Consider the following 144,179-nt stretch of genomic DNA (forward strand, 5'->3'; position numbering starts at 1 on the left):
TCTTCTTCTTCTTCTTCTTCTTCTTCTTCTTCTTCTTCTTCTTCTTCTTCTTCTTCTTCTTCTTCTTCTTCTTCTTCAGATTCAGAAATGTAGCTACACTTCAAAAATATAGCTACACAAAATGTTAACAAGGACACGAAATAACAAATAATGTCACAACAGAATGAAGATGTGGTATCTCTCCAAACACCAAAAGACGTAGAAAAGACAGTATATATTATTGACTGTCTCTCTGGTATCTTTCGTCCCTCTTTTATTAACATAAATGCATAATTCATATTTATTTGCTGGATCAGTACCATCCTATAATATTGTTTTTTTTTATATTTTTTATATTTTGTCAAGTGTGTGTAGGAACCTAACTAAATTAAATTCACAATATAAACCCTTGTTTTTCAATTTTATTTTATATTATATGTTAACTTGAATAATGACCCCTGTTATTCTTGGTAAATTATTTATATTATTAACCAACTTCTCATAATGTGAGGAATTCTCGCAATATTTACTAAATCCATAAAGACCCAAATCATTAAACACAAATTTGCTTTATTCAATTTCATATAAATCAAATTCAGTTGATTTATAGGCGAGTGTAATATTTGAAAAAGACGTCTAGTTAAGGACTTTAATGCACCCACCTAACACACGGCTAATTTCTTTTTTAAATGAAAGAATAATGCTTTAACTTTGATTTTTACCCGGTCGTCACAAAATCGTACGGTGCAGTTTTTGTAAAATTGACGTTTATTTCAGAAATTAGTTGAAAATTATAAAATTACGACATATTTTTCAAGCAAAATAAATTTTAGTATCTCTTCTTTTAGACAGAATAATTAAGTGAATTAGATTCTTAAAATAATGAAAAACAATATTTACAACTGTAAGTCCGCATGCTTTTGCATTCCTTCTAAATATTTGACATTTTTTACGAAAATTTTCATAATTTTGACCTTTTCGGATCTACAATTATTTTTTTATTAAATGCTTTTGCACTCTTTCCGTTTTAGAACACACCAAATTACTTATCAATTATCGTTTTTTCATTCAAGATCAAGACTGTATCTCACCATTTCTTAAAATCACGAATTTCTGTAATTTTATGATGTTGGGAAAATCACTATAGTTCCCGGAATCCCTTATCTATTTCGTTATCGTTTTTTACTGAATATATTAGTCGATTTCCGTGTACTTATTAGTGCTATTAGAGTACGACAAATCATACTTAAACGGTTCTTTTTCTATCTTTAACTTCAGTGTAGCTTAAATAGATATAAAATCGTCCGAAATTAAGATCAAATCAAAGTAAAACAATGTTTTTGATTTCTGTATAATTACCCTTTTCTAAATAAGGAATCGTATCGGAAAGTTGTAGAAAATCTTCCGAGTCGCGTCAAATTTTCACAGCAAACCCTTCCTGTGCTAAACAGCAAAAACTATCCATTGATTGACACAGAAGCAAAGTCTGTCGTGTATTTACTACATATAAACTATGTAGTTAAACACTTAAATGAAGATACAGTTGTATTGCCGCAGTGGGAAAACGAAAAGATGAAGTTTACAGAAGACTGATTGATAAATATGAAAAAAATTAAAACATTCCATTTGAAAATACAAAATATCATAAGAGTTGCTATAAATATTTCAAACTTAAGTTTTGTCTGTACAAAGACTTTGTACTACATGTACTAATTCTACCGACCAGTCTCTTCTCATATCTCAAAGAGGGCAGTAGATCTACAACTCATTCTGATTTTTCTGTTTGTGAATATATTTTGCAAATGTATAAAGCCTATAAGCAAGTAACACAACTTCATAATGTATCCTCTGAGGAGCAAGCTCAAGCTGTATTGAGTGCTACTACATATATCTTCTTCAATGATCTGATTTACAAAATAACTCATGATAATTGTACTATTAAATCTTTATACCATCGAGCTTGCATCTCTAAATATTTGCTACACAATTTGAAATCAGAAAGTAAAGAGCTATCTAATTCTAAGCATAACACAGCTTTTACTAACATTTCGACGATTAAAGATGACGTGCCTGTACACAAGGAAGTATTGGTTAACAACTATACTGATTACTTGATCAGTTAACCGGGCTTAATTCCTGCTCGAGGATCGCCGCCGAGAAAACTACACAACATTTTATCAGCTTAACAAAAACTAAAAATATATGGTTTATTTATAGTTATATGTATACAGCCGCAACAAGACCAAGGTAAATCCAATATATTGTATACAGTATCTCTATAATGTTGTCTTATGCCGTAATGACGGAAAATTACCCGTTTAAAATTACTGTGATATATAGTCTGTCAATTTTAAAGATCTGAGCAGTGACTGCGAAACTGGTTGCAAGCACTTTATGCAGCTACTAGTATTTTACATAAGCAGACATAGGGTAAATTTGTAATTCAATCAGATGAATATCCATTATCTAAAAACATTTCACTGGACTATTCAATTGCAATTATGCCACCTGCTTTAAAAATATTGCTGTATTGTCTTTTGGATGATGGCGCATCCTCGACAGTCAATAAAGCGTACAATATTCCTTTTGACAAAGTTCTTAGATGTATGGCTTTAGTGTTTACAAAACTTTGAATTTTTCGAAAAACTAAGGATTTTCTTACCCCAGGAGTAGATTACCTTATCCGTATTTGACACAACTTTTTGGAATTTTGGATCCTCAATGCTCTTCAACTTTGTATTTATTTGGCTTTTTAACTATTTTGATCTGAGCGTCAATGATGAGTCTTATGTAGACGAAACGCGCGTCTGGCGTATAAAATTATAATCCTGGTACTTTTGATAACTATTTAGTAGAATGAATATTATCTATACATACTTTTTTTTACTCTTTTTCATTTATATTTAAAATTAGAAATGCACCGTATTTATGGACACACCTTTGATATCTATTAACAAGTTCGACTGATCAGGAGATTAGAAAAATTAAAAATGGGGCATACATTCTACATGGCATTTTTTTTCTTCTGGGGGTCAAATTTTATCCAAGACAATGTCGACCTAACAACAGAAACAATAAGTTCTCCGTATGACTTTGGTTGGCTAAAAGACAACATCGGTCCGCTATGATGTCATCCAACTTTCTACAAGATTTGATCTGTTCACGCATTGGTATACATGTAGGTATAGGGGGAGATTTGAGATTTCCAAAAACATGATTAACCCCGCCGCAATTTTGCGCCTGTCCCAAGTCAGGAGCTTCTGGTCTTTCTTAGTTTTGTATGATTTTTTATTTTAACTTCTTGAGTATATTTCGAAGCTTAGTATGATGTCCATTATCATTTCAAACTAGTATACTTTTGTTAAGGGGCCAGCTGAAGAGAGCCTCCGGGTTTTTGAGTTTCTTGCTGCAATGGTGACCAATTTGGTGGTCTTCAGTCGTTGCCTGCTTTTTGAACGGGTTGGTGTCTCTTTGACAAATCCCTCATGTTCATTCCCAATTTTTAATTCAATCTGTATATAGTAGATCTTGTGTCCGCTTTGAGCAAAACCTCTGCTGTACTGATATATACCCATGCCAAGGAAGTTGTCTTTGTATGGATATGTTGACCGATAAGAATGATGAGATTACAAGTTTTTTAAAAATGAAGCTATAATATTCCCATATCGCAATATTCCGACACCTAAATGGTCGAACATCCCATTGGTCCAACGTTTCGATCATTAAGGTTATACGCTAACGGGATTTTAATATAAGAAAGCCAAATTAAAGGTTCAATATTAGGATAACATTGTCCTCCCTTTTGAAGCGGTGAAATAAGATATACAAAAGTAATACTAAGTGCCAAAGTAGCCGAACGTCATCACAAGCGTACTTTAAAAAAAAGTACAAACTACTTTGTCAAGATACACGGCGGCCGACTAAAGTAAAATCATACACAGTTTGACATATACCATGTACAATGAGTGATCATATTTTCCTTGTGATGTTTTATATTAAATTTGTCAATTTGTTGATATAAATATACTAGTAGCACCTTACTCATTTTAGTAATGTTAGTAAGTACTCTTATCATATCTGATTTAGTGAAGTAAATGAAATTGCGGTATGATCCAGACTCAACATATTGCACTACAATAACAACAAAAATCTCCCCTATGGTTGTCTCATCTTGAAGCAGTTGGCAGGCTTTCAAACTAACAGAAGACCATACGCTTCCTGAATTTTATTGTACAGCTCATCATGGGACTTTTCTAAACAATTAAAAATACGTCATATGTTATATTTTCCCCTTGATTCAAATATCTTATTTCGGAATATTTATATCAAATTTAAAGATATATGTTTGTAAAAACGTGTAATCAAATGATAAAGAGATATTATAAGATCTTGATAATGCAAGGGCGACTATAGATACATTTGTGTGATTTAATGATTGATTTTCAAAGACTCCGAGAGAAAACGTTAGGTAACATGCGTTACCGTTAAAATCAACCAAAATTAATTAATACTATGATAGAAATATATTTTCCCAACATTAATACAGCATTTCTATTAAATTTTTTCGTTTTTGCATTTGGTTTGACTCGGTTTTTCCACTGAAAGTATCCGAGAATTGAAATTACACCCATGACCTTTGACCTCGATTTAAAAAAAATGCACCATAATTTCTTTTGACGACCGGGATATTTAGAAAGTACACGTTCTTAGCTTTCCAGTGATATATAATTTAGCTGTGTGTTAGGTAGGTGCATTAAAAATGTAAATTTGGCTCTCATATCACTCGCCTATTATGAACTGAATGTTGTGTTTAATGATTTTCTGTAATTTAATTTTCATATATAAGGACATTAGATAATTAGCGTAGTTCCCATGGATGGCGCTAGCAATATGTATATGACAATCCACGTTAATATATCGTGTAAACACTATGTCATAACCTACACATAATATGTAGGTAAATATATGTATTCTTGTGGGAATTCGGGATCGCGCCTTCATTTTTGCGGGAATTGATTTAATCTTATCGCATATCGAAAATTTAAGATAAGTTTTTCGGGGTACGTTAAAGAAAGCTTTATATGCATTTTTGTGCTTCTTTGTTACATATTTTTTTTTTTTTTTTTTTTTGCTGTTTTGGTGATTAAGATTATAACACAACGTTGACTGCTTTATCCCTATAATTGACATTTTAACATAATATGTCTGTTTCTTTCGTTCACGAACCGTTGTCAATATAATCGAATTTGATGCGACAGTAATACAAGTGAGAGATTTAGCTAGCTATAAAACCAGGTTCAATCCACTATTGTCTACATAAGAAAATGTCTGTACCAAGTCAGGAATACGACTGTTGTCATCCATACGTTTGATGTCTTTCGTTTCTTTTCGATTTATAAGTACGTATGGGCATTTCATAACCAACTTAATCATTTTAAAGTCATACGAGACATCGCATTTCTTAACCAGCTTAATTAAAGTCATATCAAATTCAATACAAAAGTTGAATATGGTGAATATACCTGACGGCTTATCTTAACTATCAATCACGTGTACATAGACGTTCTTGTAAAAGAAAATATTTTCTTTTGTTGTAATCTTCAAATATGTTTTGCTATTGAATTATTGTTTTCTTGTTTTCAATTCGCTTAATTTTTTTCCGTATACAGTAAACTTTTTAATGTGATGTATGGCATCACCCTATAAACCTCGACAAGCACACACAACATGTGCAAAGCAAAACTGTAAAGAAATAAAAGGGCAACAATCGTGTTATCAATCGATTCTTAAATAAGAAAAAAATAGACTAAACCATTTAACAACTTTCCTACAAAATGAAACGTATGAGCAATAAAAAAAAAACATCGCTCTATCATCTATTTCATTTTCACTAAACTGGACCCCTGTTGTGTTCACTTATCGCTACACTAACGTTCGGATTTAGATTAAATGGTGGTCCAGTTTATTATTTTCATGTGCCCGATGACTCAGTTTTGATTGAAGCAGCGGAAGTTTACACTCAACAAATGACGACTGAAGCTTTATATATATTTAAAAAAAATAACATACACAGAGGACTTAGTGTAGTATATATGTTTGCATTGTTCCAATAATTTCCATATCACTTTGGTTACCAGAAACTCGTTTCTTAAACAGATGTCAGTCTTTTTCGCTCGGTTTTAGTTTGTTACCCCGATTATTTTTTTCCCTGGATTTATGAGTTTTGAACAGCGGTATACTACTGTTGCCTTTATTTATTCATACGAATTAAAACTTATAAAGTAACATCTTTTTTTTCATGGTTTTTTTTTCTTTAATGTTTATTATTCGCTTTATGTATTGTTTTCTACATTAAATGATAAAATTTCTTCTGCCTTTTATAGAAATCAATCAGTTATAGCTATAATAGAACACTCCCTGCAAAAACTTTCTAAAGAAGTTGTGGTTTCAGGGAAAAAATAACACTACTTAAAATATTATATTTCAAAGAACTTCAGGGAAAACATCATTATTAAATCAATAAGATTATCCATTCAAGAATTTCTGAAGAAAAACTCGTTACAGATACACGATGTCGTTATAAATTTGATGTAAGAAGAGCCGATGAATGGCTGTTTATTTACTCATCCATACTTTACATTCATTCCTTTGTTTGGATGGTAGAGATATAAACGCAATAAACCCAAGTGGATTTTAGATTAAAGCCAAGTAGATTTTAGATTGAGAAGGTAATCACGGATTGTCAATATGAATGCAGGAATTTCAGTTAACGTTCGTTCAACTGATGAAAAAAATATTGAGTTGCTATTATAATGGGTTTAATTGTGTTTCTATGTATGTTAACGTTTGTTTTTGTTGCAGTTCAGTGTTTCTGTTGTTTTGTTGTTTTTTTATGTGTTTCCTCGGTTTTGGTTTGTGACCCGGATTTGTTTTCTATTAATCAATTGAAGACTATTGGCCAGCGGTATACTACGGTTGCCCTTTGTTTATTATATCTACATACACTTATGTTATCATTATGTCACTTATATTTCGGTGAAATATCGATTTTGTTATTCATACCAACCACGTAGTCGATGTTATTATATAGTCATATATTGCTCTCGGAAATTGAAATTGCGCATTAAGGATTCGAGTGCTTATTTTACTAGCTTCTTTTAATTTTAGAAATAAGAAGATGTGGTGTGATAGCCAATGAGACAAAATACACAAGACCAAACAAACAAGGAAGAAAGTAACAAACTTAAACCATGAGCAAAATAACATGCCCTTACTAGTAATAAAACAATAAACAGAAAACAATTATGGTACGCAGAAACAAACGACAACAACAGATGCATGACTTGGGACATGCACAAAACAAATATGGTAAAGTTTAACAAATTTTTCGACGTAAAAAGTAAAATTACAAAAATACTGAACTCCGTTGAAAACTTAAAACGGAAAATCCCTAATCAAATTGTAAAATAAAAAGCTCAGAAACATCAAACGAATGGATAACAGCTGTCATACCCCTTACTTGGTACAGGCGTTTACTTATGTAGAAAATGGTTGATCGAACCTGGTTTTATAGCTAGCTAAACCTCTCACTTATATGACAGTCAAATTCCATTATATTAACAACGATGCTAATTTAGGGCAGTGGGTGTTATAACACAACATAAGAAAATATATAAACTGGTAATCTTTTATCCATAAAGACATATTTTGCTAGAGTGCTGACGTAGTACACATAAATCTCTGCTCTATCGAGTAAACAATAAACAAAGGTAACACAATCAATATCTGATCAACTTGAATGACTTTTTAATTTCCTCCTTCATTCTTTATGTCCGCTGGTAGGATTTATAGCACGATGTAATGTACAATAACATTGAGGAAAATATGAAAAACAGACAGGGTTTATGAACTGCTAGTAATATAACTGTTAAGATTGATTTTCATACTGACAAAGGGTTAATTATTCAACATTTGCTTTTATCTTTGGTTTGATAGTAGTCTGGTATTGTGAAGGTCTCTTTCTTTGTTGCTGTATTTCATCAAAATGATTCTTTGAATTGTATTTATGAAAGATTGTTTTACATAAAACGTGTTAGCAGACAATGTAATTAGCGAATATGATCCTTGGAATATTATTGTAAAAAGATTAAACATGAAAAAGTCATAGAAAAAATTATAACAACCCTAAGTAGCGATTAAACAACACACACGGCTTTGCGGTCATACACCTTTCTGGTTTATTATCTTACTCAGATTCAAAAATCAACTAAACAAATACTGGATTTGGTGTTTTGAGCACAAATGTTTTTCTCCGATCAGGTAAAAGTAATAGAGTAAGATCAATACCTGACAAAAACAACTGAATAAAAGAAGAAAGACAGTTCTTAATTAAGACAAATTCCGTTTGAATGGTTTAAAACTAGTCATTTTGGGGGCCCTTTATGACTTGCTGCTCGGTGTGAGCCAAAGCTCCGTGTTGAAGACCGTACTCTGACCTATTTTTGTTTTACTTTTACATAGTGTGGCTTGGATAGAGATTATGTGGATTTTTTTTAATTGGTACTCTTATCACATCATCTTCTTTTAGCTACCTACTGTCGCAGCAGTCTCCGACAAATGTACATATTTAAGAGTTATGAATAGAAACGGGGAATGTGTCAAAGAGACAAAACCCAAACCAATGAGCAGATATCAGCCAAAGACCACCAATTGGTCTCCAACGCAGCAAACAAATATTGCAGCCGGAGAAAGACTGTAGTAGGCCCCCAAGCTATTATGTAAACCTAAATTAAAACAAAAACACACACGCCAGACTACCAAAGACTCGAAGTTTTTGACTTGGGAGTTGAGACATGCGAAAAAACTGCAGCAGGATTAAACACGTTTTGTGAGATCTCAACCAATCTCATATACCGCTAATCAACGAGGGATAAACACACACACATCAAGACGCAAAGCAAAACATCCGTTTTAAAGTAGTCCGAGTCCGATACTTTAATTGTTATACGATGATGGCTGCTGTACCCGTGTTTTGGCCATTTTGTTTATTGTGTTTATTTAGTTAAAGCATCAATGTAAATATAACGAAATTTGATGAGACTGTCATCAAAATGAGAGGGTTACCAGGTTTTATCCACCATTTTCTACATTTCAAAATGTCTGTACCAAGTCAGGAATATGACAGTTCTTGTCCATTCGTTTTTGATGCGTTTTGTTATTTGATTTTGCCATGTGATTATGGACTTTCCGAATTGATTTTCCTCTAAATTAAGTATTTTTGTGATTTTACTTTTTAATAGGTAACATATGAAACTAAGCAAAATGACAAGAATCAACATAAATCATCAAAAGACTACAATTGTACTATATGGTCATATATTGCTTTCCATCCTTCACATTTTGGAATATCTTGGTAACATTTTATGCGCAGTTTTTTTATTATATAATGTGCACATGTAATTGAATTGAATGCAAAACGTTAAACTTTGAAAATGACTTTTGTTTATTTTCTATTTTTAGTTCCTCCATATGAAGCTGCTGCTATAGCCACGGGACTTATAAGTGTTGGATTAATAATGGCAGCAATAGTTATATTTATATGTTGGAAATTCCCTATATGTAGATCTAGGACTTTCTGGGACAGACAAACAAAGAGAATACTTAGAAAATTATACAGTAAGTAAAAAGATACTTATTTCGTCTTGAATATAAATAAAAGATTGACAGATGAATAATAAAAAGCATCTTGATGCTTACGCTATTGATCTGAACAACACATTTTGCTTTGCAGAGAAATGATACAGCTTCGTGTAACAACTTTTTAGGATCCTCGAGATTTGATGTATATTACATAATTTCATTTTTTGTAAGCCGAAATTCCATTGGTTGTCGACATGATAGACAGCAGAACAGATCATATCAATGGCAGATCTGTGTACGAGCAACTGTATTTCAAACAATGGTTCTTACAAAACATAGAAAATCAAAATTTGTAAAACTTACTTTTGAATTCATTTTGTTTGGTCAATTGGAAAATTGTGTCATAGTTCTACATATATATGTAACGACAGTAAAACAATTCGGAATTGAAATTTACAATATATTAATATATAGCCATAATATATAACTATTTGTGTCATTTTGGTCTTTTGTGGATAGTTGTCTCATTGGCAATCATACCACATCTTCTTTTTTATATAGGGACTGTATAGAAAGTCCCTGATATAGCTAACAGTACATGACAAACATGTACTTTGACAATATATCTCTGAATTGATACGATAGTCCCGTGTTTGCATTTCCTATCATGATTTTCTTGATAGAGGGTCACTGCTCACAAGGAAGCTATTAAACCAAGAGTTCCAAATGGTGAAGTTGAAATCATCCCTTCGTAAATCTTACGGACGCCATCATGAGTTGATTGACCGTTATGGAATAACCGTTTCACAAATGAAATTGGATATGTTCCTTTCGTCGTAACTACAATCCCCTTTCCTTTCATGAATCTGACCTACCGAATTAGACTTTTTACCGAATTTGTTATCACATAAGCAACACAACGGGTGCTACATGTGGAGCAGGATCTGTTTACCCTTCCGGAGCACCTGTTATCACCCCTTGTTTTTGGTGGGGTTCGTGTTGTTTATTCTTTAGTTTTCTATGTTGTGTCATATGTACTATTGTTTATCTGTTTGACTTTTTTCATTTTTAGCCATGGCGTTGTCAGTTTATTTTAGATTTATGAGTTTGACTGTCCCTTTGGTATCTTTCGCTCCTCTTTTTTAACAAAGATTAAGCAAATAATAAATCTAAAAAATCAACAACAAAAATATTTGCTTTAATGAATTTAAAGTCACAACATCCATAAAATACACACAAAAACAAAAACAAAAACAAAAAACATTTAGAGGTCAGTATGTGGTCTTTAAAGCTGTAAATCGCTCTGAGTCTTCAAATACAAGACTAGACAATGACTTATGTCTTTGTACTAAAGCACTTTCCACTGCGCCAACAATATCATCACGAACTAACAATATTATTTATGAAATGACGTAATTGAGAAATAAAAAAGTTGAATGGCCTTCGAATCTTACAATAACGATTACTAATGATTTATCAGTTTGGTATTAATATTTTCTTTTCCGATTAGCACTTGATGATATTTTATTTCTTAGAATATTATCAACTGTATGAAAACAAAAATCAACTGTTTACTTTGTTGCACATTTGGTCCTCCATACTTTGCAAGCATGAGGATTACAGAAAAGAGCAGATTTATGGGCAAATTTTAAAAAAAACATGTCGATACAATTGAGGGAGGCCGGAGTGGATAATTGAGAATAATGGTGCTGAAACATAAGGAACAAATCAAAATGTGGAAAAATAAATAGAATAAAGAAAAATTACCATTAAAAGAAATGAAGGTCCCCATTTAGACCCTCTTGCATGACATAATGCGGTAGTTATCGGGATATAGCTTATTTCATCAGCTACCTGTCTGTAACATCTGACGTTCTATTCCGATGTCTGCCGGGAAAATCCATTAATCGTCTGAAATGTGTACGCCATTTGTAATTATAGTATATAGAACAGACATTTTCCCGAATAAATACATTATATATACAATTTAGAGCTAAAATTTGATGAAGCTTTGTAGTAGTGTAATCTGCTTATAATATACTTCATTAAATATTTAGATATACAGTTGTACTAAGCAATAAAGCAATAAATTAATAATCTCTTGCGGTCAAAAACATTTCGAGAACGATTGTACTTAGTCTCCGAATTCAACCAATCAAAAAACAAGATTTTGTGTTTCAAACACAAACTTTGAACTCCGAGTACTTAGTGAAGTTTATGACCAAGAGCCAAGAATTATTACTGTGTTTTAATGTTATACGAAAAAGATGGCAATTAAACGTCTTGTCGATTGCCTAATTCGGCACATTTGCTTGCCCCTCCATAATGTGAAAAAAACACTGCAATGTATTTGTTCCTTTTAATGCAAATATTTTTTACGCTTTCATTTTCTTTATTTTTGTATTTTCATATTTTGCCGTAAGGCGAAATATCTCTACTGCAAGGATTGACTCCTTTGGATATACTTTCTTTCAGCCTTGTATAATGGTCTGGATGGGGGTCCTTTAGTTCTGTATTCTTTAGATTTGATGACAATGTTCTCTACTCTTTATAAATTGTGCCAATTTTATGCTCTTTTCTCTTTTTATTTTAGCACACCGTTATTCTCTGGTCTTTAATTATATTTTTTTGCTTATTTTTCTCTATTTATTTCGGGGAAGTACGTGTTTCTGTAATATTGTCCCAATCACTATTCTAATACCCCGATCCAGACACTCTTGAATTTATTTGTAATTTTAAGAGCGTGTCCAAATAAATATCAGGCAAATCCTATGATATTGGTGGCACAACATATATTTTTTTTCCCACTGGATTTTTAGTTCCTATGCAATGTTTATATCATACAAAGGATATATATGTCAAAGATATTTTTGAATCAACCGTGGATGGCTCAGAAAATAATTTAAAGTTCACTAACAATGCAACAAAATTTTGTACAAAATGAAGAGTTATCTCCCCTTTTCAATGAATTTTCAGTGCTTTCTATGTATTTTATTTCTCTTTATTTGTTGCATTAAATAAAAAAAAAAAATCAACTTTAAGAAAGAACGAATTTGTGATATGAAATAGATGAAAAAGTTTTGAAAACAAATATTGCATGTGCCACCCACTGCCTAGTTTTCCATGGACACCCTCTTCTCTTAACTTTCTAAAATAAAACCCAACCGTAATTTGTATCTCATATTTTTAATCAAATTGTCCTAGAAACGCTAACCTACTATACAATATTTTCAGATATTGTGTTATAGTTTTAAAGTACAAGTAAATCAAGTATTTCAGGGTCTGTGTGAGAATAATTGTACAGCGTAATGTAGTAATAGTTCCCCTGAGAATAAGCTAACTACAACCCGACTGTCAAGTCCGATCGACAATAGATATTACTCAAATCACGTGATACGACAAGTGTCACATGAGAAATTTAATGCAAAACATCAGACGATCATCAAGTTAATATTTGGTTAGATCTGCACACACAAAATCTAATTTCAGGCGACCGAGTCTACTGCATTTAAATGTTATATCGGTTAGACATATAAGGTATCATATATTCTTTGTCGTTATGTAGCTTAGACTAATAATGTACAATAAAGACGTGTTCAAGCACTCTTTTGTATTCGATCAACATTCTAATTTAAATGTAATATCGGTTAGTCTAATAAGATATCATATATTCTTTGTCGTTATGAAACTAAGACTAATAATGTACAATAAAGACGTGTTCAAGCACTCTCTTGTACTCGATCAACATTCTAAATCAACAGTAGTTTAGTCAAGTTAGGAATCGAAGATTAATTTCCAAGATAGCAATGACTATTGTCAATTTATTTCCGTGTTAAATATTTTCAATTTGGTTTTGAAGCACGGCTCAATGAAGTTTAAATCAGTTGATCATTCAGTTAATAGTAAATGGTATTACACGACATTTCTAGACAAAGCGTAAGAGCTAATTTGAAAAGATTGAATTATTATATTTCTGCAGACGACAGAATAACACGAAATGATTGGTTAATTAAATTGTTGTTAACCTTGATTTTACAATAACGTAATTCATTTCTCTGAGTGTGGTTATCTTACATAAACACCTGTTGATCAGGGCTGATATGCTTGAAACTACTTAAATTAAGATTTGTTAAGAACTTCCGGATTTTTCGACATGTTTTTTTTAATGATTTTTTGTGAATTAATTTGGCAGAAGGTGTACACTCGTGTCAATTTCGTGTATTTATTTGGCGGAGGTTGTACTCGTGCCGGTTTTGATAGTTTGGTTTTAACGTGGTACATAACATTACAGAGAGATAACTCTGTAAAATCAGCAAAACGTTTTAATCACCTTGTATTGTTAAGGAATATTTAGCTTCTCAATGATCAAAATGAGTGTTTGCCAAACTGCTATAATTGTATCCAACGAGATTTTTCCGAGAAAGATTTTTAAAATATTAATGTGTTTGTTAAAGGGTCCAAGTAAATATTTTATAAAAAATTGATGAACATTAAACGAGCCAAATTAATTTTAGTCAAGGTATTTCAGGGTACCACCTTAAAATCAAAGTATGTCCTTTTGATAGCATCTCAGTAATTTATGTCGTTTTGATCGCTGTCTCATTGACGTGTTTATCTTCCATTATTAATATTTTGGTTATAAAATAAAATTGAACCGGAAAAAAATCAACATATAAAATTGCGAATGGAAATGGGGAATGTGCCAAAAAGACAACAACCCGACCGTAGAGCAGACAACAGCAGCAGGTCACCAACAGGTCTTCAATGCAACGAGAAATTCACGCACCCGGAGGCGTCCTTCAGCTGGCCCCTAAACAAATATATATAGAAGTGCATATATAGTAACCCAAGCAACTAATATATTTATTTTCATTGTCATTTATCAAAGCTTATATAATCATCACCTATTATTCATCAAGGGACATTTTTTGGAAGGGGTCTAGCCAACCGATTGCTTCTTTGCGTGATAAGACAGAGCAGATTAGACTTTTAATTTATCGTGCATGCTTTCATGTATTAGTAGAAATAAGAAAAGGGTATATCAATAAAAATCTACTTTATGTCCCATGTAATTCTTTTTCATAGCTTTTATCCTTCTTAAATGACATTGCCATAAAATTACAGTGCAACGCAGAAGTCTTTCAATATATATTTTGATATTCATTATAACTTTAAAATAATGTAAAATGTAATGCAATTTTTTTGAAAAACTAAGGCTTTTAAACCTCAGGAATAGATTACTTTAGCTGTATTTGGCAAAAAAAATAAGAATTTTTAGTCCTCAATGCTCTTCAACTTTGTACTTGATTTGGCCTTTTATAACATTTTTGATTCAAGCGTCACTGAAGAGTCTTTTGAAGACGAAACGCACATCTGCGGATATTAAATGTTATTCCTGGTATCTATGATGAGTTTATTTGATCATATAAAAAGAAGATGTGGTATGATTGCCAATGAGACAACTATCAACAAAAGACCAAAATGACACAAACATTAACAATTATAGGTCACCGTACGGCCTCCAACAATGAGCAAAGCCCATACCACATAAAGTCAGCTATAAAAGACCCCGATAAGACAATGTAAAACAATTCAAACGAGAAAACTAACGGCCTCATCTATGTAAAAAACAAAAATGAACGAAAAACAAAAATGTAACACATAAACAAACGACAACCACTGAATTACAGGCTCCTGACTTGGGACAGGCACATATATAAATAATGTGGTTGCCTCGTTACTTTAAACAAAAATATCTCTATGTCTAGTTTAATATATGATTTTTCACGGTCAAATTTCTTTGAAACTCAAGTCGACGTCAATGTGCTCACGACATTTCTTTGGCACTTGTGTAAACCAAAACCAACTGTGCTGTATCTTCCTACTGCAAGGGATATATGCACAAGAAAGTAGCAATAACGATGAGCAATTTCCTTAATTTGCTATCATTCTAACCAAAGGTAACTAGAGATTTCTCGAATTAACAGACAAGCAGAAAAAAGACTATATTATTTCGAACTCAGAATGAATGTAACCTCAAAATACTGAGGATGGCACTTTAGTCTTTTCTTTGTGCTCATGTTTTGATTCTTACAAAATATGGCACTTAAAAAGCAAAATGAATATTAAAAACGCAACACTAATTGTTTAAGACGAACACGTTATACAAGTGTCCATTGTCTGAATAAGCACACTGTTGATGGTTATAAGATATCTAAAATCACATTGACAATATTATAGGGTTATTGCATGAATATTGTCCCGAGTAGAATTTTATATTGCACGAGCTTGCGAGTGCAATATTTGTTCTACGAGGGACAATATTTCACAATATTCATGCAATAACCCTTTTATTGTATAGCAATATGATATTTGAAAGTAAAAATTGGTTTAAACTTATATTTTGTCGTTGATGACGTCATGAATTTTGAAGATTTATTGCACTAGTGCGATATTGGATTTATTGCACGCTAACTTTTGGTTACTTTTTGTGGGAAATATTATATTGCTATACAATAAACTTAGATATAGCGTTAAGTAGGAGAAAAAGACACTCTCACATTTGACGATAACTGTTTCAATATCTTCAATATTCCTATCACTGTCTTCTTATATCAACTCGTATTAGATGTGATTTGTTAGTTTACAATAACTGCGAGTACTCTTATATGGGTAAAGTGTGTCTATTGATTTTATTTTTTTGTATTGTTTGTTTATTGAGTTGAGTCATTTTTATAGTCTGTTCTAACGTTGTACTGCACTGTGCCAGTTTAGAGTAAGGGTTTAACTCTCATATAAAGGTGAAACCCGCCACAATTTGTGTGTGTGTCTGTCTGATGTCAGTAGCTTTTTATTCAATGGTAGGTAGATAATTCGTGTTTCTCATGTTTGTTTTTCGTCAATTGTATTTTAATGAAGAGACAGTTAATTTTCGTATTTGTTTAGAACTGACTGTACGGTATGGATTTTTGAACTACACTATCACAGATTTTCACACTGAATCATCACTATCACAGTCTTTCATACTGAAATTACCACTATCACATATTTTCATAATGAATTAACATATCACATTTTCTCACACTCAACTGTCAGTTTCAAAGTCTTTCACACTTTTCTGTCCCTTTTACAAATTTTACACTGAATTATCACTATCACAGTCTTTCACACAAAACTGTCACTATCACATATTTTCACACTGAATTAACATATCACAGTTTCTCACACTCAACTGTCAGTTTCAAAGTCTTTCACACTTTTCTGTCCCTTTTACAAATTTTACACTGAATTATCACTATCACAGTCTTTCACACAAAACTGTCACTATCACATATTTTCACACTGAATTAACATATCACAGTTTCTCACACTCAACTGTCAGTTTCAAAGTCTTTCACACTATTCTGTCCCTTTTACAAATTTTCACACTGAATTATCACTTTCACAGTCTTTCACACAAAACTGTCACTATCACATATTTTCTAACTGAATTAACATATCACAGTTTCTCACACTCAACTGTCAGTTTCAAAGTCTTTCACACTTTTCTGTCCCTTTTACAAATTTTCACACTGAATTATCACTATCACAGTCTTTCACATAAAACTGTCACTATCACATATTTTCACACTGAATTAACATATCACAGTTTCTCACACTCAACTGTCAGTTTCAAAGTCTTTCACACTTTTCTGTTCCTTTTACAAATTTTCACACTGAATTATCACTATCACAGTCTTTCACACAAAACTGTCACTATCACATATTTTCTAACTGAAATTAACATATCACAGTTTCTCACACTCAACTGTCAGTTTCAAAGTCTTTCACACTTTTCTGTCCCTTTTACAAATTTTCACACTGAATTATCACTATCACAGTCTTTTACACAAAACTGTCACTATCACATATTTTCACACCGAATGATCAATATCACAGTTTCTCCCACTTAACTGTCACTATCACATATTTTTATACTGAATTAACATGTCACAGTCTTTCACACTGAATTAACATGTCACAGTCTTTTAAACTTAGCTGTAACTATCACAGTTTCTCACACTTAACTATCACTACCACAGTCTTTCACACTTCACTATCACTACCACAGTCTTTCATACTTGACTATCACAGAATTTTCACACTGAATTATCACTATATGCAACTTACACAATAACGTTCTTTCATTCATTCATTGCTGTAACGGTCCAAGAAATGGGATATGTTCTTCTCACTCAGAGAAATAAAACTTTGAATTAGAGTGTAAAGCGCTTTTTTATTACTGTCTAAATAAAAATGTTATGAATTCATAATCATTGGTGTTATTGTGTTATGGTGTTATAGCTATAGAAATCGTTTAGCCTATATACATTGACATGTCGCTTCTGTAACTGAAATGGTGCATTTGTGTTTGGTTATATATTGTATAAATCAATGTGGTATATTTTTTTCAGTAATATTTTACCGTACATGAAAGTACAAACAAATAAGTAAGACATAGATTTCTAGAATAGTTTTTGTTTTCAAAAGCAATACAGCTTATTGAGTTTACATACACAAATACAATAGCAGCTGTAAAGTGTTTCTTATATTGTATTGAGTGATTGATTATTGACTGTTTAACGTCCAGTGTCAAATATTTCATACATTTTAAGGACAATCTTATGTTGTAAATACAGCTTATTAAATTTAATATCCAAATATAATGCATGTAGTATCATTGTATAATTACATAATGTGTTTTACAATTACACTCAGTTTAAATCATGTAAGCATACTTGATAAGCGAAATACTCTTGAATTGAATTTTAAATGTACGTATTGTTATACGTTTACTTTTCTACATTGGCTAGAGGTATAGGGGGAGGGTTGAGATCTCATAAACATGTTTAACCCCGTCGCATTTTTGCGCCTGTCCCAAGTCAGCAGCCTCTGGTCTTTGTTAGTCTTGTATTATTTTAATTTTAATTTCTTGTGTACAATTTGGAAATTAGTATGGCGTTCATTATCACTGAACTAAAATATATATGTGTAGGTGCCAGCTGAAGGACGCCTCCGGTTGCGGGAATTTCTCGTTACATTGAAGACCTGTTGGTGACCTTCTGCTGTTGTTTTTTCTATGGTCGGGTTGTTGTCTCGTTGATTCATTCCCCATTTCTATTCTCAATTTTATTGTTTTCCAATCAGATCAGCTAAAATATCTACTCAAGCAATTGATGAACTGATGGTTTAGAAATTTGTCTTTTACACCTTGTACATGTCTCATAAAAAACTTATCAAAGTCGGAAAAGATTTCACCGCAGATTGTAAGGCCATGCCTCATTAAAGTCGGAAAAGATTTCACCGCAGATTGTAAGGCCATGCCTCATTAAAGTCGGAAAAGATTTCACCGCAGATTGTAAGGCCATGCCTTATTAATGTCGGAAAAGATTTCACCGCAGATTGTAAGGCCATGCCTCATTAAAGTCGGAAAAGATTTCACCAAAGATTGTAAGGCCATGCCTTTTTAAAGTCGGAAAAGATTTCACCGCAGATTGTAAGGCCATGCCTCATTAATGTCGGAAAAGATTTCACCGCAGATTGTAAGGCCGCGCCTCATTAAAGTCGGAAAAGATTTCACGGCAGATTGTAAGGCCATGCTTCATTAAAGTCGGAAAAGATTTTACCGCAGATTGTAAGGCCGCGCCTCATTAAAGTCGGAAAAGATTTCACGGCAGATTGTAAGGCCATGCCTCATTAAAGTCGGAAAAGATTTCACCGCAGATTGTAAGGCCATGCCTTATTAAAGTCGGAAAAGATTTCACCGCAGATTGTAAGGCCATGCCTCATTAAAGTCGGAAAAGATTTCACCGCAGATTGTAAGGCCATGCCTCATTAAAGTCGGAAAAGATTTCACGGCAGATTGTAAGGCCATGCCTCATTAAAGTCGGAAAAGATTTCACGGCAGATTGTAAGGCCATGCCTCATTAAAGTCGGAAAAGATTTCACCGCAGATTGTAAAGCCATGCCTCATTAAAGTCGGAAAAGATTTCACGGCAGATTGTAAGGCCATGCCTCATTAAAGTCGGAAAAGATTTCACCGCAGATTGTAAGGCCATGCCTTATTAAAGTCGGAAAAGATTTCACCGCAGATTGTAAGGCCATGCCTCATTAAAGTCGGCAAAGATTTCACCGCAGATTGTAAGGCCATGCCTTATTAAAGTCGGAAAAGATTTCACCGCAGATGGTAAGGCCATGCCTCATTAAAGTCGGAAAAGATTTCACCGCAGATTGTAAGGCCATGCCTTATTAAAGTCGGAAAAGATATCACCGCAGATTGTAAGGCCATGCCTCATTAAAGTCGGAAAAGATTTCACCGCAGATTGTAAGGCCATGCCTTATTAAAGTCGGAAAAGATTTCACCGCAGATTGTAAGGCCATGCCTCATTAAGTTATCATAATTGTTTGTGTTCAAACTTTTCAGGATGGAAAATTCTGGAAAAATATGTTTTCTTCTTTAAACTTGCTTTTTTCAGCTAGTTAAACAAAATACTAAAGAATTACACTGCATGTGTGATACCCACTCAAACATTTTTGGTCAAATTTGATATTGGAATTGTAACTGCATATTCACAACTATTTGTGTAGGAACGTTAATATTACGTAAATCCAACGTTAATTGCATCTATAAAATTAAAAATACAACTCGTTCGTATTTCATCCTTTTCTTTTTTCTTTACATTTTCTTTTTACTCTTATATCGTTATTTTTTAATCATACAAAAAAAAGAATTGTCCTAGTCTAAGATAATGACAGATCAATAATGTTTACCAGAACTTTCTGAAGACCTGTCACGATATGACTATTATGCTGATCTGCAATGGGAATAAATTTAATATATCTATTAATGGTTGGCAGGAGATTATCACACAATATATCACTAAGGAAAGATTTCTTATGTTGTAAAACAGTGACGATTTTTTAATGATTTAAAACAGTGAAAATTTTCTCAAGTGAAGTTTTTTTTAATGTTTTATTGATTGATTGATGGTTGCTTAACGTCCAGTGGCAAATATTTCATAAATGTTTGAGACGATCTTATAAAGTTTTTCTTATATTGTACAACTGTGAAGTCTTTCTTGTGTTGTAAAACAGTCAAGTTTTTTATATGCTGTAAACCAGTCAAATTTTTCTCGTGTTGTAAAACATCTTAAGAGTCAAATATATTGTACAACAGTGAAGGCTGGTCTTATGTTGTTAAGCACTGTAGTTTTTCATCTGTTATAAAACAGCGCAGGTTTTCTTATAATGTAAAACATTCAAGTTCATCTTATGTTGTTAAACAGTCAGGTTTTCTTATGTTGTTAAACAGTCAGGTTTTCTTATGTTGTAAACCAGTCAGGTTTTCTTATGCTGTAAAACAGTAAAGTTTGTTTTATGTTGTAAAACAGTGAAGTGTTTCTTATGTTGTAAAACAGTGAAGTGTTTCTTATGTTGTAAAGCAGTGAAGTGTTTCTTATGTTGTAAAACAGTGAAGTGTTTCTTATGTTGTAAAACAGTGAAGTGTTTCTTATGTTGCAAAACAGTGAAGTGTTTCTTATGTTGCAAAACAATAAAGGTTTTTAGGTTTTTCTCATGTTGTAATACAGTCATGTTGTTCTTATGTTTTAAAACAGTAAAGCTTTTCTTATGTTGTAAAACATTCATTTTTTTCTCGTTTTGTAAAACAGTCAAAGAGTCGGTTTTTATTGTACAACAGTGAAGGTTTTTCTTATGTTGTAAAACAGTAAGGTTTCGCTGATGTTGTCAAACAGTAAAGTTGTTTTTATGTTGTATAAATTGATTGATTGATTGTTGGTTGCTTAACGTCTAGTGTCAAATATTTCATGTATTTTCAGAACAATCTTTACAACATAATATTGTCCTGATGTTGTAAAACAATAGTGCAAGTTTCTCAAAATGTTTTGGTTAATCGGTTTAATGACTGTATCATGTTTTAACAGGTAAAAGATTGGGATATTTTCCCCCAGGATTTACATTTATAGATAATAATTCCATATCAAAATTGAAAGGCTAATACAAAAATTTCCTACCGTTTTTGTTTTCAGTTGGCAAATAGTTATAGTGGAATTTAACTTTTGATACAGAAGACATGCCAAATATTCCTTTCCGAATGAAATTGGCATGAAGACGACATGGGTTCTGAATAGTATTGACACAATGAATCCGAATGAAATTCCGAAAATACCTTATTAAATAGATATTTTAGGTTGTATAGACGGTTGTATAGTCTGTTCAATGTTTTTGTTTTCTTTTGAGACATGAAAGCCAAGAATCTGTTGAAGGTCATACCAGAGACATGTGTCATGCGCACTAGAATAACATAAATGTGCGCTACCTGAATAAATTGTCTGCCGTGACTCATGTCTGCAGAAAGTCAAAACATATATTTAACGTGTGAGAGCATATATGAAAAGAGTAACAGACTAAAACAAAAAAGCCAAACTTAATATTTTAAACAAAACAACAGCTACTTTTTTCATGTTGAACATTAAGATGGTCAAGATCAGAAGCACAGAAGGAGCTAGAAAAACGAAAATGATATTTTATACATTTTGTGCGTCCTAAGAGTTTCTTGTCTTTACCTTCACCAGGAACGCTCAAACACAAAATGGAGAACTAAAAAACGGCAATTTATAAATCATTTCAGTACCGAAACACTGATTACTTAGCTGATGATTAGGTCCGAGACCACAATTATTTCGTAGTGCATTTCTTTTAGAACATAAATGAAAATTAAAAAAATCCCACCTGCGCTTTCTCAATGAAATTTTTCAGTGTGTTGTACTACTTTTGGGACAAAATTATAGAAAATTTCATCGGCTCTAACTCAAAATATGGACAATTTTATGTTTAGGGCGTCTTGAAATCTTTTGACAGCTTCCGAAGTGCTAGTTTTTAACCTTTTTCAGCTGGACCAAATCACTACTTTCCTTTAAAATTCTGGACCCAAATTTTTTTACAGTCTAATTTCACCAACCCCCCCCCCCCCCCCCATCCCCCATACTTGCAATTTGAGGCATTCAACATGGAGAAATAAATTTGGAAGGGGTATAAAAATTAATGGCAAGTAACCCACTGTCAACACTAGGGACTATATTCGTGAACAACGAAATAACGAAATCAAGGAACGAAACAACGAAATAACGAAATCAAGGGACGACAATTGTGGTCTCGGACCATATAAGTCCTTCAACAATATATGAGCTGCGTAGGATAGAAATCAACCTCATGCAAGTGCACTTATACATGTACATATATATGACTTTGACTGATTTTTTAACATTCTAATACGAAATGAAAAATAATTGTGGTCATTTTGTAGGGTTCTTATAACAACTCATTTTGCAAAGATTTACAGACTTTACATAGAGATTTTCAACCCAATATAAGTTAATGAATGTTTTAATATTCATTGGCAAGAGGTCGATGTCTATCCAACGTAACCCATATGTTGGTTCTATATTCTAAAATAAGCATGCATATAAATATTGATATTTAATTGATTGAATGGCTAAATGTTTACGTAGATTTTTAATTTTGCTTAATGACAGTTCCTAAATCTAATGGCCGTGTTTGACTATATACAGGCAATTGACAAGATCTTTAATTGAATTAATTTGTAACGAGTTCTGAGCTTCTTAACTTCAATATTCCATAAAGTCAATAATATGTTTCTTTTTTAATAACCTTTCATCAGGGATCAAATAACGTCTACACTATGGTTATTTTTTTATTAGGAAAATATTGTGATGGTTTACAACAACAGTGAATAATTTGTTTATAAATGTATAGTGACACTAAAGCTGTTTAGATTAATGTTAGCCATCGGATTAAGCAGTGACAATTAAGGTCCTAGGAAAAGATAACAGAAATTATCCCGCCAAATCCTTAGAATTGTTCTTATCGATTTCGCTTCATTCTTTTTTTGCATATAAAGATGGTATCGAAGAAAGTGTATGAAAAAGTAAATCCTTTGATGATCAAGGTGAAAATGGGCTGGAAATCTTTTCCTCGGTAGGTTTTCTAAGATATAAATGTGAATGTCAGAGTCGTGATTATGATGTCAGTTAAAGATGTCGTATTGTCTATAGTAAATAGTTGGTCATCTAATCAATGTTCTAGTGACAATTTGTGACATGCAATTCCAGGAATTAATGTATAGTTGAATATGGGTGATGCAGTGTCGAGATTTACGGAATTATTTCCTTTTTCAGAGTCACTAAATTTATCTGCAAGCCGATTACAACGGGAAAGAGATAAACCGGAAGACACTAGAAGCCTCGTTATGGGACCATTACTTCGACGTAGACAATCAGAACAAACTAAATTTGTTGTGCCTCAAATATTTGTGGATTATGGTAGTAGAAGAACTTCATACGCCTCAGATTACATGAGGCGATGTTCAGCAGAAAGCGGAAGTAGTAGACGTACATCGTTAGCTTCCGGTGATACGGATAGACGTGGGTCAGGAAGTAGCTTAAGTAGCAGACGAACATCTCTCGCGTCTGATGCTGATCGTCGGGGATCTGCTGGTAGTAGTATCTCAAGCAGACGAACATCTTTATTGTCTTCTGATTGTGCATCACGACGAGGTTCCGGAAGTAGCAAAAGTTGTGCTAGCAGTAGAAAGAGTTCTGATGCCAGTCGGTTCGGCGACACTGACGAGTTACTAGCCGGTAAGTGTAAATTGTATTATCTTTTTTCATACATTCTGATCGCCCACGGTAAATAACAATTTTTACACGGATATTTAATCAATAATGTCTAGTTGTATAAGCCCCATTACTGAAAACAAAAGAGTTGACTGCTAAAACTATATGATGTTATCAATTATAGAATATGATACACCTGCCAGTTATTCTGTTTCAGCAATGCAGGTATACAAATATTTTAATTTGTTTGTCTAAAAATTAATGTATAAAGAACAGTAGCAGAATATACCTATTACAATGAAATCAAAAGGATGTGACTTTTGTTTTCTAAGCTTAAATCCTTTGGTCATTGGCGGTAAAATGTATATTCGTTGAAATTGGAAATGTTCAGAGGACTAGGTAACTCAAAGACACAATTTAGAGTCAGAGTTCAGTAAAATGAATTGCTGTGCTATGGTATCCTATTTGTTTCCAGTGGAACATAAGCCAATGAAAAAAAAAGCTAGTTTTAAATTGTTTCACATCAGGAATATTCTGACAAAAGTTTGAGAACTTTGACCTTTTGACTCGAATGATGATGATTGCTTGATTTTATTACCTGATTTAGGAACCTTTCGTGTATCAATTCTAGTTTCGGGACCGAACGAGGACAAGACTCATTTAACACTAGACTATAGCGAATATATATTGAAGTATAAAAACAACACGTATTATAAATCGCAACGTTTTAATCATAATCTCAATAAACATTCCGACGCGAGTTTACGTCTGTGATTTGTTTGTTGTTATGTTGTCTGTTATTGGTTGGTTGCCATGTTGTTTGTGATTGGTTGGTTTTGATGTTGCGATGTTGTTTGTGATTGGTTGGTTGTGATGTTGCGATGTTGTTTGTTATTGGTTGGTTGGCATATCATCTGTGATTTGTTGGTTGTCATGTTGCCTGTGATTGGTTGGTTACCACGTATTCTATTAAACTGGAATCTGCTTGTATTACGCTTCACTCAAACAATGAACAAATCGTAGTACATGTTGTAGTCGTATGAGAACCGGCCTAGTATTCTATTGAGTCAGAGGACACAATGCTTTGAAGCAACAACATATTTAAGTCAAAATCATTAGCATGGTATATATATTTTGTCTTGTTGTGTCACTGGAGTTAACTACGAAAAAAAAATACAATGCTTCTATCAGTGATAAAATGGCGTGACTTGTGAAGATGATGTTTGGAGGTTGTTTTTGTTGGACGTTTGTAATATTAGCATTGAAAACATACCATCAAACATAGTCATATTTTGCATTTGGTTAGTCTAATGCCGGCATCACACATTGGCTTATAGACCGGCGTGCACCAGACGTACAGAGAAAATAAACAAAGTCTGTATACGTTAGTTGCACGCCAGAGGAACGTTAAGCAATCGTTAAACGCGCGTTGCATACGTTTGAAGTACGTCGAAATGCAATGGTATACGCTTGGTGAACGCTATAACTCCAGGATTTTTTTATGCAGCATAATACGCGTTTGTCTAGCGTATACCTATACGCTACACGCACGTAATACATACGCTACTAGCGCGTTTAAAACGCTATAGATAGGTTTGAGACACGTTTAGGGCACGTTGTATACGCTTCAAGATAGTTTGACTTTAACTCAAACGTATGCAGGTGTGTTTGTAACAAACACCCCATAATAGAACGTCCCAGACACGCTGAAAGCACGGATTATCGTCTCAAATACGTTCAAGATTATTTGTTTTCCTTTGCAGCGTGCATTCCATCTACGTTAGAAAAACGCCAGGCATACGCCAACATTCGTTACTTGAACGCCCGATAAACGCTTAGGTACGCTTTTATCGTACACCCAATACATCCTTAAAGCTCGCTGTGCACACGAAACAGATATGATTAACAGTTTGAATGCATCCAAAATTACTAGCGTATTGTCAGCGTACATGATTTTTTACCGCGCCCGACGTACGTCGGAGCTATGCGCTGATGTGTGACACCGGTATAAGGGAGAGCGTGTACATTTTGTTTTGGGTTTAGTTTTTGATCACCTAAAATAGGTTAGACACCCTCTTTTCCAGGTCAAACCCTTACTCCCATTTTGATAGCTTCTGGTTCCCCGTCTGCATGTTAATGATTCGGCATACATATAGAAAACTTCATAGGTTGTATAAACAAAAATCATATTCGTTTTGTATAAACAAGAAGATGAAATAATCATACTCTTATGTTAAAAATACTATCATTTTTATGATGCTGTAATTATTGAAAAATAATTACTCATATTTCTTGTTCCTGTACAGTACAGATGACGTATATCACATATAAGACATTCACCAAATTAGAGTTTGTAGATAACAAATCATTGTATCGTTGTCATCATGTCAGCACTTGGGAAATTTGTAACCCGGTATCACCCCTTTAAAGTTGATAGAATATGTTTAATTATTTACATGTACTCTCGGTGTGGTGGGTAGGGGTCGACAATCCTAATTTGGCTATTGTTATCATGTACCAGAGCGTTGCTGTCTTGTAATCCTGTTTTTGAAATTTTATAATAATAGAAGGGACTGAGGAAAATGACGCATATTATCATCGAAAAAAAAAATAAGCACAACTTATGTGTTCAAACCCTAGAAATCCAGTATTAGATAAAAGTACGAAACTGCGGCTGATTTATTTGTCTTGGAATGACAAGACTGAAAATATATGAGTCTCATTAAACATGGTTGGGCAAGCACGGTGAACTTTACAACTTAGGGAAATAAGTTCTTAATAATTAACGACACAGAACCATGTAAATTGTACTTTAAAGAAATATCTATCTAAAACAGTAGACAAATAATGCGCTAGTCAGCATTTCACTACAATAGCGATTAATTTCACTCTGGTTATATAGCTCTAGTGTTGACGATAAAGCCTTGCTGTTTACTTTCATAATTTGATCTCTGTTTTACAAGCTATTTTTCTTAAATACAGGTGATTGCTTACTTCGTCTATATTTTTTTTTTATTTAAAAAATAAAGAGCTGTGGTATGATTGCCAATGGAATATTTTCCCCAAAAAGACAAAATGAGCAAGGGTTTAAGCAACTACAGATCGCCGTATGGCATTCAATACGATGAAGTCCTAATTAAACCGTAAAAAGGCTCCGGAAAACAAAATGCGAAACAGTGCAAATAGAAAACTGATGGTAGATTTAGGCTTCATGTTTAGTTGTTTGTTTTGCAATACTAGCCACAATACAGAAACAAAACATGATATATAATTAAAAGAACATTCGATTGTAACATAATTGCGCTATTATGAAGTAATACTGTTCCAAGCAGAATTTTATATTGCACCAGTTTACGAGTGCAATATGATATCTTACGAGGAACCATATTCCGCAAAACAATAGTGAAATTATCTTAAATTTATTATATAGTACCAACTAATTTAGCCTTGAACATTAGACTTGTAGATATTCATGGTGAATAACAAAAAAGAAAAGAACATAAGATTTAGAAGCCAAATCATATAGTTTGAATGGACCATAATGTTTATGTATGAGGCTGCAAAATTTGTAATTAAAACTTAAAGATTATATAATATTAGTTTTCTGGCTTATATCATTACTATCTTGTGTCAGTTACAGAAATTTCATTTTAAGATTCAAATGATGTTTCCACTTATGGAATACAATGTGATGAATATGGGTAACATTATTTGCTACTTCCGGTTTTGTTCTACGACTCATTGATGGATCACCCAGTGGAAGTGTGTTTAACACTTCAAAGAAGATGGCATATGTTAAATGTCATAAAATCTCACAATATTGCATAACTATAGAAAAACCTTCTTATTTTTTTTAATTTATTTTATGTTTGCTCTATGAGTTATTTGATTTGTTATTTGATCTGCCAGTAATAAGCTCTATAGCTGAGTCGTGAATAAGAAAGAATTGACAAAAAAGTTAGACAGAATAGGTGAGGCGTTAGACAGAATAGGTGAGGCTATTTAAAATCTCTTTTTCGACATAAATACATGGATTTTTCAACATAATTGATTATAACAAAACAACATTACATCGAACGCAGCATATCTCATGAATAATGTGCAGGATCATCAATAGTATTACAGGTTAGTCTGAATATAAATGACTGCTGGTATAGGAGACGATTGTTTATCTTTCACGGAGAAGGATTTTGAAAACGAATACAATTGCCAGTTAAGACCAGGATGAAAATAAGTACTCAGTGAACACAAAATGAAGGAAATAATTGTGTATAACAGTGAAAATAAATAAGCATGCGTACCAACAGAAGAAAATGAAAAAATGAAAATTTAATCAGCAAACAAAACTCGCCCCAAAAAATATCAAATCGACTTGATTCACGCTGGTGTATATATTGTTTACAAACTAAATCATAAGTCAAAATGAACTGCAAACAGAAGGAATATTGCTAATTGTTTACCCATTACAGCAGTGTATCTTCATTCGTAAATAAAACCTATCCAAAGGGTTTTTACACATTAGAACAATATGAATAGAATAGAGAACTAACAGTCCTATAATTTAGGTTCTGCTAAGTGCATGATGAATTAATTTAAATCGTTTTTTTTTAAATTTTTATGTTTTTTATAAATTGCAAGGAAGAAAGCATTTGGTATTTCAAATAAATTTAACAAAATATAACATTTGTGAAATTCAACTAAATCTTGGGAAAACATTTTTTTTATAATAACTATGAATGATATCAGTTGCTCTGAAATGCAAACACCGAAAACAGTTACACCTGAATTAAAATCAAATAGTAGGCCTAACAACTTTGGAGAATGCCTAACACCGATGGAAAATAACTACCATATGAAAACTATCAATTTTTATATTGGTCAGTTTTTCATATAAGTCGTGATGATCGTTACATTTCTATCATGTTGACACAATTTAATGTCAATGACATCAACCCAAAATGTTCTTTATTTTAACGGAATATCAAATGGAGTCTTTGCGGATATCATTTGCTGCATTCCCACTGTTTCGTACGCGATTTCCTGTGCTTTCTTTGAACAAACGATAATTTTAGATTTAACATGAACTGAATGACTTTTATTTATTCCTAAATTAGAAAGTTATTATTTTTAGCTTCACTGCTAACATAGATTGAAAATTGTCAATAATATCTCCACAGCTCTTCATTTTATCTTCTCTATATCTCTTTTGCGATTTGAATATAATTAGCGAATAATATTAAACTGAGGCAGTGTTTGCGTCTTATCTTTTATTAACTGAAAACAAATTTGCTTTTATAAAATTGATATTAATTATCATATTTTGTCTAATGTTAAGTACTTGTATCAACTGACGACATCAATTGCAAGTTGTTACGAAGTGTTTGCAAATCAAAATAACCGAACCAGGTCTTTTGAAATAGATTAAATGCAAAAGTGATTCGTTAAAATGGAATCTAAATTCAGAATGTTATTGAAATATTAGAGTTAGCAGATTAGAGTAAAAAGGTTAAAAATTATCGAAAAGTGAATAAAGGGTGTGATGAATGTATTAAAAGAAAAAGATATTAATGCACACATAAAATATAAAATTGAGAAAAAATGACATTAAAAGTCACAGTTTAGCAAACAGAACTGAAGATTTAGTTCCAGGCCCTCATATGCAAACAATGAATCAGCGACCTTAAGAAAAATAAGACTCAAAAGTAAAGTTTCTATATCACGATTTTTTTAAGGATTTATTATTTTTATAAACAAGAATAAATGTTGATCGGTTAAAAATACACTAGATAACATTGATTTACCTTTTGCAATTATAAAGAATTCAAGCTTTATATGGAAAACCTGAAGACAGTTATGGCTCAAAGCATCGTGTAAAATAATTCCATAGTCACGATTCAGTTTGATTTTTAATCCATACCTTGGAAATAGTTATGCAGCCTAACTCAATAGTAATCTTCTATATAAAGAAAAGAAAATGTGGTATGGTTGCCAATGAATCAACTATCCAGAACAGTTTAAGTAAAGAGAATTGAAGCAATTAATTTTAAAAGAAAATTGAGTTTATTTACATATATATATATATATAGATGTATAATTAATAAAATTGAGAAAGGAATTGGGGAATGTGTCAAATTAATAATTTAATGCTTATAATACTGTACTAGATTTTATTTTAATTTTAATGCGTATTATGTATATTTGTTCATATATGTTTACTATTATATTTGACATTTCAGTAAAATAAATCTGTTAATTAAAACGAATCAACTTTATTCATTTTGATTGAAATGAGGCATTAATCTTGCGGTTAATGTATTCATTCAATATTGAACCCATTTGAACAATGTAGAAATCTTAAAAATAGTAACGATTTTTTTCTTGTAAATCTATCGACAGAATATATTCTCTAGTCTGGAATCTACATTTTTAAATTCAGATCTAATCACGAACATGAATATCGTTTTGTGTCTAATTAGTATTCGTCGAGATTAAGACGCACAATATAAAGATAAAGCGAGCTTATGTAGGAAATATAAATCAATACCTCAAAACATGTCGCCGGCGATTATAATTATAAAGAAGTCGTTACTAACAATTGGTTTGCAATCTGTTTTTTTTTTCTTTAGATAGTTAAGTTGTAATATAAGCGCTGATATACCTTTTTAAATGGAAAACGCCACGGAAATTCAAGTCGTTCCCGAAGACGTATCGATTAGTATAAACCGGATACATTTTACGTAATTACTCTAAGAATCACGTAAACACTTTTAATTAAGTTCACATTTTATCGTCGTTGATTAAAATTTTACGACATTCCTAACTAAATATTATGATAATCGAGTCTGTCTTTATTTTTATAAGGTTTACTTTGCTGTTTTTTTTGTGTCATCTATTATAATGGTTTTTATTTTTTCAATAAATACCTATAATAATTGCTTATTCGTTTTAATCAATGTATTTATTAAAACAAATTGTAAATACCGATGCACATTTTAGCACAAAAAAGTTATAAATGAATAAAAAAAAAACTTTGATAACATCTAAACAGCACATTATTAAAATATAATGTCCAGACAGAAATATAATAAAAGCACTGTTTCTTGTTTCTGAATGCTATTTGCCACAATGTGAATTTATATTTGTATAAGATGTATTTAACTACGTATATGAAATATTATTTACGCTAAGTTTAGCTCATATGTTACAAAAAAGTAAAATAACAAAAATACTAAACTCCGAGGAAAATTCAAAACGGATATACATAATTATAGTCCCTTATCAAACGCCAAAATTATATCCTAGAGCATGTACTTTATGGGCTCATGGTTTTCCTTTAATAAAACTGAAGTAGGTACTGTTCCTTTAAGATCTCCTTCATACCAGCAGTCATTCATGAGAAAATAGATTGGTACATAAGTTTAGGCCACATAATATAAATATGAAAGTCTCGAATCATTTATTGTCCCCCAAATATCTCCCTTAATTCATTACTTAGTTCATTGTGTATTTATAGATTACTCAGATTCTGAAACCATCGAAGAGGATTACATGGCAGAGATGGCAGAGATGAACGAACAGGACATGAGACGATCATCATACGAGGAACCAATTGGAAAACCAGTTAAAGAAAAGGACCGCAGAAAATTATATCGACGGAGTCATTCATTGGCTGAAATTCGACGTCCTACACACGTGTTTCTTCCTGAAGGTAAGGTATTAAATGGGTTCTAATTCAATTCATGTCATTTGTTATATCATGAGTGAACTTTTTTTTGTGATTCAGTAAAGTCTTAAATCGTTTTTAGTGACAAAAAGTAATAAGAGGTGCGATTGAAATAATCCTGTTCCCTTTTCCACGAATGTGACCTTCAGAATTAGACTACTTACCGGCTTTGTATCAAAATGAGCAACACACGACGGTGCCACATGTGGAGCAGGATCTGCTTACCCTTCCGTAACACCTGAGATCCCCCCTAGTTTTTGGTGGAGTTCATGTTGCTTGGTCTTAGTCTTTAGTTTTCTATGTTGTGTGTTGTGTTCTATTATTTGTCTGTGTGTCTGTGTTTTAAGCCATGGCATTGTCATCGTATTTTCTATCTATGAGTTTGACTGTCCCTCTGGTATCTTTTGCCCCTCTTTTGAATTAAAACGAATACAGGCGGGTTTTGATATCAGTTCCATTGTTGTCTTAAGAAAGTAGCAACACCGGTCGTTTCTAAGGGCTTGCTTTCCGACTGGATAAGTTTTACACTTCAAGCAGGAAGTTATGAGTGTAAAATGTATGGCTACGCAGCAAGATGAATCTGACATAAATCTAGAAAAAAATCAATGAAATGTTGTTTCTGAATATCATTTGATTTAGTTTTGATCGGAAGTCGAAATATGTTTGTCCTGTTTCGATCAACAGTTCCGTGAAAACACTATTTGAAGTGCAAATATTTTTCTTTTTATAAAATAAGAGGACCTTTTTTGTCATGAAAATTTATCTCTATCAAAGAACTGGGGGGGGGGGGGGGGGGGAAATAACCGTCGAAACTGGCATTAACCCCGCAGTAACGGTAACTTAACGTTGTTGTTTTGTTTTTGTCTAATAAATTCCATTCATGCATTCAACACCATTAACTTTGAAATAAATTGAATGTCATTTTTCATATCAACAAAAACATAAAACATATTATTTTGAAACAAACAATTTACCACAAAAAAAATCAAGCATTAACATCGGAGATATAAATCGTGTTTAATTAGAAAAACGTCATATATTTAATCTTTTGTCCCCGGCGTATGCAAGTCGTTTAACTTTCCCGCTATGCTGACAATATGTTTACACGTATAAATCTATTGTTTCGTGGTTTGTCTATAATGTACAAGTTTTCCCGCCTCCGCACTATACAAAGTAGAGACTTAATAAGATGTCTCATTAAAACTCACAAGGAAGCAGTTGGTACTTGGAAATTCCGAAGTATAGCTACTGGCTAAACAGGAAACCATTTGGAAACATATGAATACAGCTTGAAATTAATTTTATTTAATTCCAACCTTCCGACCAAAGCTAAATCTGGATTTAATTATACCATTTGATGAAATCCGACGTTAGAAAGAACTGATTTTGGAAAAGAAAAATACTCTCACATTCCGATTGGATATATCATGCTGGCGTTATGTATAGCATACTATACTGTATGGGGTTTTGCTAAAAGTAAGTGTAGGTCGAACAGTGAGTGTTCATTGTCATTGGCGGCCATATTGGTTTTTTTTGCCGTAGCTCCATATCTGAATTTTGTCTATACCCCTTAAACTTTAACTATGCCAAGTGTCATGCTTTTACCATAAAGTGATCAATTATTCTGATATCCACTGGACTATTGGTCGTTAACATCACCAAACTTTGTATGCCAGACACCCGTATCGTCTACAAAAAGTGTCACGCTCGAATAAAAAAAAAAAATCAAATGGAACAGTCTTTCTGTATGGCTTAATTATTTTCCAATTTTAAAAAAAAGTTGTACATGTACAACGAAATCAATGTTCGCTCTTTCTGAACAGTGAAAATAAAACATCTATGAAGATATGAAAAATGAAAATTAGAAATAAAACATCTATGAAGATATGAAAAATAAAAAATAAAAATAAAACATCTTTGAAGATATGAAAAATAAAAAATAAAAATAAAACATCTATGAAAATATGAAAAATAAAAAATAAAAATAAAACATCTATGAAGATATGAAAAATAAAAAATAAAAATAAAACATTTATGAAGATATGAAAAAATCTTTAAATGTGAAAAATAACAGCGACGTAAAGCAGGTATTGGGCTTTGTGATGCAGTATTTCCTATAAAATGTGGTTAATAACGCATAAAAGTTTAAGTTTTGGTATTAGTAATACCTCCCGCCCAACGTAATTTACAATCGGGTATGACATATTTCACGTCATTTTTGTTCTATTGTATCTCTCTCGTCTGCTCAATCAGATAAGTACATCAATACTTAGTTACAACCCCCCTCTTCAGAGATTGTGGTTTCTTATCGTAAAGTCATAAACATTATATAACATCACGAACCGCAAGTTAAATGCTATTATTGTGTCTTCTTATACGGTTTCAGTTAGTTGAAAATAGTATTTATTAAATAAAATTGTGATATAATATTATCAAGCGATTCCCTTAAGCTGAGAGAAAGCGAAAGACATTGCTTTTCAGTGCAAATTTTCTTACTCCTAAGATTTATTTCCGTCAGACAATGAAATTTGCAGTTTATTGTATATTCAATGACGTCATTCTTAATTTATTGTTTTGCCCTTAAGAATTATAAATTCAATGAAGGAACAAATATTTCGATATTTTATGTGAGCCGTTATATAACTAAATATCATTGAATAGTTGTGGAATTTCATTGCCGAAATGATAAACAAAAAAACAATTTGATAATATTTTTCCATTATAGATTGAATAGTAATACGTCCTTGAACTTTTTTATCTTATCGAATAGTATTTTGCCTGATTTTCATAAATTATATCTGTGAAAGCGAGGCGAAAGATATTAAAGGGATGTTCAGACTTATAAGTCGAAAACAATCTAACAAGGCCATGGCGCATGGGCAAGAACGAGAAGCGACAAAAAGACAAACAACATTACACAAGACACATCATTGAAAACTAAAGACTAAGCAACACGACCCCACCAAAACCTTGGGGTGATCACAGGTGTTCTGTAATATTCAAGATCCAAGATCAGATTTTTTTAAAACCAAAATAATGATATGCTTACCTTTCCGGACCACCCCCGGTTTTTATTGAATTTGTGTTGCTTAGTCTTTAGTTTTCTATGTTGTGTTTTTGCACTCTGTCTTTTTGTTCTTTTTCTAGTTTTGCCTTGACGAATTCATGTTGTTTTCGTCTTATGAGATTGAATTTCCTTTGGTATAGTTAGCCTCTATTTTACAACGTAATGAATTTCTTTTCGTCTTTTGACTCAGATTTCTTAGCCATCTTTCCTGGGTCTTCATGTAACAACATATGATAATAATATTTTACAATTACAAACTTGTTTTTTTGATATTATGACAGGTGGACGAGGGCGTGGAGACGGTAGAAGAATTACTCTATCATCGTTAGTTGTTAGCAGTATGAATGCCTTAGATTACACAGTAAATCCAGTCACTCCTCAGTGCCAACACAGAAAAAAGCCCAAATTAAATGTAAGTATGCAGCAGGCAAAACCATCACTGTGTTCGTAGCACTCTTTAGGATCTTGAACTCTCAATAAGTTGAAAGTCATATGCCATGCAGTAAAAATCGAAATGAAAATAGCATGACACCAGAATAGAACAGTGTTCTGTACTTTTTGAAAAATATTTCGTAAAAAGCGTTTAGTAGACGAAGCGCGCGCCTGGCGTATCCTAAATTTAGTCCTGGTATATATGATGAGTTTATTTAGCCAAACCGCAGCGCTTTATGGTAATGTAAAGTATACTAAGACTTTTAATTTTAGTTTCTTGTTTATGTTTCGGAGTTATGTGTGAAGTCTATTATCACTGAACTAGTATAATTTTTTGTTCAGAGGTCAGCTGAAGAACGCCTCTGGGTGCGGAAATTTTTAGCTGCATTGAAAACCCTATTGTAGACTTCGGTTGTTGTCTGCTCTTTGTTCGGGTTGTTGTCTCTTTAACATATTCCCCATTTCCATTCTCAATTTTAATAATAAATATTTCTAAATAATTCCAGGGAATCAAAGTACAAATATATTTTAAGGTAATCAATAAAATCTAAAAATGTGTCGTATTATGTAAGATTATATCATTAATATTTCGTTATGATATTTTTATTATAACTCCGTCTATAAACAGAAACATTTATTTCCCTTGAGGAACATTTGATATTACCAATATTGCAGCAAGCTCAGATTAATTATTTTTTCTATTTCTGTGTTTTCATTATTATATGTTGTTATGTGGTATTTCAGTAATATATATTCTTATTCGCCCTTCTGGGTCCACGTTGACCGAGTGGTCTAAGTAGTCAATCAACTGTTTCGCAAGCCTGTCAACACTATGGTTGTAAGTTCGAACCCTGAACGTGGCAAGTTTGCTCGACTACAATCTTAATTAACTAGAATTGTTAGAATTGTTAGAAGTGTAAGTCCAACTTGAGATCAGTGGTACTTTTCGTGTACTCCTTATTTCTTCATTAACAATGAGCGCCTGTTACGCCCTAGCTCAAAAGTCCGAAGTGATGTTGAACTCAAATCAATCAATGACCATCTTTCCTGTTATTCAACATTTAACGTTTCATTCCAAAATGTCAAGGTGCTATGCTAGGCATTTATGTTTTTTTTCCTCTGTAATACTGGAATTTGTAGTGAACAAGATTTACTGACAATTACACGAACTAATAATGACATTGTACATTATTTGATAGTAGTCATGTATTTATTTTAAATTAATTCTCATCAAACTAAAACTTTAAGTCAAATGAACTTTTTGTCATTACATCCGATATAAATTGTGGTTTTGCTAAATCGAAAAAAACCTAGTATTTCCGTCAGGGATTCTGTTAGTTTTTACGGTAAACCCTTGCTGATAAATCACTATTAACTCAGACGATTAACACTGCTGCAACCAAACATGAAAATGAGAAAATCAATAGTTGATGACAATGAAAATGAAGAAGAAAGTCCACATCAGCAAACATCTATATACACCTTCATCGTCAACCATTTCGTTTTTCCTTTATCAACTTTTTTTATAAGACAATTTTCCTTGACCTCTATGGAGATTAGAGGAAATTCTTAACTAGAGTTATATATTTCCTGTTGTGGAATTATGGCCTCCGGCGATCAAAAAAAAAGGATTAATGAAAAATCTTAAGATAATGATATAGATGTTGATACAAGGTCGAAAAACATTTTTTTCTTCCTTGTTTTTGAAGAAAAATTGTTGTTTTTACACAACTTGAAGCAGTTATTAAACTGACAGTTTTGCTCATTTCAACATAGATATGTATTCCCAATAATAAAAAAAAAGTTTAACAAAGGCCCATAACATTTTTGCTTTTATCAAAATGAAAATAAAGACAAAATCTTCATATAGTTTTCAATAACCATATAATGGATGATATTGCACCAACCATAATGTAAAACATGAACGATGACAAAAATAGGTTATATCATACCAACTGATACTGAGGAGAGGACGCGATGCTATGAATAAGAAACAATTTGTTAAAACATGAGTATGGAATTTCCATTCATAATATTACTCGGAGTTCTGTACTTTTGTTATTTTACCTTTTAACGGATAGAGCTACAATTGGACATTGATATATCAATATCAATTTGATAATGCTTTAATAGTTGAACTTATTATATTGACCTCTTATTGTCGTCATATTGCTTCCAAACTGTGTCGGTTCTTATATATCCTTTACTTTCAAATATTTATCTTTGATAGTTCTTGATGCATGCAGGTAAATCCAGAAAAGCGCTTCGGTTGCATAAAATTGATAACGTGTTGAATCATTCTGTTAACTGATTTCATAATAATAAACCTTTTTAATAAATATTTGTTCATCGTATTCATCTTCTGTAATTGTAATACAATGTCAATTTAGGATACAGCATAACACAGTCAAGTGAATACGAAGGACAACACCATAACGTTAGAACTAATGCATTTTGCAGAATATACTTTTCGTGTCTTTTAACTGATTGTATAATATGAAATCTCTTTATAATCCTGGTACCTTTGATAACTTTTTACATATTTGTTAATCTTATATTTTACATTGCCTGGAAACAGGAGATTTGGCATGCCACAAAACCAGGTTCAACCCACATTTTGTTTTCTTAGAATGTCCTGTACCAAGTCAGGCAAATGGCCATTGTTATATTATAGTTGGTTTTCGTGTGTTACATTTTAATGTTGTGTCGTTGTTCTTCTCTTACATCTGATGCGTTTCTCTCAGTTTTATTTTGTAAACCGGTTTTGTTTTTTTCTCTTTCAATTTATGAGTTTCTAACAGCGGTATTTTACTGTTGCCTTTATTAATCTACTTTAATTTTACAATGTCGAATCAGGATACAAAATAATACAAACAAGTGAATTTCAAGACAATACCATTCCATTATGACTAATGCATGTTATAGAGTATACTGTTCGTGTCAGGTTACGTATTTATCATTGTTCTGTGTTTGTCGTGTGTAAATTAGTTCATTGAAGTCTTCTATTGTTTCTGATGACGTTCATCATAAGGTTAACCGACAAGCCAATTGACTTCAATGTAACATACGATACGACTTGTCAAAGTTAATTACGTCACACGCTTTTACTTTAATGACAGACCTACCTTGCTGATGAGATATACAATACGGAAATACGGAACACAAATTATCCCAACTATTTTCATTTCTAAACTTTACAGTATTTTAAACTTCTGAACCGATTTTACACTTCATGTCTTATAAATGTGTCATATTTTCTTATTAATCCTCGATAATGTTACACTAATTTCAGTACGGATAACATAAACGTATGTCTTATTCTTAAGAAGCAATTCGAAATGACGCGAATATGATTGATATTTTTTTCAATGATTTGGAGTAATACGTTCTCAGGTGTATATGGCATAAAATCTTTTAGTTCTGTGTATTATTCTATGTTTCTAATTTGAAGTTTAAAACTTTCATTCTTCAAAAATAATTTAAAAAAAACTTTTATAATGCATTCTGATCAAAAACCCTTGAGCACTGCAGACATATCACTTTGAAAAATAAGATATTTCTGCATTCATGATAAAATTTGGAATGGTAGCTGGTAATTTGTCCAAGAGACCCGATAACTGAGTAGAAACCAGCTTAAAGCCGACAATGGGTCTTCATAACCATAATCAATTTAAGTGGCTTTTTCGTAATAGGTTTTGCTTTAAACAAATCTTGCGTATTCATTGGTGTGTCAAATGCACCATTGATAGAAGTGTTTGTAACATACATGCAGCTTATGGAATGACAATGTCTGGGATCCTTTCGTGTAACTTTGATTTTACATTAGATAGATCATCATATTATGTAAATTATATTGAATAAACTCATCTTAGACACTAGGAATAAATTTTGTATAAACGCCAGACGCGCGTTTCGTCTACAAAAGACTCATCAGTGTAGCTCGAATCCAAAAAAGTTTAAAACCCCAAATAAAGTACAAAGTTGAAGAGCATTGAGGACCAAAATTCCTAAAAGTTTTGCCAAATCCATCTAAGGTAATCTTTGCCTGAGGTAGAAATTATATTGAAATAAAGGCAACAAAAGTGTACTAATGTTCAAATTAGGGTGTGTCAACATAGTAGATGTATCCATTCCCGCTGTATTGAATAGATGTCAAAATAAACAATGTAACATACTTGTAGATTTAAGATTATTTTTATATTTGCTATAACACTATACTATTTTGTAGGCTAAAGGACAAGGTGGTAGTATTGGACTTCCAGATAAACCTGTAGTTATGCATGATTTAAATCTAGACGATATGATGATGCCAAGTTTTACCCCTCCAATGCCCCCTACGGGGAAATTAAAAGTTCAATTTCAAATGGCAGAAAACAAGACGTCATTAACAGTAATTGTAATAGAGGTAAGAGGAATATAATACACTAATTTAGATATTTGATATCGATTCACATAAATTATGTTGCACCTGATTTGCCTGTTCTCTTCAGTGAGTAATATACAGTTCGTAGAAAAATACTAAAACATGGTATTTGTGATTTATTAACCACGTTCTGATAAAAACATACCAAAAAGTATCATTTGTGATTTAACCACGTAATTTTAAAAGTTACCAAAATATGTCATTTGTGATTTTAAATACGCTCTGATAATGACTTTCTAACGAATTTACAAATAACCTCTTGTATGAAATCAGTCTCAGGTCAACAAGAAGAGGTGCACAGATTGTTCCCAGGAGAATGCCGATTGTTTGTAACACGTCATTCGAACGTAAACATATGTTGATAATCCAATCAATCAAGCATCTTTAAAATGCCAGAAAAATGTTTTGTTTGTATAAGTCATATATCCCTTCCTCTAGATAAAAACTCATCTACGTTTGTCATCTTTTTTTGATGAAACAGAAGCAGGACCAACTCTTTCAATTCGTTTTTAAATTTGAAAAGGGCATTCTAAAAAGCTCTTTGGACGCAAGAAATTTATATAAAGTGTTGTTTTCATTTTGAATAGTGTAGAAAGGTTCAATGTTTAAACTTTTCACACCACCGGGTCGATGCCACAACTGGTGGACGTTTTGTCTCCGAGGGAATCACCAGCCCAGTAGTGTGTTAATATGAATATCAATTAATTTTTAGCCTAGGAAACGTCAACAAACTAAATATTCAAATCAGATAGTAATAACAAACAGTATTTGAAAAGTTTTTTTGTCATCTCTTTATGTTTCCTGTCAAAACAATTAATGTAATTTGACCTGTTTCATTGTAATTTTGTCAGAAAAAAATCATGAGAGCTTTTGTGACGTCATGAATAGCACACAAGCAAGTACATTTTGAACAAATAGATACTTTTCATATCTTGTCATTGTATCGAGTATGTTTTGTCGTAATGTTGGTCAATACATCCTTATTTTGAAATTGTAGCTAGAAATAAGGCCAATTTTATAATTAATGACGCAAATGGTACTTTCAACTTATTTCGGTTTCATGTGATATTATTTTATAAAGACGATTTACGGGAAAAGCTTTAAATGCAGGTTTGACTCTTGGAATGATTAATTCAATAAAACAAGCTTGATTATAACCATAGAAAACTATTTCGGATGTTACTCTGGCAGGTAACATCTTTTATGGGGAAAAAAATCAATGCGCATGGTTCTTTTGATTTTGGACAAATTTAATGAAGTAATTTTCTAAATACGCAAGTTGCTTTATTCGAGTATGCTTCAAACTGGTTAGAATTATCTTGTTCTAAAAAGGGACTTTATTCTTTGGCGAAATTAGAATTAATAGGATGTAATGGAACGTATGTCGCATTATTTGCTGGATGTGAAGTTTATAACTCTAATACATAACAACCGTGATTAAGGATGACTTTATAACCAGCGGTGGTAAAATCGTTCCTTCACAATTAAATTATATATAATCATTTCTGAGGGGCAGTAGCGGATACTGTATAACAGAATGCATTAATCTAGGTAGTCTGAAAACTAATGACGGACTTTATTTTATTAATCTGGTTTTACCATATTATAACTAGATTAAAGGTTTTTATAAGACAACAACCCCAAAATCATTTCGTTAAATGTATCAAATAAAATATTTGAGTTGTACTATATAAAAAGTAAAATAACAAAATACCAAACTCTAAGAAAAAATCTAAACGGACAGTTCCGTATTAAATGGCTTAATCCTAACCTCAAACACCTCAAACGAATGATAAACACCTATTATATTGCTGTGGTAGTACAGGTATTTACTTGTGAAGAAATGTCTGGTTTATAGCTGGCATAACCTCACACTTGCATGACAATTGCATAAAATTTTGTTAGAAAGTTAATGTTTGCTGTGTGGTACAAGGTACACTCGACCTTTAAGAACGTTACATACTTAGGTCATGTAACTTCATTATAGAGATTTATATTTGGGGTTTTGTTCTCGTTTCTTCGGATACCATTATGTATTTAAAAGACATCCTGTCGTTACTAAGAGGAAACGATATTAGAAAAATATCGATAATAGGAAAATATACATGTATATGCATTGTTAGTATGTTAAATTCAGTTGGAAGATCGTTTGAACGAAGACCACTTAGTTTGTCCCTTTCAAGTTCATGTATGAAATAGAAAACGGGTGAGTGATATCAGGTATGCCCATATAACTGAGAACTAATAATTTTTTTCTGTTTTTTTAAGGCGTTTTTTTATGCTTGAATTGCAGGTTTTTAGATTTGAACTTGTCTTATCTGGTAAGTACATTCCTTATTGGCACTATTCATCAATTTGAGTTAATGATTAACTTTTATCTTGTTTCTTCAGGCAGACAACCTACGGATCGCCGGACTTCCCGCTGATACTGAAATCAATCCATATGTTAAAGCATTCCTAGTGCCTGGAAGAACATTTAAATATAGAACAAAAACCATTCCGAAAACCAAAGTACGTACATAACTCTTTAGATTCGTTGATTGCAGTTATATAATGCGTTGTAAAAGTACATTTTAATGTCAAGCCTGCTGTGATTTTGTTTTAAGAAATGAAAAGCTATTTAATGTAATCATGTCGTTTTAATTGTATGCATGCTGATACAAAAAGGGCAATCTTTTATTTTTAGAGTGTGATTATGCTTTAAACCTTAGCTTATATATATATATATAAACTATTTTCTTAGGTTTTATATGATATTCACATATGAATTGTCAACTTGTACTGTTAATGTCTTCAATGTACCTAAGCAAGGATAATCACAAAATACTTAAATTGCACTTTGATATTGGTATTATAAGTTAATATCATTCGAATGATTGACAATTTATTCTCTTTCTGTTTTCAAAATAGCTTGCACTTAAATTTATAAAATTTCCTTTGAAAATATTAAAACAACACTTTATAGATTTGATGGAAAAGTAACTTACTGACATGATATGTGAAAGAGGGACGAAAGATACCAGAGGGGCAGTCAAACTCATTAATCGAAAATAATATAACAACGCCATGGCTAAAAACAGACAATCAATAGTACACATCACACAACATAGAAAACTAAAAAATTAGCAACACGAACCCCACCAAACACTAGGGGTGATATCAGGTGCTCCGGAAGGGAAAACAGATCCTGCTCCACACTTGTCTAAATTAGTAGCATGAACATACCGGTAAAACGAAAGATGCAAAAGATAACAACGGGACATGAAACTAGTTATTTAGACAATGCCACAACGCCGTGGGAAAAAAAATTAAAAACGATGAAAATACAAATCCGAAAACTGGAAAACGCTACATAGGAAAAAGTCAAATTACAAAAAAACTGAAATCCATGCAAAATTCAAATCAAATAGTCGAAACGTCCGTGTGGTGTACTTAATTATAATCCTGGTACCTTTGATACCTATTGTCAAATGATTAACGCAAGACGGAAACAAAATCCTGAACAAGTACTACGATATAAACTTAATTTCAATTAATTATTCGTAAAGAGAAGACAGTGTGTTTGGATGAAAGAATTACTGTTTTTAAGTTATAATAAACGTTATGTAATGTTCACTACAAAAGAATGTAGGGTATTCATTCATAACACAAATTCAGTTCATGCACAGTAAATCAAATCATCACACAAAAAGCAACAACTACTTAGTTTTCCTTAATAAGCATAGGAAGATGTGGTATGAGTGCCAATGAGACAACTCTCCATTCAAATAACAATTTATGAAAGTAAACAATTATAAGTTAAGGTACGATCTTCAGCACGGACCCTTGGATGATACCGAACAACAAGCTATAAAGGGCCCCAAAATAACAAGTGTAAAACCATTCAAACTGGAAAACCATCGGTCTATTCTATATATAAAAATAACAAACGAGAAAGGAGAAAAAAAGGAGAAAGTATTATAATTGTCTTATAATGATGTTTACCTTTCGTTTCTAATCTGACAGTTTTTCTCAATGAATATTTTAGACTCCAGTCTTTCTTGAGAAATTTACAATAACGGACTTAGTGCCAAGTGACTTGGACGATAAAGCTGCTATCGAATTTCAAATTTATTCTTCACATAATGTGACACGTCGACATCTTGTTGGGATGTCTTCTATTTATCTGTCTAATCTTTGTGAACTGGAAAATGGACTGGCCGATTTAACCATTATGCCAGAAACTGTATATAGAGTAAGTTTTATAACAAATACGTCGAATATGCAATTAAAATTTTGTTTCAAAATGGTTTCATTTTTTAACATCAATGCCATTTTATTGTCATGTGGTCATACATTTGACCAGGTTTTGATATTCTGAAAAACAAATCAACATAACATTGACTACTATCCACGACATTTCAAATGACAGAGATATCAGCAATGAAAGATGCACATGTCATTTAGAAGTCATTGTCGTCAAAAGTAACCCTTGGGATGACTGTTATGTTACATCATGCCTTTATAACTACAGTCACAGGATAAATAAATTTCTGAAGATATTTAAAAAAATGATAATTAATTTTTTAATGGTTGTTAGCCTGTAGAAGTTTTTAGAATGAAGTACTTTATATAGTATGTGTCTGTCAAATAACTGCAAATATAATAAGACATATGTGATAGCGTCTCATTATATATAATGTTTCTCTGAATGACTTCTTAGAATTTGAGATGACCAATACAATTGTGCATTTTTATAAAGTAATAAATATTTGTAGCTTCACCAAGGAGACATACGAATATCTGGTTGTTATCAGCCGGTTGCAGGAAAAATTGTATTTAATGTTTTAGAAGCTAGAAACTTACCAAGAGTTTCATTATTAGGTGCTATTAGTAAGTATTACTGTACACAACTATTTTCTTTTACCTGTATACATTATTCTATTTGGCGGCATCTTGATTAATGTTTTCAGCGTTATAATGCGACAATTTTATTCAAGGTTTACATCATTATATCTGGTGGTATATTGTTCAAAGTTATGGTTGACTTTCTGAAAATGCTTATTATCTCACCCCTTATTCTATTGATATTATATTTATATTGTGTTGTAGATCAAATTAATTCGTTCAGTATATATTGACTCATTTGTGTTAATATGTCTTTTGATTGAGTTGTTCCATTTCAATTGCTATTTCATAGTGCGTCTTTCTAGGTTGTGATGTTACACTATTGTTGCGGGTAAGGGTAAATGTTGGCACCAGATGACAACAGAACTGTTACCGTGACTCAGATATATAGGCGATATATCCTAAGATTAAAACAGGGAACCAGTTTCACATCAGTCAAACGTTGTTTTCTCCCTTAGTGTCGGAAGCTACCTTAAACCGTTTAAGGCAGCTACATTTGTTTGTATCGATCTAAAGTCAAGAATCTAATAATCAGTGGTTGCTGTTTGTTGATGTGGTTCATAAATGTATATCGTTTCTCGTTTTTATATAGATATAAGATCGTTGGTTTTCCCGTTTGAATGGTTTTACACTAGTCAATTGTGGCCCTTTATAGTTTGCTTTTCGGTGTTTGCAATCTATTGTCTTGTTGTATGTAATTGTTGGAAAGAGAAAGCTGTGCTCAGTTGAATGCTCATGTCATTTAGAAGTGAAATGTAACATAAAGGAAGACCATTTCAACCTTCATTCTCATTTCGCAGCATGAATCACCAAATATTAAACGTGTTAAACAAATAAATAAATTAACAGTACAGAAAATAATCACAAATAATATTAAATATACTTCGAAATGATAGGAAATGCATAAAAGTAATTTCCTCTAGAGTGTACGGTTTCATTCCAAACATCAATTTATTTCACAGTTATAACTAACTTATAGAAAATGTCGAACGCTACATTAGAACATTATTTAACATCATAGATCATGATCTTACAATTAGCAGAAACGTTAAATCAGCAAATTCATAAATCATAATGTATGTTTATCATCAACACATCTTTTAATTCTTTATATATATATTTTTTTACTTTTCGGCAAATACACAACGTGTCTGTCGAAACATCGTATTACTACACATTCCCATCCGGATAAGTTATATAATTACACAAACTGTTCATGACGTCAAAAACCAGTTGAAACGATCTTGTGTCATGTTTAAACAATTTTATTTTTCAAATAAATTGTCACAGAAACATCTTTTAACTATCGCAAATACTCCAAACAAAGCACATTTATAATTTAGAAAGAGAGGCGAAAGAAATCAAAAGGGCATTCAACATTATAAGTTTTAAAAAACCTGACAACGGTATGATATACTTGCTTATCTTTTGGGGTTTTTTCCTTGATTTTTTACCAAAAACACAACATATACAAACTGATGACGGAGAAAAGCGAACTCTTAGAAAAAGAGGGTGATCTCAAGCGCTCTGGAGGGGTTAGCAGATCCTGCTCTATATGTGACATCCATCGTGTTGCTCATATTAGTATTGAAGCTACAACTTTCAATTCCTTTCCAAATGTATGATTCTGGCATTTCTGCTAATTTCAGGCATGTTTATCAATTGAATTTTAAAACTATTCGTTTTTATTTTTCAGATCCATATGTTAAAGTTGAAATGTATGTCAACGGAATCCGTCAGGATAAACATAAAACCAAAGTGAGGCAAAATACTCAAGACCCGGTGTGGAATCATCCGTGTGTTTTTGAAATCAATAGAGAAAACCCTAAACTTCTTGGACATGCATTTGTCTTTCAGCTAATACATAAAGACATGATGATGGGAGTTCAGAAATTAGGTCAAGTAAGTATATTTAAGAATTATAACTGAATGTAATTATACAGACAGGGAAATGGCTATGGTATTGTCAAAGTCTTTCGCTTGCCGTAAAAACAAGGTCAACATTTTAAAATCCTTTTAGTATATTTTTTTTAAATATGCGTCATTTGAAGTAAGAATACTGGAATAATCAGACAAAAAGGGTTATCCAAAAATACGCATCGAAGGACTTCAAAATTAAGGTGGTACCCAACACTTTAACTAAAATTAATGTGGCTCGTTTAATTTTCATAAAATTTTGACAAAGTGTTTACTTTGACTCTTTGACAAATGTATAAAATTTCAAAATATTTGAACCAACTGTTTTATCAGAAAATTTACACTGGTTATATAGCAGTTTGACAAACTCTTATTTTGGTCATTGAGAAGCTTAATATTCCATTAACAACACAACGTAATTAAAACGTTTAGCTGATTTTACAGAGTTATCTACCTGTAGTGTTAGGTACCACCTTAAGGGTGTCATGTGATTCGACAGTGTATCTAGTGAGAAGCATGGATCATTTTTTGACAAAATGAATACCAATGTATTGCCTTGTGTCTGTAATACCATATAACGGTCACTATAGAAATGTCAGTTGTCCGTTTTCAGTGTCACAATGCAGTAATCGACATGCGATTCATCTGACCTTGAATCTATAACTTAAAAAAAGAGGCAGTCAATAGACTCATTTATGCAAATACCGTTCAATAGCTTCCTTATACGCATAAAATCTCCATCAACGAATATCGAAAACCGACATAGAGAAAGTATGTTCCTTAATATTCAACACATATTATTTATATAGTAGGAACTCTTATTTGACTACACTTTTGTAAATCTAGTAAAACTTCAAAGGATTGGTGTTATAATAAGTGGATGCTATATTATGTTTATAAAAAAAATTATTTGCAAACGCAAATACATGTCAATACTAAGAAACACTGATATTTTCCAGGTCGAATTAGGTTGGTATAGCCATGGTGAACAATTAGACCATTGGTATGATATTATGGAGCACCCGCACAGACCAACTGACTATTGGCATCCTGTGATAAAGACCAGTAAGATAGGATCATGACCTAATGGTTCACGTGATATTGGTCATAATCGACGGCAGCCATTACCTAAACATTCATATCGTTGTGTTTACCTTAACAACGACCTCAAGGATCGGATATCCGATTCATGACGGAGATCTCCGATCCCTGTATCCCCCGACAGTATACGGTGACTCGAGCAAGAAGATTTCTTGACAATCATGATTAAAGATTGACGTGATAAAAAATCAAAGCAATAACGACAAATTCATACTATAGACCAATGGAGGAAGTGAAGTCTGTGAGTGGTGCATAAGATGTACATGTATCATTCAATACAGACACGTGATAGTTTTATTATTATATACACTTGGAATATGTCTGATTTATTCTTAAACTTTAATATTACGTACGTCACAATATCATATTTTAGCATTTCATTTGCAGTATTAGTATTTTAAAAACGAAAATCAATTAAAGCATTCCGTGTATATATACTTCAAATGTAAAGAACTAAATCCTAACATATGCTAAAATATGCCGACTAAATGTAAAATGTTAAAAGAAAACTTTGAAACATTGAATAGCGTGAGAAATCTATTGTATATGTTTATTTAAGATTTCTGAGGCAAACAGTTGTAATTTAACGTACTTCTGTCAGTGTTTGGCAATCTGATGAAAAGATAACTGGACCTATGACCTTTACATCTAAAGGGTTTGAACCAAAAAATAGCATTCAACATAATGAGATATTACTAAAGGAAATAATGCATTTTGTTTAAAAAACTAATGATTACAGTATTAATTTAATATATAATCGATTTTCCTGGATTGTACAATCAATATTTGTTAAACAGATCAGACATAAAACATGTTCGAAATTTCTTAATGATTACCTTTTCATCTTATTCTTTTTATATAAGAACATATAAACACAAGACTGCAAAGATCTGATTCTTTTCACGGATTTGGCTTTACATTTTAGACCTTTTGGATTATAGCTCCTCATCTTTTATATACTGTAAGCCTTGGTTTTCAAATATTTTGGCCACGAGCATCACTGAAGAGACATGTTTTGTCGAAATGCGCATCTCCCAGGTGCAGGAAAATTGGTTCCGTTAATGTTAGTCAAATTTTAACAAATTTTAACTAACAAACTACCTATAAATATGAATTAACTGAATAAATTCCCTGGTTATCCAATGACTGGGATACTCGGCCAACTGCTGTAGGTTGAGTAATTTGTCGCAACAGCAGAGAAAAGTACAATAAAGATATAATTTAAGGGAGGGGGGAGAAAAAAGAGTTTTTGCAGTCTTCAAGAATTTTGTCATTTTAAGAGATGATATCATGTTCATTGTAGATGTAAAGTACACACGAACATGAAGTCCCAAATGTTTTAACTTTTAAACATGGCTACAAACATTCCCAAACAGAAAATAGAAAAATTTCTATCGAGAAATTTAAAACGCTGGTAATTCAGTGGGAGAGCATAAAGATTTGGTTTCTGTAAGAGTTATGTAACTTATTTTTGTATTCAAAGTCATAGATATAAGAAGATTTGCCGAACAAATGTAAATCCAGAAAAACGCTTATATATCACAGATTGCATTTATATAATATATATAAGGGACGAAAACTAATTAGGTAATATGTATATCATGAGTATATGTAGGAAATGTGAATATTAAAATTACAAACTGTGAGAGAAAAAAGTATGTAATGTTTTAAAACGTTACATGCGATTATGAAGTTCTTTACATAGAGCCTACTCACAATTTTGAGGATGCAGTTAACCTGAGTCTGAATACTGTAAACCAACTTATTTTCGCGTATACTTAATTTCGCGTTTTACCCTTTTTATACCACTTGGCGGCTATTCAATTTCGCGATATTCTGAAGTTCAATAAGAAATGATCCATGTATAACATATTCGCGACGATTAATATTCGCGTAATGTTTCTTTTCGCGAAAATAAATGGCTCGCGAAAATAAGTTGGCTTACAGTAAGTTAAAGTAACAAGTTAAAGTAATTGATTTTCCTCTGAGTTCAGTATTTTTTTTATTTTACTTTTTATTAAGAATATCAATGAATGGGCATCTTTACCTTGAATATTGAATGGTGCAGTAAACAGGAGTCTTCATAAGTTAGAGTAACTTATCAAGGATATCAATGAAAGGGTATTATATTGTTGTATGTATATAACTGTGATAACCAACATGTGAACTATGTTGCTGACTAAGTTTATTTATCTGGTGTTAATGTTAAATGTTAAAAATAAAGAATATTTTGTAGTATTTGCAGTTTTTTTCACTTTAATCATTAGTTTACCGCTATAACAGATACTCAAAAGTATACTCGTTTTGTTAACCCCTGGTTCGTTAAATTTTGATTTTATGTATATTGTCTTGTAATATTATGCTATTTGCCATGGTGTTTGGTTTTTTCATCGGCTTATGTTTTTTATTGATTGTTTGGTCCTTGTACAAATTCAGAAATATTTCAGTAATTAGCAAATAGTCCGTTTCTATGTATGTTGGTGTTTGTTTTTGTTGCACTTAAGTGTTTCTGTTGTTTCGTGGTTTTTTTTTTATAACTGATATGCCCCCGTCGGTTTTAGTTTGTAACCAGGATCTGATTTCTCTCAGTCGATTTTTTACTTTTAAACAGCGGTATACTACTGTTGCCTTCATTTTCATCTTATGTTTCTTCTTGTTTTAATATGTATAAATGTATGACATTGGGTAACGTTTGTCGACAAAACAGCTACGCAGATTGCTCACAAACAGACATCTTAAAAATTCAGAAAAAGTGAGATACCAAAGGAACCTTCAAACTCATACGTCGAAAATAAACTGACACCGTCATTTCCAAAAAAATTATGGAAAAGACCAAATAATCTCACTATTGTCTTTCTTAATACTTAATTTTAATATAAAGAACATTATAAATATTTGAAGTTCTTCACAAGTTTCTTAGGCATTTCTATATGAGTAAAGAATTAATCCTACTTCACTGAGTGAGTGCGTTTGGAGACGCTTAAGGAACATTAATAAACAATAAATTAGCAGATAATATTTTGTTAATTGAAGAGTGACATGTTTTGTAGTAAAAATCTCTGTAATAAAATGCATACATAATCGACTGAGCGACACCGATGTATTCATATCCGGTTGCACTACCATCCATACATTCCCGCCAATTATGACTGTCAGAAAGCTTATAAAATCTGATAAGCATAGATTAAACAAATGTGTGATAAGCAGTCAAATACCTTACTTCGGAATAATATAGATAGACGTACATAATGAACTAATGGTATTCTTTAAAATTTCAATATATGTTCATTGACATGACCTCGAACTTTGATTGAAATGGACGTCAATGAAAGAATCCATCCATCTGTCATTCAAAATAAAACAATAGTTTATTGAAGTCATAGTTCGTGACTGACCACGCAAAGTTGGGCTTACCAGCCATTCAATGTCGTAAAAAAACATTTAGTTAATTCTGAAGCATTTGTCAATTTTTGCTAAAAGCTACATTATTCTAAATCATTACACGCATTTGATTAATAATACCTAAATCACAGGGATTTCGATGTGTTTTATTATCTTTATATACACATACGAGGATTTCAACGCGAAGCGAACAGCCAACATCTCACTCCAGGTTCAAGACATACACTAATAACGGTTGGAACAAAAATCCAAGAAATTTTCATAAGTTGGGACCCATGGACTGCCTAAGAGGAGGCAGTGATTCCAGTGATTCCCTAAAAAATCAACCAAATTTTGCCCAGAAAAGCGGGGGCCTAGGCCCCCTCTAAATCCGCCTCTGAAATTAAACCGATAAAAAATCAACAGTACACTTTACCTACTGTGTTATTTAGGTTTTTGGATGATTGAGGCAGACCTATTTCAGTTGCCTGAATACTATCTTAAGTTTATAGGAGTAAGTTCATTGATCAATGCAATCGAAAGACTAATAGTGGTCCTTGTTTTTAATCTGCAATTTTGTTATTAACGTTTATAAGGTAAACTGCTGTATTTTATGTCAGTCAACCCCCCCCCCCCCCACAAAAAGAGGGACATACACAATTATAAGTCGAAAACAAACTAACAATGCAATGTCAAGAAAAACAAAAACGATCAAAAAACAATCACCAGTATGCAAAGCAAAACATAGAAAACGTCAGACTAAGCAACGCTTCTTCTAAATACTAGGTATGTTCTCGGGTGCTGATGTAGGGTAAATGAAGGCAACAGTAGTATACCACTGTTCGAAAGTCATAAATCGATTTAGAGAAAACATGTTACAATGCATACTGTAATAGTTTTTAAAATAGTCAACGTTGACGCTTAAATTAGATTAGAACCAAAGAGTATGAATGACCAAATAAAGTACGAAGTTGAAAAGTGGACCCAAAATTCCGAAAGATTTTGTCAAACACAGTTATGGTAATATATTTTTGGGGTGGAACCTCCTTAGTATTCCAAAAAATGCAATGCTATAACCACCAAACAAACATACATAGGTGTATATTGGCATAAAATAACATTCCTTAACTATTATGTTGCTAAAAGAGGGGCGAAAGATATCAGAAAGTCAAACTTATAGATTGAAAATAACGACAACGACATGGCTAAAACTAAAAAGCCAAACAGACAAATAAAAAATAAATAGTACAGAAGACAAAACATAGAAAACTAAAAACTATGCAAAACAATACCAACCACAAAGTGGGGATGATCTCAGGTGCTTAGTCGTTCGCTGTACATATTTATATATCTAAGAAAGAAGTGAAATCAAGATAAGTTATTGCAAGACGGGTACTAAACATGTATAAGCAAAGTAATTATCCTCTGGGGAGGCGTGATCATGTGTCTTATAAATGCTTCATAACAATGAAACAAATAACAATACTGATTGTACAATTCCGCCATCCCCCGTAGCATTATACTTCTAAAACTGTATATTTTAATCAAGACTATTTCATATCAATAAACTAAATTTGCCTTAAATGGAAAGATGAACATTAACAGAAAAAGCTTTCGTTTCTATAAATAAACCTTGTGGTGCTTTAGGTAACATAAAAAGGATTATTTTTACTAACTATATCAATTTTTTGGCTATTTTTCTTTATTCAAATCCAAGTCTGCTATAGGTTATTACGTTTCAATGACATAGACAGCTTTGTTTTGCTTATTGTGTAGGTTTGTTCATAAGGTATCAAAATACGATCAATCCCCATATAAGTACATGTCAATATACTATTATATATTTGAAAGAGGGGACAAAGATACCAGAGGGACAATTAAACTCATAGATTAGAAGTTATCATTGTTGTCTGAATCTTGTTATTAATATAGTATTACTTAGATAATACATTGTCTTTGATTTTGCTTGATATCAATGTCATATCTGTATATTACTTCCTACAGTGGTATACATGACTTTTAAAAGAACATATTTACAAAAAATTAAGTATTATCAAAAAAAATATAGAATCTCAACAAATGAGATATCTTTCGGAAAATGACTGTACCAAGTTAGGAATATGACAGTCGTTTGCACTTTATCCGTTGATTGATAATGACGTGTTTTGTCAGTTTTCATCAACTGCTCCTTTTTCAGTTTGCCCTGAAGCTCGGTTGTTTGCTAAACTTTTTTACAGGACTTTGTCTAAGGTTAAAATATAAAACCTTGCTGGAAAATTATTGCAGATGAACAATCATAACCGGTTGGAAGATGGTGTGTGTTAAAAACTGAAAACTTTTATAGAAAAACACTTTACAAATTATAATTGGGACAAAATTGCAGCGGCTACACAATATGAACATTAAAAGTGTGTATTCAATGAAACAGATTTCAGTACATATATTATTGTGTTATATGTGGGCAGATATAAAACTAATAACAATTTTGACGTCATCTACTCCTGAAAATTTACCTTAACTCTGTGAAAAGGGCTCACCTTTAAAACGAGTCATCAATCCGATTTTCGAGACAGGGAATCAACAAAATGGTAACATAATCTGCGGCTTCCGTGCAATCAAATCTGCGTATTGACCAATCGTTTACACAGAAACAGGTCAAGCAAATCACGATTATGTAGTTAAACTTTTAAAGATATAACTGTCACATCACAATTAAGATACCTTACTAAATTATAAACCTGGTGCCCTTGATTATTATATACCTTCTTTCAATAGCTTTTCTAAAAAGCAGCAACCCTCTATCGGGGAAATGATTTCTATTTTCAGCAATCAGCTTTAAGTATTCAAGCAAATATAACATAAACAACAAAAAAGCTAGGAGAATGGTACAATATAAACATATCAACCCTTTCTTTCTATAACGGACAACACGTGTTTTTATGATCATATAACCTACATAAAGAATATTGAAGGTTTACCCCTTAGGGATCAAAATAATGACATTTCGTTGAGAGATTCAAAACCAAAATAATCTAAAAACAGGACAGGCAAAACTGTATAAGATATTTTTGCCTGAAACCATTGAGACCTTATTTCAAGTCTCATTCCTTAGAAAAAAACTTAATCATTTCTTATTTTAGATAAAATGATTAGCTGTCTTAATTTCGTTGAGATAGAAGACTAATTAGAAGATTGCGGATGTAAAATTGGTCAATTTGCGTGGTACTCATTACTTCCAATAAACGGAACAATATAGCTAATTTCTTATGCATTGAATTCATTTCCTTTGCGGAGGAAAACAAATATGTTTGCTTGTTCTTGAAAACTTGAATACAGGCTATATAATGTCTACTTTAGTGTAGTAGAATAAAAAAAAGAATACACATTGAGAATAGAAAAGGAAACACCAGGAGAATAAATAGAACAATAAAAACAAAAAACTATAGGAAGGTGAACGGAGTAAACCTAAAATGAACACAACGGAGAAAAAAATATCACATAACACGATACATAACATTAAGTTCTGCATTGCAGACTGTGTGAACTCTTGTGATACATGACACGCTACAAAGCATTATATTCTGCATTGCAAACTGTGTGAACTCTTTTCATACAAAAATTTAAAGAAGCTCAATATTGTTAACTCGTATCATTTTAGGAGAGAATCTGTTTAATTTTAAATTTAAAGTCACGATTTTGAATAGATATTTACAAAAATTACTGCCAAAATTGCAACAGAATCATTATTAGTTTTAAAATTTTAATCAGAAATGATAATGTGCTATTGAATCCGAAAAATCTACAAAAGACTCATCAATGACGCACAAATATATATAAAAGATAAAAGGGTATGAAGATGAAAAGTATGGAAAACTGTGAAAACGAAAACAACATTGACTTAATAAGAATTTATTGGACCTTCATATGTTAATGAACAGTTAGCTTTAAATGAGAGTAGTGGGCTCGAACGTGCATTGCAGTTTACTAATATATGAAAATGAATTCAACTTTAAACGTTTGATGCACTATCGTTTCATTGAAACGAGGTAATGTAATTGAATGTAAATAATGGTCAGTAACACGAATATTGGTTACAAAAATCGATTTGAACCTTTATTAATTTTTAGGATAAAAATTTTACTAATATTCATTCCTTGTGACTTCGCAGTGTTATAATGATATATTGACCCTTTGAAAATATGTCTTCTTCTTCTTACGTTTAACTTTAATTTGGTAAGGCATCATTTACTTATCATCTACTGATACAAATGAAAACATCACTAAATAAATGTCATGCGACTAACATAACAATTATTCGCTATCCGAAGTTCGATTATAAGAAAACTTCTGTCTCTTTAGTGTAGCACTCTTTAGCAGCGGTAATCATTATCAAAAAGATTCAAATTTTTGTTTAAGTTTTTTTTTTTAACTTACCCTATTTGAGTTTACCTATGAGATTCATATTTGCATTTAACCTTTTGATATAATTGTTTTCTCTGTTATTTTTTTTTTCTTTTTCTTCTTATCTTTCTATGTTTTTTGTAGTTTTTTGTAGATGTTTGAACTGTGATCCTACATAAGAGAAAAGAATCATAGTTTGACACAATCATATATATATATATGGGGGGGGGGGATCCTATAAACGACAATCCAACAAGCATAGTTTGACACAATCATATATATTTGTGGAAATAAAATCCCATAAACGACAATTCAACAAGCAGTCCTATTACACATCCCAGGAAATATGGAATCACAGAAAATATTGGCATAACAAATTCCCATTATGAAGTAATTTTTACACATTAACCCTATAGAATAGCCAGACATTTCTCTATTATCTAGTTAATTTCTATTGGATGTGAGTCAATCACATGTCAAATGTTGCATTACGATGGTCTTTTCATACCTATAATTCCTATTTATTCATTAGGACTGAGTTACACGGCAGTAGTAGGAGGTATTGTTTCTTGTTCAGAGACGTATTATTCACATAAATCTCTAATTATCTTGGCATTCGATTTTACTAAGTTTCTATAATTGTCCTTTTGTCGTATGTATTTCACGTAGGCCACATAAATGAAAGCAATAGTTAACATTTCACGATTTTATTTATCCTCCTTTGTTTTCGATTTGGACGTGGAGAATTGTTAAGGAAGTGATTTTTTAACACTTTTTATTGTATAAAAACGGTTTCCCCAAGTCAAGTCTAATATCAAAAGAACTATAAATATTAAAAGTTTTCTACATACGGATAACTTATTTCTAGTGCAGTACATAAGGCGGATATAAATCGCCATAAATGTCAATCTTGGATCGTTGCCAACATAATGAAACCAAGACCGATAGAAAATAACGAAAATATCTGCGATTAGGAGCTTGATATATTGCAAAAACACCCTTTATGGTGCCCCTTGACGTCTTTTTGATTTTTATTTCGTTGGTTGCTGCGACTTCAAAAATAAAAAGCTTTAATCAATAATCATGATATCACCATCAAATGTTTATAGATAACCTTTTTTACTTTTTTATACATCAGGTTATAACGATTACATCATCTGAATACACTTAGTAAACCCGTCTTAGGATTATTAAAAATGGAATCACTGCATTCAATCTTTGATATGCGATGCAGTGAACCATAAATGGTTTTAAAGGAAGCGACAAATGTTCACGTCGACAGAGTAGTTAGTTGTTCCTCTTTTCGTTAATATGTAATTATTTGAGAAGATGCTATTAGCCATTTTCTACATTTGGATATGCCTGTACCAATAATATGACAGTTGTTGTCCATTCGTTTGATGTGTTTTATCATTAGATTTTGCCATTTGATAAGGAACTTTTCGTTTTGAATTTTCTTAGGAGTTCAGTAGTTTTTAATTATTTTTTTCTGTACACGTTTAAACAGTGTAATAAGGCCGTTAGTTTTCTCGCTTGAATTGTTTTACATTGTCTTATCGGGGCCTTTTATAGCTGACTATATGCGGTATGGGCTTTGCTCATTGTTGAAGGACGTACGGTGACCTATAATTGTTAATGTTTGTGTCATTTTGGTCTTTTGTGCATAGTTGTCTTATTGACAATCATACCACATCTTCTTTTTTTATATTAACAGCTATATTATTGCAACTCCTTTAAGGTTAACATGCTTTTTAAAAGGCATCTTGGTTTTAATGTTTTCAAACATTATACATTACAAACTGTTGATAGTGTATAAATTAAGGCAACAGCAGTATACAGCAGTTCAAATGTCATCAAACGATTGAGAGAAAGCATATCGGGTTATAAACTCAAACCGAGGTAAACACGTCTACTCAGGCGACCCAAAACTAAACTGAATAATGTACAAATGACTTTATGTTCATATAAATAAGAAAAATTGGTATAAGTGTCAATGTCATAATATTCATCCAAGTCACAATGTGTGGCCGGACCATCATTATATAGTCAGTTCTAGTCTTGCATCATCAATAAGATCAATATTGTTTTAATAAACGAAGGCAAGAAAAACTAGAATCATTGGTTTTAAGGGGGCTCTCGGGTATAAATCCTTTTTTTTTTTCAAATATCGGATTTCGCTAAAAAAAAATCTAAAAAAAGGACTCATATACTTAATAGAAAAGTTTAATAATTTTAGGGTCACCGTTCATTCAAACTGACAATCTGCCTTCGAAAGAAGCACGCATTTTCGTTACGGTACTTTTCCTGTTGAACTAATAGGAGCAAAATAGATAATATTGAAATAAAAAAAAAGTACAGATATCGCTTAAATTTTACAATTGTTTAGTTTAGGTACATCTTATCTTTTAAAAAGAACTAAAAAATACAGGTCACCGATTAGTTAAAAAAATATATTTCACTTGTAATGCCAAAAAAGGATTTTTTTTCACCAAAGGGAGATAATTGGGAGCTTTTCAATGATAAAAACGTTTAAAAGTCATCAGGAACCGGAACGAATTGAATGTTTTGGTCGATTCTTGTACCATTTCATAAAGTTACAACTAATAGTGTAGTAAATAAAATTTGGAATGAAAAACAAATGTTTTAATTATTGCTGAAATGTTTGTACCCTCGAGCCTCCTTAAATTAAGATCATTTGAAGTTAATATATTCCATTCTGAATAGGTTGGTGCTCTAACGTTAGAAAGCCATACGCGATCAGATAAATATAAAAGCAATTCACTAAAATTTGTAACATCGGAAATGAGGGATCGAAACACGTTTACTAAATGGAAATAAACTACTAATGAGTACAATCACACAGCTACTCAAAAACAATCACTCACCTAAATTATTAAATTCATCACAAAAATACGAAACACAGAGGAAAATTCAAAACGGAAAGTTCAAAATCCAAAAAGGCAAAACCAAAAGCTCAAACACATCAAATGAATATATAACAAAGGTCATATTTCTGACTGTGTATATGCATTTTCCTATGAAGAAAATGATGGATTAAACCTGGTTTTATAGCTAGAATATTATAAAAGTCTATTGGTGATATTAGGAATACACATTTTAATTGGTACCTACTGGCTAAAATTCAATAGATTTCATTCACGTCTACAACAATTGAGTTATTCATATTCATAATTCATATTTAGATATCGTTTCTTTCCAAATGGTGGCAAATAACTTTACATATGAAACCACAAAATTTTCCTGTTAAATGTTTTGTTTCTTTCAGACATAGATTACACGCTCTCTGATGCATAAACATTGTGAAACTGGATCATATCTGTTCGTTTATTTTACCAATTAAGATCAAACAAACAAACAAACAAATAAATATATTTTCATTATAGTTGTCAGTCCTAGCTGTGCATACAGCATTGGTATTTTTGTTTGTGTCCGCGCGGCAGTGTGTAGTTAACAAACGTTAATAAAAGAAGTTGTATTGTCTCAATATCGTCAATTAGATAACAATGCTTTTAATAAACGATACCAAAGCCGAATGGAGAATTAGTTTACATACAGATTATTGGAAATTATAATTAAATATATCATATCTCACTTAGATTAGATCAAGTGTCGAAAGATAAAAAAATGTGTTTAAAAAAAATACTTGGGATCAGTTAATTTTAGTGCTGACAACAATAATATCAGAAATTATGATTTATTGAATCGAAACAACCAAGCAATGACACAGTTCTTACAGCTACTTTAAAACAATCACTTACTTAATAGACCATAAAATTTTATCAAAGATACGACGCATTGATATAAAAGTTATGGCCTACTGGCAAAGATTTAACAGATTTCACTCATGTCAACAACAAATCTGTTAAGATAATCCACATTTACATAGACTCTGGAAAGTTACATCGTTAGGCTGACAAGTATGCCTTTCTTATTTGTTGAAGATAAACTAACATATGAAACCACATAATTTTCATATTAAAGGTTTTGTGTCTTGCAAACATTGATTTACTAGCCCTTTGATGCATTGAAATTCAAATGAAAATAGATCATATGTCTGCATGTTTATTTTACCAATTAAGATCATTATCCTGTCAGTCCTAGCCAAGCATATATCATTGGTATTTTTTAAACGCGTGGCAGTCGGTAGAAATATTTTAAGAGAACATTTCATTGTCTCATATATCGTCAATAAGAATTGTTTAAATATACAAGATCATTTCCGAATGATAAACTTGATTTTTTTGCTATACGGGGTCAGTTAATTTCAGCGCTGAAAAGTAGTAGGATCGAAAATTACAAGTCAAAACTGGTTATCAAAGCATAATTAACATACACCAATAACACAGTAATAAGCACAATAAGCACAATCAAACTGCTACACTAAAACAATCACTTACTTTATAGACCATAAAATCGTATCAGAGATATCAGGCATAAATATCTAAATTAATACCTACAGGTAAAGAGTCAATAGAATGTAGTCGTCTACAATAATTTCACGTTTACATAGACTCTGGAAAGGTACATCTTTATGATTATACATATATAAAAAAGAAGATGTGGTATGATTGCCAATTTATATTAAAAAAAAAATATGATTGCTAATGAGACAACTATCCACAAAAGACCAAAATGACACAGACATCAACAACTATAGGTCAACGTACGGCTATAAAAGGCCCCGATAAAACAATGTAAAACAATTCCAACGAGAAAACTTACGGCCTTATTTATTAAAAAAAAATGAACGGAAAACAAATATGTAACACATAAACAAACGACAACCACTGAATTACAGGCACATACATAAATAATGTGGCGGGGTTAAACATGTTAGCGGGATCCCCCCTGACACATGCCAATTATATTGGTTGCAGATTAACTGAACGTATGAAACAACATTATTTCCTTTTTCAATGTTTCGTTTTATTCAAACATTGGTATTGTAACCTTTGATTTATAGACATTGCCATTAGATCATATCTGTCCGTTTATTGTACCAATTAAGATCATTATCTTGTCAGTTCTAGCCATGAATATAGAATTGGTATGTTTTGTTTCAAACGAATGACAGTCTGTAGAAATCTTTTTTGACAAACGGTAAGAGGAGAAAATGTCATTGTCTCAATTACAGTTAATTAGAATAATAAACAAGCCGAATGGAGAACATTACCATTTGTTGAAATACAGATTATTGGCAATCAGATCGAATTATGTAATTTCTTCAGTTTCGCAATGTTAACATTTTATGTTTCAAATTTACACATGTTCAGTAAGTCAAAAGTTAAATCACAAACAAAACTGAACTCCGAGGAAAATTCAAAACGGAAAGTCCCTAATCAAATGGCAAAATCAAATGATAAAACACATCAAACGAAAGGACATCAACTGTCATATTCCTGACTTATTACATGCATTTTCAAATGTAGAAAATGGTGGATTGAACATGGTTTTATAGCGCTAAGCCTCTTATCTGTATGACAGTTGCATTAAATTCCATTACACCTACAACGAGGCAATCACTAAAAAGTAGTTACTAGTATACCGGAAATTATGCATCGAAACATTTTTATTTAATCGAAATAACCTACTAAAGACCACTATCACAAAGCTACTTTCAAACAATCACTTACCCAATAGACCATAACATTCGATCTGAGATACCAGGCATTAACATAATTATAAATTTTGATCTACTGGCAAATATTCGATAGATTTTAGTCAAGTTTACAACAATTCTGTTAAAAAAATCCACACTTATGCATGTTAGATATATTCTTGAAAGTTACATCGTTATGTTTATACGTGCGTCAACTGAACTGGTTGCAGATGACCTAACGTATAAAACAACACAATTGTCTTATTCAATATTTCGTGCAAATCAAACACTGGTATGTAAAACTGTGTTGTATAGACATTAAAAGGTTGTTTATTTGCCAATTAGGATCATTATCTTGTCAATTCTCACCATGCATGTAGCATTTTCATATAAAAAACAAAATACATGGTAGTGGAACTCTTTTCAGACTGTTAATGAGAGAAAATATCTTTGCGTCAGATATTGTCATTCAGATCTAATTGGTTTTAACAAACAAAACCATACCTGGAGAATCGGAACATAAAATTGAAAGATAGTTAGAAACAACGCTAAAGTAGCATAAATTCCATTGAAAAATTAACCCAACAGTAGTTTATCGACGTACAAATCGAATAAAACAATAACGATAATATAAATCAACAAAAGTGCCTAACTCAACGGAAAAAATCAAAACGGAAAGTCCCTTAACAAATGGCAAAACAAGCTTAAGCACATCTAAACAACTGTCGTATTTAGTTATCAAAGATACCAGGCTTATAATTCGTATACCTGACATGGAATTCCTTTATGTAAAAAATGTATTATGTGGATTAAGCCTGGTTTTAAAGCTAGTCAGATACAATTCCATTATATTGACATCAATGTGTGGGCAAAACAAACAGACATAACAGGTAAAATGCCAAATATTAAGACACAGCAGTCAAGTTTATCAACATTTACACGCACTAGGTAATTATAGAAGCAATCCTCTGAAATATAGTATGTCGGTAACTATGGATAGCACCATTCCTATAAAAACTAAAAAACTAGAAATGATTACAATTTTAAAGCTATATTACCATAACAATACTCAATAGATTACAACAATAGAAATATAGACTACTAATTTACACTATATTTACTATACTTCAGTAGATGTCTTCCTGCAATACCAAGAATTATGGTGTGGCGTTGATACATTCGAACGACGCAGTTTATAATTGTAGTGTTGTGTCCTGGTGTATTGTCTTAAATTCATGTGAGTTGTCTGTTAGTATTCTGTGGTTAACATGTTGTAATGAACTATAAGATTATTTGTTTATATATTTCTCTGTCCAGAGTGTCATGTCTATTTGCACTGTATTCCTGTCACGCTAGTTGTCATTTGGCGTTATTTTTAACATTGCCATATAAGCGGGAGGTTCTTTTTTTTTAATAGCAATTAAACAAGGTTCAACCCATCCTTTTTTTCCTGAAATGTCCTATACCAAAGCAGGAATATGGCCGTTTCTATGTATGTTGGCGTTTGTTTTTTAGTGTTTCGTTATTCCGTTGTTTTCCTCTCATAGTTGATCTGTTCCCTCGGTTTTGTTTGTGACTCGAATTGTTTCCACTTAATCGATTTGACTATTGAACAGCTGTACATTACTGTTGTCTGTGTTTTCGAATTCACGATACAAATCCCAAGTATAACGTTTAACTGGCGTATATATAAAAAAATGTGTTTAGAAAGTCAATTTAAGTTCAAGAAGAAAAAAAACATTCCATAGGGAATTGAAAAAAAAAAATACACAGCAAAACACTTCACAGAAGACTTAGCTATCACATCGTATTATAGCCAATGTATAACATGTAAAACAAATCCATATTTAACTATTTGGTATATTTATTAGTAGATTTTACAATTATTCAACCCCTAAAAAGCTTTTCTTAAGGAGCATAATTATTACCCTAATTTGCATAGTTTCATATAGCTTGAGTAATTTTCTCAAAATTTACAAAGAAATCAAGTCAGCATTTAATCTGTTGTTTAGTGTTGCATAATCTGAAAGTAATGCGCAGTGTTTTATTTGTTAACTCTTGATTATCAAAATAAGATGTGGTATTATTGACAATGGCAATGTGAAACTCCTCACAAGAGACTAAATGACGTTTACGATAACAGATATAGGACAACGAGGCAGTTTATGTTGCATAATTTATAATATTTCTTGACAATATAAAATAAGAAGAAAGTTGTTTGTTTCTAGTGATTGAAAGACAACACACAATGTTGACTAATGATCCCAAATTTTGACATATTTATCTAATATGTCTATTTGGTCAGCTCACACATTGTTGTCAATATAATCGAATTATTTGCACCTGTCTTACGAGTGAGTGGTTTTGCTAGCTTTAAATCCAGTTTTAATTCATCATTTTCTACACCTGGAAATGTCTGTACCAAGTCAGTAATTTGACAGTTGTTATCCATTCGTTTGCTGTGTTAGAGCTTTTAATTTTGCCATTTGATAAAAGACTCTCCGTTTTGATTTTTTGAGTTCGGTATTATTGTTATTTTAAAAAAAAGAGTTAGTGCACCCGGTCTGGCTCATTTTTAGTATCATGATCGGTATTTTCTTGAAGGATTTATTCGATTTGAACGTCGGTAAACTACTGCAGTTGTAACTTTTTTTTTAGTGCGATTAATGCTACTTTATCGTAGTTTCCAATAATCTATCAATAGATTGATTGATTGATTGTTGGTTGCTTTACGCCGCATTAGCACAACAAGGCTATATCGCGGCGACTTATAGAGTTGTGGTCTTGTATGCTAAAAAACGGTTTAATCTGATTGACTATGTTTGACGCAAAGATATTTTCCTTGGAGATCGGTATATTTTTTGGTATTTTACTTGAATGCTAATAAAAAAATAAAAAGTAAAATCACAAAAATACTGAACTTAGAAGAAAATCTAATCGGAAAGTCCATAATCACATGTCAAAATCAAATAACAAAACACATCAAAAACGAATGGACAAGAACTGTCATATTCCTGACTTGGTACAGGCATTTTCAAATATAGAAAATGGTGGATTAAACCTGGTTTTATAGCGCTAACCCTCTCACTTTGATGACAGTCTCATCAAATTACGTTATATTTACAATGATGCGTGAACTAAACAGACATTATAAATAAAAGAGGGACGAAAGATACCAAAGGGACAGTCAAACTCATAAATCGAAAATAAACTGACAACGCCATGGCTAAAAATGAAAAAGACAAACAGACAAACAATAGTACACATGACACAACATAGAAAACTACAGAATAAACAACACGAACCCCACCAAAAACTAGGGGTGATCTCAGGTGCTCCAGAAGGGTAAGCAGATCCTGCTCCACATGTTGCACCCGTCGTGTTGCTTATGTGATAACAAATCCGAAAAATAGTCTTATTCGGTAGGTCACATTCATGAAAGGGAAGGAGATTGTAGTTACGACGTAAAAAATAGTCAAAATATGGGTACAGCAGTCATCATCGTGTAACAATATAAAAGGAACAATTTAACAGAACACAAAAACATCTATCTACAAACCCATATATTCAAATGGTTGGTTTTATTTAACAACTGGTAAAGGTAAAAAGTCATCTTTATTAAAGAAATTGTCATAGAAACGACGGTTATCAACGAAGATTCTAAATTTTGGAAATTGATTTTTTTAGCCAGTTGGCTAACATATTATATGTCTCATCCGCTGAACAAAATAGGAGTTCGATAAAGTTATACAAATCAGATATATAGGGAATGTAAAAAAATTTATCAGTATAATAACAATTTAAAAAACAAGAGTGCACACACTGAAATGTCTCGCCTTCTTAACTAATCATTGATATTATGTTGATAGTCCTAATAAAAAAGCTTTATTACAACTGTCACATAAACTTAACATAAACCAAGAAAACTAAACATTGACCTTAGAACCATGAAAATGAGGTCAAGGTCAGATGAACCATGCCAGGTAGGCATGTACAGCTTACAATTCTTCCATACAACAAATATAATTGACTTATTGCTTATAGTTTAAGAAAAACTGACCAAAACACAAAAGCTTAACACTGAGCAATGAATCGTAAAAAATGAGGTCAAGGTGAAATAAAACCTGCACGACTTGACATGTAGATCATGAAATATTTCCATACACCAAATATAGTTGACCTATTGCATATAGTATTAGAAAAAAAGGCCAAAACTAAAAAAACTTAACTTTGACCACTGAACCATGAAAATGAGGTCAAGGTCATATGAAACCTGCCAGGTAGACCTGTACACCTTACAACCATTCCATAAACTAAATATAGAAGACCTATTGCATACAGTATAAGAAAAACAGACCAAAACACAAAAACTTAACTATAACCACTGAACCATGAAAATGAGGTCAAGGTCAGATGACACCTGCCAGTTGGACATGTACACCTTACAGTGTTTCCATACACCGAAAATACTAGACCTATTGCTAATAGTATCTCAGATATGGACTTGACCACCAAAACTTAACCTTGTTCACTGATCCATGAAATGAGGTCGAGGTCAAGTGAAAACTTTCTGACAGACAAGAGGACCTTGCAAGGTACGCACATACCAAATATAGTTATCCTATTACTTATAATAAGAGAGAATTTAACATTACAAAAAATCTTAACTTTTTTTTCAAGTAGTCACTGAACCATGAAAATGAGGTCAAGGACATTGCACATGTGACTGACGGAAACTTCGTAACATGAGGCATCCATATATAAAGTATGAAGCATCCAGGTCTCCCACCTTCAAAAATATAAAGCTTTTAAGAAGTGAGCTAACACCGCCGCCGCCGGATCACTATCCCTATGTCGAGCTTTCTGCGACAAAAGTCGCAGGCTCGACAATAACTACCTGATAAGTTTGTTGGTCAAGACATTCTTGTTGAAACAACTGAAACTTTTAAAATATAAATGTCGAAACAGATTTTTGACAGGCTCAGTTAAAATTTGTGCAATTTCGAGGTTTACACATCAATTATGTTGACATTTAGATGTCTTTGTTTCAAGTATATCAGTGAATGTCTGTGTCATTAAAACACCTCTTTTATTCGCTTTGGTTTAAAAAATAAAAATAAAGCAATTGATAGTTATTCCATTCGTAGATGCCCCGAATTCGTTTGTCATTTTTTTTCTTCTTCAAATAACACAATTTCAAAAATTAAAAGATAATTTCCATTATTACATTAGTTGCAATGAATTACATTGATTTCCCAGTTAATAAAAAATGATAATTTCACATGTGAAATGAACGTGGTTATTTCACTCTCTGACGTCATACAACAATAGGCGTTGTCAAGATGTCGATAACGGCGGATCAAAATAAATTGTGAATGCGTAGAAAAAAGATATAGTTCCTTTGATGTTTTACATTAATTTCTTTAAAAAAAAAGCCATTTGTCAATGTAATAAAAAGGATAACTAATTAAAGAATTCAAATATCGAAAAATATTCAACGAGTGACCGAACAACACTGATAATTAACTCATGCGCTACGCGCATTCGTGAATTAATGTGTTGTTCGGTCACTCGTTGAATATTTTTCTCTATTTGAATTCTTCGATTAGTTATTCTATAATTCATCATTTCTAAAAGGTAATTAAACTTGAAAAACTTACTGAAACTTTAAACCATATTTTAACCGAATATACCAAATAAGGTTCTATACTTAAAGGACAAACCGAATTTTATTCATTTTTGCTTGAACTTTACTGCACTGGTGCTAATGCGACATAATTTACTACTTCATAAACTGATTAATTAGTTATACCCTGCCTCCGGTAAAATCTTTTGATTGGTTTCATTAAATTTCATACAAATGATAATTTGATCTTAGTCATAAATTGAATATAGTTGATGAACAGATAAGAAGAAATGATGAACTGCATAGTAACAAAATTTATCATATTTGACCTCGTTATACTCAGGGTTTATATGACGTTATAGAATTATGTCACAATTATCATCAATTTTCGTGCAAACAATTACAACAACTTTTAATTCATATCAACCGAATTCACAAAGATACAGATAGCGACCTAAATATTGTTCACTGAATAAAAATTGAGTTTGTTAAATTCCACATTTGCAATTAAATTGCATGATGATCACTCTCAGGAATTTAATACAACCTGGTGCGTTCATAACAGAGCACAAGTAAACGACGACGGGTGTCACATGTGGAGCAGGATCTGCTTACCCTTTTGAAGCATCCAAGATCATCCCCAATTTGTAATTAAGTTTTTGTTGCTCAGTTTTTAGTTTTCCGTGTTGTGTTTTATACTATTGTTTGTTTGTTGATCTTATTTTTTATCCATAAGGTTGTCACTTTATTTTCTATTTGTAGGTTTGAATAACTTATAATCGGGTTGTCTTTTGTGAAGAAATGTTCAATAAACAACGAAGCAGAGTGTAGGTATAGAACTCACGTAAATGAAGAAAAAAAAATGATAAAAGATGGGAGAAAGATACCAAAGGGACAGTCAAACTCATAGATTGAAAATAAACAAACAACGTCATGGCTAAAAAATAAAAAGACAAACAGACAAATAATAGTACAGATTGAAGACACAACATAGAAAACTAAAGACTCGGCAATCAAATAGACAAACAACAAAATAAAAACTCAAAACACACAAAAACTTATTGAAAACAATTAAAACCACCAATGACATGAGACGAATTTAGGAGTTCCTTCTTCAATGGTGATATCTGTGCAATTCTTGATTTATGTATTTTGTCATACTGCAAGAAATTACCTACTTTTTACATGTTAAATGTGGTTGTTTTACTTTTGATTTCAATGTCTATTTTTATGGTAGTGTCTCATATAAGACGTTATTGGCTGGAATTCTTTTTATTTATTGTTCTGTTTCTATGACATTGTGTTCATATATAGATATATTGTAATGGATGTCGATACTTATATAAAAGCAAATTATTATTGATTTCATTTTATTCCAATTATAAACCATTGGTTCATTTTCAGTAGCTATCTAGATTTAAATGAAATAGGATAAAACATTGAAGATGTATCTGTAATAGTATGTTCTTTTTTACCCAGCTGATTTGGTGATTTTACAACTTACAAACTGGTGCTAGGGGCCATCTAAAACTTACAGTAAAAAAATGTTGTGCTCCATATTGATTGCATCATGCCTTCTTTGACATGAAGAACAGCAAAATTAGCCCTGTTTCTTTGCTTTTTGTCATTTCTTTTGTTGTGCATGTACCGATTGCAATTTCATGGATGTATCCCTCATATTAATTGTTTCTCTATCCTAGTAACGGTTACTCTTTGTAAAAAAGAAAACTTTACCACTTCAGACTTTTACTGGTTTGTAGAGCCTGTTACAAGACCTAATGTAAAACAAATTATGGTCATGAATTATGCAGGTATATTATCATCAGTAAGTTATGATCACCAAGCGGTAGCTGAATAGCTAAATAGTAGAGAAAATTGATTTTAATGTGAGGTATATGTTCCACAAGATAAATAAACTACACAATTTTTTTGGAGGTCTTATAACTTATTCTATTAGATATCTGAATGTTTTGAAAATAACTGGATAATCCATTCAACAAAGTCAATCGTTTATGTCAAACAAATTTCAAAATAAGTGTACCAAGGTCAAGCTGTCTGGTGTACCAAGGTCAAGCTGTCTGGACCATGTGGTGGTTTTTATTATTCCTTTTTTGTTTAAGGTACCCCTAAACTATTTTTCAAGCAGTTGGGTGTTGGTGGTTGTAGATTACTTTTTAACTGTTTAATTTTTTTGAGTAACGTGTCATTTCCTCATAATGCATTAAAATGACAATTATAATGATTTCAAAAACACAATAAAATATCACCACAAACCTTTTAGTTAAAGCTTATGACGGTGAGACTTCTTTTAGAATTAAGTATTTTTAAATCCAAAGTGGGTGTATAAGATGTAATCATAGATAAAATATAATGACAAAAACATGAGTTTATTTACAAATAAATATGTATATATATATCACAGAATTGACATGGAGTAGCCGTAAGCACACAAAACAATTTGTCAATAAAGACATTCTGTATACTTCAGCTTGTGACCAGATTTATTCCAATAATTGAAAGCCTTTAAGCTATAAACTTGTCAGCTTTCTTATCCAATGGATTAATTGCTTGTACTTGAGCACTTTGTATAAGCTTGTGATATAACTTTATTCTTCATTAAGTTACTATAAATGGTATGTTAGAAAGACATAATCGAGTTATCATCTCCTGACGTCAGATTTTTACAACTACAAAACAACTTGACGAATATTGCGGAAACCCCTCATTGTCACATAATTTCCGAGGCACAATTTGAGATTAATAGGTTGTTCATTTCTTTATATCTGAAATTGAAAAACATGATTATTCACAGTTAATTTTTCACAGATTTTCAATGAATGCACTTTCCACATGTAAAATTTTCTACCGATAATTTTTTGCCAACAGATATATTCTAATTAAGTGTCAGCTGCACTTGTAGTACAGCTAGTTTGCAGTTAATTCCCAGTTTAGAAATTCTATACCTTAACTTCAAAGTATGAGCAATTCGTTATAATTGTTTATGCCTTCCATTGTTTTATTTTATGCTTGAAGTTGATGTACTTCATGGCTATTATTTCTACCAATCTATCATTGCAAACAATAACTAATTATACAATTATTTTGTAATTTAATCACAAAAACAATACCGAATTACTTATTATGATACCTGAAAATTTTGTAGTGATCTGAACTTCCATAAATTCCTAAAGATGCAAAAACTTCTTTTCTTTATATATGTGTGGTAAACATCATATTATTAAATACTTTTACCCAATTGGTTTTTTTTTAATTTTTTTAATTTTTTTCATGGATTCTAATTTTTACTGCGATTTAGATTATGTATTTTCCTTGATCAAGGTCATAAGTCAATCATTTAAATCATCATTATCTAATTTGATTACAATTAATTGCTTAATTCTTCTCTCATTGGAGGTAACACTAATTTAATTTTTTCAAACTCTTTTTCAATAGCATTATGGAAAAAATAGTATTGCTTATAATGACTTTAAAAAAATCCAAAAGCAAGGAAACAGTCCTTTAATTGCTGTTCTTCAACTGACTTTCATAGTCAAGGAGTGCTTAAACTCCTTCTTCCTTGCAAGTTTAATACAACCCTTAGTATTGGCCATCGATTAAGCTGAGGTTTTTAATACTATAGATTTATTGTTTTGGTCAGATACAATTTTTAATGAATATGATGGTTAAAGGAAAAACCTCAAACATAAATGCTAAAAAAAATAAACATTTCTTAAAAGGTTCTATACAGACAGTCGAAATTCATGAACATACCAGTTTCCCTCATCCAAAAAAAACAACTTGTTTTCACAAAATAAATGAATCTGCTGTAGATGACAACCATGGAACTTGATTAGGCTGATGTTCAGTCGTTGTTGTTTGTTGATCATCAGTGTTTCTTATGGATTATACTGTCGGTTTTCCTGTTGGAATGGTTTTATAATAGCCATTTTGTGACCCCTTATAGCTTGCTGTTTGGTGTGAGCCAAGGCTCCTTATTGAAGACCATACTAAGACCTATAATGGTTTACTTTTATAAACTGTGACTTTGAAGGAGAGTTGTCTCATTGGCACTCATACCACATCTTCATTTATCTAAGACATAAATCTTATGTTATTAGCTTACCTATGAGATGAAATTATTTAAAAATATTCTGCCAGTCTTTGGTCATCTCTCAACCTCCTGTCTAAAGCCATGTACTTATGTGGTGCAGTCTCTTTATGTCTGAAAAACAAAACATAATTAATCAACTGATTCACATCTTGTTAACCTATTTTGGGTTGAAAAAAACTCTGGGAAAGTTTGCAACAATTTAAAATTTAATTGGATTGTTATAAGAACCCTACAAAACAAGACTTATCTTAGATTTTTTTTATAGTTGATTGTTCTAAAATCAAAGTCTTACACAGTACTGTTACAGTTTAGGGTATATAAGCTGTAGGTTTGTACATACGACTGTTTCAGGCTACTAAGTAAACACTATTCTATTTTCGTGTTCGTCGTTTACTGTTAGCCAACGCGTAAACAAAGACATTTGATCAACATTGTGTATACTTATATATTGTTATTGTATGTAAATATTGTTAGTAAGGTCTCTGGGAACAATAACATAGAGTTCGTCTTCACTGTTTGACCATGGGGGGTCCCCTGACTTAGCGACGGTTCCCACCTTCTGTTTATCCTTATTTCACATGTTCCCGCTTTATTACCTAGTTATTTTATTAGCGTAAGGCACTATTGTAACCGGGGCCCATAATGCTAAGAATAAGCTTAGGGTGTAACACCACTAATTCAGGCCCGGCCAGAAAGCACATACCAGAAAGTAGTACATATTTAACACAAAATAGTTCCTACGCATGAGTGTAACTTTCAAAATATGTAGAATATTTAGGTATTTTTGGTATCAAATGAAAGCTGAAGGACTGGTGATCATTGTAGAACACTTTTGGTCCTTTAGTTTTGAATATTAAAAAAACTGCACCAAATTTTAAAAAGAGGGTACATTTGGTCTGTTTGTCAGATCTGAAGTACCTGTTTTGGTACATCTGAAGTTCCGGGAACCAGTTCTTTCTTATATGCCATGCAAGGTATGTTAATTTTTTCAGTACAAGACACCATAAAGTGTTGCTTTGAAATGCAATGATTGCCACTTTATTTGAACTTAAAATAAAAGAGGTGTGCCTGCTTGAAACGGAGGAATTTAACATAGAAAGCAATGGGACCATGAATTAGTGGTGTACTTCCTTAGATAAGTCCTGTTTGTCCATTTCCCGACTCGACTGAATGTCAACATTCCGATCGCCGCCATTTGCATCACTATGTTTATTGACGTCAGTGACCTAATGACCTGAGATCAGCATCCAATCAGCATAACGTAATTTGCCCACCATCTCCATAGGGGCACGAGACGTTGGTGGGACAGAGATATAAAAACAAGTGCACAACAGTCTTCAGGGACTGCGACCCGCTACCAGGGCAGTCACTCCTAATACCAAGAAACTTACCAAGGCAAACCAAAAGTGCCGCAGTCGATGCAATGCATGTACCTTGCTATTGTATGCATCCCCGTTGAATAAATGGACCAAACCATAATTGACCTAGATGTTTTACTACGTTTACTACGATGTTGACAAACGATTAACGTACCAAAAAGGGGGGTCTCGGTATATTTTATTAAGTGTTCTGTTGGGTTTTCATGTGATTTATACTTGTAATAGTATTGATTGTTTGTATATAATAAATTGTGAAGCTTAATTAATCTTGTTGTCTGTTGTACATGTAATTAGTAAGTCAATGATAATGAGTTTCTGTGCTACCATATTTAGATCAGTGCCTTTACCGTTTTGCCTGCTACGCTACCATTGTATTAACCGTTTTGCCAGCTACGCTACCAGTAGAACTTAGTTTGTAACTCGGCACCAGAGTTGACAGGTCAATATTAGAATTAACCAAGAATATAGTAATCTGTGTTAACCGTATATAAATAACTTTTACTTATGGGACACCCCCGTCCTGTAACAGTACTTGCATTAGGTCAATTCTGATCCAAATAAACTCATCATAGATACCAGGACTAAATTTTGTATATATGCCCCAGACGTGCATTTCGTCTACAAAAGACTCATCAGTGATGCTCAAATCCAAAAAAGTTAAAAAGGCCAAATAAAGTACAAAGTTGAAGAGCATTGAGGACTAGAATTCCTAAAAGTTTTGCCAAATACAACAAAGGTAATCTATGCCAAGGCAGATCAACTGTATAAAGGATTAAAAATAATATAGTTATCCCTAGACATATCAAAAAGTTTTTCTCTATCATGACTATTACTATTATTGTGTGGATCATACATTGTACTATTTGGGCCAAATATGTCAAGAAGGACTCTGTTATTCCTGTTTTTTCTTGTGTGGATCATATTATTTAAGCTAAATATTTTTATTTCTAAGTTTTCAAGCCAATAACTGATACTTAGTAATATTTCTTTTCAGTCATGCTTTTTAAATCAGTCTTTAATTAGTCTCAGGAAAGCATGTCTCAAACATAAATTTTATAATGACATTGAATCAGGAATTAAGTGTAAAAAGGGTTAGCACTTTTAACAATTTAACAGTTTCAATCATCAACTAAGCATCTATAAAATCATTATAACAGACAAGAGAAAGAACAATTCCCCTGGTTTTAATCAATATTAACTAAATTTTCTCTGTTTTATTTCCAAAATATTATTCATTGACAGATTTTGCCGATAAATTATTATTAAATGACTTTTAGCATGTAAAGCATCACAATATAACTATTTACGCTTATTAGAAAAGGTCACCTGTAAATAATTTAATGGGCCTAGACAGGAATATAAAATCATCACGCTAAAGGTCATGTGCACTTTCAATACGATTAAATACCGATCCTGCATGTGTCTATGCTTCGCTTACAACGATCTGCCAACACTCCTTCCTACTTTCTGTTATGGTAAATTTTATATAAACCAATGAAATTCTGCCTCCAAATTTTTGAAGGTGTTAAGCATCATGACAAAACCTGAGGTTCATGAAAGGTGTTTAAAACAAAAACAGAATGGAGCATTTTCAGATCCTTGTAATCCACTGCCTCCATTTAGAACAAAAAGGTCCCACATTTATTTGAAACCGCAAAAGAGATGTCCTGAATTCAAGGTTAACGAGTTAGAAATATAATTTCATTGTAGAGGAAACGAAAGATATAGATGTAACAAATTCTAAGAACAAAACTAAACTCACTTTAAATATTTAGTCTAATGTGGATTCATTAATTTTTCGTGGGTACCAATTTTCGTGGATTAAGGAAAACTTGCATATTCGTGGATATTTAATTTCTTGGTTTTGCAGGAGTCTGTATTCAAAAACTTAGGAAATTCGTCATTCGTTGAACATTAAACTTCGTGGCTTACCTATACCCACAAAATTCACGAAAATTGGTATCCAACGAATAATTGTGAATCCACAGTATTTATAAAATACAAACTAACCTTGCTAATCTGAGTTCTAACATGTGGATTTTAAACAGTGTTTCCTGACAGAATGTCATATATTTTTCCTCATCTTCTTTATTACAAGATAACTGGTTCTGGTGGTACCACGCCTGCTTCTCTGTTAACATTTGAGTTTCCTGTTAAGTATATAAACATATTGATTAGTTATTACCAAATTAGCATACTGGTTTCATTTCATTAGGTAAAGCTATTCCTTGTTTTCATAACCTATCATTTCAAATCTAAATGTATTTTTAATCTGCTTGTAAATGTTGGTAATATGGACCACCAAAGATAATTTGACATTAACTTCATAAAACTGAGAATGGAAATAAGGAATATGTCAAAGAGACAACAGCCAGACCAAAGAGCAGATAGCAGCCAAACCACCAATGTGTCTTTAAACAGTGAGCAAACCCTGCAACCAAGGTGGTAAAAAATTATAACAAACACTTATTATTCCAGTTTTTAAATAACCAACCAAAATTCAAGATTATTTATTGCAATTTCAAGAAAAGCTACATACAGATATATGTATCAGATATCAGAATACTATTCAGTATCATTGCAATACTGACCTACTAACATTGTTGTATAAATAAATTAAAAAAAATATTATTTTTTTAATCTACACGATAACAGTGTCAAGTCCTTGACATGAATTATACATCATACATAATTTATCCTTCAGTTTATTCTAAATTAGTAAATGGGATTGGAAGTAGTATTTTTTTTTAACTTCAGATGACATTTATATAAACTATGGTCCAAAGTGATTTAAACACTTGATATAGGTCCTATAGGCAATCTGACCTAAGTACGAAAAGATGTAAGTTTATTTCAATAAAATTGAGAATGGAAATGTTTTGTTATAATTTAACCTGATTTTCCTGAAGCTATGGTCTGGACATTGTACATCTTATCTAGGGAGAGATGTTCAGTTTTTGTTATACTTATGTAACAGAAATTTCCTTGAATGTAGGTCAATATTTTTTGAACACACAAATCAATTACAGGAGTAGGGATGAAAAAAACACCAACACCAAGGCATTTCATCTAATCAACCTTTTCCCCCTAAAAAACATGCTACAGCAGGGCATTTGGCAGGGGCGGTTTTGATATGTATTTTGTCCACACCGATTCCTCTTTATTACCTTAGCGTATTTTGCCACGGCATTTGTGGGGCATTCAGGGTGACCTTGTTCCATTTTATGTATATATAGTTTTGCACTTTTTTATACTTTGAGGACTGAGTGAATCAAGTGAGTTAGTATTTTTTATTTTATTGCTTTGTATTATGTTTGGGGAAGGTTAACTTTCTGGTAATAAGACCCGTGACCGCCTGACTGGGGAATTGGGTAGGCAAATGCTCACATTAATCTGTACCAATACAGGCTCCAAATGTCCCACTTTATACGCCATAACTCATGGTGGCGATCCTAATTAAAGGAGGCTCATAGGGAGACAAGAAGACTAATTTTGACTTAAACTACTTGTGATAACAATGATTTTTGCATGATGTTATAAGATATTCTTTGATTCAAAATACTTTCTTGTCTTTAATCAAGTTTCAAAGAAAATAGATATTTAATATGTTACTTTGAGCCGCAGTTTATGTTATGAAATTTTCGTAGAAAGCATCTCTTCTACAATGTTAACTAATTTGTTTGCAACATACGTTTCAGTTTTAATTTCAAATTCCAACTTCTGCTATTACAACAAAATATCTATTAAAAGGTATATTGAAATTAATATTGTACAGCATTTGATTTAGCTTGCAGACATCTTCACTTTAATATACTCAAGTTTCACCTGAGCAATTTAATACCATCCAATATTTTTTAGCTTTTCATAACATCAAAATGAAATCAGTGGTTTCTGAGAAAGGTAGGTGAATAGTATAAGGTTACTGTAACTGGTTACATCTTAATAAAAGGTAAACACTCAAGAGAATAGAAAGAATGACACACACAAAAAAGATTTCATTTTTCAATGCCTAAAATAAGATTGCCCAACATTATTTTTTCCTGTACTTTCAACAAATGTATTTTAAGAAATTTTATATCAAATTTATATTCACAGCTTTTGGCTATATCATCTGATCTAGATATGTAATTATGAGTAAAAAAGCATTTAGAATATTTTAGGATTTCTACCTTAAAGCTAAAGTCTAATATTGCATTTTGATTAATTTTCTTTTCCCAAAGTTTTAACAGCTTACAAATTTTCAGATTATTTTATACAGAATAAATTATCAAAGAATTCATGGCCAAAAGTCCAGAAACGTGAACAAAAGTGAGTCTGTAAAATCAATATCTTCCAACTGGTGTTTTTTACACTAAAAGAAATTTGACATTAACCCAGCAAATACCTTCACATGAAAAGTGGGTCTCATTGGGGTCTAAGCATGACGTGGGATTGCTGATTTTTTAAAAGCGTAACACTTGAAAGTCAAATTATTGTGTCGTGAAAACGGGAAATGAGGTCCAACGGGATCTGGGAAATGACAAAAAAATGATAATTGCTTATGTATATAGTGTAAGCAGGAATCTGACAAAACAGTAAGCGGGATTTGGGATCAGAGCCCCCAATGAGACCCCCTGAAAAAATATATCAGCTGGTACTTTTTCCCAAAAATCACCACAGGTAAACTGAAGCAGTTATTAATCAAAATTTGAAACTTATATATTGTTACATTACACTATGAAACAACTTAAGGAATTCTGACCAATCAAAAATAGGCTCCTACAGCCAAATATGGAAATCACAGAAAGTTTAAATATAAAAACATCTATTTCAATCAAAACTCATATATGTGTTAGCTTAATACAGCCTTGAGACTGACTTACTTATATTTAATTAGGGTATCAACATCTATTATTTTTAGCCCGACATTTCCGTACAAAAGATGGATATCCCTGTCGATAGAAAAGACCACCAGACAAGACTGACAACATACCATTGTGACAAAGTTATTTTAAGACTGAACACAGTTTTATCGTCTGACAACTCATGAATCACAAATCTACCGACTGTATCTGTTATAATTTGAACCCGTGTTTTTACTGTTATCAGATAATCAACTTATTGATTTGAAATCTCCAAGCTAATTGACTAAGTTCTGACCTTTTCATATCTAGCTTGAATCAAATTAGCTTTGTTAATCAGTCTATCTTTCAAATCTTTCAATGCCTCGGTCTTCAATGTGTACGCTTCCTCTCTCGTTATTTTATCGCCTTGAACGATTCTGGCAATAAATGGCGCTAAATAATCTATTTCCATGTCTTGTTTTCTCATCTTCTCTTCCAGTTGTTGTCGTTCCTACAACAATAAAATTAACAATGAAAACAAAATGAAATTCCTACAGCAATAATTATTAATAATGAATAAACTTTCAATAACAAAATGAATTAATTCCCTTGATTCCTCCCACAATGTATGACAAGGCCAAATAAAATAATGTGAGTTTACTTTGACATTTTACAAAAAAATAGGTCATGATTTTTTTTTTATTTGGCATCCCTAAAGTTAAATAACTTTAGTCATTCAGATACATGTTTTATTTTTGCATTACAAGGCTTAAAGCTTACAATAGATATGAATATATTATCACCATGTGGGGTATACACAAATGACACAATGAACAAAAAGCTTTGAGATTACAGTATCTACAGAATATAGTATTAGGGGGAAAACTAAATTGAATTTAGCTATCACCTTTATTATAGCTTAAAGTCAACATCAATCATTTTACACAAGCATAAAGATTAGACACAATATTATCTGTTGCCCTTAAAACAAATTTGCATGGTATTTAGTCAAACCCGTCGCTGACATTCATTAATTATATTATCATGTCACATCTTAGAAAGTCCATTAATTATAATCATCAACGATCAATACAATTTACTAGATATTTTCATGTAACCTTAAAACATGACATTTCACCGCTGTTGTTTCCTAATGATGCATTAAAGATATTAAAATGTCTTTTGGTACGAGGCTCACACAAAAAATATCTTAATGTTGTATTGGAGTAATGTTTATGAGGCTCTGGACAGGGCTGTTTAACAGAATAGAAAATACTGAGCAAAAACAATTATGAAGAAGAGTAATGAGCAAAAACTATTTTTGAGAAAAATGAGCAAAAACTATTTTTGACAAAAATGAGCAAAAACTATTTTTGAGAAAAATGAGCAAAAAACAAATATTGATAAATATTATCAAAACAAAAACAACAACAACAAACAATAGAGTATAATGGACCAAAAAATGTTTTAAAAGATTGGCAAAACAACTATAAACAAGAATGTGTCCAAAGTACACAGATGCCCCACTCACACTATCATTTTCCATGTTCAATGGAACGTGAAATTGGATTAAAAATATAATTTGGCATTCAAATTAGAAAGATAATATCATAGGGAACATGTGTACTAAGTTTCAAGTTGATTTGACTTCAACTTCATCAAAAACTACCTTGACCAAAAACTTTAACCTGACACATTCACTTTCATTTTCTATGTTCAGTGGACCGTGAAATTGGGGTCAAAAGTTTAATTTGGCTTTAAAATTAGAAAGATCATATCATAAGGAACATGTGTACTAAGTTTCAAGTTGATTGGACTTCAACTTCATCAAAAACTACCTTGACCAAAAACTTTAACCTGAAGCGGGACAGATGGACATACGAACAGACGAACGGACGAACGAACAGACGAACGAACAGACAAACTGACGCACAGACAAGAAACCATAATGCCCCTCTACTATCGTAGGTTGGGCATAAAAATAATGCATTTATATTATTTGTAGTGGAATACTTAATTTGTAAGTAGAGTGAACCACAAATTTGAACTCTTATTTGGCATTTAAATTAGAAAGATCATAAGGAACATGTGTACTAAGTTTCAAGTGGATTGGACTTCAACTCCATCAAAAACTACCTTGACCAAAAACTTTAACCTGAAGAGGGACAAACAGACAAACGATCTAACAAACTAACAGATGGACAGACTAAACCGAGGCACAGACCAGAAAATAATGCCCATAAATTGGGCATAAAAAGTCTAAAATTTTACAAAGAAAAAATAAGCCTACAAAATTTACAATTCAGAAATAAAATGAAGAACAACTCTTTATCCAGACCCTCAGAGCTTATTAAAGACATGTCATGTTCAATTTCATAAAGTTATACAAATTAATTTAAGGGCATGGTCTGAATTCATCAAAATTATATCAATTGAAAAATATCTACTTATCTAAGTGCATTGATTGCCTTGTTTTTCTTTACATAAATAAAAGATGTTAAATGTCAAAGAAACAGAAACTAAACAAATTAAGTACACAGTAAATAGTCCAATAATTCAAAGGTAAAACTAATGACATAAAAAAGAGCGTTTAAAATGCATGTCATGTAAATGATAATAATACGCTGCAAACATTTATCTGTTTGTTCCGCAGTTGCTCAAACGGAAATTAAATCTGCTGACATGCAAAAAGCTATCGATTGTAGAAAATTAGCGGGATTCAATACTGTGTGTAGTTAATGGTAAAATTGATAACACCAGTGAAAACAAATTAACCAAGAACATCTAATGAAGCTTAATGGTCTGTCATCCAAGTTTCCTCCTTAACACGATTACGGTAATTGTCAAAACTTAATGTCCATTTGTCTGAGTAGAAATTATTGTCTTCGTAAACTAAAGGTAGTCTACTTATATGACATAATTAAATTGAATTGTTTTTTTAGGATAATATTGTAAAAATATAAAATATAATGATTAAAAGAGATGGAAGATATTGAAGTTGAAGAGAGAGATAAAATCCTGATAAAAAAAAAAAACAACAAGATTTTATAAATACCTTGGGACTCTTTTCACCAAAAAATTGTGAGTAAAAACACTCACTGACATTAAAGTTAAACTAACAATCTATTTTAGTAGTAAGATTTCTAGTGAAAAATGCCCCTGGCCTAGTAATAGCTGCAAAATTGTGTAAAAAATCTTGCAAAAGACAGAAGAAAAAAATATATTCTGCAACACAAAATACAGAAAAGAATTCCTTTATAAAAGTGAAAATAAATCTCTAGCCCCCTCACAAAGAATATCAAATGGCCCTCTTATTACTAATTCTCATGCAAGTAAATGGTATTTAGAAGCAAGGCAAAAGTAAATTTCCAAAGTCAGAAAAAAATTTGATCGTGCATATTCTATCATAATATTGATTCTTAAATACCAAAATCACTATTTGGACCTATTATTTTAGAAATACTCTTATTATATATCTCTAACACTGTAACAAGGGGATTATGAATATTATATTACAGAATAATTTCTCATAGCAATTCAGCTAAAAACCATTGCATCTCAAAAGCTAACACCTGATCTTAGCTTCTATAAACCTAAAAACCATTAAAATATATATGTCACAAATGCATGACAATTTTTTCGTACAAAGCCATTATATTCCTCTCATTCGGATATTAATTTAAAATCAGGAACCAATATACACTCAAATCATTGGTGTAGTAAATATTTCACCTGCCTACGTAAAAAATGTTACAATAATAACATTACTTTTTAGAAATTGATTCTCAAGGGAAAATGAGAAGTCTATTCTTCTTTGGCTTACAATTTTTTATAATCAACCTTTATAGAAAACAAGTATGGAATTCAATCAGGTTGTTATGATCATCAAAAAACTTAAGTATCTTTAGGTATAACCACACAAACCATCTTCAACAAAATAATTAAAGCATCAAGTTTTATGGTTAGTCCAGAGGCTATCAATTAATTTAGTCAGAACAAGCAAAATAATTATATATAAGGCCAAATACAAATATATGTGTGGTTCCTGTTACCCTACTTATTTGTCTTAATAATAACCTACCCTAAGGTTTTTTTTCATTTTTAATTAAGCACTGTTAAAGTCAAAATGTTCCTCCCATATGGCCATAGACTCAATGTAAAAACACCAACATAAAATAAACAAGAATGTGTTCTAAGTACATGGATGCCCTACTTGCCCTATCATTTTGTGAGTTCAGTTGACTGTGAAATAGGGGTCCAAACTCTAATTTGGCATTAACATTAGAAAGATCATATCATAGGGAACATGTGTACAAGGTTTCAAGTTGATTGGACTTCAACTTCATTAAAAACTACCTTGACCAAAAACTTTGACCCGAAGCGAGACAGATGGACAGTTGAATGGATGGAAGAACAGATGCACAGACCAAAAAACATTGTGCCCATTAATGTGGCATAAAATCCCTACCTACTTACACTAACTTTTTTGTATAAATGTAAATGGAACAAAACATTGGTGACATTCTGCTGTTGTTTTTTCTATGGTCCGGTTGTTATCTCTTTAATACATTCCCCATTTCCATTCTCAATTGTATACTATTTTATTTGGCCTAATCCAGAGGCTATCAATTATTTCAGTCAGAACAAGCAGAATAATTATATATACCTTGACTGGCAGCCATGTTATACCCCAAGTACAACAAAATCAAGGACAATTAGACCAACGATTCGATTCGTTAAAATATTGTTTGTTTAGATAGGTTTATAGATATATATGTTACAGACTTTCAAACAAGTAGCCTTGAATGTTTTAAAGTTGTTTTTGAAAGATAAAAGTCTACTGCCAGTACTGGTAGTTAAAAAAGTTCATTTCATGTGATAAGAATTTTTAATGTGTGATAATTATTCAAAAAGTTTAATATTTGCAAAAAGATTATGGAATGAGTAGTGAGAGAAAATTAAATGGGTTGTAAGCAAAAATTTGAAGAAAATAGACAGCATTTATCCAACAGAACAAAAAAAATCATAATTTAAAAAAAAGATGTACATCTAACTTAAACATGTTAAAACAAAGTTAACTCAGCTATTTTTCATCAGTTTATATAAAGTGACAACATATCAGATCATGGATTATCTAAATTTCAATGCGACATATCAAATCAAGCACCTTTTACTTCTATCTAATTTTGCAAACCTATCATTTTGCTACTTTGGCAATAATAATAAAAACATCACACACACTTATCAATTTAGAGTCATGCAGTGCTCAATAAGGAAGAGTGGCCTTGGGGTTGGGTGGTTTCCTTCTAAGAGAGAAAGTTTTGGACTCTGATAAATGTAATGGACTTACCAACTCTCTACGATGTTTCTTAGCTTTTTCATTCCTCTCTGTATCATAGACTGATATATCTAATTCTAATGTCGTTTCCTCTTTTGTTCTCTCGTTTAGAATGTCTTTTACCTACAAGCAAATATATGGAAAAAATTATAATCAGTCAAACATAAGATCAATTTTTCAGGTGATTACTTCTGTGGGTTCACCAATTAAATCTTTTGGTCAAAACACAATGAGAAAAGTTCTCAAAATCCCATTACTAATTCAACTTATGTTAAAAAGATTACAAAATGAAAATACATATTTTGTTTGGGTTTGTGTTGCTTATCTAAGTTTTCTGTGTAATGTTTTGTGGATAATTATATATTGATCTTTTTGTCTCTTGATATTGTGGTATTTCTCATTAAAAAAAAAATAGAGAGAGAATGTGGACATGGGAAACATAGGATTCCCCACTTGCAGTTGACATTATGATAGCACATAACTCAAGAATAGGAAAAGTGTCTCCACCTAAATTCAAACTTGATGTGTGTTTTGTAGTAATAAACATTTTGTACAAGTTTCATTGCATTTGGTTGTGGCATTCTGAATATAAACTAATTGTGGTATATACAGAAAAGTTAAACCATCCATTGCAGCTGGGACATAAAACACTCTTTTTTTTTTTATCTTATCGAATGTTTGATAAGTTCTAACTTTTTCTTTTCCTTCCAAAAATTTAAGAAACAAAATCAGTTTATTTACAGCTAATTTTTCTAAAGCATGTAGAGCAACACTTGAGTTAGCTTACTTGCTTAGTTTTTATATTGTATAATCATTAGGATAACACCCAATTAAATTCAAATATTATATACAGGTAAAACTATGCCTATAAATATTGTTTAAAGATGTCAATCTTATTTACAAAGCTTGTATAAACAAAAATACAAGCAAAGCAAGCAAGCCAACCAAAGTTTTTCTTTACATGCAGTAGGAAATTAGCTGTAAGACAGTTGAATGCATCTTATTTGTAATAAATTACAAAAGTATTCTCTTAATGATGTAACCAGTGTAGGGCACAGATTCTTGAATATACCAACTTGCAAAATTTTCTTAAAAACAAGCTTTATAATAAATTATTAAAACTAACCTCGTCTTCTGAATCTCTAACTCTAGTTCTACACAAATCTTCTGATTTTAACAAGTTCAGAAGCATCTGATATAATTCTACTTGTTTGTTTTGTCGACTTGAAGCATCAACCTAAATAAACAAAAGATGCATAGTAGACCATGAATCGTTTATTATTGCAAATATTCAGCAGTCGCCATTCCTGGTTCATTTAAAAAAACACAAAATCAAAATATTTTGATTGTATTCTTGATGAGTCACTTCAAAAGAACAACAAGCTTTAAATTTAGGTCATGTAAACAAATATTTGAGAAAGTCACAATGTAAGCATGGACGTATTTTAGTTAAGAGTACAGACATTTCCATCATAGCTGACAGCTTAATTAACTAGTTAAGACTGTGGTATGCTTAACTTGTATTAACTGATCTAACAAGATGGATGTATATTTAAGACTTTGACTATCAACACATATAGCGCTAACAGACATTCTCACTTATCATTCACTTTAGTTTCAGGTCTCTATATTCCACCACAGCTAACCTTCAAGTACTTATAATAGTTTTGCCTATTGAAGTAAAGCTAGTACATGCTGTGGATGCACTATTATTCTTTGGACACCAATTTTCATGGCTTTCATGGGTATGGGTTAAACCATTAATTTGAATGAATAATGAAGCACAAGTTTTCTAAAAATTTGAATAAAAACCTTAGCAAAAAATCAAATTCAAACCTCCACGAAAAATATTTCCCAAATCTATGAAAATTGATCTTGCAGTTTTGCATTTCAACAATTGTGGGTTTTTTTAACTTGAGAAAACAACTGATCAGATTAAACTACAGATAGCATTTCATTGACATAATTTGCAATTCACCTTTTAGACATTTTTTATTTGATGACAAAATGCAAAAATTCCTTCATAAATCAACTAATTCAAAATTACTGACCTTAGACTTTAGAAAAAGTTGTTTTTCAAACAATTGAATTTAATTTTCTTGTACCACATGTTTTAAGGTTTGGTTATGCAAACATCAAAATCCACTAGTCTTCCCTTCAAAATGGAAATGAAAGGAAATACCTCAAACAATTTTTGTATCTAATCATTACATCCATAATAGTTCAAATTGAAGAATTTAAAAGACAGAATTAGTACTTGAGTACTAGCAAGTACCATGTTCAAGAACTTGAGCATCAAATTTCAGATGTTTGTTGTATAAATGTGAAGAAAATATGCAAAGATTAATCATTAATTAATATTGTTACCTGGAAAGCTTGTTGCATGTCAGGTGAGAACTGTAAGGTAGCCCCTTTCTCTGCCCAGTTTGCTGGTTTAACAAACTCTCGTGTTGAGGCAGCAATCCTAGGATCCTCTGTATGGTAGGTTATTTGCATTTTGTCTTCTGATACAAGGTATATTAATTCTGCAACATCATCACAAGCTGGTTTAGAGACATTACGATTGAACTTCTTTACCATTTTCTAAAACAAAGAAAAAATAATTTCCTTTGTTTCTTTAAGCAGAAGATTGAGTCTTTTCTGCAAAGATTATCATAGAACAATTTTTTTCAACAAGCAATTGGTGGTAGTAAAACATTTAAAAAGAGGAGAAATTGTGTTCAAATATTGATGAGAGATTATTAGATTATAATATAAGATGTATGATGATCTACTTAATGAATACAACTACATCCTATATGAATAAAAAGATTGATTGATTGATTTAAAGTTAAACACAATTTCAGGACTTAACTGTGGTGGTCAGTTATATTCAGGATATTGGTGGAGAGATATTTCTGACAAAATATTTTTTCTGTTATTTCTATAAACAAAATTACAAAACCAAAGTCTACTGTACGAAACTAATTTTGGCAAAATGAAAATGAACTTGATTTTTTTATCTTCCATGTATATTTATTTCCTGTATAAAAGTTTTACTTACAACAATAGGTCTTTCATTTTTTGAAGATGAACCATCTTGAGGTCCAAACTTTTTTGGTCGTTTTCCAAAGTCAATATGTTTATAGTACAAGAAGTCATCTCTATCAGAATATTCCTCCATCATTTCTGCAGGTGTTTCTACACGCTTGATTAAACCATCCACTCGTGCTTCATTATAGAATATCATTGTCCTCTCGTTCTCTGGGCCAGGAGCACTTGATTTGTATTGATGTTCTGTAAATGAAAACATTTATAACATTTAAAAAGTTTACAATAAAATATCTACATTCTTTTTTATTCATTTTAGATCTATATTTATACTGATTTTGAGTTGATATGATTGAATGCTTGTATGTGTTTAACCCCAATTCAGCACTTAAAGTATAATCATTACAAAATATTATCTGTATATAGGAGACAACAGAATATACTATTGTAGATTAATTATTATTCGTTGGATACCAATTTTTGTGGGTTTCATGGGTACAGGTAAACCACGAAAATGTTCAACGAATAACATATTTTCAATAGGCTTGCATACAGACATTGGCAAAATCATGAAATCAAATATCTAGGAATATGTGCATTTTCAGCAATCCGAGAAAATTGATATCCACAAAAAAAAAATCAATCCCCAGTATAAACCAAAAAATTTTTGTAAGTCAAGTACGTACATAACTTGCATGAGAACAGTATAACACATAGATATAATTAATTTACTTCTATTTAACAAAATACAAAAAAGAATAGAATAAATTTAGTTTGCTATGTAAGTAAGAAGCCTTCTGACTTAACATTTCATTGCTGAAAACAACAACCATCAATCTAACAAGTTAAAGAAACAAAATAATTGTGATAAGGGAAATAACTCTACCACTTCACAGAATCAAATGTAATGTGTTAATTTTTATGGGGAAATCATTTTATTCCTTTTCACTTAAAATGTGATTTTGCCAGACCACTGTATTTAATCATAGATAAAAGGGAATATAATTAAAAAAAATTAATGATTGACAAAAGGACCCCTCAGCATCAAATGAAAAGCATTAAAATTATATCCAGGGGAGATAATATAAATAACACAATGAGATATGCAAGAAACCACTAACAGCACACTTTCTTTGAGAGCATACAATACAGTTACAGGCAAGTTATTAATAATTTTGCTTATGTGAAAATATATTGTGAGGTCAAACTGAAACAAATTTGCATCTGAAAAAGATGCATTTTTCGTCTAATTTTATTTTGTAACTATTTTGAACAAATTTTACACACACTGACACAGTATGAGCATTCTTACAAATTGGAAACATTTCAAAATTCTGTTACAAAATTCTGCTTGTGTTAATCCTTTCAAATAAAAACTGTATGTCCAAGAAACAGAATATTTGAGTAAATGTCTGAAATTTCAACCTCATTTATTTATAAAAGATTTAGTGTTTCAGATGAAGGTATATTTAGTATTACATATTTGGATTTACTAGGTGAAAATAGCTTGTTTGCAAAGGATTTTACAATAATCATTGAGAGATCAAAGCTGTATTGTGTGCCCTAAAAATAAGCATTTGAATATTATATGAAGGGAGATAACTATAAAATACCTTTGAGACAATGAGATCTTCCAGGATCAAAGTGCTCTGTTACCCATCCAGATCTGTGGTTACTGACTCTCTGTAGGAGTTTATCAATATCCTATGAAAGGGAGATAACTATAAAATACCTTTGAGACAATGAGATCTTCCAGGATCAAAGTGCTCTGTTACCCAACCAGATCTGTGGTTACTGACTCGCTGTAGGAGTTTATCAATATCCTATGAAAGGGAGATAACTATAAAATACCTTTGAGACAATGAGATCTTCCAGGATCAAAGTGCTCTGTTACCCATCCAGATCTGTGGTTACTGACTCGCTGTAGGAGTTTATCAATATCCTATGAAAGGGAGATAACTATAAAATACCTTTGAGACAATGAGATCTTCCAGGATCAAAGTGCTCTGTTACCCATCCAGATCTGTGGTTACTGACTCGCTGTAGGAGTTTATCAATATCCTATGAAAGGGAGATAACTATAAACATATACCTTTAAGACAATGAGATCTTCCAGGATCAAAGTGCTCTGTTACCCAACCAGATCTGTGGTTACTGACTCGCTGTAGGAGTTTATCAATATCCTATGAAAGGGAGATAACTATAAAATACCTTTGAGACAATGAGATCTTCCAGGATCAAAGTGCTCTGTTACCCATCCAGATCTGTGGTTACTGACTCGCTGTAGGAGTTTATCAATATCCTATGAAAGGGAGATAACTATAAAATACCTTTGAGACAATGAGATCTTCCAGGATCAAAGTGCTCTGTTACCCATCCAGATCTGTGGTTACTGACTCTCTGTAGGAGTTTATCAATACGATGGGCAAAATATTCCTTCACTGTTACCAAATCTGTCACTGCAAGATATATAACCACATTGTTAAAGTTTCAGTACAAAACAAATATAAAACTGAGTAGTTCAATGGAATGTAAAACAGTTGACAAAAGCAATTTCTTTAAGGTGGTACCCAACACCTTCACTAAAATTAATTTGGCTCGTTTAATCTTCATAAAATTTTGGCAAAGTATTTACTTTGATCCTTTGACCAAAATATTAAAATTTTAAAATAGTTGAACTGACCAATTTATCAGAAAAATTACACTGGTTATATAGCAATTTGACAAACACTAATTTTGATCATTGAGAAGCTTAATATTCCCTTAACAACGCAACGTAATTTTAAACGTTTATCTGATTTTACAGAGTTATCTCCTTGTAGTGTTAGGTACCACCTTAAATGAGGGACAGATACAATGTTAATTCTTTTTTAAAACCATGCTACAAAAACGTGCATAAAAAGTTCATCATTCAAATCTAGCTTGACATCAATTAATGCAATTAAAGATTAAAGGATTTTAAACGGGAGAACAGTTTGTTTGGAAAAATATAACTGATTATTCGTAACTGTAAATTATTATATCACCCTCCTTGCACCATAGCGTTTTACATTTTCTGACTGTTTATATTTTCAAATGCAGAATAACATGGAGACTACTGTATAAAGTAAGGTCATTCATCTATAGACTTACACTCCCTGTTTTCATAAATTGACAACTTAGATATCAGTCCATCTTTCATCAGGTAATGGGCAAACTTCTCTAGCTTGGCTCTCTTGTAGAGCTTCACTTTCTTTCCATGTGGACATCTCATCTGGAAATCTGAAAATAATTAACGATACTTTTATTATATTCAGATCAATAATCAATAAAAAAAAAAGAAAAAAAAGAATCCAATATTTAAAATCAGATGTTTCACTTTTTACTTTGTAAGATGTATCTGTTGATCCTTTAAAATCTGAAAACTCCTAAAAAAAAGGTCATATTTGGACAATCTGTAATGCAAATTTTGTTTTTACCTTTAAAGTTATGAAAAGAGTGACTAGTGAAAGATAATGTTTATCCAATTTTTTAACCAATAAAATTGAGAATGGAAATGGGGAATGTGTTAAAGAGACAACAACCCGACCATAAAACAGACAACAGCAAAAGGTCAATGCATCTATAAATCATAAACCTAGTCTTCTTTGCACAATTTTATCCTTTCTTACACATCAATATTGTATAATCGTAAAAAAAACATTCTCTCAGTCTGTTAGGATGTGGAAATATGGCAGCTAATTAATTGTTGCGTTTTGAAGCCCTAATTTACAGATTGTCACCTTAGTAAACAATCAACAAAGAAGCATCGATATTCAGCACATGTATAACTTATAACTTACAATAAGATAATCTATCATATTTTTCAATGACAGATTCATGCATGATCACAAGCTTTTTGTGAGAAAGGTTAGGCCAAGTTCACTGCATATGAGAAACATATAAGGTGTTCTATGATTACCTTTAAGAGAAAGTTTTATTATTTCCACCCAAGATGGCGGCATGTCCAGGTGTTCTAATTTTTTGGCATCATTTTCTTCATCCTCATCTTCATCCTGGTCAAATAAAAAATAATTTCATGAAAAACTGTCATATTAATCAAAGACAATGACATGCAAAGATCAAATGGAATATGATAGAATGAAGTTTAAATTACATCTAATTCAGAGGTAAGAATATCAATAATGGTGCGGTAAAAGTGAAGGGTTAAAGGTGATCGGTTATTATCAAATTGGAAAATCTGGTTTTTAGTTGAGAACTCATTCTTTTAATTATAATTTAAATATTTTCTATTTGGAATACATCATCTTTTCTTTACATATGCTTTAATATTTTCAATATAATTTTAAAGTGTTTTCTGAAGATGGAATAACTGATGATAATAAATTTTGACAAACAAATATTGAAAATAAAAAAAATCAACAATTCCTGGTTTAAATCATTATGATTCCGACCAATGATAAAACAATAAAATATATTAAATAAAATATATTTTATAACTAAACAAACCTAATGTATAAGAATTGTGCATTTTATCATCTGTGACAATTGTCACAAAAAATTTTACAAGAAAAATATCATATCTTTTCCTGAATAACTTACAATAAATCTAAGTCATAAATTTTTTAATGAAAAGAGTTCTTCAATTAAAATATCTCAAAGTATTACCTAACATGCATGACTTAAAGCTGAAACTTCACAAAACAAGACTGTGTTACTTCATTATAGACATAATTACCATCTCACAAAGAAGCATGCATCTTTTTGGTTATTAAAACTTTCAGACAACATGCTTGTATTATTTAATTTTTTCTCTAAAAAAATGTCAATTATTATCTTAAAAGCATGCATTTTTAATTTGTTATTCCAACTTTCAGAGAGCATGCTTGTAATATTTAAATTGAAATTTTTATTTAAAAAGTAACTGTCATGCAAAGCAAAATGGAATCTCTTGTGAATACATATCTCTACACCCTTGTTAAACAAGCCTAGTTTATAAACATAGTAAAATATTTAAGCAATATTGTACAGAGGGAATTATTCATCATTACTGGTTTATATATATTATAATTCATTGCAGATCATATGCAGATTAAAGATTTACTTGTTAAAATCACACTTGTTTAAAAATCACACCATCCAAAACCATATTAGTGAAACATGAATAATATTGTGACTCCTGAATGGAAAAAAAATCATTGGATAAATGATGAAAATCAAATGACAATTTACACAGCAAACACAAAAAATCAATGAAATCACTAAAATAAAACATTTCACATGGATTCCATCCATACAAATAAAACAGCAAAACTCCTGATTGCCCATGTGTTTAAATCAAGGGGCAATTTCCAGCTTCCATTGAAAATAATGATCAAGTTTAAGCATTCTCTGTGTTGATGTGAATAGGCATCATTTGTGATCTTCTGTATATATAGCCTATCATCTGGCCTTGAAACTTTCCAGTAAGTTTTTGAACTCATACTCCAAAATCAACCAAACAAAATGATTGATTTTAAGTTTCAAGCAAATTTTCTTGTCAACAATGAAGCTATCTGCCTCAAAATTTCAAATGTAAACAATGAGTTATCTCCCATGTTACATGAATGGAACAACTTGTCCAATTTGGAAATCAAACATCAAAACAAGAACACAGCAAGCTTACCATCACTTAAACTACTAACCTAATTAAATTATAAATAAACATATTACTTTCAAGAATCTATAACAGACTTTTCAAAATGCTTAAATTTATGTTGAAAAATAATATATCTAATCACAAGAAATGAACAGTTCTGGTCTTGCCATCTCACTGTTAGATCCAAAATATTCTTAACCAAAACATCTTATAAATAAACATTTCTTACTCCTGAACTGACAGTATTTTGTGTTTGCTGATGCTAACAATATTGAAAAACTGGTGAAAATATGTCATATCAACTTAGATGATTGTTTAAAAATAGAATTATGGTTAAGATATGAATTCATAGTCACAATATAATAAACTGCATGATACATATATTGAAGCACACACCCCACATAAAGTTTAACCTCGTTGATAGTGAATTGTGTGCTTTCCCGAGTAACAGATTTATTTGTCATATTTGTGGATGATGCAACCCTATAACTCATTGCAGTTTTGGCCCTCTGAAAAATAAGTCATGCACCGATGAATGTGACCATGCTATAATTAGTCATGCAGAACTTACTCCTATAACACCATCTGACTAACAAAAACATCATGCAATGAAATAATTTGTCATTCTAAAGTCATAAACACTGGATTTATTTATTTTCATTGATACCAATTTATGTGGATTGAGTAAATTTTGCATTTTCATTGATATTTGATTTCATGGTTTTCACAAAGTCTGCATACAAGCCTATATGAAATTTGTCATTTGTTGAATATTTAAATTTGTGGTTCACCAAAAACCCACGAAAATTGGTATCCAATGAAAAATAATCAGTCTACAGTATTGGAAATAAAGCAAATATCATTCAATAGTAACATTTGTTACTAATTTCGTGAAATTTGTCAAATAAACTCTGACATAAATATTGAAAAAATAGAAAAAATCATTCAAATGTTAACTAATTTCTTGCAACTGGTCAATTTTTATTTGTAATCTGTTGAAACAAAAATTGCTAAAGTGAAACATCTTGATTTGAATAATTTAACCTCAAATTTAATGAACGCTTGCTTGAAGTGTGTATGGTAGCAACATGTAGCAATATTTTTATCCTTCATCACTGGCCATGACACAAACACAGACACTTTTGTAAAATGTTGACAAAATTGCTGGCACAATCTTATTCCCTTTGCAAACGGATAGTTTAACGTCAATTATAAAGGGTCAAAGATTTCAAAATAGCATTCAGGTCTACTTAAACAACTGACCATTTGTAAAAATTATTGGTTAGCACTGAAATGATATATAATTTAAAATATCTCATTGTGGAGAGAATTAACAATTCAAATTTCCTTTCTCATAAATTTGAGAATCAAAAATACTCACTATTTGTGAAAGACTACTTTTCTAAAGGTTTCAATATTTGATCATAATGATTTAGTTATATTTGTATTTTTTTTGTTTCAAAAGAAAAACTAGCTTCTTAACTTGATTACATGCATGATATGAATATCATGAAAAACTGGAATTTAAAGGGGAAATCAATTGAGCATAGTTACACAATTTTGATTTTCATTTTTAATTGCAATGCTAGAAATTTGAAGAACAATAAATTCATAATATGTAATTACTAATTTATAATGGTTGTCAGTAGCACAGACGTGTAAATTTAATGGTTGCCCCCTTCTGATGAATTGCATAATAATTCAATAATCAATTTCCATTTTTTATCAAAATAACTATTAGAATACCTCTTCATCCTCAAAGTCTTCAAATCCATCTTCTCCTGGAATCTTTAATGGTTTGTCTATTGAGGGAAACATATATTCCCACTTTGTACAATCTCCCAGGTCATAGGTTAAACCCTAAATAAAAAAAAAATAGAAATCCATGAACTGGTGGAATATGAATTAAAAGATATACATAAAACAAATAAATGTGTAATTTCAGAAATTATTGTGAGCATTTATTGTTGTGATTTTTTAAAGTTACAAAACCTCAATTAATATCAATAAATGTGTCGGATATCAGAATGTTAAGTTCTTTTTACTGCAATAATAAACCAGCCACAATATTTCCATAAAAAAAATCATCACAACAATTTCTGAAATTATGGAAGCTAGCAATTAATGAAAAAAAACTAAATGTAATAACTTTTACAAGACCAGTAGAAAATCAATTAAATTATCGGCCTCCATATGTCAGAAATCTTCATGTTTACATCAAAACAATCCTGTTAAAAACTGACTAATTGTTGATCCAAAATATTTCTTTCCGTTCATACATGTAAAGCCATTTCTCTGTTAACCTACCTTTTAATTACCTTAACTCCCTCAGAACAATCCTGCATGTTGACCCAATAGTTAACATGATTCCAGACGGACTCTATACCAAGGTAGTTAGCTTTTAATTACCTTAACTCCCTCAGAGCAATCCTGCATATTAACCCAATAGTTAACATGATTCCAGACGGACTCTATACCAAGGTAGTTAGGACTATTGACAGGGTGAGAAAGTCCTGTAAATGGCTCAATGAAGAAACTCTCTGGTACTTCTCTCTTTCCAGATAAGACTAGAACCCAGGAGTGAATTCTTAAACCATACAGTGGGTCTGGTGGTGGCTTTTCTAACTCCTGAAATCATAAAATAAAACATAAAGGCACATGTTGCCTTTCTAAGAATACTCTCTTCAAGTTTTTCAAAGACAAAGTGTCTGAAAGAAGACAGATGGTTTCGTACAGCGCACACTATCAGTCTTATTATGTTTTAAGTTTCAACAAATGTAAAGCACGACATAATTAAAAACGTCCCTTGAATAGTTTTTTAATATTTTTTTATTATTCCTAGAACTTTGAACAGTTTATAATTTAGATAGAAAGTTAAGATATGATCACTTTGTACTCATTTTTTTAATGCTAAAATATTTGGTGGAACAACTTTAAGACAGAATATAAGTATTCTTATTTATAAGCATAACCATGAGTTTTTATATTAGCTACATGTTAATATATAGAAACTTTACATTGATAAGTCTTTTGTGACCATTCCCAAAATTGATTGGTTGATATCATCAACAAAGACAAGTAACAAACTAAAACAGACAGTTTAAAATGTATGATAAAACAAGCACATCCAAATACTAAGCGGTTAATTAAACAATTCTATAAAAGATGACCAATTGAACCAAATATATATATATAATTACAGCGATTTTGTCCTCTTCCTCTTTTCTCCTTTTTTCTTCCTCTGCTTCTTTTTCAGCTTTTTCTTTTGCAGCCTGCTTCAGTTCAAATTTACTCCTCAGGTCACGAGGAGGCTTAACTGTGTATTTCTTTATTTCTTTTTTCTTCTCTTCTTCTTTTTTCTATGTATCAAAATAATTATCAAATTGTTGTACATGTAAAATTATGTGTTTGATACTATTGAATGTTGCTAAGAAAATGTATAATACTTAGAACCTGCATCTACCGTGATACATTGTGACGTGACTATCTTCATGATTTAAACACCTTAATTTTCCCTGTTGGGTTCAAATTCTTGCATCAATGATATATTTTTAAAGCATATCAATATTTTATCGATCTCTCTGCAAACCTTTCAAGAACAATTATGTCATGTTTTTATATGGTTATGTGAAAAAATTACCAGCAAACAGAAATTTACTTATTTACAGTACATTCTTTTTGATAATATAACACAGATGATAGCAAAAGCAAATTATTTCACAATAATTACAGTATAAATATGATCTTATGCAGTTTGTTCTGCCTGAAGTCTTTTAATATCAGTGAAAATATGAAAGTCTTTTTACTTAAAATTTTTCAATTCACCAGGATTCACTTTGTTTTATTTACTGTTTTACCAGATAACATTCATTCTGTTGCACGACTAGGAATTCACCTTACAAATTGAATTTTCATAATAACAGACATACTTCCATACTTCACCTAAACAAAAGCTAGTCTTTCATATTGGTTTATCCGAATAAATACTATTGAAATATTTCTTACCTCTTCTTTCTTCTTCATCAGAGGACAGATCTCCCTCGATTCGTCTGCCAGACAAGTCTCATGTGTAGCGTAACCACTGACGACGTACGAATCGTAACCCGCTCCAGCCAACAGGGAACACAGCAATGTACTGTACTCAAAACAATTACCTTTCTGACGTTTTAAAACAGATGGTGGTGATATCAATCTCTTTGGCTGAAAAAAAGACAAAAATATTAATACAATATTTTCACTATCATTTATAATAATGAAGAAAGAAATCACATCTTAAAGAATTGGATATATACTATAATACTAATGTTATGGCATCATATCTTTATCCTATCACAAGAACAATCTTAGTCTTATTTTTGTCTGTACATGTAATCTAATGAATAAGACAGAAAATGTATTCTTTATTTATCAAAAGTACATTTCTGTTTTAGAAAATGTTTGTTACTATATAAGTTCGTTATTTTTTTAAGTATAAAAATTTTAGTAACTAAAACACTGTAATCTATGGTAAAAGCTTGGCAACTTTAGCATTTATAGGTATATAATTAATTTATAAATTACCATAAATCAAACAAAAAATGTTTTCTTGTGTATATATTGTAAACTGCTATTTATTCTATCTATGAGGAAAGAATGAACAATGTAACTATATTGTTATAAAATAAGACAATTACCAGTTCATATGGAGGCTCTAATGTTTCAAAATTTAGATAATCTGCAACAAATTCTGCACTTCCTTCCCAACCATAAAACTCCTTAAACTCAATCTGTGTTGGTCTGATGGTTGTACAAACAAATTTCTAAAATTACAAATAAAATATATTTATTGAATATAATTTGCAAATAATATACATTTTGTGTACATATATTCAATTATCAAGAAACTATTAAATTCAGACCTTTCTGTCAACCCATCAGTGTTTAATTCAAGTGTTCTACATCTATAGGATTTAAGGACAGTTAGCAAATTTGATCGTTTAACAATACATGAAAAATAAGAAGACTATGAGTGTGACGTATGTCTGGGAAATAAAACCTGCTCATTAGTGCGCTCTATTGCAGTGAAATCTGTAATAATCCAAGAGAGTTTAAAACGCATATCCAATGGCAATGGTCATCAATAAGTAATAACAATTAAGATTTTATGAAACTTTTTATAAGAGAGTGATATAAGACCAAAACAATAATAATATCTTGGTTTCTGTTAACATGCTGAAAAATAGGGTTCATGTATGTACATGTATGTAAATGATTTTGCTTTTTAGACAATTTAAACTGGTTTCCATAGGGGAAATAGTGATCTGATATTGATAGATTTTTGCAAAAATAACAAAATTTCTTAATAATTAGGGTGGGTCCAGTTTATAGCAGAAAAACTTATAATTTTTAAGATCCTAATTTTTATTTATCTATCATTTACCTCTGTTCCACATTCATTGATAGGGTTGAGAAGAAGAGGTTTCCTGTCTCTGTATAAGTGGACATATTGTAGTCTAAAATTTTCTGCATATTGTAGCACCAAGTTTTCTTTTGGTAAATTGTCTTTGTAGGAAGCAGGGAATTCTGCTGGATCAAATTCCTGGGCTGTTAGTCTGAAAGAAAAAAACAGCATCAAATCAAATTCATGACCTGTTACTTCAATAAAAAAAAATTATACAGAAAATATATTTTAGACCCATGGGCTTATTTTTTATTAGGTGGGGAGGGGAAACAAACATATTTGTCATTTTGGCCTGAATTAAAAATTACACAATGCCAGCCAGGTCTGTTCTGACCCAAATGTTTGCATCAGCATCCATGGGTTCATTTACACTGTTGTGTTAATCGTTTATTTTCTTATCATGCTTCAGTAAGTATATTATAAGTCTATCAGTTTTGAATAAAAATAGCATAGCTGCAAACATTTTGGGTATGTCTTGAAAGCCAACAGACCTGATACCGTATTTGGCAACACCTTTTAGAACTGTGGGTGCTCATTGCTCAACTTTCTTTATTTGGCCTTTTAACTTATTTGTAACAGGATGATGAATCTTTTTAGGAAAAACTGTGTGTCTGCTAGAGTACAAAAATTTTAAGCCTAATTCTATGGTGTCATTGAATGCACCATATTGCTATTTGTCCGCAATAACTGGACATCACAAAATTTCCAGAAAAATCTTGATTAATGATTAAAAGTATAAGACATCACAATGGAAAAGTGAATTGTTGTATAACATCAAAAGTTCAAGTAGGACAGATTTCCAAAGAGTGTACGAATGATGAGGTTTATATACCAAGACGCAACGGAACCAGTTTCTGTAAACCATATGCTGGCAGTCAACAATTTAATTGTGATGACCACAAATACACCTTATCATTTACGTTAATTGTCCGCCATAACTGGATATCACACAGTTTCCAGAAAGATTTTCTCATATTTTACAAAATATCTGACGCCACAACAGAAAAGCGATATATCAGAGGCGGATTTAGGGGGGGGCCCGGGCCCCCCCTTTTTGGGAAAAAAATTGGTTGCTTATATAGGGAATCACTGTATCGTAAACGCCTAATTTCGAGTGGGTACCAATTCAGGTCTGTCATCATTTCAGTAACTGAGCTGGTGTTATGGAAGCGGTTGCATGAGAAGCGTGCTGCTCTTCTCTGAACTTTTTCAATTTGTAAATTTTGTTGTTTTTGATGTGGGTCCCAAATTGTTGAGCAGTACTCTAATTTTGGTCGGACAAGAGCTTTATATGCATGAGCTTTAACTTTCGGTGATGCTATTTTTAGGTTTCTACGAATAAATCCAAGGGACTGGTTTGCTTTTGATGTCATGTTATCTATATGTTTGTCCCATTTTATATTAAATTTGATTGAAGAGTTAGGCCTAAATATTTTGTAGAGTCAACTTTTTCTAAAGAGTGATTGTGTAATTTATAGGTAAAGATCCGCCACTGTATATATTACAAATAGTACAGATTCTCGAGTCACCCGGGAATAGCAATAAGGTGTATTATTAGGATCTCGCTTTTGATAATATTGTTTATTAAATATTCTCTCTTAAACTTGTTCTTGGCAATGGTTATAATGCATCAAAACATTGCCTTACTCTTGAATCGTTGGAGGATGCACCACTATTTTGTCAAGCTCCTTTTTCAAAGCCTCTGCGTCATCGGTTAATTCTTCGGCTGTTTTGCCTTCAGCTTCTTCTCCCAGTTCATCTTCATCTTTATCTGGATCGGGGGTCTTTGTATCTTCGCCCGGTAAAGCGAATTCGTCCTCCGAAGCCATGATTTTACAATCGAGACGAACAACACATTATTTAAACACAATACGCGCTCATAGCAACACTCTCTCTTTGAAAAATAGTGCACCGACAATATAAAAATCATGATCGCTCAGAAAATTAGTTATTGACGTAATGCTAGTCGAAATTCAAAGCATTACAAATTTATTTATTTAAATTGAATAAAACACTCTGGAAATCATAAAACAATCAATTGCTTATTTCAGATAATAGCGCATTAATCTATAAATTTACTTCCGGTCATTTTTTACAATTATTTCCCTTGCTTTAGTTATAAAGTTAGCTTTCATAAAAAAGCTGACATCGGATCGAAAATATTATAATTTTGAAAATTTCTGGAACACGACTTTTGGTCCATGAACACAGTTTTATAATTAAGAAAACAATTGTATATATAAAATTTGTTTCTAAATATTTTAAATTTAAACCTTTCTTTTTAAGGAGGCTCGAGGGTATAACAATTTAAGAAAAAAATTAAACATTTGTTTTTCATTTCAAATTTTATTTGTTTCCTTTTGTAGTTGTTACTTTATCATATGGTACAAAAATCATTCAAAACAATCAATTCGTGTTGGCCCCAGATGACTTTTAAAATGTATACATAAGTGAAAAAGTTCCAAATTATCTCCCTTTGGTGAAAAAATGCCATTTTTTGGCTTTGAAATTGAAATATCTTTTTCAACTCATCGGTGACCTATATTTTTTAATATAATTTCCATATAAGCTGTACTTAAACTAAATTATAGAAAAATTTGGGCGATTTCTGTTATAAATTTCTTTTTTTATTTCGATATTAACTTTATTTCTCCTATTACTTCAACAGAAAAACCCCACTTTTACAAAAATGTATGCTTCCTTCGAAGGCAGATTTTGAGCGCAAATGAACGGTGACCCCACTTTTTTATTTTATTTTTCTATTAACTATAAGATAAAGTTCATTTATAGAATAATATAGAGAAATCCTATATAAATGATTTAGACCCGCGAACCCCCTTAAATGCATCAATTTTGGATTTTCAGCAGAATTGTATAATTTTCTAAAATTCTTTGTTAGTGTTCGTTTTTTGTCTTGTTTTTGTTAGCTTCTCCTTTTTCATTTGCCCTGGAGTTAAGCATTTTGGTTAATCATTTTTTAGCTGACCTGGACCAAAGGGCCAAGTGCATGAGCTTTGCTCATCACTTTGTGTTCAGCGTCGTTAACTTTTACCAAAATCTTCTCTGCTCAGAAACAACTGGTCCAAATTAAATTAAAAACTTGGCAACAATCATCATTGGGGTTTCTAGTTTAAAAAATGTGTCTAGTGACCCAGCCAACAAACCAAGATGGCTGCCATGGTTAAAAATAGGGGTTAAATGTAGACTTTTGCTTATATTTCTGAAACCAAAGCATTTAGAGGAAATCTGACATGAGGTAAAATTGTTTATCAGGTCAAGATCTATTTGCTCTGAAATTTTCAGTTGAATCAGAGAAGTCGTTGTTGGGTTGCTGCCCCCTAAATTGGTAACTTTAAGGAAATTTTGCTGTTTTTGGTAATTATCTTGAATATTATTATAGATAAAGGTAAACTGTGTACAGAAATACTGTTCAGCAATGTAAAATCTACAAATAGGTCAAAGGATCAAAATGGTTAATCAACCCTTAAGGAGTTATTGCCCTTTATAGTCAATTTTTGACAATTTATTCGTAAATTTTTGTAATCTTTTACAAAAATCTTCTCTTCTGAAACTACAAAGGCAAATTTAACAAACTTGTCTATAATCATCATAAGATTATCTAGTTTTAAAAATGTGTCTAATGACCCTAACCGTGAACTAAGATGGCAGATGGCTAGAAATAGTACATAGGGTAAAAAGCAGTTTTTGGCTCATATCTCCGAAACTGAAGCATTTAGAGCAAATCTGACTGGTGACACAAAATCATTAGATTTAGATATATCTGCCCTGAAATTTTCAGACAAATCCAGTTGTTGGGTTTCTGCCCCCGAGTTAGTAATTTTATGGAAATTTTGCAGTTTTTTGCTAATTGCTATTATCTTAGATACCATTATAGTATTTAAGGATATCTTATACTATAAATTATGATTTTAACCTTATTTTACATGATTTCAAAAGCATCAGTAAACACAGGTGAGCGACACAGGCTCTTTAGAGCCTATAGTTTTAATATCAGTTAATGATATAAAAAAGAAGATGTGATATGATTGCCAATGAGACAACTGTCCGCAAGAGACCAAAATAACACAGACATTTAAAACAACTATAGATCACTGTACTGCCTTCAACAATGAGCAAAGCCTATACCGCATAGACAGCTATAAAAGGCCCCAATAAGACAATGTAAAACAATTCAAATGAGAAAACTAATGAGTTTGTCGTAAAAACTAAAGATATTATATAAAAAAACTCTTATCATATTATTGGGTTTGTAATTACATGAGCAATACAATTGGTGCCACATGCAGAGCAGAATCAGCTTACTCTTACAGAGCACCACCCGTTTTTGGTGGGGTTCATGTTTCTTTTTTAATAAGTCTTTATTTTTTATGTTGTGTTTTGTGTACTTTTGTGAATCTGTTTGTCTGTTTCTTTTGTAGAAAGTAAAATCACAAAAATACTGAACTCAGAGGAAAATCAATTTGGAAAGTCCATAATCACATGGCAAAATCAAAAAACATAACGCATCAAAAACGAACGGACAAGAACTGTTATATTCCTGACTTGGTACAGGCATTTTCAAATGTAGAAAATGGTGAATGCTTTTTGAGTTTATTTTCTAATCTGACTTTGAATGTCCCTCTGGTATCTTTCACCCTCCCTTACTATAAGCTTTGTCATGTCTTTTTTTTTTTATGTTTTCTGCATTAAATTTATATTTATCTGTATTTCTTAAGATTGAATGGGATATACAAATATGGTCCTCCTTCAAATTATCACTCAATCTCAGCCATGTTTTGTCTGAATCTGATGTTGGTTCTCATCTTGAATATGCATGAATTGTCACTAGAAAGTTTAACAGTTAAGCAAGCAACAATCAATTACTTTGACATATGATTTTTCTTGGCTGAAAAATGTACATTAACCATTGATAATAAAATTTACAAACTTTCAGCAACTAAACATTTTTTAAGTTCTATTTCAAGATAATGCTTCTCATTTTATCAGCTTGGTTTTGTAAATGTAACATTTTAGAGAGACACTGAGCTTATAAAGTACTGTAAACATGTATTGAATAAACTTTTTTAATTGGTCAGTTTAGCTTTGGATCAATCTCAAAATTTGACTTTGCCATCCAACGCTAGGAAGACTCAAGGGGGAGAAGATTACAGGTTTGGTTGTGTGAATTGTCCAGTCAGGAAGCTTGAAGGTAACCTTGCTATGATGTCATGCAGAAATGCAAAATATTTTAAAATCTACAGCATTTGACCTCTATGACCAGTTTAAATTGATGGACATTCATAATGAAGGTTAAATTACAAAGTCTGATAAAGATTGAGTGTAAAAAAAATATAAATCCATTCAAAATTTAGGACACCAATTTCCTAAATTTAAATCTATTTAGCTGTACCCTAGTGCTTTGGCCTGTTCATATGAAAATCCAGAGAACATTGTTCATCCAATTATGGGGCAGACCTCATACTATTCAATAATTGCAAACAAGAATGTGTCCATAATACATGGATGCCCCACTAGCACTATCATTTTATATGTTAAGTGGACAGTAAAATTGGGGTCAAAACTCTAATTTGGCAATAAAATTAGAAAGATCATATCATAGGGAGCATGTGTACTAAGTTTAAAGTTGAGTGGACTTCACCTTCAACAAAAACTACTGTGACCAAAAACTTAAACCTGAACGGACGGACGAAGGACGACGGACGAACGGACACACAGACCAGAAAACATAATGATCCTCTTCTATCATAGGTAGAGCATAAAATTTTGTTTAGACCTGACTCAACATAATAAGCATGTATAACATTTAATACTAGACCAACAAGATATAATGAAAATATTCAATATCACACCTGTATCAACCCGAAACACTAATATAATCTCAAGACCTCAACGTGAGGGATTATATTGGTTGAGGGTTTAGCAAACAAAAGGCTCCACCATAATATTTCGCAAACAAAATAATAAATCATATATTTTACAAAAATATTTATTAATTATCAATAACAAGTGTCAGTAACCCAACTTTGCATTTAAGCTTGTTTTTCCATCTCCTGATTGATCTGAAAAAGAAAGAAGAGAAAATTTTAAATTCCTATTATCATTTCCCAAAAAAAATATAATTAAATGTTATTAACAGTTTCAGGATAAACTTCATGAACCCCTAAGCATGAATTGTGCATGTTTTTTGTTATTAAAAGGAAAAGAACGGCAAAATTGAAAGTGAAAGAGAGGAAAATCATTTGATACCATTGACTTATTCGATCCACAAAAAATCCTTCTAATACAGGTAAAAACGATGGTTAACATATATTTTTGAGCTTTGATTAGAAATTAATCAGACCTAGAAAAATCAAATTACTTATATGACCATCTGAGGTGTTCGGAGGTCAACTTGACAGTTAATTGGATAGCATAAATACTAAAACTACACATTATATGAAGCTACATATTATCAAGCCCATGCTCTGTAAATTTGTTTATTTTAGACTTTTTAAAATTTGGATAAATGTTTTACATGTTTATAAATTAAATATAAAAAAATGAGTCAAATTGGCTAGTGCCCCTTTCAAATAAACATTCTAAACAAATTTAATTTGCAAAGAGTTACATGAAAAAGCAATTAAATAATAAATATATGTTGGACATTTTTTTTAACTGGTAATATGTTTTGCTTATCTCAGGATTACAAGTAAACATAGGTGTGAAATATTTTCATCAACAGTCAAGGTCAGTAACAAGAATTTTTTTTTTAAACTTTGAAATTTGCCTTTGAAAAAGAGAAATAAACCAATCTCAAGTTGTTTTCAATCAAACGAGTTACACTGGTTAACCTGAGGGTAATTGTGTAAATGACATCTTTGAACAATTGGTTCTTAATGTGACAACATAACATTTAAAAGCATTATGTCATAGTCATGAACACAGTATCAACGACTCAAATGTGTGGTACAGTTTCACTTAATACAATGTACAACAAAAACACCAACTTAACTATCATAAGAAGAGTATCTACCGGGGGTTCTTATACGAAACAGTGTTGATTGTTAATTATGATCATTAATTTGAGACAATACATCTAATCACTGAAACCAGTGTTTTTTTGGGGGGCATTGTTTTCACTCAAAATAGACAACTACGTAACAGAACAATAAAACATTTACCTGATGGAGGCACCCACGTAGCAAAATCTGGGTCAGTAGAATCATAGTCTCCAGTTATCTTCCCCTGTTTATTACAAATTTTAACATTATTTTACAACCTTATATTAAAGATAAGTTGTAGTTTTCCTAATTTGAAAACATTTAAACTAATTGGTGCAAGATCATTTGTAAAACCTCTTAAAAAAGGTGCAGCTGGATGATTACAATATTGTAGTTTAAAAAAAATAAAGCTTAATTTCATTTATCTGTTTGAAATACATTACTTCAGAAGAAACTGAACTACCCAAACTTGAATGTAGAGATGTTGTATAATTGGCAATAAGACAAATATTGTCCAGAGTTCAATCGATGAGGATATAAGCAATTAAAGATAACCATATGGCTTTCAACATAATTATAATTGTTTATGATGACTATGCTAATGTAGAAGAATTCTAAAAATCTAAAACAATAAATTATGTCTCTTCCTTATTCATTATTCTGTTTCTAGTGAGTGTTGGGATTAGAATAGATCTGTTTTATTATAATGATAGTTCCAAACAATTGCATTTATTACAAATATAGATTACTAATTTAGGAACTTACTTCAGTATTTACAGGCTTCTGTTTTGGGTATTTTTTCTTCTGTTTATCTTTGGTCTGCTTTTGTTTAGATTGCAATGCATTCATGTCATTATCTTCCATGTTTGTAAATTTGGGATCATCTCCCCTTGAAGATGGATCTTTTAATCGTGCTGCAACTTCTTCCCTAGAATCTTGAGAAATTTCCATTGCTTCTTGGTCCGTATCATTTTGTTTTGTTTTATTGTCTTTTTGAATTGAATTATGAGATTTATCTTTAGTTGTTTTAATGTCGTCTGCATCTCCTTGAAGTCGTGATGAAGGATCTTCACGAGGAACTTTAGCACCTAGTTCCTCATCTTCATCTTCTTCTTCTTCTTCCTCAACAAAATCTTTTCCACCTGTTACTTTTACTGGTCTTGATGGCTGTAATATATAAAGATTGACAAGAACATAACATCAAGTTGAAATAATACCATTAATGGTTTAAAACTGACTATTTTTAATTTTAATTTCTTGTTTAAAATTCTGAGTTTAGTATGAAGTCTGTTATCACTGGACTGGAATACATATTTGTTTAGGGGTAGCTGAAGCACGCCTCCAGGTACGGGAGTTTCTAGCTGCTTTGAAGACCCATTGGTGGTCTTTGGCTGTTGCCTGCTCTGTGGTCAGGTTGTTGTCTCTTTGACACATTCCCTATTTCCATTCTCAATTTTATTTAGATCATATCAGAAACTAGGATTGAACACAGGGGAATGAAAAGGTAAGTAGTCCATGGACCTCCTCACTAATGGTTTCACTAGTCTTACTCATGGCAAGTAAATTGATAGTTTTCTGCATAAAGTTTTGAAATCTTATTTTCTTTTTCTTTTGGTCAGTGTTTTCTGTATTTCAACCATTTGTGATTTTTGATTGCCAACTTCATCAAGTTGTGAGGAGGCTTTAATTAAATTCCATCAAAGCAGGAAAAAAGATCCTTGTTAAGAAATTGGGTAAGATAATTCATGTTGTAAATGATTTGCTAGTACATGTAATTAATTGCAGCTTGTTAACCTTTTGTATGCCAACAAAATTTTGATTACAATGTCTCATATACAAGGTAACTAAAAAAACCTATGATTTTATTTAAACAACAGTGTAGTGGCATATTACCCACCTCTACTTGTGACTTGGTAAGGTTTAGGGGCCAGGTTTAGGGTCCAGCTGAAGGATGCCTCCGGGTGCTGGAATTTATCGCTGTATTGAAGACTTGTTGGTGACCTTCTGCTGATGTCTGCTATATGGTCGGGTTGTTGTCTCTTTGACACATTTCCCATTTCCATTCTCAATTTTATTTGTAACACAAAAACAATACTTACCACTAATGGTCTCTTCTGCGTTTTAAGTGACTTGATTTTACCAATAACTGGAAGTTTAATCTGTACACTTGGAGCTTTAGGTACTATCTGAGGACTGAAAAAAATCCCAAGAAAATATCAAACTGTTTTCCTTACCTAAATAAACTTGATTAAACAATAAAATGCTTGTAATTGTGAGCATTGGTTTTGATTTTGTTTTTATAGATATGTTATACGAATTTGTCGAGTTCACTTCATCGACATTTAATGCAACGATCAAGTTTCTCAGAGAATAATTCAACTGTATCTTTCTGTAAGCAACAATCAAAACAGACCAAAAGATAGACTGCAATTTGCAAATTTTGCACATGAAGAACAACACTCCAACACATTAAAAAGTATTGTTAAACTGAGGTGATCCCTATGAAGTACATGAATTGTGTTATTTTGGTTGTAGTCTTATTTTGGCTAATTTGGTTACTCCAATGAAAGAGCCTAAATTAAACGAATGAAAATAACTAACATTTAAACACCAAAATTGTAGTCTGGTACAACAATGATTGTTCAATACTTGTATTGTCATTGAACATTAATTTCTTTTTCAACTAAAGACGTAACATAATTTTGATCTCACATCTAGCCTTAAATTGTTAGGTATCACATTAATGAAACCAGATGCTCCGCAGGGCGTAGCTTTATACGACCGCTGAGGTTGAACCCTGAACGGTTGGGGCAAGTATGGACACGACATTCAAGCTGGATTCCGCTCTAAATTTGGATTGTGATTAAATAGTTGACACAGCATAGGTTTCTGACACAGAATGAATGTATTCAAATGAACTTAAAATTTTTGTTTTCTCTTAGAGCAATTCACTATGCTGTTGAATATTAATCCTCTCAAAAAAATGTTTGAAGAAATTTTCTTTTTATTTATGAAATTTCAAATGAGAAAAATTTAACCCAATTTTTTATTCACATCCCCCTTTCCCTTATTCCAAAACTAATTTCAATTAAAATATTCTAATGGAGTTTGCAACAATTACTACTCATTTAAATACATGATGTAAACAAACTGCTTGTTATCACTGAATGGTAAAGATTATTTAAATTTATCAGTTGGTAGTAAAAAGTGAATATACATTGTATATTGTATATAACAAAGATTTAAGTTGATTCTGGACAAAGAAAGATAACTCCAATTAAAAAAAATTCTTGCAGATATTTCTTGCTTACTATACTGGACAAAGAAAGATAACTCTTAATAAAAAAAAAAATTTGCTATTTCACAATATTGTGAAATTAGATATTTCTTGCCATTGCACAATACTGTGCAATTGAAAAGACTTGCTATTGCACAATACTTAATATAATAATTTTAGATCCTGATTTGGACCAACTTGAAAACTGGGCCCATAATCAAAAATCTAAGTACATGTTTAGATTCAGCATATCAAAGAGGCCCAAGAATTTAATTTTTGTTAAAATCAAACTTAGTTTAATTTTGGACCCTTTGCACTTTAATTTAGACCAATTTTAAAACTGGACCAAAAATTAAGAATCTACATACACAGTTAGATTTGGCATATCAAAGAACCCCAATTATTCAATTTTTGATGAAATCAAACAATGTTTAATTTTGGACCCCGATTTGGGCCAACTTGAAAACTGGGCCAATAATCAAAAATCTAAGTACATTTTTAGATTCAGCATATCAAAGAACCCCAAGGTTTCAATTTTTGTTAAAATCAAACTAAGTTTAATTTTGGACCCTTTGGACCTTAATGTAGACCAATTTGAAAACGGGACCAAAAATTAAGAATCTACATACACAGTTAGATTCGGCATATTAAAGAACCCCAATTATTCAATTTTGATGAAATCAAACAAAGTTTAATTTTGGACCCTTTGGGCCCCTTTTTCCTTAACTGTTGGGACCAAAACTTCCAAAATCAATACCAACCTTCCTTTTATAGTCATAAACCTTGTGTTTAAATTTCATAGATTTCTATTTACTTATACTAACGCTATGGTGCGAAAACCAAGAAAAATGCTTATTTGGGTCCCTTTTTGGCCCCTAATTCCTAAACTGTTGGGACCGAAACTCCCAAAATCAATACCAACCTTCCTTTTGTGGTCATAAACATTGTGTTTAAATTTCATTGATTTCTATTTACTTTAACTAAAGTTATAGTGCGAAAACCAAGAAAATGCTTATTTGGGCCCTTTTTGGCCCCTAATTCCTAAAATGTTGGGACCAAAACTCCCAAAATCAATACCAGCCTTCCTTTTATGGTCATAAACCTTGTGTTAAAATTTCATAGATTTCTATTCACTTTTACTAAAGTTAGAGTGCGAAAACTAAAAGTATTCGGACGACGACGACGACGACGACGACGACGACGCCAACGTGATAGCAATATACGACGAAAATTTTTTCAAAATTTGCGGTCGTATAAAAAGAAGTTCCTCACTTCATATGATAAATCATTGAAGAATTTTAGGGTCATGCGACATTACCTTATCAACTCTGGTAATGAAGCAGACTTAGCAATGTTGACAAGTTTTCTGATCTTCATTTCTTTCTGTTTAAGTTCTATCAGTTGTCTTTTCAATGCCATTTTAGTTTTTGTATCCATGACACCAGACTTTATTGCCATCATGTAGGCATCTAGAGCATCAAGGTCATCATTGTCCATGGCTGCTGCATCTAAAAAAAGAATCTGGCATTTCAATATATAGCACTACCACAGGTTAGTGGAGGTTGGGTGCCAGCTATCATGTTTAACCCTGCCACATTCGATATGTGCCTGTTCCAAGTCAAGAGTCTGTAATTAAGAAGTTGTTATGTGTTGCTGTTGATCATATGTGTTGTTTTTTTAAATAAATAAAGAACTTAAAAAATCAGGTGAATGTGAGAAAATCATATCTCATCAAATAAGTGTTGTTGTAGCAAAATCTAAGTCTTTCTTTCAAAACCTCAAAAGTCATTTGTGAAACTGAAATTTTTATTAGCAGACATGGGTTATGGATCATTAAAGATTTTTTGTTTATTTGTTGTTTTCCAAATAATGCAAAGCAACTATATTAGTAATAAGGGATTTTTGAAGCCCCTTTCTAGGCTACATGTTCAATTTAAATCACATAGATCTGAATAAATGAGAAAATCAGACAAACATATTGAAAAAAAATACAAAGTTCAGGAGCTTGTAAATTCAGTGGTTGTCGTTTGTTTATGTGTTACATATTTGTTTTTCTTTTATTTTTTTAAAAATAATAAGGCTGTTAGTTTTCTCCTTTGAATTGTTTTACATTGTCTTATCGGGGCCTTTTATAGCTGACTATGTGGTATGGGCTTTGCTCATTGTTGAAGGCCATACGGTGACCTATAGTTGTTAATGTTCCGTGTCATTTTAGTCTTTTGTGGATAGTTGTCTCATTGGCAATCATACCACATCTTCTTTTTTAAATGATTATATTGAAAATAAAACAACAAATTCCAATTGAATTCAATACCTCACTCATATTACCTGATTTAGCTTTTTCCAGCTTTGCTTCAATTCCTTGTATTTCTTTAGTGATTGTGTCATGCTTTTCTACCTAAAGAATATAATATAAAATAAATGTATTGAAAATCAAAATGATCACAAGAAAAAATTGTTAAAAAAAACCAACAGAAAAACAGAATCCCACTCAGTTTCAGTTGGTTTTTTTTAATGTAATTATCTCCCATGTTTGTAAAGTTTGGATTATCTCCCTCTGAAGTTGGATCTTTTGACCTTGCTGCAACATCTTCTTTCTATTCCTGTGAAATTTCCATTGCTTCTATTATTTTTTTTTTAATCGTTTATTCAGGGGAATGATCAGTGTGCACTTTTCTCACAAAGACCAATTGCACTTAGCACTTATATCTAAGAATAAATACAATAAAATACTATTTATAACTGATGATGGTTTATATGCAAGACCTACTAACCAAACTTTTATATGTTTCTGTTTTTTGTTCATCTTTTCCTGCTTTTTTCATTCTTTGTCGTCTTTTCTTCTCTATATCTCCTGTTCTGTCCAGGTATAAGTCTTCATCACTGTCATAAAAATCATCATCTTCCCAATTCTTCTGTTTTCTCTTCCTGCTTTCTGTGAAACAGTGAGGAGAACATTGGATGTGTATCAGTGACACGTGTTATTAAATTTTTCTTTCATAAACAAGCAATTGTTAGTCAAAAGATCATATTTTTTAACTGTAGTTAAATAAGTGTAAATCAGTCTGATTGGTAACTTATTATTCTTTGGATATCAATTTTTTCATGGATTTCTTGGGTATTGGTAAACTATGAAATTAAATGATCAACAAGGAAATTTAGTATCCACAAACATACATACTTTTATCATGTTAATTGGTACCATGAAAATAAATGAATCCACAGTAGTAATTCTCAAGTTTTCCTTCAGACTTAGTGGTGAAAACAAAAGATAAACAATAACATTTCCATTTGTTGCTAAATTACAAAAAAAAATCTTACTGAAGTGTTATGGCATTAAAAAAATTGGGGATCTTTTTGAGAAAAAAAAATATTAGGACTAAATTGGGGTATGTATCACTAAAACATTCATATCAATATTTTCTTCTTGTCTCATATGTTTTTCTGAACAGCCCAAACGGTGGTGATAGCTAATGTCTAATGGTCCCAGGTGTAATTAATCTGCAGTTAACAAGGCTTATTTAGATTCAGAGCTTGACATACAGTTTGGACATTTTTCTATCATGAACAATATATGTTGACCTCTGCATCTTCTTCTCTTCTTGAACGCTTTTGAATTGTTTGCTACATGTAGTTTAAGGGTTCCTCCATCATTAAAATTTCATCGATGAGGATCCCTCTAAACCCCCTTTTTTTATTCATATTTACCATGTGTTGATGCTCGTAACAAGTTCATTCTATCTAATATCCTACATCCTTCTAAAGCACATTGTAGCACCGCTTCCTTCTTCTTACCCGAAACAATAGCCTCAGCAATTACTGGTTCCCCATTAGGTCCATCAACTGGTAACCTATAATAAAATCATATAACTGTTTAATAATAAGAACAAGTCATGTTTAATATGATAGCATTTAAAAGGTTAAATAACCAAGGAATCTGCATTCAAGTATTCCGAAGGAACTTACATGGATCAGACAACACTGAATTATTCTTTTAATTAGAAAAAAATATCGATGAAAGCAAATATAACACACCAATTCTTCAACAAAAGATGACATCCATCTAAAAACGCTTTAATTCAAAAGTTGCTGCATTTAATCTATCCATCTCTTTTCAAGGTCAATATACATATCAATCACTTTCAGGAAATTGTTAACATGTTCTCATCTTTATTGAAAATGGTCAAAAATAATTTTAATTAGAAATACAGCTACAAGCAATCAAGCATTCCATCCTATATGCATAAGACCCATTATATCTTTAATTTGTTGATTAAATTCTTTGTCATGGATTATAGAATTTGTAAGAATATTTTTTTTTTATTTACCCTAAATGAGACAGCAAACAAACACAAACAAATAAAAGATATAAATTGACTTACTCTACCGCACATTTGTATTTCCCACTTCCTCCATCTGTTACGATATATTCTGGTTCTTCATAACCTACAAATACATGTATAATATACTACGTAATTAATCATTTATCAGTAAAAGGTAAAATTTTTTTTGTAGTAGAAACAGTCAGTGCTCTAAACATGCCCTTTTAGCATCATGGTAATAATATGTAAAAGGAAAATCTTTTCTTTTCAGAAAAACATTGTTTGAAAGCATGCCAAATGTAATGATCATTCTTCAAACAGCAAACATTTGAAATTGTAAATTATGTCTCATTTTTAATAAAATGCAAATTGTATATGATCTCTTCATTAAGAATTTAATATGTGTGTAATTCATACAACAAACTGTTTACACACCTTTTGCAAAAAAATAAAAAAGACAATCTGATGGAAAGCAACATTGCCATTTAATTCAAATTCAATGAACCATTAAAGTACAAGGACAAAAATCTCTGCAAAAATGAAGTTTTCCAATGCAAATACAAACATGACAAAAGCATAAGTGTTTCCCAAAAATGATCATTACAGACTAGATATGAAACTGTTAGAGCTGCTATAGTGGAAAAAGTATGCTTTTAGCAGTATTCAGTTTTGCCTCCCTAACTTTTTCATAAACAACAAAACCCAGAGTCTGTACTATCAACCTTACCCTCTCTTTCATAAAATCCTTTCAGAGCCTTCTTAGGATCATCAACATAAAGATCTTCATTTTCTAACTTGATTTCTTCAGATGGTGCGTTTGTACCTTCATCTTCAATAGCATCATCAGCTGTAAACATACCATAATAAATTCACAAATAAATAAGTGCATTAAGGTGGTACCCAACACTTTAACTAAAATTAATTTGACTCGTTTAATTTTCTTCAAATTTTGACAAAGTATTTTCTTTCGACCCTTTGACCAAAATATAAAAATTTCAAAAAATTTGAACCAATCGTTTTATCAGAAAAATTACACTGATTATATAGCAGTTTGACAAACACTTATTTTGATCATTGAAAAGCTTAATATTCCCTTAACAACACAACGTTATCAAAACGTTTAGCTGATTTTACAGAGTTATCTCCCTAAATTGTTGGGTACCATTATATTATTTTGATCTTTTTTAACAACTGGAATTATTGTAAGATTTATTTGGTTTGGTAAATGCCAGTTTGTGCATTATAACTATTCAATTATGAGTATTCTAACGTTATAAATATATCAAGCAGACTGACACCTAAAAATTAACAAGATTATTTTACTTTAAAGAAATCTTGTAAGTTGACCATTGTCTCTAACCATTTCCATTGTTTTCTAAAACAATCAAAATCAGGTAATAAAATACTTTAATCAAAAGTGCTGAATACTGGAATTTTGATATAGTTTTTTTCCTGTTTCACTTAACAAATAAGCAATAATCAAGTACATTTTCTAATGAAAACCTAAATCTGATAAAAAATATCCAGATCCTTTGTCCAAACTTTGCTTAAAAGGATATGACAAGACTCTGTTTTATTTTCTGTACCCTGTGTACTGCATGTATTGTATTCCTTCTGTCAATTAAATTTCTAACTCCAAATTTTTTTCATATGTGAATCAAAATCAAAAGATTCAAAAAGATCCCTAATGCGAGATGGGAAATAGATTATTTTCAGATTTTATAGTTAAGTGTTGACACATGATCTCTTTTTTAATCAGTTTGTCATGGTGTGTTATTTGGCTTAAATTTGTGTTTGTGTTATTTTGGATAAAAATATGTTTTATTTTTTGAAAGAAAATTTAATGTTTGTATTTTGTAAAAGTTTTAATTAATTTGTTTAGTTGATTTTACCTATGCTGTGGCATTAGTACTCGAAATGTCACAGTTTGCTCAAAGCACTTTATTTTGAAATATTAATTGTAATTAACAAATGTCATTTTGAAAGTTAAGAATTTTATCAAAACATTACAGGATTAGCCTTTGTCAATTAAAGTTTATTTTTGCTAATGAGAGTATTATTAACATGTCGAGACATATTTATTTATTTTAGATTTTAGTATAAATATCGTTGTAAATTTTGGAAAGGCAGTCAGTGTTTCGGAAGCGTAACCTCACACTACTCATGTCATTATACTGGCCCTTTAAGACTGTCTACCAGTCTACCAGTTGACTGTGTAGTGTGAGACAAAATTTATCTCTGACTCATAATTTAACTTTGGAAATACTTTTTAAGATTGTTTTATTTTGGAAACTTTTACATTTTGAATTAGAGATTAAGTACATTTTATGATTTAGTAGTTTTGGCATTTATTTTATATTTTACATTTTAAGGAGAAATAGTTTTACTTTGGACTTGATATTTAGATTTGATACTTTGTACTTTAATTAGATTATTATTATTATTATTTGGAATTGTTTACTAATTGATTTGTTATCATCATTCGTTTAAATTGTTACAGTAATTAAAGGGGCACTAGCTACGATATATATAAAAAAAATAAAGTATGATTTTTTTTAGATCAATCATTAATCAAATTGGAATAATGAAATAATAATTTGCTTTTAGCAATCAATTTCCTTTAATTTTGTTGAAATAAGCGATTAAACATAATTTTTGACTGATTCGCTTGCAAGTGAAAACGTCATCATCATTCTAACCGGTATTCATGTGAACTTCAAGTTAACCCCTAGCTAGAGATTGACAACGCATGCATTGTACGTGTACTGGTTATTTAAATAAAAAGAATGTCAACAATGAAAGTGAAACTACGGTAAATCATTTGATTACTAATTCGATGAACATAAAATCATTCTTATATGGTTAAAAACAATTAGAAGCATCTATTTTTAATCTATAAAATAAAATCAAACAGACCTATAAAAATTCAATTGCACGTGTTGTTTTAATCTATTCGTATCTTTTTTTTTGTTTACATCGCTTATATGGTCATCTGAGGTCAAATCGATAGTTAATTAGATGGCGTCTGGACTAAAATACACACGAAACGAACCTATATATTATCTACCCCATGCTCTGTAAACTGTTTATTTTAGACTTTTGATAGTTTGGATAAATGTTTTACATTGTTATAAACCAAATATGAGAATTTGAGTCAAATCGGTTACAATGAATTTGACAGCTAGTGCCCCTTTAAATTATGAAAACCTTCCTTGCGTTTTAGCTATGCCTATCAGAACATTAAGTCTAGCGATAGACTGACCCCCTGTCCCTTGGTTCCAGCACATACGAGTTAGCTCCCCCTTATCTTACAGTGCTCTCGAGTGGACCTTGGTGACAGATATGGTGGAGGACCCGGGCATGATTCAAATTAGATTCTGAAACTGCATAGCTAGAATGTAGGTTGGCAAAATTCATTCAAAATTATTTAAAACTTAAAATTTCAAAATTGAGACAACAGCAGGAGAGACTATGAGAGGAAGAGAGAACCAGTAGCAGGAGAGACAAGTTGCAGATTAAACAACACATAACTAAAAGATAAGTACATCTTGCCTATTATAATACACTTTAATAACTTTTAAGTGAAAAGTATAGATGTATGTTGATTCTTGGTGTGAATCTGTTAACTTTAAATAAATATTTGTTTGTGCAAAAACTTTACAGGAGTTAAAATTCAGTTCAGGAGAAACTGTACTTGTGCAAATAATTTTATACGATCTGGAAATTTGACTCATAGTAGAGAGAATTTAACATTTAGTTCAGGAGAGATTTTATTTGCATAATTAATAAAGTTATAACTTAAGGTAGATAGAATCGAACATAAACAATATACTGACAAAAGTACTTTAAGTTTCAGTTTGGTAATTGGAATAGAAATATCATTATGGGTAGAAAAAGGATTTCAAAAGGATGGTGCTGCCAAAAAGACAGATGTGCCAGGCTATCCAGTGTAATACCAGGAACAGCAAGTGTCCAGTTTACTACAACCATGGAGAGGAACTTTGTCGAAATTGGACTAGAGGACCACCAAGTGAGATGTTTAGTTGACAGTGGAGCATCTTTTAGCTGTATCAGTCAACATCAGCTGTACCGTTTAAACACCACTACAGCGATACAGAGATCAACGATAAATAGTGCAATAGGTGTCTGTGGAGAAGTGCATGCGATAATTGGTGAGATTGTACTACAGCTATCTTTTGGACAATACAAAATTTACCAGAAATTCCGTATATTTGAAACATTACATGCAATTTTTACAGATTTTACAGTATTGTGTTCTGTCTCCTACTTTCATGTTGCTAACGTGACGGAGACATAAATTAGTAACGTTAGCGACATTTGGACATGTCACATTAGCAACAACATCTTTAAAAGTTAAAATGTATGCACACAGTGATGTTTAATATATGCCTGGAGTAATAAAATTGTACAGTCAGGTTTAGAATTTCTAAATATACAGAATGTCATTTGCAGGTGTACTTTATATCAAATGAATCCACAAGAAACCAATTCGTAATAGTAACATTAGCAACATCTACTATCATGACATTACGTTTTGTTGCGAACGTCTTTTTGATGGACGGAATATATTTAAGGTCCTCTTGTAACGATATTACATACAACTTACCTTCTTTGCTTCCCCATCATGTGAAGGAACTGACTCTGAATCTATTTCTGCAAAGGGCGATATCGTAACTCCTATACAAGAGAGTTACAGATCTAAATATATGTTGCTCACGTGACACTGATTTGGACGGAAACCTCGAGCAGTAACGTTCGCAAAAAATAAAACAGCCAATGATATTGATTCCTCAAGTCCTTTGACCCCCTTACGTCATCCAAATTTAATATGATTGCTATTTTCAATTATTTATAAAACCAGGGATAAAAATAACTTCAATGGGCTGTCTGAGAACCAACAAGAAAATTGCGATCGTGACATACCACAATGGACGGAAAAGACGTGACGTTAGCAACAATATTATTTAATTACCTTTTTTAGCCTTTACCAATAAAAATCTGCCTTAAAGTTATGATTGAAACACAAAAGAAGACTTTTTATTAAAATATAAGTCCATGTTATTAGGCTCCACTTCTAAATAATACTTCAAAATTCCACTCCAAATAAGCTGGATGTCAGTAAAGTAGGTCATGATGTCTATTCCATGTCCAATATTTTGAAATTAAAAACCCTCTAATTCTAACAAAAAACACAAACACAGAGTAATTTTTATTTTTATTTACTCAGAAAGACACATTTTATTCAATAACATAATGCATTACTCCATTACACAGTCTGTTTCACAGTTTCAGCAATTGCTTTTTTGATGGATACAAAAAAACAACAATTCCTTCTTATTGTAAAATCTACCATAAGCTATATTAGGATTAGACTTTTTGAGAGACAATAAAGTGAAAACAAATTTTGAAAACATGACTTTAACGATACCAACTCAGAAGAATTCAGCAATGAAAATGGAACATCAAGATAGTGTCGCTCATGTTACCATAGCAACCTTTCAAGACAAAAGTGCAGTTACAGCTTTGGCAGAAACCGTGAATTCAGTGATTTTAGAACCTCAATCAGAAACAATTATACCGGTTAAAATTCCAAAATTTCAAATAGGAAGTACAGTAATTTTAGAACCGTGCCATAAACTTCAGTCACGCTTTTCTATAGCTGGTGGAAAAACTGTTTGTAATATTGATAATAACAACATGGGAATTTACAGACTTTTAAATCCAACAAATCAAACTATCTATTTGGACTCGAAATTACAAATTGCTGTTGTGCAGCTACTTAACTTTAGAAATATTCATGCTTTCAAAGAACAAGATGAAGGATTTTTATGCAGTGTTTTGGAAAGTGAGAAATATTGGAATAATAACTGTCAAAATGTGTTAACAGACTTAGGGATTAATTTAGATGGTGCAGACTTAAGTTTAAATCAGAAGCAGAAACTTTGTGAATTTTTAAGCCAGAACAGAGATATATTTGCCAAGGATTTATCTGAACTTGGTAAAACTGAAATGCATTATCATACCATCCATACAAAAGGTGATAAGGTGGTTAGTTTAGCACCTTATCGTCAATCACCACAGATGCGTGCAGAAATCGAGCGACAACTAGATGAAATGGAGAGACATGGTATTATCGAAGAGTCTACATCACCATTCCACAGCCCTGTAGTGTTAGTTAAGAAGCAAAATGGTGAATTTCGTTTTTGTGTGGACTTTCGTGTACTCAACAAGATAACTGAGCCGCTTTCATTTGGAATTCCACACATGTCAGACATTTTGGATACTTTAGCTGATGCCAAGCCTGAGCTATATTCAACTATCGACCTTCGTTCAGGATTCTGGCAGGTACCGTTAGACCCTGCCACAAAATACAAGAGTGCCTTCATTACCCACAAGGGAGTTTACGAGTTCAACAGACTAGCATTTGGTATGATGAATTCACCTATGACATTCCAGTGTTTAATGACCAAAGTGCTGAAAAATCTAAATTTTAAGATCGCGTTAGTCTACATAGATGATGTTTTAATTTTTTCCAAGAACTTTGAGGAACATTTACAACATTTAAATTTAGTGTTTACCAATTTAAGAAGTGCTAATCTAAAATTACATCCGTCGAAATGTAAATTTGCAAAGAAGGAAGTTAAGTATTTAGGACATGTTATTTCTAAAAATGGAATTAAAGTGAACCCAGAAAACACTGAAAAAGTTTACAATTTTCAAACTCCTAAGAATGCGAAACAAGTGAAAAGTTTTTTAGGAATGGCGAACTATTACAGAAAATTTGTGAAGGACTATGCGTGTATTGCCACACCATTAACATCACTTTTAAAGAAAAATATGAAATTTAACTGGACATTGAAATGTCAGAGGGCATTTGATACTCTGAAAAATGCACTTATTTCCGCACCTATTCTAGTGTTTCCAGAATTTGATAAACCATTCATATTATCCACAGATGCATCTGAATATTCAATGGGATATGTGTTAAGTCAGATTCAGAATGGAGTGGAGCATTCCATTGCTTATGGTGGAAGATCTCTTCGTGGTTCTGAACTTAGATGGCATATAACAGAAAAGGAAGCACTAGCTCTAGTGGATGGAATACAGCACTTCAAACATTATTTGGCAAATCAAGAATTCACTGTGTATACCGACAATGTATCTGTTAAGTATCTACAGAAAATCAAAGACTGTCAAGGTCGTCTAGGAAGATGGAGTTTGCTACTTCAGGGATACAACTTCAAGATTATACACCGTGAAGGCTCTAAGAATACTGCCGATTGTCTATCCAGGCAACAGTACACAAATTCAACAGCACAAGACTCAAGCGATTTGGCAGAACATTTGTACAATATTAATGAAAAGGAGTATACTGAAACTGTATTTTTTTATAAAGGAGAAAGTGAGGAAAATGTAATCGCGAACATACAAGAAACTGAAATTCAAGAACCTGAACTCAAGAATTTATCCAAACATCAAAAAGAGTGTCGAGACTTTTCCGAAATTTACAATTACAAGTTTAATAGAGAATTACCAGATGATGCAATTTTAGCGAGAACAATAGTAGCGGAATCATACAATTTTGAAATAGAGGATGGAATTTTAAAACATTTTTATTCAAAGAGGTGTAAACAAGTACCGAGACATGAGCGTTTAGTGAAACAGATAGCTGTTCCTAGAATTTTACGTGACGACGTTTTAAGGTCTTACCATGACTGTATTCTAGGCGGTGGTCATCAAGGTTTCGACAGAACATACTCATCACTTCGTAATAAGTACTTTTGGCCTTCAATGTATGAGGATATTAAACAATACGTTAAAACATGTGAAGTGTGTCAACAATCGAAAAGGAATTATGGTGCTAAACGACCACCTCTTAAACCACAAATAAGTGATGACATATTTAGTAGATGGCATATGGACATACTTAGTGGTCTACCTACAACTCCAGACAAATACAAACATGTACTTTTAGTGGTGGACAGCTATTCTAAGTGGAGTGAAATATTCCCTTTAAAAACACAAGAAGCTGGTGAGGTAGCAGGAATACTGTACAGGGAGATTATCTCACGATACGGAGCACCTAGAGTTCTCATATCAGACCGCGGCAGGAATTTTACGTCGAACCTTGAAAAAGCATTATCTGAAATGTTTCAGATTACAAGACATTTAACGAGCTCCTATCATCCGCAAACAAATGGATCTGTTGAAAGAATGAACTCCGTTATTCTCCAATCTATTCGCAGTTATGCTAAAGATCAGCAAGATGACTGGGTTCATCTATTACCAGGAATCATGATGGCATACCGAGCCACTCCAGCAACTCAGTCAACTGATTTCTCACCATTTTTCTTGTTGTTTGGACGAGAGATGTGTCTGCCGATTGATACTTCTCTCATACCTAAGGAACATTTAGCCCAAGATCATAGGATATTTTTAGGAAGAATTCTGCAAAATTTAGAAAGAACTAGGAAAATTGCATCAGAGAACATAGAAGTAGCCCAAGAGAGAAATAAACGCCAATACGACAAGAATACACAGGAACCAGAATTTAGACCTACCCAAAGAGTTTGGCTATACTGTACTAAAGTTCCTGTAGGAAAGGCTCCAAAATTGCATCGTAAATGGGTAGGTCCATATTATATAACTCTTGTGAACAGATCAAACCACACATATAGAATCAGAAATTGTGCGAACAACAAAGAAGTGAAGTCACTAGTAACTGCGCATAGGTTGAAGCCATACTATGACCCTAACACTAGACCAACTAATCCGCCTCCAGAACATGAAAATGATGACGATGAGTTAGATCCAGACGAAATAGGTCGACAAGATAACAACGACAGACAACAACAAAATCGAAGACAGCAAAATGGAGACAACAATGACAGACAACAACAGAACAGGGGACAGAAAAATGATAACAACAATAATAGACAACAACCAAACACAGACCAGAGAATTGGTAACAACAACCAGAACCAACCACGCAATCTGCCTGTTGGCAACACCAAACCATCCTGTCAAGATTGTAAACGTGGAAATTGTACTCCATTTAGTGAAGAAAACATTGACCGTCTAATGGCTTCAAATCGAGGTAATGGTACACTATATTACAAAATAAAATTCAAAACAGGACAAACTGAGTGGCATTTTCCATGCAAAATTCCAACAAATATAGTGCGTCAATTTCATGTGGACAGAACAATGAGCGGGAAAAAGAGAAAAAGACCTCTAAATCAAACCAAGCATAAATTCTTTAATAAAGCTGACAAACCAGGAAATGAAGAAAATAAGGAAACTAGTACCAATTCGCAAAAGGAATCTGTAAATGTGCTTTCAACCAATAACAACCCTTCTTTGGATTATTCACAACCTGAAAAATTACTAGCAGTGCGTTTAATAAATAAAAAGGCTTATTATCTTATTCAATCTGGAATTATTCAGAGGTGGCATTCAATTACATCTGTTCGAAACCATGCTCATAATTTTATCAAATATTTTACAACAATATTTGAGGAGAGATTGCTGAAAGAGAAATTGAACTATCTTCAGGAAAAACACCAAGGAACACTGAAACAGGAATTTAGTAGCTGTGGTCAAGGATTTAAAGTACATGAAGCAAGAGTTGACAATAGTGGAAAAATGGAGTTTTTGTTAAGTTGGATGAACCCAATTATGCCTCCAGAATGGCAGATTTTTGATGAAGTGCCGAATGGGTGCATTGACACTTTCTTAAAAGAGTTAACCAGAGTGTTCCAAAATGAGATAAATCCATGGTGATTTGTTTTAAACAATTTGTGATTCATTAGGACAATGTTTGAGACTTGAAAATAGTATTTTAGTAGCATGTAAATCTATTTAGTTTTTCTAAAACATTTTTTTTTTCTCGGGGTAGGTAGTTTTAGGACTTAGTGTGAGTGCACGCATACTATTTCTTATTACTACATCTTTTGATTTTGGTTAAAGTGTCTTGTCTTTTTGGAGATTTACACAACAATATAAAGGTTGAGAGAAGCTAGCTAGCTGACACTTATTGTATATATATTTTTTTTTCTGGCGCCAGGTTATATATATAATTTGAATAGAGTGTATTTAGATATTTTTAAGATGTTAATATGTGAATGTGTATATCATGTTTGGGGACAAACATATTGGAGTAGGGGGGAATATGTCATGGTGTGTTATTTGGCTTAAATTTGTGTTTGTGTTATTTTGGATAAAAATATGTTTTATTTTTTGAAAGAAAATTTAATGTTTGTATTTTGTAAAAGTTTTAATTAATTTGTTTAGTTGATTTTACCTATGCTGTGGCATTAGTACTCGAAATGTCACAGTTTGCTCAAAGCACTTTATTTTGAAATATTAATTGTAATTAACAAATGTCATTTTGAAAGTTAAGAATTTTATCAAAACATTACAGGATTAGCCTTTGTCAATTAAAGTTTATTTTTGCTAATGAGAGTATTATTAACATGTCGAGACATATTTATTTATTTTAGATTTTAGTATAAATATCGTTGTAAATTTTGGAAAGGCAGTCAGTGTTTCGGAAGCGTAACCTCACACTACTCATGTCATTATACTGGCCCTTTAAGACTGTCTACCAGTCTACCAGTTGACTGTGTAGTGTGAGACAAAATTTATCTCTGACTCATAATTTAACTTTGGAAATACTTTTTAAGATTGTTTTATTTTGGAAACTTTTACATTTTGAATTAGAGATTAAGTACATTTTATGATTTAGTAGTTTTGGCATTTATTTTATATTTTACATTTTAAGGAGAAATAGTTTTACTTTGGACTTGATATTTAGATTTGATACTTTGTACTTTAATTAGATTATTATTATTATTATTTGGAATTGTTTACTAATTGATTTGTTATCATCATTCGTTTAAATTGTTACAGTGATTAAATTATGAAAACCTTCCTTGCGTTTTAGCTATGCCTATCAGAACATTAAGTCTAGTGATAGACTGACCCCCTGTCCCGTGGTTCCAGCACATACGAGTTAGCTCCCCCTTATCTTACAGTGCTCTCGAGTGGACCTTGGTGACAAGTTTATAAAAACTTGTAAATTGTGAACTATTTTATAAATTTACCCATTCCCCAAGAACAACCACCATCATCTTCTTTCTTTCTGATTGCATCTAACTTTTTTTCTTGTGCTGCCATGTCTGCATGTCTTAAAACTTCAGCTTCTTTTGTTTGTCTTTCTCTCTGTTCTTTAAGTGCGGTGACTGACAAATCTGATTCTTCTTCTTGGTCTTCACCTGGTCCCTAAAATATTTTCATTTGTAAATTTTAAAAGATAGAGTAAAAAATATTCAAAACCAAGCTTTACATGTACATGATGAAATTAATAAACTGGACTGTAAATATTGGAAATCAACAATGGGATAATGACAACAAAATAGCAATACACATGATACACTTACATGACTTGCCAAAACTTGATTACAAAGTTATTAAACACAAAACCATTATCATGATTATAAAAAAGGTGTGAAAGGACTTTGGGTGCTAACATGTAGGGTACGAAAATGAAAGGGCGCGAACATGTTTTTGTGCGAACAGACCCTAATTTAACTTACATGACTTCTCATAATGACCATAATGCATTAATGGAAATCAAGTTACCTGTAAAATATAAAGCCTTGAACTCCCTCCAAATTTCAATACATGACCAACATGTACACGATAGTATCTGTTTGCATATACTCTATTTTTATTTATCCATGTTCCATGGGTACTGTCAAGATCATAAAGATACCAGCCAATGTTCTGCTTTTCAGATTTTATTTTAGAAAACTGAAGAACGGCATGATGTCTTGATAATGAAGGATGTTCCATACTAACATCACAACTCTGCAGTCTTCCAAACACATAAAACGATTTGCCCAAATCTATTTTGTCAATAATGACCCCATTTTTCAGAACTTCAAGACTATATTTGTCGTTACTAATTCCTCCCCACGATGGTTCCTTGTACGGAATAGGTGTTGATGTCTCTTTCAGTTGTTCCGCTGGGGATAATAAGCTCAGTTTGTTTGTGATAGTTCCTTTGTCATCAGTATTATCCATGGCTTCTGTACTGACTGTAGTGCCATTATTAGTTTCTATTGTGCTAGTGGCGGGTTTTTCATTTTGTTTAGATGTTACTAAGCCAGGGACTTTGAATGTATGTTTTTCAGCCATTTCGACAGGGACAGTGCTCTTTTCTGGTTGTTTTTCATCACCAGATGGTTCAAACTGTGTATCAAGTTCACCATTAGCGGTCTCTAACATATCACCGACGTTTTGTTCGGCCATGATTCTATCAATTATCTCCCTTTGACGTTTTCAAATCCCTTGTGTACTCAGGCAAAAACATCTGCGTTTTCCATTTGACATTAGCTATATAGACATGTATTCAAAACATCAGAACAAATTCACCAATCAAATTAAAAATACCGTCAAGAATCAATTCAACACAAATGTGTACCGTAAAAATATTTGGACTATGTTCTAAGCGGCAAAGAAAGGTGCGTTCTGGAAATAGTTTTTGTACGCATTTAATTAATTCCCATAAAAATACATTTAACGCGAAAAAAAAAAAAATATATAATTAGGGAGCCAGCCATAAGTCCACAAAATCAATTCTTTTGATATTTAAAGAGTTCGAACAACCAGTATAGACATCCACGAATAACAGTCTAAGATTGTTTGATTTGAATGTCGGAGGTGTACTGGTAAATTTGTAAACATTTAAAAATTTGAGAACCGTTTTCAATAGTATTTCCAGCAAAAATGAATATAAAAACTACAACTTAAAAGAGTGAGTATTATAAAAGGAAACTACAAAAGATAAAATACATGCATATATAACAATTGAAATATTGGCTTAGCGGAGACATCGACAATTTAAATATATATCTTCGTACAATATTTTGTATCTTGCATATACTAGTCAATACAATTCACTATTTGTTTACTACATGTTAAGCCGAAAACTTCTTCTTCCTATGACGGGAAAGACTCCAGTGCCAGAGTGTGGAATATTTTGGAACTGTGACACTGTGTACATGGAAATGGAGGTTGAAAATTGTGATAAAATAAAAATTAAATATTTGCCACACGGTTCAATTACATTTAAGATAACATTAGTTGTAGCTTGATGTTAAACATATTCACATTATGTTTAGTGGCTTAAATACAATAGTTAATTATCCATGCAAGATCTTCCAAATGTTATGGTGGATATACCACCTTTGAAGGATACCAGGGAGGATGCCATGCAAATTGACTACGGGAGATCATTGCAAACAGCAATTGTTCTGGGGGATGACTTAAAAGTAGTTTTTGATTGTATAGGCCGACACTTATGTTGTCCTCTAGTATGCCTGTCAGATTGTGTCAGGAATTCATAAGTGAATTCAACAAACAACAGATAACAGCAAGCGTAAAAGTTGTGCAACACGAGCCCGGGACGTAACTACCTATGAGGCAGGCCTCCCCTGAATTTTCTACACCAAAATTTGTTTTTGAAGTAATAAAATAAAATATTGACAATATGTACACGAAGAACTTGAATTTGTATTATAAACAACACACGTTTACAGCTTTAACGGTGTTTAACATGATACGTGATATATCTATTATTTCCCAGATTTTTGATCGAAAGTGAACCATTTCGGTATTTGTTTTAGTTTTTTTTCGAGTGGCCATCCATCTGTTATTCACTCAGTATTTCCTATGTCGTACGAGAACGCATATGAAACTTTGCTTTCGACAATTCTAAATAAAACTTAACTAATCAACTTTATTTAGTGGCTCAATTAAGCAGATCTAGAGGAAGTTCCCTTTGTATTGTGAATCTTTTATGATATCGGAATTTCGTTACCGGCTGAATCAGCTGTTGGATAAATTTTTTAATGTGTCTAGTCTAGTCAGACAGTTCGTCTCCCGATCGTACGAGAACATTATAATGGTCAATGTCATAGTCGTTAAACACTCCCATTCGTTGTAGTTCTATACATGTCTTTTCAGCTTTCAACAATATTGAAGTCAAGGTCCATCATTAAAAAAATATCTTGCGTTCTATATTATCTTACTTTATATGTTTTTTTAACTAACCAGTTTGATTTCTAACAAAAATATCTTTAAATACAGATAATAATTGTTTGCAAAACAAATTGCTTCCAGGTTCAAGCATAACTGATTAGTCTTTAAGTAAGGAAATCGGAAGTAAAACTTGTAATTTTTAGCCATTTTTATATTGAGAGAAAAATTACAAGTTTTATTGGAACTTCTGTTATGCATGACATATAATTTGTTGATTTATCAAGTTGGAAAAAAAACCAAAACAAACCCTGAGCCTTCAATACTTTACTTACAAAACGTAATGTTTATTATAGCTGCCGAAACAACTACCTTGCGTACCGAATTAACCAGGTCCAGATTTGACTATATGCCGATTTGACCATATTTGGTGCCGATTTGACCGAATTCGAGTAGGCATTTCGGCACCATGCAGAACAAATCGACACCCAGTTTAGTCAAATCGGGAATTGGTTAATTCAGCACCGAAGTAACTTATTCAGGCATATTATGATTTGAAAGTAAACCATAACAAAAAATCAATGATTGTTCCACAATATGTAATCATCGGATGTTGATGGATTATAGTTTACATAAATAAAGAAGACTCCATAATGCATTTTTTCAATATTTAAAAAAAAATATTTTCGCTTGAGGTGTCCGGCAACGTATATCCATCATGCAAAATAGGTGCCAGCTTTAACTTATCTTCATAAATCTGGTTGACACCAGACAAATATGTAATTATTTAAGTCAAGCTTTTGAATTCGAAGTTCGTAATAAAAATCTAATGTCAGTTGGTTTACCATAAGTATAATACTGTGTAATACTGTGATATTATATATATAATTAGTACTTGAAATGTTTTCTTTATGTTGTATTTGCATAAATGTTTAATGTGTTTGTATCTTGGAATACGCATTGTATCATATGTGCTTTGTCCAATAATAAAAAAAAAAATTTGAATATAAGTAGACATGAAACTGCAGAGACAATAATACAATTTATATTACTGTGATTACATTTGTTTTCATCCTCGGAGGATCGATATGTGAGTTAGGCCGTGTTCACACCAAACTCCGTGTACAGTAAACATGTTTACAATTAGTTTAATGTAATGGACACCTGGTTTCACATTAAATTTGTTCACATCTATACACCTTGTTTTATTACCTGTACATAAGATTTGTTCACACTTGTAAACTATGGCCGTGTTCACACCAAACGCTGTGTACAGTAAACATGTTTACATTTGGTTTAATGTAATGCACACTAGTTTCACATAAAATTTGTTCACATCTATACACCTTGTTTAGCTACCTGTACATAAGTTTTGTTCACACTTGTAAACTATATGTCATTTAAATGTTCATTACGTAGAACAGAATTCAAATTTTCTAACAACTTTTCTAGCTGTAAGGGAACGACCATTTGACTTTTAAAAAAAGAGGGTGATTTTACCACAATTTGATTTTTTTAAAATCGGGTCATACAGATGATAAGAATGAACAAATGTTCTGAATCCAAAGTTTGCCCATACATTATAGTGTCAAATATTGAATTGGTAGTACCATAGAAAAAATAAATAAAAATATAAACTTTCGCCCGAGAAAAAATTTCGACTCAGATGTCTCGATTACAAATTTAAAACGTAGGCTGCATCAGCTTGCTTACAGAGCAGACGAAGAAATAGAATTGCGATGTTAACGATCACTACATTTCTATCTTTTCTGTTTGTTTCAAATGGTATATTTCTCCAATGAGTATTTAGCAAAAGGAGGGGGTTATGTTTTTTTCTAACTGTGTTTTAACGGACTTGAGATACTGCACAAACAAACAATTAGCCTAACCTTTTTTCAGTAATGCATTTATGAGTGAATCGTTGTTTGAGTAAAGACCAGTGGCAAATATTTCTGTCAGTGTACATACGTCCAGTCGATTCTGGAAGATCTTTTCAAATGAATTGTGTGTTCGGCAATGATGATGGATGAGTCTTGTTTGTCTTGATAAGGGGTTAATAAGCCTACGTATTTTTTTTTATAACAAATAAATATATCAAGTTTACACAAAGATTTCTGCCAAGAACTTTATTAATAAGTGTTATAAGTATCAATTTTATATAAAAATCGCTTCTTTTATAAATATACATAGGCAAATTAAAGTTCTGAATGCCTAGTTTTGTGTACACTTAAACTACACAAGGCCTACATCGACTATCGACTGCATGTAGACAAATTATATTTATCAAAGTTGTACATATATCGATACAGTTTGTTTTGTTTGTTTGGTAAGGAACATGTGTTTATGCTATTTATAGAAAGGTCTGTTTGATTGGATATATAAAGTATGCGGGAAAATTTTTATGCACGGGTGGTTTGATAGTAGTTAAAGTCATTCGAGTCATTGCAGTCAAGTGCTCTAGATACTTTTTTCCAAATAAATAATTATGAAAATTATTTATTTACAGGTTGATAGTCCAAGAAGAGTCGCAAATATATAGATGTTGCAGTGCTAGTTAGAGACAGACAATTTTCATAATTTTCATTGATATAAAATGAATTACGTGTACTTATTACCTGAATAAAATGCACTTGACTTTTGCAAGTGGCTACTCCCATGTGAGAGTTTTGTATTATATTGATAAATGTTTTATGTTCGGTTGAGGCTACGAATTAGAACATAAACATGATTTACACATTGAGTTTTATCAATGAGAACGTAATGATCAGTATGATGTTTAGTTTATGTGTGAGTTACACTAACACAACACCGAGTTTACAAACACGGCCTATATGTCATTTAAATGTTCATTACGTAGAACTGAATTCAAAGTTTTCGGACAATTTTTCTAGCAGTAAGGGAACGACCATTTGACTTCAAAAGGGGGGATGGAAATATTCCGATCCCCAATTTGATAAAAAAAAATCTCGTCATACAGAGGATATTTTTTTTTATCCTGAATCAAGAGTTTCCCCATACATTATAGTGTTGAATATTGAAAAAAAGTATTTGATCACCAGCATCGAAAAAAAACCGGAATAAAAACTTACGCACGAAAACAAAATCTGAATCAGATAAAAAAATAACCCTCCCCCTTTTTTAAGTGAAGTGGTTGCTACTTTATGAAAGCCATTTTTATAATTTGCAGTAGTTTAAATATACAAGAGAAGTCTCGATTACGCATTAGAAAACGTTAGCTGCAGCAGCGTGCTTACAGCCGAAAAAAAGGACTGAGATATTAGGGATCACTTCATTTTTATCTTTTCTGTTTGTTTCAAATGGTATTTCTTCTCCAATGTGTATTTGGTGAAGGAATAGAGTAACGTGGTTTTTTTTTTAAGTATTATTTAACGGATCTGAGATACTAGACAAACATATCATTTACCTTACACTTTTTTTTAGTCATGCATTTATGCGTGAATCGTTGTTTGAGTAAAGACCAGTGGCGAATATTTCTGTGTACGTCAAGTCCTTTCAGGAACACCTTAAAAAATTATGGCTGATGATAATATACAATTTCATGTTGATTAGGTCTATACAAATCCTTGATTAGGTCGTTTGATCTTTATTGTGCTTAGTGAAGATAATCAAACAAGAAATTTTAAAAGAACAAAAATAAAGATACAAGTTGCAAAAAATGTTAAATAAACGTTTCGTTTTGATTTTAATAAAGGATAGAGTCCAGTAAGACGCCTCTTTGGCCCCAAAATAAAGCAGTTTTACAAAATTGTAATACTTTAGCTATTTATTGGAAAGTAGAATACGATCTGCTACATAAATATTGGCTATTTCTTTAGACAATAAAATGCACATATATCGGATACTAGCATCCTTAAGTCATGCTAAATTACCCATAATCTTCATAATTTTAGCATTTGAGTTAAATTTTAGACGGTTTCAACTGTTCAATGGAAGTGGCCGCATTTGTGTTCATTTTTAAAATTTATTAAATGTAAGTTGTATATATGATTATGATACGTAACATCAGGGGTCCATTATGTTATGTACTTCTGGTAACATATATAAAGGTTAAGAGCCAGTGAACACGGATGCGACCACTTTCATTTTTGACCAAAAAAAATCTCAAAAGTGACATATTATGGCATATTTGATAGATTTTCATGTTTCAGCTTGAAATTGGGCGTCTTCAATGACTAAATCAGTTCAAAACTTTCATATAAATTAATCGAATCGACTGAAGTAGACAGATTAAGGTGGTATTGTAGTCTAAAATAAAAATGATACAATGTGTTCATACTTTGCCAAAACGTAATTCTATTAATATATGTTGAAAAATCTAATAAATGTAATAGGTCACCGCGCATTTTCTCAAGCTACAGAATGTGACAAAATGACACATTTTGTATGGATTATACAGGAAAAAACATCATTTTGGGATTATATACTAAAAAAATGATAGAATTGTAAAATACTTAAGGAAAAAATAGCTTTCAGACAAGGCTTTCAGAATATCTCAAGAAAAGATAGGGCCACCGTACGTTTTCCTGGCTAAAATACAAAATAGGAAAATTCCATGTAGATTCCTTCAGAAAATGCACTGTTTTAGAGTTACCTCCCCTTAAAATGCAAATTTAAAAAAACAAAACAAAAACAAAACAAAAATAATCAACAATTGCAAAAATATTAATATTTATAAGTTATAGTCTTATAAATTGGTTCTTTTACATGAAAATTCACATTGAATATCTGCATTCCTTATCAAATTTTGCTGACTTTATAGAAAATCTGGACCTTTGGTTCTGTTTTTTACAATCCAAGATGGAGGAAGACACCCATACCACCTTAGGTGTTCCGAAGTGTCCTTTCGTCTGTCTCAGATCGGATGAACCTGATTTTTGAGTTAAATCGGCCCTAACCGGACCTACTCCTTATAATAGAGTTGTACGGTTAGTAATAAATCTTCACGGGTAAAATCAATTGCGCGGATCAGACAGATGAATGAACACACTTCACTATTCATAAAGAAAAAATCTCTCTTAAACATTGTGAAATGAAACACTCAAAACAAACTTTGAAATTGTTCAATCCCTCTGAGCTTCATTATTTTGTATACACATGTCATATTAATTATGAGATACATTAAGCTGAGAAATCCCGGTTTATCTGAAAGTTCTGTGAAAAAAACGGGATTTTCTAAAAAAAAAATCGAGATAATTCAAGTTATTTAATGTAGATAGTTTATCTGAGAAAATCATAATTTATCTGAGATAATCTAGGATAAATATAAAAGAGGTTCAGGATTGCCATACCTATCACTACACAATTTTTTAAGTAATTTATAGAACGCAATGTTGATGTTTACATTTTTCCCGGACACCGGTTTTAGTACACATGCAAAGTTTGCATGATGTCATTTCCGATAGTGCTCTCGGTCATGGTCATCCGTCATGGGCTGAAAATAAAGATGACAGTGTTTACAAAGCTCAAGATACATGTGTAGGATGTTAATGTAAGCAGTCACAAGCATTTTATGCTATATGAGACATTTTATGACCTGATAAATGCTGTCAAAGCCATTTTTTCAGCCTCTGTAACGTAAATTGTTTCTTGCATGCAACTTTTCTTGGAAAGTGACATATAAAGTGATTTTAGATTTCCCCTGGTTTATTTACATCAGATATCCATCCTGTATACTATCTCTTACCTCTCACTTGCTAACTTTGTATAGGTAATTTGTAGATTTAAGTTGTCTTTTGTCTGTTCAGATGTGTTCTGTTAACATTCTGGTTCACAAGCTTAAGCTTTTATAAATGTATTTACACTTTTGGTATTTAGCTGTATCTTGCCTCTGAATTACCTTAGATCAACTCCAAATCACCTTTTGACATCACGCAACAATCACTTTTAAATTGTGAAGTCACATTATTTAAATTATGATGTCAAAGTTTACGGGAACCTGTGTGATTTTACGTAATGGCGCACAAATTAGACTTTGCCATTATACAGTCAGGGGTACTACTTGTACAAATGTATTTTAATTACTTGAAGAAGTAAAAATAAATATACACATATAAGTAAATTTGTAAGATACTTATACAAGTGAATTTTATTTACTTGTATAGGTAAAAATAAATATTGGCTGAGTTATGTCCCTTAGACATTCAGATTTTTTTACTTGTAGAAGTAAAAAAAGTCATCCTATCTTCTTTTATTGAAATCTTTGGATTTCTTTGCTCTAATAGAATTTTAAATTATCTGCTCTTTGCAGATGTCTTTACTAATCATTTCAGTGCAATTTCATGGAGAATGAAAATCCCATTTGTCTGTTATCTTCAGAACACTGCTCATTTACAAGCCCCCAAGGAGCAATTTTTGAAGGCCTTGCGCAAATACTTAAGATCTTTGCGCAATCAGTTTCTTTGTTGAACTAATGAGATGAAACATTGAACTTCAATTAAAAAATTTGAGCAAACCTGGGAAAAATCATTAAAGGCATGATTTTACATCTCAAAACTTGAGGATTTTTGTTGGATAGTAAGAAAAATTTACTTATACAAGTAAATTTTTGAGAAAATGAAGGGGAGATTATTTAAACATTATTTATTTACTTATATATGTATATTTTTTTTTACTTCTTCAAGTAAATAAAATACACTTGTACAAGTAGTACCCCTGACTGTTATAAGTTCATATATGCTATACAAATTATTGCCCTTTGAGTTCTTCAACTGTTTTGTTTTTTAAAATTCATCATGTACATTCTTGGCTTTTAAATATACCTTGTACACTGGAGTTCCAGTGTCCATGTGGCTGGTGATATTGCACATTACCTGATTCTGTCATATTGGCAATGTTACACAAAGAGATTTCTTCTTGTTACTGTTTTAGTAATCCAAAAAGGTTGAAAATGATAATTGTAGAAGTTTTTAACTACATTTCTCAGTTCAGCCATCAACCAGCACTTAGGATTAAACCCATCATGCCCATACTGCATAGTGCATAATAAACTAATGAACACCCTAAAAGGACAAATGTAAAACAAATATAAAGAGAAAACTAACAGCCTTTAAAAATTATGTACAAAACAAATCACATGTCTTAAAAAGGTGATAAATATTATTAACAGAATGAAAATTAAGTTAGAATAAAAATATATAAAATTGAGTATGGAAATGGGGAATGTGTCAAAAAGAAAACAACCCGACCATAGAAAAGACAATAGCAGAAGGTCACCAACAAGTGCATTTCTTTAGACACATGTATAATGTTGACAGTGCTGTACATTGTTATTGTTACAAGAATGTTCACTATTGCATGTTAAACAGTAGTTTTCAAATTACAATGATAATATATATTCATAGTATCTTTTTGTTTGCAGAATGGGGTTAAATGAACCAAGTTGATTGTTCAGCTACAAAGAAACAAAAATTATCCAATATGGCTGAAGAAATCGCTCAAGATAGCCCTGCTATTGAAGTATGTCGTGTAGAGGAAAGACCGGAGCATGGAATGATGATATTACAAGGCCTCAACAAGCTCAAAAATGATAAGATACTATGTGATGTTACATTAATTGCTGAAGGTTAATTATATTATATTTATTGATATGTACAAGATGTAGATTTAGAAAACAATACATGTGTGTCACAGATCATAACAATTAAAAGTTAATAAATAGAGGTGGTACTAGATAAATCATGTGGTTCTTGTTCTTGTACTTAGGCTACAAAAATGAATTACATGATTCTTGTACATGATCTGAAAAAAATCTGCTTCTACATGTACCTCATATTAATAAAATGCAATAAAAAATGAGAGGTATTATGAAACATGCACCCCCCTAAACAAAAAATATTAGAATGTACTGTACTGTTAATTCAGGAAATTATTGCAATTTTAATATTAATGCCAAAAATGCAACAGTATTATTAAATTATTATAATTAGATTCCAACTTATAAAAAATTGCAGAATATCAGTACAGTAGTAATTTTCCAAATAATAAAATTATTCGTTAATTAGATTTCACCTTTTATCCAGTAGTCATGATAAAAAATCTCAATCATTAGCTTGCATCAATTTCTAATGTTAATTTCAATGTATGGAGTATTTAACTGAAACTAGTACATTGTAGTAAAGATCTACCATCACCCCAAATTCTTGATTATAAAGGGACATAACTCTTGAGGACATGAACTAACACAAACAGTGAAACACCTACCGGAGACAGTCATATTAACATGTGGAGTTAGAGTACTTACCTTCTCCTTTTGTCTGCATAAAGATATAATGATAGGAATGAGATACAGGTGTTAGATATGTTACAGTTGTCAAGTGACCTTTATTGACCAATACTAACATTATAAATATCAGTATATATCACAAAATAGAAAAAAGTCAGTTAGTATTTTATTTAACAATATTAAATAGTTTAGTCTTGCCAAAAGAAAAGGATTTTTCGTTTGCCCATAACTTCATTTTGATTCAAACTAATGTTGGCTGCATGCACCAAAGTTGAAAAATTAGGTATGACTAATAATATTAGTGTGTACAATATTTATAATTTATTGTCATTATGGATAAAGTATCAGCTTTTCATTAATTTAACTCTCTAATATTTCAGGTCAGAAGTTTGAAGCTCATCGTGTAGTACTGGTTTCCTGTTCTGATTACTTCAGATCAATGTTTACCAGTGGAATGAAAGAAAGTACACAGAAAGAAATAGAATTACGAGGAATTACTAGTAAAGGGCTGGACAAAACATTAGAAATAATCTACACATCAACTACTTCTCTGGAAGGGGATGATATATTTGATGTGATAGCTGCTGCCACTCATCTGCAAGTGACTCCCGTTATAGAATTTTGTGAGAGAAACTTTCTAAGCGGAATGAATACAACTAATTTTTATGATTTTATTAATACGGCTAAACTGTATAGTATGAACAATGCATTGAAGCAAATTGATGTATTTATAGCCAGAAATTTAATGCATATATCTAAGGAGGGTACGTTACATTTATTGACTAATGAACAAATGGTTAACTGTCTGAATAGTGATCAATTAGGTCTGAAGGAGATTGACATTTTCCATATAACTTGGGAATGGTTCCTTCTCAACAGTAACCAGGAAGATCAAGCTATAGAATTAATGAAATTGATACGATTTCCGATGATAAATCCTGCTGACTTAGTGCAGACAGTTCAAAGGGTTGATATGATGATGACTAACCCAGAGCTGCGGCAAATGGTACTTAGTGCTCTTAACTATCATGTAGTTCCTCATTCACAACCTTTAGAAAAAACATTTAATGTTCAGTTACGTAGCTTCGTCGAGAGATTAGTCAGTGTGGGTGGTAGAGAAATTCATCCCAACCCTGGGCTGCATGATGAAATTCTTGTGTTTGATTCTAAAATAACGTCTAATAGTTTATTAAATAGGACTGAGTTAGCTTCCCTTCCAAGTGCTCTTAGTCATATGCAGGTTGTAGTGTATAATAACTTCTTATATGTGCTGGGTGGCTGTACCACACAGTGTGCACACGGAGAATCAGCCGTTAATTCTGTGTTACGCTATGATCCACGTTTTGATACTTGGTTTCAGGTGTGCCCCATGATTAATAAAAGGGCTTACTTCTTTGCTGGAGTATTAAACGATAGAATTTACACTGTAGGAGGAAAATTTAAGGACGGCAGCCTTGCTACTGCCGAAGCTTACAATCCTACCGATAACATATGGGAACCAATCTCTCCAATGCCGATGTCATATCATGCTCATGCTGGGGCGGTGTATGGGAACTTTATCTATATCTCAGGTGGATATAGTGGAAATCATTTTACCCCCGACATGCAGCGCTATGACCCGGCAACGAATCAATGGGAGGATATGGCAGCCATGTTGACCCAGAGAGGATGGCATGTGATGTGTGCAGCTCAGGATAAACTGTACGTGTTCGGAGGGTGTAATCTAAATGTTAACCAGCAAGCTATGCCTGTGATGCAGTCAGAGTGTTACGACCCATTGACTGATCAGTGGACAATTATTGCTCCGTTATCTGTTTCACACAAAGAAGCGTCTTGTGTAGTATATAATGATCATATCTATGTGTTGGGTGGTTACAATGTTCAGACAAAAACTGGTCAGAAACTTGTATCGCGATATGACTTGTATACAGGAATCTGGGAAACAGTTGGTGCTCTGCCACGAAGTCTAACAGGAGTTGGTTATTGTACATTAAAACTGCCAGCATATAACATCGATGAAGTTGATTGAATTGTATAAGAGTTATGTTGTTTAAGGGGGTAGACCTGGGCTAAGGGGAAACAACTCTTTTGTCAGTTCTGCGTTTTTATCAAGAGGATTCATCAATGTTTTTAAAGCATTTATTGAAACAGATAATAGGATATCTTTGTTACTTTGAAGTTTGGAATATGTAGTCATGAAAATGGTAGTCAAAACATATCAGCGATTATTAAAAGAGTTACATCCCTTAACTTAGTTTATCTCCTTAAATAGTACTGTGTGAATTTGAGACAAGAATGTGATTTCTTTCAGGTATGAAAAAAAATATAGTTGTGTTCCAGCCTTCATACATTTTATGAACATTTTTAGTTAATACCATGGTTAAGCACTGTTATATCCATATCATTTCCCATTTAAGTCTTTGTAAAATATGTTTCAAGAAAATGAGACAAGTATATACTGTACATGCTGTATGTATATATTTTTTGTACCTAACAAAAACAATTCAAATCTCAATTTTTCTGCGAGCTTTCATTCAACAAATTAGCATACATTCTATTAGCTGTGGAACCGTAGCTCATAGGTCCTTATGTTATTTTTTTACTATTTGCGGACATTCTATAAAAGTGTTAATTTTAATATTATAAGACTATAATCATAATAATCCATATGTACAGGATAGGTCTGTGCTGTTTGTAAAAATCAAATTACACGATTCTTTGATTTAAAATTCAGAGGTTCTTTTCACAAAAAATTAACACAACTAAAATGGATAGTGAGTTATACTGAAATGTTTTTGACTGACAAGAATTTTTGTTCATTAGATTTTTTCTTGAAATAAGTCACAGCATCCTACATTGTCTAAAATGATTAACATGATTAATGAAAGCAGGGTCTATGGTAAACTAGAAATACATGAATATAATAGATATCATTCTGTTAGTCCAGAAATTATTGTGATGATTTTATTTATACCTATTATGCGGCTATGCGAGAATAGTAATAATAAGAACAAGCATTCTGATATATATAGATCATTAAACAAAGTTTTGCTGGAATGGCACTTGAATTTTTGTCCATTCTAGTAAACAAATGGTATAAAAGAGTTGCAATAATAAATACATGCAATAATTTCTGAATTTACAGTATTATTATAATTGCATTGTCTTGTGTACAATTAATCAATAAGATGCACTTACGAGTCACATTCAGAGGGCACAAAAATGTTGAATTGAAAAAACATCTCAAAAAGACAATCGTAGACTCTTTGTAATATGTCCAAAGTATAGCTAAATTATTTTCTTAAGTATGGAACTGAATATATAACATGTATAAATCAGGGCTCAAATGCCTTTTTTTTACCTTGTTTAATAAAGTTCTTTGATCAAGATTGATAAAAATGTGGATCAGTTTGATTTCTTATAACAATTTTTTGGCTTAAATGATATGTTCTTATGCATACTGTACATGTACATGTAATAGTTTTATAACAAACACTAACTTAAGCAGCTGATAATTCAAATTTACTTGCTCTCGATTATTCTGTTTGTACCGGTAAAACTGTATTTTAAAGGATTTTTGAAAACTGTAGTAATACCAAATTCTGTCATGTCTGTCATGTCTGTATACAACTAAATAGAAAATATTTACATTTTGAATGATAAAATTTGTGGCTTACATCATGTTCATATTTTCACGAAATTCAGAAAAATTGGTATCCAACCAACCATAATGAATCCAGTCATGACAGTACACAGGAAGTTCATTCTATGCCTGTAATTGTCGTGATTGTTTGGTTTGATTTTTAATTTGAAAATTTTGTCACAAATCTATGTTTTCAATACAGAATTGGGGACAAACAGATGATGACATTCAGAAATTAAAGAATATTTGTTTTCTACCTTCTAATTTTGTACTTGATGTTAAAAAAAAACAAGCTGTTATCTCCCTTTCATCATGCTTATGTTACTGCTTTTTTATTCACAAACATTTCATTTTGGTAACAATTCCATGATTTGTGGAGGTAACAACTAATGCATTAAAACTTGTGTTCTAGGCCTTCTTGATTAATATAAACATCTTAAGAGTTCAGTAACTTCATAATTTTTTTTATCAATGAGAGCAATGAGAGCAATAAATCCTCATTTCTTACAATACATGTACGTTTTTTTTTTTTATACATTTTCAATCAAACACCTTCATTTTTGCTGAGTCGATTCACATTTTGATTTAGTGTCCATGTTTGTAGAAACTGTTGCCATTTTTATTCAGTGGCTGCCATGCAGAAACTTTACAATTTAGATTATATGGCTACCATGCAGCAACTACAATGTATTTACCATTTTAAAAGTTTCAATAACTGAAATGTTTGTGGAAATTGTTTACAATTTAGATTCAGTGGCTGCCATACAGAAACTGTTATCAAATGTCTCTTAATGGCCGCCATATTTGTAGATGCTGTTCACATTTTGAATCCGTGGCTGTCATGTTTGCAGAAAGTTCAAACTGTCATGTCTGCTGTGTTTGTAGAGATTGTTGATGTACAAATGATGAGTGAACGAAAATAGAGTTGGGATCAAAATTTGTTGATTTGATTCATGTTTGTTATGAATGTAAAACATATATTTACTTGTATATGACAAATAAACTTTTTACAAAATGAACTATGCATTTAATTTACTTTATGAAAAAGGGGTTAAGAGCCATGATTTATTCCATGAAATTGCCAAATTAGTCAAATTAAGTTAGCCTTTACACTCATGTAATTTATATAAACATGATAAAGACAGGTTTGTATAACTTCGACAATTAAGTGCAGACATGCTACTTGTGCTGTCACTTTTACATCATAAATTTGTCAACGTTGTTATATTTGATTAAAAAAGGATGGACATTTTACACAGGTTATTTCTAGTAACAAAAGCTATGTGCACAGGTCTTACATAATATATTTTACACTAACTATCATCTTTGTAAATTACATCTTCAAGTGTGAAGCATTTTCTAAGTCTCTTTTTTAGTACAGTTTGACGAGCCTGCGACATAGGGATAGTGATCTGGCAGTGGCGGCAGCGTTAGCTAACTTCTGAAAATCTTGATATTTTAGAAGGTAGAAGACCTGGATGCTTCATACTTTGTATATGGATGGATGCCTCATGTTATGAAATTTTCGTCAGTCACATGTCCAATGTCCTTGACCTCATTTTCATGGTTCAGCAACTACTTGAAATTTTTTTTTGTGTTTGTAATGTTAAATTCTCTCTTATTATAAGTAATAGGATAACTTTATTTGGTAAGTGCCTACCTTGCAAGGTTCTCATGCCCGTCAAACAGTTTTCACTTGACCCCGACCTCATTTCATGGATCAGTGAACAAGGTTAAGTTTTGGTGGTCAAGTCCGTATCTCAAATACTATAAGCAATAGGTCTAGTATATTCAGTGTATGGAACGACTGTAAGGTGTTCATGTTCAACTGGCAGGTGTCATCTGCCCTTGACCTCATTAACATGGTTCAGTGGTTAAAGTTAATTTTTTGTGTTTTGGCCTTTTTTTTAGCTCACCTGGCCCGAAGGGCCAAGTGAGCTTTTCCCATCACTTTGCGTCCGTCGTCCGTCGTCGTCCGTCGTCCGGCGTCCGTCGTCGTTGTTAACTTTTACAAAAATCTTCTCCTCTGAAACTACTGGGCCAAATTGAACCAAACTTGGCCACAATCATCATTGGGGTATCTAGTTTAAAAAATGTGTGGCGTGACACGGTCAACCAACCAAGATGGCCGCCACGGCTAAAAATATAACATAGGGGTAAAATGCAGTTTTTGGCTTATAACTCAAAAACCAAAGGATTTAGAGGAAATCTGACATGGGATTATAATGTTTATCAGGTCAAGATCTATCTGCTCTGAAATTTTCAGATGAATCGGTCAACCTGTTGTTGGGTTGCTGCCCCTGAATTGGTAATTTTGTGGAAATTTTGCAGTTTTTGGTTATTATCTTGAATATTATTATAGATAGAGATAAACTGTAAACAGCAATACTGTTCAGCAAAGTTAGATATACAAATAAGTCATCATGACCGAAATGGTCAGTTGACCTGTTAAGGAGTTATTGTCCTTTATAGTCAATTTTTAACCATTTTCTTAAATTAAAGTAATCTTTTACAAAAATCTTCTCCTCTGAAACTACTGGGCCAAATTCAATCAAACTAGGCCACAATTGTTATTGGGGTATCTAGTTCAAAAAATGTGTCCGGTGACCCGGTCCACCAAACAAAATGGCCGCCACGGCCAAAAATAGAACATAGGGGTAAAATACTGTTTTTGGCTTATAACTCAAAAATCAAAGCATTTAGAGCTAATTTGACATGGGATACAATTGTTTATCAGATTAAGATCTATCTGCCCTGAAATTTCCATACGAATTAGACAACCCTTTGTTGGGTTGCTGCCCCTGAATTGGTAATTTAAAGGAAATCTTGCTGTTTTTTGGTTATTATCTTGAATATTATTATAGATAGAGATAAACTGTAAACAGCAATAATGTTTAGCAAAGTAGGATTTACAAATAAGTCAACATGACCGAAATGGTCAGTTGACCCCTTTAGGAGTTATTGCCCTTATAGTCAATTTTTAACCATTTTTCGTAAATCTTAGTTATCTTTTACAAAAATCTTCTCCTATGAAACTACTAGGCCAAATTAATCCAGACTTGGCAACAATCATCTTTGGGGTATCTAGTTTTAAAAATGTGTCTGGTGACCCGACTATCAAATCAAGATGGCCACCACAGCTAAAAATAGAACATAGGGGTAAAATGCAGTTTTTGGCTTATAACTCAAAAACCAAAGCATTTAGAGCAAATCCGACATGGGGTAAAATTGTTTATCAGATGAAGATCTATCTGCCCTACAATTTTCAGATAAATCTGACAACCCATTGTTGGGTTGCTGCCCCTTTTAAGGTAATTTTAAGGAAATTTTGCTGTTTTTGGTTATTATCTTGAATATTATTATAGAAAGAGATAAACTGTAAACAGCAATTATGTTCAGCAAAGTAAGATTTACAATTAAGTCAACATGACCGAAATGGTCAATTGACCCCCTAAGGAGTTATTGTCCTTTATAGTCAATTTTTAACAATTTTCATAAAATTTGTAAATTTTTATTAACATTTTCCACTGAAACTACTGGGCCAAGTTCATTATAGATAGAGATAAATGTTAGCAGCAAGACTGTTTAGTAAAGTAAGATTTACAAACACATCACCATCACCAAAACACAATTTTGTCATGAATCCATCTGCTTCCTTTGTTTAATATTCACATAGACCAAGGTGAGCGACACAGGCTCTTTGGAGCCTCTAGTTTATATACTTTATGCAATAGGTCTACTATATTTGGTGTATGGAATGATTGTGAGGTGTACATGTCTAGCTGGCAGGTGTCATCTTACCTTGACCTCATTTTCATGGTTCATTGCTCAGTGTTAAGTTTTTGTGTTTTGGTCTGTTTTTCTCTTGTTTTCTCTTGTGTTTGAGTGTGAATTCACATTACTATAAGATGTGTCACGGTACTATTCTATCCCAAATTCATGTATTTGGTTTTTGTCCAGCCTGCAACTTTTGTTGCAGAAAGCTCGACATATGGATAGTGATCCGGCGGCGGCGGCGGCGTTAGCTCACTTCTTACAGTGCTTATCCAGTGAACTTTGTGGTATCACATTAGCAAAGACTAAAACATTTTACAAAATTGCAGTTAGATTTCTACTTCAACTAACTCATCAACTGGTAAAATATTTTAGCAGATTGCTCAAGTGAAATGTTGTTAGTATGAAGTGAGTGCTGTAAAATAAAAAGTAATACTTACCATCGAGATCCAGTTTAATAGTTGATACCTTTGTCAACCATTACTAACAAAAATAATATCTTACTATAGTATGAGTAACTGAATAAAAAGGTATAATTTTGACATGGACACTTCCATCATAAATAAATATCATCAATGAATAGTTCAAAACATTTTTTTGTAGATGTATATTTTATAGCTTTGTCTTCTAAGAGAAAGTTATTGTGCAATTGTGATTCGAACAATATTTTCTATACAAATTACTGATCTGCTGGCATTAAAGGGAAATAATTTACATGATTGATAATCAGCAAAATTTTGTTCTGTCTGACAAATATCAAATTTCCCCATTTAATTTGTTTGTAACATTATTCCTGCGATTATTCAACTTTTATCCTCTTTTCTGAAAAGAACAATGAAATTTATTTAATTATGAAAGATGATTTAAAATATTGAAAAAAGCTGTTAAAATCCTGATTAAATTTTTAGTGTACATTTGAACTCAATAAAAATGATTTCCCTTTAATGCCAGCAGATCAGTAATTTGTATAGAAAATGTTATTCGAACCCTAATTGCACAATAACTTTCTCTTAGAAGGCAAAGCTATAAAATATACACCTACACAACAATGTTTGGAACTATTCATTTATAATATTTATTTATGATAGAAGTTTCCATGTCCAAATTATACCTTTTTATTCAGTTACTCATACTATAGTAAGTTATTATTTTTGTAATAATTATTGTTAAAGGTTTCAACTAACTGTTTCTCAATGGTAAGTATTACTTTTTATTTTACAGCACTCACTTATACTAACAACATTTCACTTGAGCAATCTGCTAAAATATTTTACCAGTTGATGAGTTAGTTGGAGTAGAAATCTAACTGCAATTTGGTAAACTGTTTTAGTCTTTGCTAATGTGATACCACAAAGGTCACTGGATAAGCACAGTAAAAGGTTTATATTTTAGAAGGTGAAAGACCTGGATGCTTCATACTTTGTATATAGATGCCTCATGTTATGAAATTTCCGTCAGTCACTTGTCCAATGTACTTGACCTCATTTTCATGGTTCAGTGACTACTTGAAAAAAAGTTCAGAATTTTTGTAATGTTGAATTCTCTCTTATTATCAGTAATAGGATAACTATATTTAGTATGTGCGTACCTTGCAAGGTCCTCATGCCCGTCAGACAGCTTTCACTTGACCTGGACCTCATTTCATGGATCAGTGAACAAGGAAGTTTTAGTGGTCAAGTCCATATCTCAGATACTATAAGCAATAGGGCTAGTATATTTTGTGTATGGAAGGACTGTTAGATGTACATGTCCAACTGGCAGGTTTCATCTGACCTTGACCTCATTTTCATGGTTCTGTGGTTATAGTTAAGTTTTTATACGACCGCAAAATTTGAAAAAAATTTCATAGTATATTGTCCTGTTTTTCTGATACTTTATGCAATAGGTCTACTATATTTGTTGTATGGAATGACTGTAAGGTGTACATGTCTAGCAGGTAGGTGTCCTCTGACCTTGACCTCATTTTCATGGTTCAGGGGTCAAAGTTAAGATTTTAAGTTTTGGTCTTTTTATTTAATATTATATGCCAAAGGTCAACTATATTTGGTTTATGGAAATATATTATGATTTATATGTCAGTCCCGCAGGTTTTATTTGACCATGACTTCAATTTTACGGTTTATTGCACAGTGTTAAGTTTTTGTGTTTCGGTCTATTTTTCTTAAACTATAAGTATTAGGTCAACTATATTTGTTGTATGGAAGCATTGTTAGCTGTATATGCTTGCCTGGCATGGTTCATCTGACCGTGACCTCATTTTTATGGTTCATTGGTCAATGTTTCATTTTCTTGGTTAATGTTAAGTTTGTGTGACAGTTGTAATAAAGCTTTATATTTAGAACTATCAACATAATATCAATGATTAGTAAAGAAGGCAAGACATTTCAGTGTGTGCACTCTTGTGTTATTCCTTATTATGGGGTACATAAAACCTAAGGGGGTCTTGCAGTGCATATTTTTTATTGGTTTACATTTTACAATTGCAATACCAAAAGTGGTAACAAACTTTAAATGCCTGGCCAAGCCATTTTCAGGGTTTTAATATTTAGCAGAGTAAATTATCAAAGACATGAAATTGGTATTTGCTGCTTCTCCCCTAAGCAGAGAGCACAAAAGAGGATGGCCTCAAATGAGGGAGGTTCTGGGTATTGAAATCCAGCCAAGTCAAAACAAAGACATGGAATTGGTATTTGCAGCTTCTCCCCTATGCAGACTGTATTTAGAATGCTTTTTTTTCGAATGTTGAAGGTTCAAAGTTTGATATCCGGCCAAATCTAAAGAAAGAGATGAAAACTGGTATTTGCTGCTCATCCACTAAGTAGACTGCATTTAGAATGCTGGTCTTCAAATGTGGAAAGTTCTAGATTTGATATGAAGCTGAGTCAAAATTAAAGACATGCAAATTGGTCCTTACAGTACACATCATTTAGGAGCAAAAGCAAACTAGCATGTTAAAAATCTGTCTCAAAAGTGTCCAGCTACTGCAAAGCAGGGAGCTTTCAAAAGTATCAGGAAAAGGTTTTCTCTAAAGCATTACAGCTGCATAGGTTTCTGAATATGAGTGTAATATTTCATAACTCGTAACTGAACATTAACCTCCATCAATGAATCTACTAATTTCCTGAACTAAAAGAAATGAACAGAAAAGAAAACTAGAGGCTCTAAAGAGCCTGTGTCGCTCACCTTGGTCTATGTGCATATTAAACAAAGGACACAAATGGATTCATGA

At 31.9% G+C, this 144,179-nt stretch overlaps 4 protein-coding genes across 6 annotated transcripts; 2 read left to right on the plus strand and 2 right to left on the minus strand.

Moving 5' to 3' along the window:
* Window positions 1-23,833: 23,833 nt before the first annotated feature.
* On the plus strand, window positions 23,834-48,093 carry LOC134709209 (synaptotagmin-1-like). The gene is made up of 9 exons (XM_063569381.1): window positions 23,834-24,335; window positions 31,825-32,019; window positions 35,383-35,513; window positions 39,762-39,938; window positions 42,348-42,467; window positions 43,984-44,190; window positions 44,714-44,828; window positions 46,540-46,745; window positions 47,720-48,093. The coding sequence occupies exons 1-9, from the start codon at window positions 23,945-23,947 to the stop codon at window positions 47,840-47,842; spliced, it is 1,665 nt and encodes a 554-aa protein (XP_063425451.1). The 5' UTR covers window positions 23,834-23,944; the 3' UTR covers window positions 47,843-48,093.
* A 21,167-nt stretch (window positions 48,094-69,260) lies between these two features.
* On the minus strand, window positions 69,261-98,534 carry LOC134710096 (dynein regulatory complex subunit 7-like). Of its 3 annotated transcripts, none has more exons than XM_063570287.1 (19): window positions 98,275-98,534; window positions 96,607-96,778; window positions 95,861-95,986; window positions 95,193-95,387; window positions 94,388-94,546; window positions 93,597-93,815; window positions 92,934-93,047; window positions 91,759-91,776; window positions 89,511-89,604; window positions 88,703-88,831; window positions 87,901-88,029; window positions 85,584-85,816; window positions 84,908-85,123; window positions 83,667-83,777; window positions 82,553-82,663; window positions 77,519-77,713; window positions 74,390-74,529; window positions 71,013-71,111; window positions 69,261-69,672 (listed from the first exon to the last, which is right to left on the minus strand). In XM_063570287.1, exons 1-18 carry the CDS (start codon window positions 98,454-98,456, stop codon window positions 71,030-71,032), a joined length of 2,625 nt encoding a protein of 874 aa, XP_063426357.1. In that variant the 5' UTR covers window positions 98,457-98,534; the 3' UTR covers window positions 69,261-69,672; window positions 71,013-71,029. The 3 variants fall into 3 exon arrangements, with proteins under 3 accessions (XP_063426357.1, XP_063426356.1, XP_063426358.1); XM_063570286.1 differs by lacking the exon at window positions 91,759-91,776 and adding an exon at window positions 92,569-92,589; XM_063570288.1 differs by lacking the exon at window positions 91,759-91,776.
* Window positions 98,535-102,620: 4,086 nt separating this feature from the next.
* On the minus strand, window positions 102,621-123,759 carry LOC134710097 (kanadaptin-like). The gene is made up of 12 exons (XM_063570290.1): window positions 122,892-123,759; window positions 122,354-122,531; window positions 111,955-112,074; window positions 111,288-111,351; window positions 110,614-110,756; window positions 109,680-109,840; window positions 109,234-109,303; window positions 108,224-108,413; window positions 105,728-105,821; window positions 104,394-104,795; window positions 103,809-103,872; window positions 102,621-102,707 (listed from the first exon to the last, which is right to left on the minus strand). Exons 1-12 carry the CDS (start codon window positions 123,561-123,563, stop codon window positions 102,658-102,660), a joined length of 2,208 nt encoding a protein of 735 aa, XP_063426360.1. The 5' UTR covers window positions 123,564-123,759; the 3' UTR covers window positions 102,621-102,657.
* A 6,926-nt stretch (window positions 123,760-130,685) lies between these two features.
* On the plus strand, window positions 130,686-136,011 carry LOC134710098 (kelch-like protein 9). Its single transcript, XM_063570291.1, has 3 exons — window positions 130,686-130,800; window positions 132,670-132,873; window positions 133,914-136,011. The coding sequence occupies exons 2-3, from the start codon at window positions 132,681-132,683 to the stop codon at window positions 135,560-135,562; spliced, it is 1,842 nt and encodes a 613-aa protein (XP_063426361.1). The 5' UTR covers window positions 130,686-130,800; window positions 132,670-132,680; the 3' UTR covers window positions 135,563-136,011.
* The last annotated feature ends 8,168 nt before the right edge of the window (window positions 136,012-144,179 follow it).

This window comes from Mytilus trossulus, chromosome 3 (assembly GCF_036588685.1).
Source record: "Mytilus trossulus isolate FHL-02 chromosome 3, PNRI_Mtr1.1.1.hap1, whole genome shotgun sequence".
In the NCBI taxonomy this organism is placed as follows: Eukaryota; Metazoa; Mollusca; class Bivalvia; order Mytilida; family Mytilidae; genus Mytilus; species Mytilus trossulus.

Bases quoted from the DNA above. Each gene is read 5' to 3' on its own strand.
- LOC134710098 (XM_063570291.1), top strand. From the start codon at position 132,681: ATGAACCAAGTTGATTGTTCAGCTACAAAGAAACAAAAATTATCCAAT. The intron at 132,874-133,913 runs GTTAATTATATT...CTAATATTTCAG, and splicing joins TGTTACATTAATTGCTGAAG to GTCAGAAGTTTGAAGCTCAT.
- LOC134710097 (XM_063570290.1), bottom strand. From the start codon at position 123,563: ATGGCCGAACAAAACGTCGGTGATATGTTAGAGACCGCTAATGGTGAA. The intron at 122,532-122,891 runs GTAACTTGATTT...AAAATATTTTAG, and splicing joins CAAGGCTTTATATTTTACAG to GGACCAGGTGAAGACCAAGA. The intron at 102,708-103,808 runs GTAAATGTTTTA...TTTCTTTTTCAG, and splicing joins TACGTGGGTGCCTCCATCAG to ATCAATCAGGAGATGGAAAA.
- LOC134710096 (XM_063570286.1), bottom strand. From the start codon at position 98,456: ATGGCTTCGGAGGACGAATTCGCTTTACCGGGCGAAGATACAAAGACC. The intron at 94,547-95,192 runs GTAAGAAATATT...TTTGATACATAG, and splicing joins TGATGAAGAAGAAAGAAGAG to AAAAAAGAAGAAGAGAAGAA. The intron at 82,664-83,666 runs GTTAGTTTTAAT...ATTTGCTTGTAG, and splicing joins TTAGAGATTCAGAAGACGAG to GTAAAAGACATTCTAAACGA.
- LOC134709209 (XM_063569381.1), top strand. From the start codon at position 23,945: ATGGGACCATTACTTCGACGTAGACAATCAGAACAAACTAAATTTGTT. The intron at 35,514-39,761 runs GTAAGTATGCAG...ACTATTTTGTAG, and splicing joins GAAAAAAGCCCAAATTAAAT to GCTAAAGGACAAGGTGGTAG. The intron at 44,829-46,539 runs GTAAGTATTACT...TTTATTTTTCAG, and splicing joins TTCATTATTAGGTGCTATTA to ATCCATATGTTAAAGTTGAA.